We start from the raw sequence: 144,179 nt of genomic DNA, 5'->3' as shown, positions 1-144,179 counted from the left end.
CTGTTGTATAGGTGCTGTCATAAAAAGCAATACAACACTAAAACAACACCAAATGAAGCAACCCCCTGGGGGGTGCTTCCAACAGCTGGTCATCAGGCTGAGCAGGGGCTTTGGCATCAGATAAAAAAATGTTCTCCTCTTGGTTTACTCTTTGTGATACATTGGGCAAATTATTAAATTCATTTGAGTTTCAGTTTCCCCATTTACAAAATGGAAATAAAAATATCTATGTCAGACAATGTTATAAGGAGAGAAAGAAACACTCTCAGTAAAACACACTGCCCCTAACTGGTTATAGTAAAATAAATGCTATTATTATGATTCTATAATTCACAGGATGGAAGAACTTACATGTGTGGAGAGTGTGCCATTATTATGGCCCATGGAAGAAAACATCTCATTTCACCAATATCAACAGAGACCACCAAAGAACTTCTGTACAGTGCAGAAACAACTAATTTTTGAGTCAGAAGATGTTTTTGTTGATCTTTCATTAAGCTTCTAACAAGGTAATAGGCACTGTGCAGCTCTTGTTTGGGGGTGCAATGAGTACCATACTCAGGGGCCCTGTCTTTGTGGAGCTTAAGTTCTGGTCAGGGAGACAAATGTTAAATAAGTAATTCCATAATTATTTTAATTGCCACTGAGATAAATGCCTTGAATAATGAATACAGTGTGCTATGAGAATGACCAGCAGGGTAAGGGGTCTAGGTTAGTCTGAGGAATTCAGGGAAGGCTTCCCTGAGGAGGTGACACTTAAGCTGTCAAGGAGGTAAAGATAGCATGATATGGGGAAGCTGAGGAGGACACCTCCAGGCAAAGATAACTGGGTGTACTTGGTGCTAGAGTTGAAAATATTTGAGCAAGTTTAAAGAATGCAATATGGCCAGCATTGCTGGAGCACTGTGAGTGAGAAGGAAGAGGACCTGAGACCTGGGTTTGAGATCCAGTTCTATTTATTATTTGTGTGGTCTTGGGCAGTTTAGCTGAACTTTCTATGCTGCAGTTTTTCATCATGGAGATATTACCACACAGAAATAACTGAAAACATTAAGAGAAATAATAATTTTTTTAAAATTATGCACCAATAACGTCTTATGCTTCTGTTTTGATCTAAGTGTAATAAATACTGAAAACATCTGAAGGTGTATGTTAGTCATGTTAGCCCTTAGAATTTCAGGGTGCTAGCTCAGAAAGCCAGCGAAGGAAGGTTAAAACTCCAGAGATGCTTGCTGACTCTAGGTGCTAAAACAGAGCTTATTTCCTGTCTGCTCCAGGCTTTCCCCTGCTGCTTCAGAATAGGCATTTTGTCCCTGGGCCAAGCCAGGGCCCATCTCACCCACTGTAATAGGTGTATGGTATCCATTAAGCCTTTGTTGGGGTCCTTGCTGGGATTCCTATGGTATTTCCATGAGTAGAATTTCTAGTCTGTTACCTAAGATTTGTTCATTTGACATCCAGAACATCTATTTGTAAATATTTTCTCATGTTTATACTCTCAGTTCCACATACCCTTTTCTGTAATTCCAAAATCCACAATGCCCCCCAAACCAAAAATTTTGTTTCCAACTCATTTGGTGGCAAACTTGCTCTGACTTGCATTAATTTTGTGGCAAAACCAGATATGAAGCTATTTATAGTCTTTATTTACTCCACTTAATATTAATAATCATGCAGAAACACAACTATGCTTGTTATGGACATTAGATTTGTGTACACACATCAGATAATGGAGTTTTCAGCTTTCTGTAATTTCTAATACAAAAATCTGGTGATGTGTCTTTTTTTACTGTATTATTTGGATAGTGTGCTACATGCTTTGAGTAAACATACAATCATTATAGATACCTGAATTTGGCATAGAAGCAGAGAAAATTCTGTTGAAGTCAAATGAATACACAAAAACCCTTCCAACAAATTGCATACATGCATTATGATGTGTATGCTTTTCACATTTGTATGAATAATTGTGCATAGATATTCAAATAGATTTAAATCTATTTAAATATAATTATAAATTTACTTTAACATAATGCTTTATATATATACATATTTTTAAAGATTTTATTTATTTTTAGAGAGAGGAGAAGGGAAGCAAAAGAGAGGGAGAGAAACATCAATGTGTGGTTGCCTCTTGCACGCTCCCAACTGTACACCTGACCCGCAAGCCAGGCATGTACGCTGACTGGGAATAGAATTGGCAAACCTTTGGTTTTCAGGTCAGCACTCAATCACTGAGCCATACCAGCCAGGACTACATTACATTTTGAATTCCTTTAAAATACAATTCTTTTGTAGTTCCAGGAGTACAAATACTCACTAAATTTGTTTGTGAGAACTGAGTATTTCTAAGTCTGTTAACCTGACCTCACCCTATAAAAGGAGGGACAAACAAACTTACTATTTTTCTTTTTATTAGGTTAACCTAGCGTTTTATTACATTGTATTCATTCATTTGTTATAGAAGGGAAAATTTATGAAGAAATTATTTATAGAGGCAACTCACAGTGTCAATTTCATAATCTTTTTATTGGCCTTGAACATCTTTGAGGCACTGTTCCCCTTGTGGGTAGGGGAGATAAGCATAGTAGTAAACATTTAGATTGTGACTCTTTTATTTCATCAAAGTTTTGTGCATTCCAGATTCGGTTCTCCTGTATATGCCTGAAAAGGCATAATAGAAATAGTTTTGTAATTTTCCAGTTTCCTTTTCCTGGCACAAAGAATCAAGGCCAGCAATGTCAAGAGAGAGGTTTTGTTAAAGATTTCTCCCTTCTCTCCCTAACTTCTTTTGGCCCTGTGATTCTGAGTGCCTATTCCTATCAAGAGAGGAAGAGAGAGAACAAATGAAAAATGAGAGAAGGGTCAAACAGGAAAATCTTAGTGATATTAAAGTATGATAGAAAGGGTTCAAGCCTTCATGAAAAACCCAGAGTGAAGTTCAGCATGTAAATCATTTCATGTTTTAATATTAAACCTTTATTCCATACATTTTTCTAAACAGCAAGAATTGTGCAGGACAGAAAACCCTCCCTAAAGCCAAGTCTTTTACCCTAACACAAAGATCATGCATATTCTCCCTTCAAACTGACTACTACTACTTCAGATGGGAAGGGGTACTTTGATAAAGGATGCACTAGGAGGGAGAGGGTTAGGTGAGAGGAGAGCCTTGAAACCAAGTCTCCGAATGCAGCAGAAAGAACTTGGAAGTGGACTAACAGACTTGAGTTCAAATATTGCCCTGTCAGTTTTATAGCTGAGTGATCTTTGATATGCTTCTTACTTTCTCCACATCACAGTTTACTTACCTCCAAAATAAGGACATAAATATCTCCTTTTCGTGGCTCTGTGAGAATTAAAATAGAGATGCCCTGAAAGCACCTAGCATCTAGCAAATCATCAATAAGTTGATCTAATTTGGTTATTGTTTTCAGGGTTGGGTACAAGATGAAGCAGAAGAAAAGAAAGGAAGTGGAAGTATGGGAAATAAAATGAAAAAGAAGATTGGTAATTCTCAGGTAACCTGAGTAAGAACTTCACATCTCTATGAAAAATAATCAAAAACTGCAAAAGGAGATGGTGTCACCAAAGTCACAAAGAATACAGGAGTGGGGGAAGAAGTATGGAATCAGGTTCAGAGTTCTTCCCAGAGGAGTATTTGTGTGGAGTGAAGAAAGAAGTGAATTGACTGTGGGGAGGGTGGGATAGGATATACTCAAGCAATTGTTGGGGAAGAACTTCAATAAATGTGCAGAGGAATATATGGGCCAAGAATCTGGAAAGTGACATTGAAGGATAAAATGGTGAAAGGAGGAAGTTATAGGTACTCCTGGAGAAAGCTGAGCAGTTTGTATACTAAATATGATTAGACCTTCTGTCCACACTCTCACATGCCTCTGCCCAAATGAATAACGGATGCTGGTGTACTGTTTCAATGTGCTTAAGAAGGTTTAATAAAATCCAAAACTTTATTTTAAATGGTTGTAAAGGTAACACTTGTAAAAAATTTGAAAATTGAACAAGTATGACAAAAATGTTGCCCAATAATTCTGGGTCACAGAGGCAATTCTGCTAACATTTTGATATACTTTCTCCCAGCTTATTAGCATATGCCACAGTTGTATGAATTTTTAATCCTTTTTTCCCCTCAAATTTTCACTTTTTTTCAATGTTAGTATCATTGGAAGATACTTTTTTAAACATGTTTTCATAACTATTCCTTTGAATGGATACATTCCAACTTACTGGATCAGGTATGTGTGATTTTGACATTAAGGTTGTTTACTTTTCTGGTTTAGCATCAACAAAGTGGTAATGAATATCACCAAGATAATCTTCAATTCCCTAGAATCATAGACTTCTCTTTCCCAGGGGGTATTCCATCCTTTCATCCCCCTCATTTCAGGCAGGACTTCAGGGAAGCCAGAGAGAAGTTGCCAGAATGAAAGACCTTGGGAGCTCGTTTGTAGGTTGCCTAGTTAGTGCCCACTCAGATACTCCCCAGCCTTTGTGTGTCTGGGAAGGTTGTCCTCTGGGCACTCAGCCATGCCAAGAGCACAGAGGGAGGGTGTCCCACTGATCAGGCAGTTTAATTAGCCTGTAGATGGAGCACAGAGACAGGAAACTTCTTTCTGAAGTAGTCTAAGAAACTCACTCATATGACATTTTCCTGATGTCAATAACTGTTTGTTGAAACCCACATATTTTGGTTTTACCCTGCAAGGAGGAGAGGCCACACAGAGGAAAGGTGGCTGTCATTTTGGGTGGTTAGAAATCCTGCCCCACTCTACTCTTTTTCTGCCAATTTTTCTAGTTGGGTGGGAACATTTTGAAAATGTGTGGACTTTAGTTTTGTAATTACAATGACGGAGGAGGGCACTATTGGTATTCATGGGTAGAGCAGGGGCGTAGGATATTCTTCGAAGTATAGCCTGCATAATGAAGAATTATCCCTCACCCAGATTCTCAAATATCCCCTAAGACATTTCATGTAGGTGAAAGCTGTGCTTAATTATGAGTCTAAAATTTAATATAGTTAAAAAAAGTTTTAATATATAATGAACTTTCTAGGAAAGCAATTACAGTTCTGTGTAAATTTAGGGAAGACTGACTTTGCTAGGAGAGCTGTTCAACATTTTGTCACTTCACTGATGGCAACTCACTGGAAGCAGTCTCATGTGTACTAGGCCATGTACGGCAGCTCCATCCCTGTGGCTCTATGGATAAGTGCCAGTGGCTGCACGCTTGTCCCAGCTTCTAGTTTAGTGAGGCCTCAACACTCAAATGTAATAATATTGTGTATATTATTTTACTACAAATTACTTCTCATTTCCCTTTATGTTATAGACAAGGAAGCACGTTGGTTCTTTTAAGGTTCCATGCATGTAGGTAGGCTATGTTATCTATGAATTTCAAATCAGCATAGTAAAGGAGACATTACAAAATATTTATTATAAAAAAGGTTGAAGATTGAGAACCTCAGTTCTAATCAGTCTCACAGTATTTGGCTTCTTCCCCCCTCTTTCCCAGGACCAGCCAGAAAGAAGTGGGTTTCTCCCCCTAGAAGAAGCCCCTGTTTCCTCTCCCAAAGTCACTCCCAGGAATAATGAACAGACAGACAGACAGACACACATGCACCTTCCACCACCAGACCTAGCCAGGAGCCTCTAGAATTGTCAAAAGGCCTGCGCTCCCCCCCCCCCCCCGACTCTGTCTCTACAGCTTCCAGTTCTTCCTAAGTGAATAATTTTTTTGAGCATGTATTTTTTTATTATAAGAAAAATTTCCTTTAAATTCCACTGTTAGAAGTGAGCTCAGAGAACAATAGGCAATCAAAAGAAGGTCCCTTGGAACTTAGCAGAAAAAAAGGAGAAAGCTTATCTGTGGATTGGAAGGGAAGGAGCAGGGAAAGAAAAGGTATGCCGACATGCCTTTGTAAGAATGGAGAGCAGGCTTTGGTGGGGGGAAGCAGTGGGGTGCTTTGCTGGGCTTGGGGTTCAGAAGAGCAGCACACGTTCTCATTGTTCTTTGAGTTTGTGGACGTCTTTAAGAGAGAGAGCACCTGAGAAGAAGAAAGAAAAAATTGCCAGTGTGGTCTCCGTGCAGAAGTCAGTAAATAAATATTGATTGCCAGGCCCTGTTGGACTGCGGAAGATAATGCAGGCTTCTGCCCACTTCTTGGAGGCTCTTTTGTCTTTGCCCTTTAAAAAAAACCAAAACCTCCTACTATCTCAATTTCTCTCCATCTTTTGCTTCCAGTCCTCTCTCCGAGTGCCCTTCCCGGAGCAGGCAAGGAGCATTGCTGCTGAACCAGCGGAGCCACTGGTCTCCCGGCTCTGTAGTCCCCACCTAACTTCCGTTGCACTTAGGTGGCTCGGGGCCTTCACCTGTTCTCTTGCCTCCTCTCTACTGTCCGACCCTGGCTTCTCCTTCCTCTCACACCTGTCTCCTCCTCCTGGCCCTTCACCTCTGCCTTTCTCCTCTCATCCAGATCCAGAGTTGCCTTCTCTTTGTGCAGCGGTCTTTCTCTGCCTGCATCCCAGATTCCCTGTCTCAGCGCCAGCTCTTGCGCCTTGGGCTCAGCTTTCCGCACCCCAACGCCAGCGCCCAGCGGCCTCGGCCGCGGGTCCCCTGAAAGCGCGCGCGTGCACCAGCGTTCCCTCTGCGTTCCCGCCGCCCCCCGCGCTGTGGGCGGTCCAGGGCGGGTCCGGGGTCCGGGGCGGCTCCCCAGGCTCTGGATGTGGGAGGGGCCCTTCCCCCTTCCGCTCCCTCCCTTCGTTTCCCAGCTCTTCCCCCGCCCGGTCTTCTCTTGCACCCTCCCTGTCCCTCCGCCCGGGAGCTTTCTGGGTCCCCGGCGCCGCCTCCTTCGCTCCCGGCTCTCCGCTCCCACGGCTGCCGCCGCCACCCCAGAGAAGGCGAGACGGGGGTGGGGTCGGGGAAAGCGAGAGAGGAGGCCGAGACCCTGGCTCGGTCGGAGCACGGATTCTAGTAGGAGGCTCGGGAGGAGGGAATAGGTGGAGGAGAGAGGAGGGAGAGCGGGGAGGAGCGGCCGGGCCTGGGGCCTTGAGGCCGGGGACAGCCGGGGAGCTGGGCCGGCGCACCGAGGTAAGAGCCCCCCCCCCCCGCCCCCACCAGGACTGGGAGGGACGCGGGGAGGGCCAAGCCGGAGACCTGAGGCTGAAGGAGAGCAGGGGCGGCTGGGAGGCAGTCGGGGAGCTGGCTTAGCCCGGCCGGAGAGCTGCGGGGGCCGGGGGAGAGGAGGTGGTGAGAGGTGGAGTCCGGGGAGGGTGGGGGGGCCAAGGGAGGCTGGAGGAGGGTGGGAACAGCTTTTCTCTCCTCCTCTCCTCTCTTCCATCGGGGCTCCGCCTCCGCCTCCCTTGCCGGGCGCACTCCTCTTCCCCGGGCCGAGCCGGGTCGGAGCCTAGGAGCTATGGCAGAGAGGCCGGGCCACCTCCGATTCCAGGTGGCGCGGGCGAGGCTTGGTGAGGTCCTCACGGCCGCCTCTCACTCAGATGCTGCTGCTGCTGCTGCTGCTGCTGGCGCCGCTCTTCCTCAGTCCCCCGGGCGCGGGTGGGGCGCAGACCCCCAACGCCACCTCAGAAGGTGCATCCTTCTCCGGCGACCTCCAGCATTCCTCCACCTTTCCTGGTCCTCATTCCTATCCCGTCAGTCTGGCAAGCCCGTCTGCTTGGCCCACTTGACTACTCCTGACTGCCTTTCTATCACCCCACATCACTACACTAGGCCACCTTTCTGTGACCCTGCTTTATTTCCTCAACTCCACCCCTTTCCTGGTCCCACATTACTACCCCAGTTCTGCCCTTTCCTTCCTTAGTTCTACGTCTCTCCCAGATGGCCTTATAAGACCCCTGTCTCATTTCACCCCAATTCACCTCGTGTCCTCCTTGAGACTTTCTCACAACCCTATGATTTCTCAATTACTTTTCTCCTTACCCGTGACCGGCACCCTTCCCTCCGACTTGTGGGCTCTCCCATTAGCCTTTACCCTGGTCAATCATTGTCTGTCCAGAGTTCTCTGAGCAGAGTTCTTGTTCTGTACCCACCTGCACTCTGACCCTCTAGCATCCCATCCCATCAGTCCTCCACCAGTCCATTGACCACGCCCTAGGCTCTCTTGCATTTGTGGCCGAGTGACAGCCTTTTCCTTTCCCCCCCACAATTCCTCTCTTTACCCCTTTTTGACTCACCCCTCAGGTTGCCAGATCATACACCCACCCTGGGAAGGGGGCATCAGGTACAGGGGCCTGACTCGGGACCAGGTGAAGGCTATCAACTTCCTGCCCGTGGACTATGAAATTGAGTATGTGTGCCGGGGGGAGCGAGAGGTGGTGGGGCCCAAGGTCCGAAAGTGCCTGGCAAATGGCTCCTGGACAGATATGGACACACCCAGCCGCTGTGGTGAGTAGCCTCCCAAAGCCCCTCCCTTCTTCAAGACCATTCCCCTTCCTGCCTCAAACTTAGCATTATGTTTTGCAAGTCAGCACTTCAGATCCAGTATAAGTAAATTCACAAATACATTTATTGTAAGAAGGACTTTACTGTGTGCAGTGTGAGGCAGTAAAGTTAGCAGCCTGCACATTTCATTTCTTTTTTCCTTCATTATGGCACTGACCATTGATAAAATAACCTGATTATTAATCTTGTGAGTTATTTTCTAGGAGGATTATTAGTGGCAGATTATGCAAAAACATTCTAAGATGATTTCATCACACTTCTGAATACCTCTGTCTCCAAGAAACAGAATCCAGTTTAACATTAATACAAGCCAACTAGAATAAGAAAGGCAAATCCGTTTGTGCATCTAAAGTCACATACATCTACCCATCTCAAAGCCAGAGAACCACCTACTGAAGAGATCCCATTTTATGTGCTTATAGCTCCATCTTGGGTCCCTACATGGCAATGCTTTTTCCTTTTTTTTCCTGTGGGAATGTGTGGTTGCTTCCAGAGCTAAGGGAGGACTGGAAGCTGAGAGACCAATCCTTTTTACACCGGACTTCCTGCACTGTAGGATGCTTGTGGGTCTAAACCCAAAGCTGAGCCTCCTGCTCTCTTAAGAGAAAGGAGCCTTCTCCAACTTGGTTCTCTCTCTATTTTCCTGTCTCTCCACAGTCCGAATCTGCTCCAAGTCTTATTTGATGCTGGAAAATGGGAAGGTGTTCCTGACGGGTGGGGAGCTTCCAGCCCTGGACGGAGCCCGGGTGGATTTTCGGTGTGACCCTGACTTCCATCTGGTGGGCGGCTCCCGGAGTGTCTGTAGTCAGGGCCAGTGGAGCAGCCCCAAGCCCCACTGCCAGGGTGAGGGGAACAGCTGCCTGCATGCAGCTGATCAGAGTGTAGAGTGGGCTGGGAATGGATGGAAAGGATGGGTGCTATACAAAACCAGGGCTTTGGGGAGGTAGAAGTGAATGCCCAACTCCTTCCTCCATCCATCTGCCTCAAGCTTCCTCCTGCGGTCCTTAGTTTCCACTCTACCTATGTTGGGTTGGGGCTTCCTTTCTTTACCTTTCTCTTTTTATGAATTCTCCCTGCTCATAGTTCTTGTGCCTGACATTTTCTCTTTTCCATTATGAATCTTGCCCTTCATCACCCTTCTTAGGATTTAAGTACTCGTTTTCCCTAGCCTCACTCCCTTTCTCTAAACTTAGAACTTCTATGTTTAAACATCTTCTCTCTCCATTCCTTGCATAACTGAATTATTGTATAGACCTAGAAATAAATCATGTAATTCTTAGAAAGTTGATAAGATTGAGAAGAATATTTGGGGTTGCAAGTTATCAAAATAAAATTAAAAAGGCTTAAAACTGGGGGCAGAACTCAGAGCATTAAGGACAACCCAGGGATGAGGGAGTCAGTCCTCTTCTCTACCTTCCAGGCAACCTCATCATTCCCCTGAGGGAGTTGGTCTTGTGTCCATCACCTTTTCTGCCATTTAGTTCAGCAAATTTCCTTCTTTCTTGGTCATCCAGATTTTCCCTCTGCAGCCTCCTCTCCTGGGATGCAGGCATACCTTTTACTTCCTCTACCCTTGTAGACTCTTTCAACATTCTCAGATTCTCAGTTAATTATTCTGCATGTAGTTATCATTCTATTCTGGAAATTAGGAGTCCCATCCATCAAAGTGTGGGTTAACTATGAAGCGAATGAAATTTAAGCTTCAGGATTCCTCATTTACACAGGCTTCTTATTGTGCTCTAATGTAGAGGCCTCTGATGTGTTCACATGGTCATAGGTTTTTAATAAAAATTGCTTAAGTAAGATATTTTACAGCAATAGCTTAAAACCAGTTGTATTTGTAATTGTTTTCTCTAAGAGGCAGACCCCAACTTTTATAATATTTAGGCTCCACAAACCAGGATCTGTCCATGTCTTAGCTGTAAGCATTTGTCTCAAATTCTGTTGTCTTACTGAAAAACAAAAGAAGAAAACCAGCAAGTCCTGACCCACAGTCCGCCTTGCTCTTATCCCCAGGCACCCTCCCCTCAGAAAGGCAGGCTTCTGCTCTCTCCGTCTCCACTGTCTTAGGCATGAACAGGTTGTGGGATGGGGCTGGGGATGAGGCAAGGGAAGCTAGGTGCCAGTGGTAACTCTTCTCTGATCCCGTCTTTCCTGCTGCCAGTGAATCGAACGCCACACTCAGGTGAGCTGAGAAACCCTTGTCGCGTGCACTGCAATACCCTGCTCCATCACTCTTCACCCTCCACCCCCCCGGCATTCTGCCTCTACGCTGTGGGATCGGGGTTCTTCTCCCCCTTTAACCCAGCCACCCCAGTTTGCGGCCGGCCCTTCTTTCCCTACCTGTTTCCTGCCTCTAATCCCGGTTTTCACGAGGCCGCGGGCCCTCCCATCTCCCTGCCTGGCGGGACTTCCCTCTGCGCAGCTTTCTCACAGACTGCTGCGGCCCAATGGCAGAGCCCCAGCAGGGGGCGGCAGGGGGCTGGGATATACCCTGAGCTTCTCCCTTGGGGTTCCTTCTGACCCTCCTGAGAACCCTTTCCCGCCCGCCCCTCTCTAGGATTTCACTTGAATACTCTCTCAACCTGTCCCACCTTTCTCACCCCTGGCCCAGCCTCATCTCCCTCCTTAAGCTCCTCCCTTACCCGTTCCTTCCCTACATCCTTCTCTTTTCTCTCAGTTCCTTCTCCCATCACCCTTTCACAGACTTCCATCTACCCAGCCCCTCATTTCCTACTTCTATTCTCTTCATTCCCCTTTGCACCCTCTTTCCCACCCGATTATCTCTTTCCAAAACCGTTTCCACCGCCCTCTGCCTCCTCCCAACCCTCACCGTTCACCGTCTATTCACTTCCCCATTGAGATGCTCTGGCCCAGCCCCTTTCCTCCAGAGGCCCACCCCTCCTCCTCTAATCCACCCCTCTCCCCTCAGTGCTCCAGCCTCCCGCCGCTCCCCACCCCGCACTCCTGGCGGGCCGCTCCCACTCTCTTCTGCTCCCCCAGTGCCCCTTCCTTGTCCATTTCTTTCGCCAGTGTGTCGATCTCCCTCTCTTCCCCTCGCCTCCGCTCTGGCTGCCGTTCCCACAGTTGCGCTCATCTCTATCCCCTCCCCCTTCCTCCCTCCTCAACTCTTGCCCCCACCCCCGCATCGCGTCTCCAGTGACGTCAGAGCCCGCTCCCCGCCCCGCGTCTCTCTCTTCTTCCTCCCCGCCTTCGGTCAGTCAGTCAGTTGCGAGGAGAGTCCGTGGTGGCTGGCGGCGGTGGTGGCGGTGGAGGAAGCTAGAGCGTTGGGGGCCTTAGGAAGCCAGAGCGTTGGGGGCCTTAGGAAGCCAATCTTCCCTGCTTCCTTGAGGCCCTAGTCCCCTCCGCCCCACAAAACCAGGGATGGAGGCGCCTCCTCGACACCCCCTCAGCAGCCCTTCCCAGGACAAGTGCCCCCCCTGAGCTCCCCCTCACCAGGCAGCTACCTCCCACCTCCCTCCCTGCCATGGGTCCTGGGGATGTCGCTACCCGGGTGGGGTGGCCACTGCCGCTGCTGGTGGCGATAGCTGTGGGGGTGGCTCCGGTGGTGTGGGCCTCCCACTCCCCACATCTCCCTCGGCCTCACCCGCGGGTACCCCCACACCCTTCCTCAGAACGGCGCGCAGTGTACATCGGGGCGCTATTTCCCATGAGCGGGGGCTGGCCAGGGGGCCAGGCCTGCCAGCCCGCGGTGGAGATGGCGCTGGAGGACGTGAACAGCCGCAGGGACATTCTGCCGGACTACGAGCTCAAGCTCATCCACCACGACAGCAAGGTATCCCTGGACGTGGGAGTGGGTGGGTGGGTGGGTGGCCTTGGGGAGCAGGCCATCACAGTCTAAGTTACTTCTGAGATTTGTAGGCAGGAGTGCAGAAGCTTGGGGGAGAGTCGCAGGGGCTGGAGATTCAAGATGAGGGTTTAGGGGTTCAAGATGGTTAATCCCTTTGCAAGGCAGACCCTCCTGCTTTCAGAGACCAAAGGAAGTGCTTGTGGTTGGGGAAGCTGGTGATGGGTTTAGGGTACAAGCTGAACCTGATTCTCTGGGGAGTACACTAACCCTGGGATGGGTTGGGGATGGAGGGAATGTCAGAGGTGGGGAACTAGATGGGGTTTACATTTACCATGGTAACAGGGTAAATCTTGGCATCAGTTTTGAGCTGGAAGGAATAGAGACCAAATGGGAAACATTTTGAAGGACTTGAGTGTTCTGGTTTATTTATCACAAGAAAACAACATAATAGTGGAGAGCCTCACCTGACTTCTCATCCTTAATCCTGTGGAGGATTCTTGGACTGTGAGACTATAGTATATGTGGTTGGGGGTGGCTAATTAATGGTCAAGAGATGGACAGAGACACTGGGAAAAGAAATTGGATTAGAGGCCCACCTGGGAGCCCCCGCAATAGCGTGGAAATGGAGAAGAATCAGGATACAGGCAGCAGAACTGAACTGGGAAGGGATGGCACTGGGGGAGGGGCGAGGAGCAAGGCTGAGCCTTGAGAGATCCTGGCACATCCTGTAGAACTTAGTATTGTGGTCTCTAAGATGTGAGAAGGGAAATGGGATGTAGGGTTAAAGAGGTGAGGAAGGGGGGGGGGAGGTAAGAAAATTTGCATCTAAGTGTAGTAGGGGATGGTCCTATAAGATTCCTTTCTGTCTCCTATCCCCTACTAAACAATTATCTTCTCTAACCTGTGGCCCAGTGACTTAAGGATTGGGGGAGAGTGAAATAGAGTACAGAGGTGAATATTTGGTGACCTCACCTCTGGGTTGAACTGAAGATTTATATTCATGCTCTAGAAATAGGTATGTGAAGGAAGAGGGGCAGAAGTGGGGTTGAAGAGAAAGGACTTGGGGAGAATACAGCACAAGGGCTTGAAGAGGGAACTTCAGGTGCCTTCTGACACTTTCACAGTAATTCTCAAACTTCAGTGTACATAAGAATCACCACAGGACTTTGTTAAATGTATAGATTCTAAATCCTTGGTTAGGAATGAGTCCCGAGTATCTTCATTTTTAGCAATAAAAATCCATCCTGATGGATGCCTATGTAGCTAACCCCAGATGTTAATGGGAAGTGCAACAGGGCACAGGAAGAGAGTTAGGTTTTAGGGCAGGAGAGGCAGAGAGGGGAAAGAGGTCAGCTGACAGAAGGGTCCAGCTTAGGAGAGCAAGAGAAGTAATTGGCTATGGGGGTTGGACTATAGGGAGAGACAGAAAGGGATGGATTTAGGCTTTGTGATAGGGAGCTCAGACTCATCCATGGTGACAGGTGAGTCCCTGGAGGTGTTGGGGAGCAGATGGAGGAGAAAATAGCAGAGGCAGCAAGGGGAAGATGGAAAATCAGACAAACTGGAATGTGTTATTTCCTGCCTGCAAATCTGGATCCTTGCAAGAGCAAGGGAGAGGAAGAAGAACAGAGGAGTTGTGTATTAGGGAGGGGTGAGAATCACTTGGAGGAAGTCTGCAGGAATGAATTGGGTGTGGAAGGGGAAAGGGCTATGAGAAGATGTAGGGAGGGATGTGGACACAAAGGAAGAGATGTTGGGGAGCATACATTGCCCTGTTTGTATGTATCTTATATATGTTTTTATTGGCCCTCATTGTTCCTAACCGCCTTTTCTTCAGACAGGAAAAGGAGGGGCACTGAGGGGCCTTGGGGGAAGCTAGGGTAGGATCTGGAGTAACAGATGCTGGGAGAGTGCAGGCAGGTGGGACCTGAGAACATAAAGATACACAAAGATGCCCAAGCAGGAGGGATGAAGAACATTCAAAAAACAACCATTGAGCACTGCCCTTGGCAGTGGGGGCAGGTAGGCAGCAGAGTTCTGAGTTCGTGTTGGCTTTTCAGACTCTTGCCAGCCTCCCTGACTCCCCCTTTTCCAACTTCCCACAGTGTCCAAAATGTCAGGGCTCAATGGGAAGTGAGCAGACGCTAGGGGGCCGCCTTTATTTCCTTGCAACTTGCCTCCATCCCCACCTCCACCTCCGTCTCACCCTCCCCTGTCCCCCATTCCTCCTGTGTCTGTGTCCCCTCTGCCCTCGCTCTCCACTGGCTTCCATTTCTTTGCCACTTCCTTTGGGGCTCCAGCAGCTTCTGAAATGTCATCTTTCAGCAGGAGGGCAACAGGCAGGGAGAAACCTTTGACTCTTCCTCCCCCAATTACCCTCCTCCCAGCATTCTTTTCCTCTCCACCTTTCTGCATTGTTTACTTTCCCATCTCTATGCCTCTACTTCAGGCACCCCTAAACATATCTAGTTTCCTGAGAGTCATTCTATTTATTCTCCCTGGTTCTTCCCTCATCCTTGTTTCTTCCCCCACCCTCCAGTGTCTCTTTGTCTAATGGACCCATCTAATGTCAGGGCCCAGCAGGTGGGGATGGATGCTGAGCTGGACCCCCTGGTGGGCTTTTTCTTGTCCTCTTTTATCTCAAGCACCTAAGGAGAAGAAAGAGGGGAAAAAAAAAAAAAAGGAAGGTAGGGAGAGGGAATTGGCAGAGGTGAGGGAGGAAGTTTTCTAAACTGGCTTTGAGGAGGCTGTCTGGGGACTTGTGGAGAGTTTATTCATATTCCTGAAGACTCTTGTATGCACAGATGTTTGGAGCATGGAAACATGGTAAGAAGCAGGAGTGATGGAGGGAAGGTGGTGGTAGGGATGTCTGGATGAGCTGGAAGGAGGGAAGGGGTACATCCATTGGTACTGATGGAGGAGTGTGGAGGAGAGGGTATGGGATAGCACCAGCTAGAAGACAGAAAGGGTGTTTAACAGGTGCAGGGAACCGAGAAGACAGAAACAGATGCCAGGAAGGGGAGAACATGGCAATAATGACGAAAGGATTTCAGCAGGGTATTTGAGGGAAGCAACTATGTTTTGTGGGAAAAATAAAAGAGTGAGAGTTGCAAGGATGAGAGGAGCTCTAGGTGAGCCTACCCTCTCCCCGCCACTCTATTTAGTGTGATCCAGGCCAAGCAACCAAGTACCTGTATGAGCTGCTCTACAATGACCCCATCAAGATCATTCTCATGCCGGGCTGCAGCTCTGTCTCCACGCTTGTGGCTGAGGCTGCCAGGATGTGGAACCTGATTGTGGTAAGTGGGGCTTGGGGTTCAGAAGGCAGGCTATTCTCTTTTGGATGTATTGAAGCGGACAGCTTCCAAGATTCAGAACCCTTTGCAGACCCGAACTAATTGGCCTCCTAGCAACAGTGGCCTGACTGTGCTGCAGCCACCAGAAGGAACTGAAGTCAGATCAGGAAAGGAGCATCCTGATTGTGAGCGTGTGTGGGACTTTGAGAATTGCTTTCCTAGGGTGAAAATAGAGGCACTTGGGAGAGAGTGGGCGAGGCTGGAGGCTCTCTTGGCACCTCTTGGTGGATTCCACGGGTGATGCCCCCTGTTGCCGTATTCCTGTCTCTTGTAGCTTTCCTATGGCTCCAGCTCACCAGCCCTGTCAAACCGGCAGCGCTTCCCCACATTCTTTCGAACTCATCCATCAGCCACACTGCACAATCCTACTCGTGTGAAACTTTTTGAAAAGTGGGGCTGGAAGAAGATTGCCACCATCCAGCAGACCACTGAAGTCTTCACGTCGGTGAGCAGGACCTGGGTAAACGGGCGTTCACTCCAACTCCAGTACAGAGAGATGTGACATGGAATCCATTTGTGGGGGGGGAAGACCTTGATTCTTTATCACAAGAGAACACATTCCAAGTGGGTTAAGTGAATGTTCTTTCTATAGTCAGAGGAGTGAACAAGTTTAATTTTCAGGATCCTCTCCAACTGTTTGGTTTTAGGGATTTTCCCTCATTTTGATGCTTTGTTCCCCAGACAGTCCTCACATGACCCAGTTCTATTAAAGTAGTTTCACTCCAAAGTCAGGACATAGAATATGTCAGAGAATATGTGATAGGAAGCCAGAGAGATAGCAGATTTCAGAGGTGCTCAAGAAAGTGGTGGGTGGGTATGATTGGGAATAGCAGAATGGAGCTATGGAAGTGGGTACAGGCACAGAGAAGGAGGAGAGTGGGAGAGAAAGATGGAGACAGAGACAGATAGAGAGGGAAAGAGAGGACACAGGTGAGAAGACAAGTATGTGAATGTGGGTCAGGTAGCTGACGCAGAGAGATGCTGACAGTGGAGGCAAGGTGGAAGTAGAGAGGAAGCACATGGTCTACCTGAAGAAGACAGTTGGCTTCCTCTCTTTTATTCTATTCTTTGAATCTATTCACTCTTACATTCAGTGACCAGTTAATCTTCCCCCCACTTTCTCTTAGTGATTCAGGACATTCTTCTCTGGTCCTTTTGTCTGTCTGCTCATTTGCCTCCTGAGGTTGACATCATCTTGTCTATACCAGACCCTGTCTTGTCTTTTCCTGGTTCCAGTTTCCTTCTCCCCTATTTTTGCTGTTAGTGGTAAGAGAGGTTAAGTGGGGTGACTTGTCTAGACACAGATGCTCAGGAGGGCTCCCTGTGCACCTCCTCACTTGGGAGCCATATCCTGAGACTCCACGTGCTTTGCTTTGGGCACTCCTAGAGAGAGGATGTTGAAGGAAGAAGGTTCACAGTGCTCCTGTTCCTTTGTTGACTGCTCAATCACAGGTAATATCTCTGGTGTTTACCCATTGTGTGCCCCATGTTTTCTCTATTTCTCATTCCCACTCAAGACTTTGGATGATCTAGAGGAACGAGTGAAGGAGGCTGGAATTGAGATTACTTTCCGCCAGAGTTTCTTCTCAGACCCCGCTGTACCTGTCAAAAACCTTAAGGTGGGATAGCTGGGAATGGCAGGAGGGAGAGTGGTGGGTTGGAGAGGAGAGCCAGGTGGGGAAATGTTGCCTTTTTTTTTGTTTTTAAATTGAGATGTAATTGATATATAACATTGTGTAGGCTTAAGGTGTACAATATGTTGATTTGATACACTTAGAGATTGCAATATGATTGCCACCATGTTAGCTAACACTTCCATGACAGTCATAAATTTTGATTCTGTGAGACAGTAACATCTCCTGGGCAAGTTTATCTCCATCTTCCATTTGACACCTATCACCTATTGAATAGAACTGTGCGCTAAGCACTTCGGGTCAGAAAATCACAGCTATGAGAGTGCTTGGCTTAACCCCTTTGATGTTCCAGATGCACTCAATGCTGTTTTCTCTCTCCATTCTGTAGCGCCAGGATGCCCGAATCATCGTGGGACTTTTCTATGAGACTGAAGCCCGCAAAGTTTTTTGTGAGGTGGAGTTGGAATCTGAAGAGGGAGGGGGACTGGGCAGCCTCTTTGCCTTGGGTATCTCATGGGATCTCCTTTCCGCATCTCTACTGAAGTTGGTAGCAAATGATCTGAGGCGATAATTAATATGATGTCCCTGTCGGCTTTGACTCCATCTCTTGGCTTCTCACACACACAGTGCTTTTTCCGGATCTCATTTTCCTGCTGCTTTGTGTTTCTGGAGGAGCCTGTGGATCCCATCTTTCCTTACTGGCTGGAAAAGGCCACTCAAAAATAAAGGCCGGGGAGGAACTTAGGAGGAGTAGTGGAGCCTTTCCTACCACCCCACCAAGACTTATAGATTTCTTTTTTCAGTTCTCTGCTTCTCTGATTCCCAAGAGGCTGATATAAGATGAAAAAAAAAAAAAAAAGAAAAAAGAAACAAAGACTCAGCCCTCCTCCTTCTTTGTATTTAGGTATACAAGGAGCGGCTCTTTGGAAAGAAGTATGTCTGGTTCCTCATTGGGTGGTATGCTGACAATTGGTTCAAGATCTATGACCCATCCATCAACTGCACAGTGGATGAGATGACTGAGGCAGTGGAAGGTCACATCACCACTGAAATTGTCATGCTGAACCCTGCCAATACCCGCAGCATTTCCAACATGGTGAGATTGTGGGGACTTAGAAGATGGCACTTGGGCAGGTGGGGAGGACTGAGGGAGCCTCAAAGGGGAGGGAAGCAGGTATGGAGTTTGGAGATACAGGGGGACAAGGGACCTCTGCCCACTTTGAATTTTGCATTGTATTTCCTATGGATTTCACTTCTGCTCTGACTTCCTTGGGCAGGGAAGAGAGAGGAGATGAGAGTGATTTAATGAGTAGAAGGGCGATTCATGGAAACGAGGAGCAGCTGGCAAGAAGTGAAATGAGAGGAAGGTGTTAATGATAATATATCGATAGATAACACAAGCATACTTTTACAGGAGCACTGTTCCTGGGCAGAAATACATTTTATTTTCTTGGTGACTTTAGAGTATTTTTGAGTTGCTTTATATTCACTTCTTTTTTTAAAAAGCTTTTAAATTGATTTGAGAGAGAGAGAGAGAAAGAGAAAGAAAGAGAGACATCAATTTGTTGTTTCATTTATTTATGTGCTCTGGCCAGGGATCGAACCTGCAACCTTGGCATAGTAAAATGGTGCTTTAAACAACTGAGATACCTAGCCAGTGTGCTTTATATTCACTTCTGGTTGATGCTCAGTTAGCTTGGCTCCTGATGCCTTTTAAATGATTTTATAATTTTAGATGTAAAAGGGACTTTTGAAATTATTTAGCCCCAGATAGCTGGTTAGTGACAGAACCAGAGCTAGAAGACACATTCTCTGATTTGGGAAGGCTGAGGCAACCCTGCAGGTGAGGGACACAAGTGAGTAGGGTGTGAGGGGAAGAGGAACTACATCTTGGGTGAGCTGGACAGGGCTACTTATGTGTCTGCTTATTATACCAAGGGCAGCCCCAGGTCTGTAATACCTAATTTGGACAGCATGCTAGGGGTGAGCTAATGGTTCTAAAGCTCCCAAAATATCTCATTAAAACAAAGTTATAGGAATAATTGCTTTTGTGTAGTAAACCAGGAGCTTGGATACATAATTTCAATGATCCTCACAGCAATACTCTGATGTAGATTTTTCATGTCCATTTTATAGGCCAGGAAACAGACTCAGAGAGGTTAAGTGACTTGTCCCAGTTCATGTAACTACTGAGTGGTCAGGCTAGAATTTAGTCCTAATTTAATCTGAGTCCGAACCACTCTGCCCCCATCATCTTCCATGAGAAACCATGAAGTCTGACTAAAAAGTTTTTACTATATTGGCTAACACTATTTAGGTGATGGCAGTTTTTGAATAAGAGAGAAAGATGATTCAGGAAGTTTATTCTAGCAGTGGGTTGTGATGAAAGGATCAGTTAGTTGCCAAGTGGACTCTGATTATGGATACCATCCTGGGCATTCTAAGGAACTTTGTGTGTGAAATATCTTGGTTGAAAATACATTGGAAAAATTATGAAAGGTCACTTGACAGGTGAGTCATCCTCGAGAACCTGGGAAAGTGGGGGAGCTGGTAACTGAAGTTGAAAAGGCTTGTTGGTGCCCTGAGCCCAGGACCTTCCACTTGTGGCTTCTGCCTCCTACCAGGGAGCTAGAGGAGCCCCTGATGGGAATCAGGGATTTGGTTAGGGGTGTGTAGGGACATTTGGACAGAATGAATTGGATGGAGGTCTCCTTCTGGCTCCTGGGCTCTTGAGCTCATAGTACTTCTAGTGACACCAGGCAAGCTTAGTAGCCTGAAACACCAGGCGCAGAAGCCAAGATTTACCAGAGGGTAAAAACAGCCTTAACAACTAACTAGGGACGAGATTATAGGACCAAGAAAAGTGGATCAGAAGCAAAGGTTGGGCTTAGGGGCCCAGAGCCATGATGATTTAGAAAAGAAGCAGAGTTACCTTTACTCTGCAAGGATGACCTTAAATTTAGATTAATAGTTCTGAAAGTTTAGATTCCGTCAAAATCACCTGGAAGGTTAGTATACAGATTACTGGCCTTTTCCTTTGGAAGCTCTGATTCAGGGCTAGGCCTGGGGTTAGGGTTACATTTCTGACAAGTTCCCTGGGATGTTTTTGCTTCTAGTTTGGAGACCACATTTTGAGGACTGTTGGTTAGAGCTGTGGTTTTCAACCAGGGGTTGCAATATCTAGGGACGATTTTGGTTGTCACATCTGCTGTCAAATCGGTAAGCCAGGGATCCTTCTAAAACATCCTACAATGTACCGGACAGTCCTCCGAACAGAGTTATCATGCTCCACATGTCAGTAGTGCAGGGACTGAGAAACCCTGCCTTAGAGAAAGAGTCTTTAGGACTTAGATATGAGAGAGGAAGCTAGGGGGGCTCTGGAGAAAGGTTATAGCTCTGGGCTAGAGGGGCAGGTGTGTGGTGGGAGTAAGATTGATTGTGAGGAAAATGAGTAAATTCTGATTAGGATAAAGGTCCCATCAGATCTGAGGACAATGTAAAATAAAAAAACCTACCTCAGTGTACACATTTTAGATCACTGTCAAGCATTCACTCTCACATACAGAAAGAGCCAGACAGGGCTGTGAAAAAGTGTCATAAATTTGCACTTGGTTGCTTCGCTGATTTCTATGGATTATGGAATTTTTAGTGTCCTGGTTTCCTTAAGCTTTCTAGTAATTTTGCCATTTGAAAATTGACGGCTCTAGGGAGAGATGTTTTTGATTACTCTAATTATGTGGGGTCAGTAGTGTCACCAGGGTCAAGCATGTTAAGTAGTAGTGACCTGGAGCCAGCAGGGTGTGAGGGTTGGGTGGGGGTGGCATCATGCAGAGTAGATGAGTCCCTTCCTATTTGGTAATTTTCTGATGTGGTATTTACTGTACTATTGAACTGCAGATTGGTTAGAGTTGGAGGTTGAAGGACTACTCAGAAAGCCTCCGCCTACCCTGGATGGGTAGCTCAGTTGGTCAGAGCATTGTCCTGATACACCGAAGTTGTGGGTGTGATCCCAGTCAGGGCACATACAAGAATCAACCATTGAATGCATAACTAAGTGGAACGACAAATCCATGTCTGTCTCTGTGTCCTCCTCCCTCTCTCACTCCCTCCCCTTCTCTAACTCTAAAAAGAATCAATTTTAAAATATTATAAAAGAAAAAGAAAGCCTCGGCCTAACTGCTGCCTGTTTAGTAGGTGCTCTAGGACAGAGGCGTTTCAGCATACAGAAGTAGTATAGGGTGGTTAGGAAGAGGAGGGACTTGGATGCCAGGCTGCCTGGGCTTGAATCCTGCTATGCACTAGCAGTACAACTTCAGGCAAGTTGAACTTTGCTGTGCCTCAGTTTCCTGATCTCTAAAATGGGCCATAAACTAGATTATTTAAGGATTAAATAAATTGATGTATGTACCTTAAAAAAGTGCCTGGTACATTGTATGAACATGTAAATGTTAGCTATTACTCTGTGTAGGGAGGGGTGATATTAATGAGACATTTCAACAAAGGAATTAAGAGAACTTGGTGATTTGAAAGTCTAAGGTGATTCTAAGGATTCAATCTTATATACTGGGAAATGTTGGAGAGTGAGGAAAATTGAGCTTCGGTATTTTTAATTTGAGATTATTGATCATACAGTTACAGATGCTTTAGAGACAGTTGGAGATATAGAACTTGAAACACTGAGCTGGATTATAGATCTGAGTAATAGTGACAAAGATGAAGTTGAGAGATGAAAAGTCACAAAGATATGAATTAACAAAAATGTAACTTGCTTTATACCCAGCATTTTATATGTTTTATTTCATCCTTATAATAACTCTTCAATGTAGTATTTTTCCCATTTTAAAGCCAAATAACCAACTACTGAGGTTTAGTAACTTGAGATTAATAGCAGGTAAGTGGATTAGTTAGAATTGGAATTCATCAACCTATATTTATTCATTCAATGGAAATTTTAAAAATACTCTATTTTTTTAAAAAGCAGCTTAAGTTCACAGCAAAATTGAGAAGAAGGTGCAGAGATTTTCCATATGCCCCTATACATATATAGATTCCCCCATTGTCAACATTCTCCAGAGTGGTTACAGTTGATGAACCTACACTGACACAACATTATTACCCAAAGTCTACAGTTTACATGAGGGCTCATTCTTGGAGTTACACATCATGATCTCGCACACACACATACACACACGCACACTCATATAGTCTGTCTGGAAAAAGTCCAAAATTATTAATATAATGAGAATAGTTTGTGCGACATTGATGTAACCTGGCAGCCAAGGAGAGTGGACTGGAATGCACATGTGTGAACAATGCTGATTTCACTGTACTAGTCAATGGGGGTGGTAGATGCCGTTGAGTGAACATGTGTACTGTGTGGTCGTTGCATTCAAAATGACTGAGTGAGTAGAGCAATGAATCTGTATCAAATTTTGCATTAAGCTTTAACGTTTTTCCATGGAAACAATTCGGATGATTCAGAAGCCCACAGCTATGGGCAACTAGTGATTGGCAGCTTCCTCATGACAATGTACCCACTCATGCATCATGTCTTGTGCAGAGTTTTTTGGTGAAACACCAAATCACCCAAGTGACTCAGCCCCCCTACAGCTCAAATTTGGCATCCTGTGACTTCTGGCTTTTCTCAAAACTAAAATCACCTTTGAAAGGGAAGAAATTTCAGACCATCAGTGAGATTCAGGAAAATATGATGGGGCAGCTGATGGCAATTGGAAGAACTGTGTGAGGTCCCAAGGTGCTTACTTTGAAGGGTATTGAGGTGTCCTTGTCCCGTATACATATATACAATGTTTCTTGTCTTTTCTTCAATAAACGTCTTTGTTTTTCATATTACATGGCTGAATACCTTCTCGACAGACCGTGTGTGTGTGTGTGTATATATCTCCATCATTATAGTATTATACAGAGTATTTTCACTGCCTAATCCAATGGACGTTCATTATGGGCTGGGCACAGTGCTGGGTTCTGAGGCTAAAGAGAGGAATGGGACCTGATCCTGTCCTCAAGGGGAGTACAGCCCAGGCCTGTCTTTTTTCAAAGTCCAGGCTGTTTCCGCAATGCCACAACTGCCTGTCCTTTGCATTTTCCACTCCTTTGTCTCCAGAAAATTGAATAGAAAGAAAAGTGGGCAGGGCATGGGAAATGGAGAATTTTTTCTATTCTTCATTCATTTCTTCATTTTTTTCATTAGAAAGTATATTAACATGTTAATAGGCATATTAACATGTTAATATATTCCAAATCTAAACAGAATATGTAGTGCCTGTGTATTGTGCTTTGCCAAGAGGTGGCCACTGAACCTTTCTGTGTGTGGTTTCTGGGTGGTAGGGAAGGGCAGGTGTGGTTTTCTCTATTATAGGGAAGACATTTCCAAAAACTTAAAACAATCTGCTTACAGTCACTTAGCTAAGCAAGGTTACTGCCAAGTATAGAGATTCAGGTTGCTCGACCTATTTCATGACAGAGTTAAAGGAGCTGTCATTTTATTTAACCTTCTTCGAAGAAGAAGATTGAGGGTTGGGAGTGGTGGAGGAAGGGATTGAATAATAGGCTTTAAAAATGTCAGGCTTATTCCTGCAGTACTCAAGTCTTCTGAAAACTATGTAAGAGTCAGTGAACTGAAAGCACATGAGAATGGTGAAAAGTCAGAACACTAAAGAAAAATATTCCAGGTTGACAAGTAAATGAGGAAGATGTGGTGTCACCTTTTTTAGGATCTTTCAGAATTGGAGGAGCTGTTTGGTCCTGGGTCAGTTCTATAGGGAAAGTCTAAATGAAAGCACAACGTTGCCAGTCTTCGTTGGAATATCCATTCTCTTGCTTTTCTCTCTTGCTGCTTTCTCTCCTTTGCCATTTATTATCCAAAGTGTCTATTCACTAAATTTGTCTGTCTGTAGTTCTGAACTAGCAGCTATGTACACTAAGACCATTGGACCCAGCCAATCCCTGTTCTAGTCTAGTATAGCTTCTGATGTAAGACAGACACTTGGGTATACTCGTAGTTAAAGATTTTAAATTGTACATGTGCTCAGCCTGACAACATGAACTTAAACCATCTATTCAAGTCGAAGTGTCAGACCCAGAATCAGACGCCATTCCCCATTCCCTCCTACACTGTAATCCTTTCCTCCCCAGACATCCCAGGAGTTTGTGGAAAAACTGACCAAGCGACTGAAAAGACACCCTGAGGAGACAGGTGGCTTCCAGGAGGCACCGCTGGCTTATGACGCTATCTGGGCCTTGGCACTGGCCCTGAACAAGACATCTGGAGGGGGTGGCCATTCAGGTGTGCGCCTAGAAGACTTCAACTACAACAACCAGACCATTACCGACCAAATCTACCGGGCAATGAACTCCTCGTCCTTTGAGGGTGTCTCTGTGAGTTCCAGTGACTTCCTTCACACTCCTCTGTTCTCCCATTGAGAGAGAGAGACCTGTCTTGGAATCATGCGTTGTCTGTCTCTCTGTTACCTCCCTGCAATAATTGGTCTCAGACCAAGGAAGTAGGGGGTCCCCAAACCAGAAAGTCCCACCGGGGACTAGAAGGGAAAAAATGGTCTGTTCTATTTCTTTCAGCCCCTTCCCTCATTTCTTTTCACTCCAGATATTGATGAGTCAGATAAGAATCATAGAATTTTGAAAGAGGAAACAGAGATCATCTCCTTATTCCTTTTAAAGTGGGATAAATTAGCATCCAGAGGGATTTGGTGACACGCTTAGGTCACATAGCCAGAAGCCAGGTCTGGTGCTCTCTGGGGATTTTTCCCTTTTCCAATCTCATGGGTGAAACTTCTCTAAAGAATAATGTTACTGAAATCTAGAGTATGAGTATCTGGGGTATGTCCTATATGCAGGCAAATGCTATAAATAGAATTCATTCAGAAGCTCAATTAACATAAAAAACATAAGGATTCAAAGAGTGTGATCTCTTTTACTCTTGCCTTTGTCCCCCTTGTCGTCCTCCACATGTTCTTCTCCCTCAGGGCCATGTGGTGTTTGATGCCAGCGGCTCTCGGATGGCGTGGACACTTATTGAACAGCTCCAGGGTGAGCACAGGGCCATGAGGAGACCAGGGAGGCCATGGGGGCCAGCTGGGGCAGGGCTAGGACACCAGGCAGTATCACAAGACAGACTGGGTACCTCCCCACCTTTTGCCCTTCACTTTCTTTTAACTGTTCATCAAGCTTTAATAATAATAATAACAATAAGAACAACTCATATGTGGGTGGATTTCTTTGAGCTGCAGTGGTTGCGTTCTTGAGAAGTGGCATGCACTTTGGAAACAGCCACTGTTTCCCCATTGGCTTTGATTTTAATGAAAGAAATTTCCCTTTGATTGCTTGGGTTGGGGGTTAATGACCTGTCACTTGCATACCCATGGACTCAAAGAAACCTGAATCTAGGAAACCTACTATTTTTCAAGGAAATTTTAGAATTTTCTTGCCATGTAAGTAAGCATTCTTAATTTTTCTCTAATATGTATAGTTTGCCTTTTCTAGGTTGTATTTTCTTATAACTTAGCACACTTATGTATTTGAAAAACTATGAGTTAACTTCTCAACCCCACCCCATTCAGTCTCAGCATGGTCAGGAGAGCTGCTTCTTGGCTTCCTATGAAAAGTTTTTTCTTTCCTCCTCCCGTCTCCCACATTCTCTCAGTTCCCCTTTGTATCCAGAACACGAGGGAATGGGCTTCAGCTGTGGATATGAGTTGGCTTTTGATGGAAAAGTTAGGGTAACTGGGACAGTTTTAGAATAGAAGTCTTAGAAGTGAGTGCATTTTACTTTGTGGTCTCTTTAAGGGGCAGGTACAACTTATCTAAGAAATTAGAACCCAAGCTAACCAACATAAAATAAATTTATAAAATTAAAATGAAAAGCACTGAGAAAATAGATTCTGTGATTCTGTCTATCACGAGAGGGAGAATAAACAAATATTTAAAGCTTTAAAACTAGAATCATAAAGTGAGAGACATCTTGCTAAGAGAGGTGTGGGGCTGTGGAATGAGTGGTAGACACATTGTGGAACCTTCTTCCATGAAGGGCTTTCACATACAAGATTGATTCGTGGGACCCACCTCACACTGCTTTTAAGTCAGTGACCTGTCAGGTCCTTCCAAGTATCTTACAGGGGCTCAGGTGAAGGGAAAATCAGATACAACCACAGAAGGCTGCTCCAGGGATGTGGAAAGTTGGGAATGCCCAGGATCGGCTCTTCACCTGCCCGTGGTCACTCCTTCTGTTGTCATCTGCCCAGGTGGGAGCTACAAGAAGATTGGCTACTATGACAGCACCAAGGATGATCTTTCTTGGTCCAAAACAGATAAGTGGATTGGTAAATGGATACTATTTATATTTTTCTTCAACCCCTCTGAACAATCACAGAAAAGGGTCATGCATTTGAATGAAGGTGGGGTGGTAGGTGCCATTAAGTTGAAATGCTCCAGGGAATGGACCAGGGGCCGGGGTTGAGAGAAAGGGAATAGAATCTCCAAGATATGGGTAGGGGAGACTGCTGTATTGTTTAAAATAGTCACTGGGGATTGGAGGCAGGACAGGAAATGGAAACTCCATCTGGGTCTCCCAGATGTTCTGGTGCCTTGATATATCAGGCTTTGAGTTGCTGCTTTTTCTCTGTGAAGAAAACAGTTGCTTAAACTATAGGGGAGGATGAAAATTGTCTTCTACTAAAACGTGCATTTTAAAGAGGGAAAGTAATCAATCTTCTTAGTTTGGTGGGTTAAAATAATAGGAAATGGGGAAGTTACTAAAGGTGATAAAATAAAGGCTTGGCATCTTAAGGATGGAGGGAGGCACAGCCATGGGAGACCCCTGCCATCTGCCCACCCAGTTGGAGTCTAGTAGCTCCCACCACTGCTGGGATTCTGAAATGTTTTATAATTTGAATTTAGGCCAATGTTCTGTACTGCTATAAATGCTGCATGGCCTAAATTACACTTTTTTCCCAAGCTAAGCAAATTAAAATTAGCTTTTTTCCCCCCCTGTGAACGCTGACAAATTTATTTAAGCTTCTTCTTAATGATAACTGAAAAACACCTTTGGGAATATCACCGTGTCAAAGTTAAAAATCATAAATTATTTTTTGCTCCTTCTTTTCCTAAAGTTAGGAGGGCAGACTAGGTACTTGGAGGCTTTTTAGCTTTATGATTATAAAGCTTTTTTTTACAATCATAAAGCTTTTTTGCATATTTTGATGTTATTATAAGAAACCTCAGAATTTTCTCAGTTCTCCTCTTCTTTTCCTTTGCATTTCCTTTCCTGCAAGAAAAACAGAAAAACAGAAAGAACGAACAGTAACAACAACCAAAAATAGACTATAATTTTAGTTATGCACCTCCGCCTTTGTCAGCCTCTAGACAGGACATGTGATCCATTTTCTGATCAGATTTCTCATTGCCCCCTACCAGCCTTGACCTGCAGCAGCACCGCTCAGGGCACTTAGGTCTCATGTCCTTCTAGCCAAAGACATGAGTGTCCACCAGCAGCTCTGTCCGTTGCCTTCCCCCTGTCCCACCTTCATTCTTTTGTCCTCCTTCCTTTTCTTTCTTTCTCCCCCTCCTCCTGTGCCATAGGAGGGTCCCCTCCTGCTGACCAGACCCTGGTTATCAAGACGTTCCGCTTCCTGTCACAGAAACTCTTTATCTCCGTCTCGGTTCTCTCCAGCCTGGGCATTGTCCTAGCTGTTGTCTGTCTGTCCTTTAACATCTACAACTCCCATGTCCGGTAAGTGTATCTTCTGATGTTTTTCTTGTCCTGTCTGCCTCTCCAAGATAGTGATCATTGAAGTGAGTGAGAATCGAACCTGTGTTCGATGAGGCCATTTATCATTGAGGTTTTCACACTGTCTTACTGCTTTCTTAATGATCACTGAGCACGAAAAGGTGGGGGAGGGAGACCAGATAGAACTCCCATCCCTGCTCCAAAGCAGCTACTGTGCAGGCAACACAGTGCAGGGCTCCAAATAGAATGTGTGTGAGGGGAAGCCTTCTGCAAGTCCATGCATATTCCCTGACCAGCCCTCTTTGACTCAAGGCTCTGCTGCCTGCTCCAGGCCTGTCTTCCTTTCTCTGTGGCATTTGGAGAGCTGAACCTCCCTTCAGAAGGGGGTGATTTTGCTCTCCCTCTCCCTCCCTTCCTGCCTCTGTCCTAGTTATATCCAGAACTCACAGCCTAACCTGAATAACCTGACAGCTGTGGGCTGCTCGCTGGCATTAGCTGCTGTCTTCCCCCTTGGGCTGGATGGTTACCACATCGGGAGAAACCAGTTTCCTGTCGTCTGCCAGGTGAGGGTGGCATAGATACTGTACAGAATGTGGCTGTCCCACCACTCAGGAACACCTCCTGTGTGATCTAGTTCCCTGCCTTTCCTTTGAATGTCACCGCTCTGTTCTGTCTCTTCCCTGTCTTTCTGTGCCTACAGACACTTTCATTCTGTAGCTCACTTGTTGGTTCCCAGGTTGCCATGGCATGCCATGCCGAGAAGGGGAGGGGTATTGAAGATGAAGGAAGGGGTCTGCACAAAGAACAGTGGTGGCTTGTCTTTGGTGTGGGGGATGAAAACAAGAACCGGATTTTCTGTGGGAGCCTTAGTTAAGGTTGGGAAGGCAGAGATCTGAATTGACAGCCAGGAAAGTGAGCGGAAGGGACCCCTATGGGAATCTTGGTACATGGAAGATTCTGGGGCTATGGGGAAAGGCCGGTTTCAGTAGTGATATTTATGTGGTTCTATATTATGCTGGTAGGAGACATACACTGTTTTTCTCACCCACCTTACTGCTTCCCTATCCTCTGTCCAGTGCTTGTCTTCATGCCTATCTGCACAGGGCATTTGCACACACATGCACATGCTGTTCATCAGGAGCGGTCTCTTTCCTGTGAGACCAGAATGCAGTGGGGAGGCAGAGAGTTTGCTACAGTTCAGTGTGAGAGGTGTCTGAGTAGGGATCTTTGCAAAGTGCTGTGGGAGCAAACGAGAGATCAGATCAGAGTATTTGGGCAGATCTCAAAGAAGAGGTGACATTTGAATATTGAAGGATACATGGGATTTTGTCAGCTGGGAACATCATGTGGCTAGCAAAGACACAAAAGACAGCAGACCAAGGGAGAGCCAGTTGAGCAGCGTGGCTGGAGTGTGGCGCAGGCGAGGGCCTGGGAGCTGAGCCTGGAAAGGCGGGTGAGACCATTGTGAACAAACAGTCTCCTGCCATATCCCGAGATGTCTAGGTTGCAATCCCTAGGCAGTGGGGAATGGTTAGAGGTGACTGGCCATTAAAACCAGGAGGTTTTAGCACAGTCACCTGGTGGCAAAGTAGAAGCTGGATGGGAGAAATCTGTTGAAGGTCGGGAGACCCTCTCCTACATGCTCTTCCCTCCCCTACTGTACCTGCTGGCTGCCTTTTGCCTACATGGTCATCTGTCCCCTGCTGCAGCCCCACCCTATTCTGCTCCTGTCCCTCTCCTTTCCTAGGCCCGCCTCTGGCTCCTGGGTCTGGGCTTTAGTCTGGGCTATGGCTCCATGTTCACCAAGATCTGGTGGGTCCACACGGTCTTCACAAAGAAGGAGGAGAAGAAGGAGTGGAGGAAGGTGAGCTGTTTGCCATCCCTCAGCACCTGGCACCTTGGCTGTCAGCTTAGCGGACTTCCTCTGACATGTCTGTACTTCTTGTTTGCCCAGACCCTGGAACCCTGGAAGCTATATGCCACAGTGGGACTTCTGGTGGGCATGGATGTCCTCACTCTTGCCATCTGGCAGATTGTGGACCCCTTGCACCGGACCATTGAGGTACCACTTGGGGTCAGGAGGCTGAGCAGTCACAGCCTTCAGGGCTGCATGTGGTCCTGAGGAGGAAAGCCTCTCTGCAGGAGACTGTTTTTGTGCCTTCTGCATGTCAGAGCTTTTCCTCCTTCCTAGAAGTTGTTCCATCAGAGGCCTCTGGGTTTATCTGAAGAATGGAAGTGGTGGGGATCTGGGAAGGATGGACACACTTTCCAGGCATCACAGAAAGAGGGGGAGTAAACATTCCTAAGGTGTTCAGATTAATGCTTACTGGCCAGAGTGGGACTTGGCCTCATACTGGGGGTTTCATAGGAAAGGTGGTCAAATTGGGAGTCAGGGACTGAGCAAAGGGTCGGGGAACAGGGGAAGATGACAACCATCTTTCCTGTGGCCTTATTTCTCCCTTAGACTTTTGCCAAGGAGGAACCAAAGGAAGATATTGATGTGTCTATTCTGCCCCAGCTGGAGCACTGCAGCTCCAAGAAGATGAATACGTGGCTTGGTGTGTGGATGTGGGGGACAAGCTCGGGGATGGGGCAAGGACTGTGGGTTTGGAGGGAGAAAGGTCTTTGGAAAAAGAGGGAAAGGTCAACCCAGTTTGAATGTTCTTTTCGGTCATGGGATGAATGTTTTTTGAGAGTGGGAAACAGTTGGTCTTTTGCTGGAAGGAGCTTAGAATTTAGAGAAGGGATGAGGCAAAGTTGGGTTCAGCAGAAGCAGGGACCAGTGGGGATAGCCTCACTCTCATCTTCAGACCTGACACTGTCTATATCTAGACAGTTCCCTAGAGTAAGGCTGGGGCTCTCAGGGCATGGGTTTAGGTCCCTTTTGGCCTTTTAAAAATCACTCTGATCTGTGACCACAAATGTAAACCTATCCTCAGTCTGAAAAGCCAGCTTCCCACCTTGAAGCTAAGGGGCGAGACACTGTGTGGCCAAGGCCATTCCCTGCTTGACAGTTGTTTTTGACTGTCATCTTCCTCTGTGACATGGCTCCTAGTCCCAGGAGGAAGCAGTGAGTTGGAGGTGAACATTTTGTGTAGTGGACAGGGAAGGATATGCTAGCTCAGGGTTTGATTGGGGAGGAGGCTTCCTTTACATTGGGGAGCTATGAGAAGAAGCCACAGTGGGTGACTGGTATAGAGAGGATGGGGAATGGATGGGAACATGGAGGTCATGTTGCTTAGGTGACCTTTCCTGCTGTTGCAGGCATTTTCTATGGTTACAAGGGGCTGCTGCTGCTGCTGGGTATCTTTCTTGCTTATGAAACCAAGAGTGTATCCACTGAGAAGATCAATGACCACCGGGCTGTGGGCATGGCCATCTACAATGTTGCGGTGAGCTCCCTAGACACCTGGCATTGACCCCATGGGCTGACTATAGCAACCCAAATGGGGTTGCATGGGAAGGCTCAAGCACTGGATCTTGGATCAGCTGGATGGAAGTTTGAATGAGTTTTTTAATGCCTCATATTTGTAAATATTTTACGGCTTATAAAACAGACACAGACCACTATCTGCTTAATGTTTACAAAATCACCCAGTGAAGTGGATATTAGTGTCCCCACCATGTAGATGAGGAGGCAGAAAGAAAGAGGTTAAGTTGCTCGTTTGGGGTTCACAGGCTAGAATCTGAGGGTTCCTCCCAGGTATTCCCAGGGATTGATCTTCAGGACTCTGGGTATGTGTCCAGAAATCATGGGCACTCCTGCCTTGAAGGATGGGTTGACCTAGAGCTGTGAACTGCTTTGGGACAGTTTATTTGTAATTCTTCTTAAGCTAGAATTGAGGATGATCCTATTTGGATCCTTTTCAAATGGAAAGTTCACAGGAACCTGACCTTACAGACTCTCTCTTGGGGGAAGAAAAGCCTGCATTTTGTCTGAGCCAGCAAAGCTGAGACTCCCCATACACTCTACCCCCAGGTCCTGTGCCTCATCACTGCCCCTGTCACCATGATCCTGTCCAGCCAGCAGGATGCGGCCTTTGCCTTCGCCTCGCTTGCCATCGTCTTCTCCTCTTATATCACACTGGTTGTGCTCTTTGTGCCCAAGGTGAGTTTCTGGGTGTTGTCCCACCCTCCCCATCCCTCATTCCCAGGACTTTGCTCCCCTGTCCTGCCCCCCTTCCCCTGTTTGGGGCTGAGCTTGTTCCTCTTGTTTTCATTCCTTCCATTTCCAACCCACCATCAGCCCATTGCTAACACAGTCCCTGCTTGGCCCTCCCACGCCCCAAACAATTCTCCCCCAGATGCGCCGACTTATAACCCGAGGGGAATGGCAATCGGAGGCTCAAGACACCATGAAGACAGGATCATCGACCAACAACCATGAGGAGGAGAAGTCCCGGCTGTTGGAGAAGGAGAACCGGGAGCTTGAGAAGATCATCGCTGAGGTGTGCTGATGTGGGGTGCAGAAGGGGTCCAGGAGACCCTATCACAGGAGAAAACCTGCCAGGGAATGAGAACAGCAGGCTAGGGAAGGGCAGAGGGTTGAGCGAGGAGCAAGGATTCCGTGCCAGGTGTGATCCAGTGTTGGCCTCATCAGGGGATGAGGGCTCTGCTGGGCAGTGGTGAGCCCTCAGCAGCTGATGTTGAGCATACCCTCCAGGAAAGGGGATGGGCAGGTGCCCATGGTGTCCACTGGGCCCCAGGCTGTACAGTGACAGAGCAGGACATGTTCAAACTGGGTTGTCACAAATCTGTATGAGTTATTAGAAGCAGTGTGCACTGACCTTTTTCCCCTTCCCCATTTTCTCTTTCCCTTTATTTCCCTTCAACAGTTCCCTCATTAATGCTCTTTTGGCTTTTCTTGTTCTTTCTGGATTTCTTATTTTAATTTCTTTTGTCCACCTACCTCTATATCCCCACCCCGATTTTTCTTTGTCATCCCCCTTTCCCTCCCCCAGCCTTCGTGACTTCTCCTTGTTCCCATCTCCTAATTATTATTTTTCCTCCAGAAAGAGGAGCGAGTCTCTGAACTGCGCCATCAGCTCCAGTCTCGGCAGCAGCTCCGCTCTCGGCGCCCACCTCTGACACCCCCAGAGGGGTCTGGGGTCCTACCCAGGGGCCCTCCTGAGCTCCCTGACCGGCTTAGCTGTGATGGGAGTCGAGTCCATTTGCTTTACAAGTGAGAGCTGTGTGAGGAGGACAGGCCAGTAGGAGGAGGGACAGGGAGAGGCAGGGCTCCCTATCCCCAGATGGAAGAACATGCTGCCCATTCTATCTCTTATAAATACAGCCCCTCTGTGAGTCCTGGGGTTCTCTGGGTTTCCAGTGCTCTGGGAACCAGACCCTTTTCTTAGTCATCCATATGATTTTAATGTCACTACTTAATAATCTAGTTGGTACCTCCTTGAAGCTTTTCACTCCCTGGCTCTTCAGTAGCTTCATATGCACACTTCTCCCTTCTCTTCACAACCTCCCAAGATTGCTTCCTTGGGTTTTGTGTTTTTCTGGGGTGATTAAAGGGAAGATTTTGGAGCTGCTTCCAGTGGATAGTGTGTGGGAATTTTGAGCAAAGGAAGGCATCCCTAACTGTTGACATGGATATATGGGCCTATGGGGTGGGAGCTGGTGTCCCTTTCACACTGTTGTGTCTTTTGGGAAAGGATCTCCCTGAATCTCAATAAACCAGTGAACAGTGCAACCTACTGTGAACAGAGTGGGCTTCAGTCCAAGCACAGAGACTCAAAAGGCTTCATAGCACTAGACAGGCATTAAAGAGGAGGGATGGAAAGAGGTGTTTTATTAATCCTGTGAGGACTTAGCAGGGCAAAGCAGGACATGATCAGGGCTGAATAACTGGGTGATGACATTAGTGGTTAAAAGTGTAGTTAGACTATGAGTGTGTTAGATTCCACCACTTGCAAAAACTTCGGTAATCTCTATTCTCTTAAGTCTTCATTTGTGAAGATAATAATGATCTTCCAGCACCACCACCACCATGGAGATGTTGGGTAAATGCTAGCCACTGTCAATACTATTAAATGAGTTCTCTCACAGTGATGGACACATATTGGGAGCCTGGAGCATGTGGCTGAACAGATGTGAAGACTCTCCTTCCTAGGAACTAAGAACAATAACAAAAACATGGTGACTGCTAGGAGATAGTGGATGAGCTGGCTTCTCAGTGCTTCCAACCTTAGAAGTCTTTGTCTAAGAGCTCTTTGTATCTTGGAAGGATTTGCTATCCAGATGAAAGTATTGAATGGCCAATGGAAAAAAATAAACAAACTTGCCTGGAACTTATATAATCCTTTGTGTTCTCTTGGAGAGGTGCCCTTTTTCTTTCTTTCTTTTTTATTTATTTATTTATTTTTGAGAAGTTTTATAACAGTTTATTTGAGCCAAACTGACAACATATGCCAGGGAGTAAGATCTCAAATGCTCCTTGAGGAGTGCTTTTCAGTAGCTCAACTTTCCTTTCCCTGATTCTTTTAAGCAATTTTTGCAAAAGAGCTGCAAGGGTTGGGTGGGCCAAGTCATTTTATTATCCTATTTCAGAGCCAGTTTCTGTAGTTCCATGAAAGCAACTGTCATTACATATTAGACTAGGACTTAAAAAGCCTTCCACTGTGATTATCTGCCTTGGACTATTTGGACTTAATGTGAGGTTCCCCTCTTCCTGCCAGGAACATTTACAAGGAAAGGGGAATAAACCTATGGAGTAGATAAGACTTCAGCATTTAAAATAAGCAGCTAGCTATCTTCAGAAGGAGCAGAAGCTGTATATACCAGCCATGGGTAGGACCTAAAAAACCAGAATTATTACTTTGAACTTTCTTTGCACTTAGACATAGTGTGTACATATTACAAAGGATCAGAAGTTCTGCTGTGGCCAAGCGTGAGTCACACACTTTTTGCTGGCAGCAGTGTGGGGCATGACAGGGCTAGTGGAGGCTCCTGGTGGGTGGGGAGCTGAGCTCAGTGGTGAGACCACCACTCAGCAGGTTTGGAAGGAGTGACTCCCTTGGCATTGCCAGCCCTGCCTGTGTCACCCTCAGGCTTCAGATCTCTCACTTGAGAGTGCCCTGGACTTGAGACTGCATGCCAGTCTTTTGTGACCCTGCTCCACCCCAACAGCCTCCTGCCTCCCCACCCTAGTGACTTACGAATAGAATTTTGTGAGCACCTTGATGCTCTGTTTTACCTTTTCAGTCAACATGTTTTGGTTGGGAAAGTTGCTGAGACAGGCACTATTGTAGGCACTGGGGATAGAGCAGTGAGAATGGCCTTTCATGTTTTCGAGGGGGAAAGTGAAGTCAGTAAAAGCAGGTGAAATAGATAAACAAGATACCTTGAGCAACCAGGATTGTTGGGCATCTTGTAGTCATTAGCTCTGGTGCTCAGGACACCCTGTAGGGAAGATGTGTGCTCGTACCTGTTGTCTGGCAAGGAGACTGGCTCAGGGAGAGGAGGACTCTTGTCCAGGGTCACAAAGCTAATGAGCACAGTTGGCATTCAAGCTGCTTGTATTGTTACCTATTGCTGTATAACCTGTTACTCAAAACAATAAGCATTATCTCTTACAGTTTCTGTGGGTCAGGAACTCAGGTGGGACAGTGGGGAGATACCTGGAAGATTTGAAAGCTGGGAGCTGGAGTTACCTGAAGGGTGAAAAGGTGGGTATTGGCTGTCAGCTGAGACCTCAGCTAGGGCTGTCAGCTGGAACTCCTCCAGTGGCCTTTCATTGTGGCCTGTGTTTCCTCGTGACATGATGACTGGGTTCCAAAGGTGAGTGTCCTGAGAGATGAAGGGAGAGAGCCAGCTAGGTTGTAACTGTTTCTTTCTCCGACATAACTTTGGAAGTCACATAGCACCGTTTCTGTGGGATCCCATGGTCTGGGCTGTAACAAGGCTGTGTCCAGATTCGGGGGAGGAAACAGAGACCCCCACCTCTTGAAGGGATAAGCATCAGTCACATTGTAAAAAGAGCACGTGGGATGGGACATGAGGTCACAGCCTTCTTCAGAAAAAAATGAGCCACCACATGTGGTCTGTCCACTCTGGAGCAAGTGTTCACTACTCTTGGCCACACTGCTTGTCTAATTTCCAGTTTTGTCTCTTCACTGACTTACAGCCTCTCTGAACACTTCAGGGCCAATTGTTTTCCCACACCTAGCCCTTTCTGCAGCTGTGGCTCTCCCCATAGTCCTGTGTTGTTTCAGGCCGCTCAGGATGGACATCTTGTTCATTCACTCGGTCTTTTGAAGCAGGGAGTTCTGTTGCTTTGCATTTCATGGTCCATTAACTGAAAGGGAATGAGGAGGGACTTCATGTCGGGTGATGCCCCCAAATGAGTGATATTTGACATATTTGACCAGTGTGGCATCCACTTACCTGGCCCACTGAAGCAGGAAAGGAAATGCTAGACTGTCAAGGCAATATCCAAACTTATAGAGAATTTTTATGAGTTTATTTTAGCCAAAGTGTTGACAATTGCCAGGAAGCAAAATCTCAATGGATTGAGAAAATGTTTCAGAGAATGGTAGTTTTGCACCCTATTTTATACATTAGAATCAAATGAGGAGACAGGGTTACATGAAAGCCATTGGTTATAGATAAGGGAGGTGGGAGAAAGCAAAGCAGGGAAAATCTGAGATTGGATAGAATAAAATGACAGACCATACTTCTTTTACATTGGTGGGTACAGGATAGTTGACATTATATCTACAGCACAGAGTTGGTATGTGGGGAACAAGAGGACAATGAGGGGTTTCATCGTTTCTGCTCAGGTGTGGTGGGTGTACCTTGAGGGGTCTGGAAAAGGAATTACTCTGACATTCCTAGGGTGGTTAACATGTGCCCCCTTTTTTGTCCACAAAACTATCTCACATAAGATGAACCCCAACACCAGTGGTGCACGTGGGCCAGGTACTGTGCCAGGGTCTGTGACATAGTAGAGTTAAGGAGTAGAACATGCTGATGTCATACTCCTGTGGCATGCAGAATGCCTTCTCCAGATATGTGTAGAGGAGAAAGGAGGAAAAATAACCTGTACTGTAAACTAGACTGCAAAAAACAGACTTATCAAGAGAGAAACAAGGAGAAGTTTATTAACAGGTGTGCTACACAGGTACACATGGGAGCACCCAGTGATGAGTAATCCAAAGGGTTGGTTAGAATTGGGGTTTATTCACCATTTTAGGCTAAACAAAGGAAAAGGGTTCATGCTTCTGGGTGGTGGAGACAAAGTGAAGGTGATCAGGAAAAGGGTAAACAAAGGTTCTGTAGTAAGGATTGTTATGCAGATTTAAGTCACTACCTTTTTTCTGCCACAGGACTTGTAGGCGCCTTTACAAATGTAAATTTCCTTTACTAAAAGAGAACTTGTGCTTTGTTTTTAGAGCTTTTCCTGAACTTGCAGGTTCTCAATAGCCTTTAGCTCAAAATAATTCCTGTGCCAAAGAAGCCTGTTTTGGGGTGGCATATTCTGGTACCCTTCACAGTTGAGTGATTAATTCTGCATAGGGAAAACCAATAAGGCTGGCTTCCCTGGGTGTAGGCGGGATGTGACAGGGTCTGGGCTAGTCATGACTCAGCCCTTCAGAAGTGACCTTGAATAGGCAACTAAAACAGGTTCTATAATAATGTCCCTTAAAGTTTCCAACTAGTGTTGTATTATGTGGATAGGTAAGTGTTCTCCCTCATAAGACCTAAATCTTGTAGTCTCTCTCTTTTTTTTTTTAGATACTGGAAATTATTATTTTGTTTTAAATTTTATCATTTAATTTATTTTTTCAATTACAGTTTACATTCAGTATTAATTTGTGTTCATTACTGGTGTACAGCATAGTGGTTGGACAATCATATACTTTACAAAGTGTTCCTTCTGGTATTTCTGAAATGGGGTACAGAGTGATAGGTTCCCAAAACAGAAATGTTCCCCACTGCCCATGGTTGGGGAATGGGGGAAATGGAGAAGTTGATGAGTTACTTAAAATACTTTTCATAATGACCTGGCTGCTGTGGCTCAGTGGATTTAGCATCGGCCTGCGGGCCGAGTGTTGCTGGTTCAATTCCCAGTCAGGGCACGTGACTAGGTTGCCCGTCAGGTCCCCAGTTGGGGGCGCGAGTGAGAGGCAACCACACAGTGATGTTTCTCTCCCTCTCTTTCTCCTTTCCCCTCTCTCTAAAAATAAAACAAAGCAAAACAAATAAATAAATAGTTCAATTAGAAAATATTTTTTAAAAATAAAATATTTTTCATAACAATGACAAGGTGATAGCCATGCCTTTCCTGAAGGGAAGCCCAGGTAAATGGTCTAAGTGACTTTCAGTACATATAGTGCTGAGTATGAGGTCATGTAGGATGCTCCCGGTCAGCATTTAAAAATTAGGGTGGCCAGCCATGATAAGGGGGAGCAATGAGGGAGGGAGCCATGAAGTTTGGAAGGATGTAGATGCTCCCCCTGATCCTCGTCCACCATGAGGTCTGGTGTGAGAGGAGGTGCCATGTGGTTTGGAGGAGGGAGGGGTCACCCAGTTTTGGATTAAGAGCTGGAGTAAGAAAAAGGAGACCCACTGGGAAACCTGCCTAGAGAACATAGCAGCATGGCTAATGAGGCTGGAATTGGGGGGACCTGCCTAACCAAGCATAGATTTGTGGGAGATGTCTGGAATGCTGAGCTGTGGACTTTTGCTTTTCTGAAAGATGATACCTCTGACTGGCACATTCTGAAACTGGCCTGGTCTGGCAGGGGGAAGCAGGACTATGTGTTTTGGGGTGTTTTAAAGGGAGTGGAACTTAACAGCAAAAATCTGCCATTCAGAATCCATATAACCTTTAAGTAAATCTCCTTTCCTTTTCCACCAAACTTTTGTATTGGGAGTCATGCTTCTTGGCAGTGAGCAATCGGACCCCACAGCTGTTCCAGAACAGCATAGGTTAGGGTTCTGTGACATTCTAGTACCCACCTGGCACCATACATGAATAACCATTATAATATTACTGACTATATTTTGTGTGCTGTACTTTACATCCCCATGACCTAAATCTTGTAGTCTTAAAGCATCTGTAAAGGATCCCCTTTTCCAGTGGTATCCAATTTAGTATCTTCTATATGTTTCTAAAATACTCTACAATGAGAGCTGACATGAGGCTTTGCAGTGGAGAAAGACGGGCTATGTTATTATGAATGATGTCACCCAGGAGATGGGGAACGCTCATGCTCAAAACCCCAAACTTCTCAATGGCTTACAGACAAGAGGTTTTATAGAGCAAAATTTACAAGCAATCATGAGTAACTGTTTGGTCCTTGACTAGGTAAGCAGTTAATTGCCATCTTCCAGTCATATGCTTCCCTCCTGGAATCACCTTGTCTGGTTTCAGAAAGATGATGGGATGTCCATTCACTTTCTTGGCCAAAAAACCTTAATGCGTGTCAATAAGTTATCTTAGTATATAGGGGTGGAAGCTATATATCTGTGATCTTACTCATTGTATGCTATTATTATTTCTGCTGTCTCAGTTATTTATTTTTCCCATAGTCTAACAAGCTCTAGGTTAAGTAGTTTTTATGTTGGTTAACAGGGTGCTGCTACATGACTTCCTTTTTCTGAGTATTGTCCAAACTAGTTCACAAACCTATTTTGTATGAAATTTATTTTTCTCAGGATATTACTTCTCAGACTTTACTAGTATAACTCCTTCCCTAACATCTTCCCATTCTTATGCACAACATACTTTAATTCTTTCCACACAGTAAATCAGCAAATATTTCACATTATTTTTGTTCCCTCTGCCAAGGTTTAAACCTCTAGCAAGAATTCTTTGATTGCCCCCTGACCATCCTGTGGGTTTGATTCCTAGTCAGGGCACATGCATAGGTTGTGGGTCCCCAGTCAGGGTACATAGGTGAGGCAACCAATAGATGTTTCTTTCCCTTTCTCTCTTACCCCCTGCCCCCCTCTCTAAAATCAATAAACATGTTTTTGGTGAGGATTGAAAAAAAGAATTCTCTGACCACCACACCACTCAAAAACTCATACCCTTTATTCTTTTGTTAGGTAGGATAGATAGTAAACCAAGGCAGGGAAAAGGAGGGAGACATGTCTCACCCACAAACTAACTCAGCAGTACTGAACCTGGTCTTATAAGATTGCCAGGTGTTCCAACATCACAAGGAGCACCATGATAGCACAGGAGGAGGGGAGCACTTGAAATTCTGTATGTATCATTTCCACTATCTGAAAGAAAGCCTTTTAAACTGTGTATTCATCCCAAGGCCTGGAATGGGGACGTGAAGGGGGTCCACAAGGCCAAAAGAAGCAGCCCATAAAACAACTTTGATTAACTGCCTGCCTCTGTTCACTATCTCTTTTACTAGGGGGACCCTAGTGCTTACAGAAAGAACCCATAAATAACTGGGTAACTGCCTCAACTTTTAACTGCCTCTTGTCATGTGTCTGTTTTACAACAAGATGAACAAATGTGGTCTGGAGCAAGATAAGAATCTGAGCTAACAACCCTCCACACATACCTATGTTTAGGTAGTCTTGTTCCCCCCAGGGGAAGCTGGTACCACCTTTACCCACCAATCAATATGTAACTCTCACTCCACCCTACAACTATGTAAGTCCTTCGGACAAAGGACCTGATGCTTTTTGCCACCCTGACCTTACTTTTACCTATTCCCTATGCTTTTCTACCCCACCTCAGCAAGTCCCATTCGCTTTCATGAGAATATATCACTAACAAACTTGGTTTGCATTGCTAATAGACTTGCTGAACTATAATTCTTCACTGTGTCGGTAAGAAGAACCAAGTTTTCCTGTAGCACTTTTGTATTCCTCTGGCCTCTTATTTGTTCCCAGCTGAGCTGTGTAACTTACTCATGCTCGAAATATGTCTCTGTCCATCTCTATATTCTTCAGATGTGTTGAAGATTGAGACTGCTACCTTATGCTGGATTTTCTCCTAGAGCATCCAACAGATGACTTTTCATATAGAATTAATTTGGAATAACATTTTAGTTCTAAAGCTGATGTTAAATCATTTAGGTTTTATTACAACAGATTCTATTAGATTGCTTCATTTAATTGTTGTATTTCCCTTAGAGTGTCTAGAAAATACCTTACACAAACATTAGGGTCTCTGGGCTTAGTGAGCTGATGAATAGGTAAAAAGAAGTGAATAGGTAAAAATAAAGAAAGAAAGAAAAGGTTTTCAGGTCACTGAGAGAGAGGAAACAAGTGGTCATGAGAAAAAGGTATCACATAAATGATTTAAAAGGTGAAATTAATGGTATTATTCATAGGGTGAAATTAGGATTATCAAATACAAAATGGGGGTTGTAGTGTCAAGGTGACTGTAGCAAGGATCCCTGCCTCCACTTACATGTCTTTTCCCAAGTCAGCCTTATCTAAGAGAGTGCCTTAGTGTGTGTTACACTATCTCACAGTTCCTCCTGGTTATGTGGGTTGTTCAGGCAGTGTTTTGGCCCCTGTTCTCGCCTGCCACCATGAGACTGACGGTGAATGATTTGATTCCTGCTCTTGCCCACTGTCAAGAGTTGAAAGGCAGATCCAGTGTTTCTGTTCTTGCCTGCTGCTGTGAGAATAAACTTGGTATTAATTCCATCTCCAATGCTCCACTGTTGTTTTTTGGTCTCGTTGAATCCAAAGTTAACTTGCCTGGAGCTGAGGTCCAGCAGTACACTTAGCTGAGTGAGCAGGGTTTGCCACAGACTGAAAACTATGGAGCAAAGGTTAGCCACAGCCATGGGTGTGTGGTTTATGGTGGTCACCATGCTGGAGGCTTGAACACCCACACAAGATTGAGAGGGTGTAGAAGTGACCACTAAGGCAATAGAGAAGGCTCTGCTGAAGATAGGGGCTCTCTAGAGAAGGAAACTACTCAGCAGGAGGCCGGTGCTGCAGGCTGGCTATTTTCCACTGTTCTGCGTAAGGCTGTTTGGGAATCACTTGTATTGAGGGCACAGGTCTGAGAGCTGAAGGAGGACCTGAGCTGGGGGCTGGAGTTGAGAGATGCCTGGAAGAAGGCATGGGATTTATTAGAGATGGAAGGGGCTGCCCTGAGGGGCCAGATAGGTGGTTCCTTGAAGGGATCAGAGACACAGGTCTTAAGACTCCTTGGAGCATGAGGATGATGGGGAGGGCCAGACTTTGCCCCTGTTTCAGGCACTGTTGGTAGTAATTGAGAAGATTAAGATTGAGCATCCCCGAAACACTGTGGGTGAAGCTCAGCCCCCTCCGCAAGTCACAGAGTACTCCACAATGTGCCCATATTCCCAAGCGGTGATGGTGGATTTGGGGTGCTGATTCTGGCAAAAGGTGTCAAGAGTCCTTAGTGGCTTGGTGCTAAGATTATGGGATTTAGGGGTGGATGGTATTTTGCTTTCCATCCAGGAAATGGGTAAGCCTGTGTCCACCACCACACACCTGGTGCTCAGACAGCGGCTCCAAAATGTGCACCAGACCCCAGGTAATCATTCCCTTTGGATTGGATTTTGGTGGTCACAGCATTACATGGCCAAACCCAGATTTGCCATCTACAACAAGCAGATGGCAGTCTTATACTGAGTTACAGCAGATGTTGCGAAAGTTGGGAACTACCATTATATTGATGGTATCATGGTGACTTCTGACTCTTACAGATTTAGAAATTGCTGTGCCTGTCTTGCTGAAGCATTTGCAGTAGTAAGGATGGGCAGTAAACATGAACAAGATACAAGAACCTGGTTTATTTGTAAAGTTTTGGGGGGTTGTCTGGTTGGGTAAGAAAGTCAGTGCCAGAGGTAGTAATTGATAAAGTACAAGCATTTCCAACCCCCACAATGGTCAAACAGTTATAGGAATTCTTAGGTGTGTTGGGCTATTGGAGGGTGTTTTTCCTACATTTGGCACAAATTCTGAAACCTTTGTTCCACTTGGTACAGAAAGTAGTCAGGTGGAACTGGGAACACGAGCATGACATGGCTTTTGCTGCAGCTAGATGAGCCATAAAAACAGTATAGGCCTTGACAGTTTTGGATCCAACACAACCTTGTGGGTTGGATGTCCATGTCACCCACAAAGGGTATGGTTGGGGTGTATGGCAACATCAAGAATGGATCCGACAACCCTTTGGATTTTGGTCACAACTTCGGAAGGGAGCAGAGGTTTATTACTCCCTAATTGAAAAGCAACTAGCTGACACCTATCATGCCTTGGTAGTTACAGAACATATTTACAGTTATTGCCTCCATAAAGGTGACACAACCTATCCAATAGTAGTCTGGATGCATAACTGGACACAAAAGCCCACATTAGGAAAGTGGGGTGCATATTTGCAACAGCAAAGTACCCTACCCTGGACACCCTAAGTGAGGAACTGCAACAAGTTTTAGGACCTGTAGAATACCTTGGGACACAGGAGACTGAAGGACCAATGCCTGAGCTGACTGCCTTTGTGAGCCCCTACAAAGAAGGTTGACCTCTGATTCGAGAGGATGCGTGGTATACAGATGGGTGGAGCCGGGGACAGCCCACCACATGGAAAGCCTTGGCCTTCCATCCTGATACAGAAACCATATGGATAGAACATGGAATAGGACAGAGTAGTCAATATGCAGAGTTATGAGCTGTGTGGATGCTTGTTACCAGTAAACCCTTCCCTCTTGTCATTTTTGCTGACAGCTGGGCCATGTGTTGCAATTTGACTCTCAGGTTGCTCTTGTGGCTAGAACTGGATGGATGGTGGCCCATAGGCCCTTGTGGGGTCAAACCATGTGGCAAGACCTATGGACATTAGGGCAGCAGAAACAGGTAACTCTGTAACATGTTACTGGTCATCCCCCACTGGCCTCACCTGGAAATGATGAGGCAGATACACTTGCTTGGGGATGGTGGCTAGAAGAAGCTCCAGAGTCAGACATGGCTGCCTGTATCCATAGATGACTCCTTCACACAGGTTAGTGCACTCTGTGGATGGCGGTGAAACAACGGGGATTGCCCCTGACCTTTGATGCAGTGGTACAGGCATGCCAAAAATGTATGGTCTGCTCCAAGCGCCAACCTGGCAGGTTGCCTGAGAAGGTCACATATTCTGGGTGCATTGTCATAAAAAATACTGAACAAACAGGAACAAAATTAAAGAATAATTAACTAAAACGGCTGTAGGGGACCCTCAACCTGCAGTGATCCCCTGGTGTCACAGATGAAATGATGACTTCCCTGGCAGCTTGTTTTAGGGGAGAGAAGGCCAGCAGATGTCTGAGAGACAAATGCCTCAATTGCCTTCCTCCAAGGTCTTTTATTGAGTGCAGTAAGCTTAAGGGCATATAGCATGCACAGAAAGCTCATCAATCAATATTAAACAGTGCTGATTACAGAAAACAGATATTGTTCAGGGATAACAATTGAAGGAACGTTGAGCTCTTCCTCAGGTCATGGTATGTTGAACACAAAGACTTCAGATGGTTATAAAATAGGGAGGGTAAGTTCATTTTGAGTTAAAGTTAAAACCTTTGCTACTGGTACGATAAAGCGATCAAGCGAGGTAAAGGAACAGGGAAAGCTTCAAAGGACATAAAGCATTTTCTCATGGCCCGATTCCCACCAAGGTCCACTGGCTATAGCATTGAGGCATGTATGCACCCAGCTTTCCCGGGTTTCTGGTCAGGTCTTACAGGCTTTGTTTCCTTCGCAAGGCCTGCGCGGGGCTCCAAGTCTCAATACTTTCCCAGGAGGACCCTGACATCTGACCCTTTTTTGTTTGATATCACCATGCCAGTGGTTAAACCAATGAAGCCCATCACCTGTTTCTCACGAAAGCAGGCCTGCAGGAACAATTTGCAGATACATCTCAAAACACACAATATTATAATAATAAGTAGGCATCCAGCAGCTCCCATTACCTACACTCTTAGACTAAGTCCCTCAAACCAGGTTTTTGAGTTCAGCTATTGGAGGCTGTCATTCCAAGTTTGGAAAACACTGTGCTCAATCAGTTTTTTAACGTTCTCAAGTTGTTGATGTAACTCCAACTGCTGTTGATCAACCTCAACTTTCAAGTTGGTGGAAAACGCCCCCTGCAAGAGGTGACATTATTTTCCCAGGAATGTTTGCTGGCATTCCACTTTAGGGGAGTAACACACAGCTTGGACAAGGCTAGATCACAGGTAAATGGTCAGAAACATGTAGTACCTTCAGGGACCCAAACCCTATTCTAAGGGTCCATTAGGAGGAAGCCAAGTTCCCCCAGTCCATTTAGTGTCATTGTTGGAAAGTGGGGGTGATATTCCATGAGGTATGAAGCTTAAACACGGGTGGATCAAGGATATGGCTCCAATACACGTGGTCATTCTCTGAGGAGGCCATCCCAGGACCACCAAGATACAGCAAGATAGAATCAAAACAATCTTGGTAGAATTGGCTGATATCACAGAAAGATATGCTAGAAATCTATTTTCTGGAGTGTCAGTGACCCCATTATCATCCATAACCTTCTCGACCCTTGTGTTAAGGGCTTTCAAATCTCCCTGGGGCTCAAACGGGGCTTCAGGGCCCATCAGCTGGTCCCCCTTTCTCCATCAACGGGTTCTGCTCTTCCGACGTCTATCAGTATCACCTCCACTAGCTGGTTGGTCATCTTCTCCAGTTCCTGGATCCTGTCACTTTGTGTTATGCACATGTGACAGTGTGGATGTTGTTAGGCCATGGTAAGGTTTTATTCGTTTGGCTGGAATCCACAAAGGTCCTGTGGGGAACAGAACACAAGCATACCCTCTTTCCCATGTTATCAATTCAACTGGTCCTTTCCATTTTCCATTTCCAATTGGATCCTTGTATAGGACTGGAGGAAGGGAACCATTCTTGTCCTTTTTGGCAAAATGTCTTCCAATGGGGGTTTGTAAGGAATCATCACAATTAAAAAAATTATAGGTACATACAGTCATCATTAATAAATTTTTTGGCAGGACTCTTGGCTCCCTCTCTTTTGTTTATTAAGGAGTCTTAAGAGTATGGTGAGCTCACTTGACAATTGCTTGGCCAGTAGGGTTATATGATATTCAAATTTTATGTTGAATTTTCCAATTTTGTAAAAATGATTGAACAGACCTAGCAGTATATCCTGGACCATTATCAGTCTTAATTTGATTGGCATGCCCTAAAAAATTAAAAACCTCTAGCCAATGGACTTTGATATGCCATGCTGACTTACCAGTGAGGACAGAGGCAGGAAGAGCACCTGAGTATTTATGGAAACATAGATATACTTTAGTTTTCCAAAAGGCTATTAGTGATTTACATCTGTTTGCTAGATGGAACATGATTCAAGGCCATGAGGATTAGTACCCTGGGATGGCAGAGACTTGCTGATGGCCTGGCAGTCAGGACACTGCCACACAATTTGCTTTACCTGAGATTTGATGATTTGCAAATACTTCATTAGGGCCTGACTGTTCTGATGAAAAAAGTTATGTGACTCGGCTGCTTGCTGGAAGCTATCAATCAGCCGTGGCATTGCCCTGAGCCACAGGTCCAGGCAAACCAGAGTGAGAGCAGATATGGATTACGAACAGGGGATGAGCCCTCTTGTCTATAGGACTTTGAAGGGTAACAAAGAGTGAAAGCAATTGAGGATTAATACTAGGTTTTAGAAATGCCTGATCAATGTTAAGAACAGTATAAACAGTATAACCCGAATCACAAACAAGATTAAGAGGGTCTGAGGGCCAATGCTGGAGTGCTAAAATAGTTCGAGAAGTTTCTGCTTGCTGGGTTGAAGAATATCCTTGTTGAAGACAACCTTTTCCCATTTGCCACCTTCCTGCCAAGGGATGGCAGCCTTACCAGTTTTTCCAGATCCATCAACAAACACAGTGCGAGCTCCCTCAATGGGTGATTGGCTATACTTGCTCTTCAATCTGATGTTAAGCATGGGGATATTTTGCAAGAGTTTGTCTGGGGGGAGGTGTATATAGATCCTCCCAACATAATCTACTAAGACACATTGAAAATCACAAGATTGAGAAACAATTGATGTAGATATAATTGGGTAAGGGGGAGGTGAATGATTGCCGGGTCATGTCCCAAAAGTTAGACCGAGCGCTCTCGCCCCTTAATAATAAGAGCACATAGGAAACTGACATAGGTGGTGATAGTTCACGTGGGTTGATGAGATAAGAACAAGCATTCAATCATACCCAAGGAAGGAAGCAATTTGGTGATCAAGCCGGTCAGCGTATCTAAGGTTGGAAAATGGAAGAGTCGGCCCAGCATGGAGGAATATATTTTAAATAATTGTCAGCGCTAAAGGTGTTCACCCACCAGCTCAAGTTTTTTAAGGGCCATAGGGGATAGATTCCTGGGAGAGTTAAGGTTGGAAACCCCTTTAACAAAATCAAACAGATGACTGAGCTGGTGGGTTGTAATTCCTAGACTGGGATGAACCTAATTAATGCAGCCAAGCAGCTTTTGAAGGGAATTGAGAGTTAAAGGCTGTAGAAGCCTCAGTTCTAGGGCTGTGGCCTGATAGTACTCAGAAACAAGACATAGCCTAAGTATTTCTACGTCTCAAAATGCTGAACTTTGTCAGGAAAAATAACTAGTCGAGCCACGGAAACATTATGTTGCAAGCAAGTATAAGTCTGGACCAAAGTCCCTTCTGTTGGGGAGGCAAGCAGGATGTTATCCACATAGTGACAGAGTAGAATATCACTAAATTGCTGTCGCATAAGTTGCAGGACTTGATGAACATAATGCTGACAGATAGTGGGACTATTAAGCATGCCCTGTGGGAGTACTTTCCACTGATAACACTGAAGAGGTTGAGATTTATTAAGAACTGGGACAGAAAAAGCAAACTTTTCTCTATCCTTCTCTGCAAAGGGGGATAGTAAAGAAGCAATCCTTCAGATCAATGGCTATTAGAGGCCAATCCTTTGGGATACAGGCAGGATTAGGAACACCGTGTTGAAGTGTCCCCATTAGCTGCAAAATTTCATTTATCTTCCTAAGATCATGAATTGTTCTCCACTTCCCTAATTTCTTGGAGACCACAAAAACTGGAGTATTCCACGCACTGCTGGAAGGCTCAATTCGATTGGCATGGAGCTGTTCCTGGACCAATTTCTTAAGGTAGTGGAGCCTCTTCCCTTTCAGTGGCCACTTATCAACCCAAACCAGTATGTTGGACAACCAGGTAAGGGGCAGAGGAAAGGCATGAACAGTGGCCACTAGGGAAAAAAGGAAGGGTGATCTGCATTCCCCACTGGGTTAAGAGGGAATCACCAAATATTGAGGGGGGCTGGAAGAACATAGGGACGTATCCGCCCCTCTTGCCCCTTGGGCAACACCATCTGAGAGTCCAGAGACTTTGAAGAGGCTGTGAAGCCCCTCCAATTCCCTGGATAGTAATATCAGCTCTAAGGGGCCAATAATGTGGCCAATGCTGGTGGGAAATAATGGAAATATCAGCTTCAGTATCCAGCAATCCATGGAAGTCCCGGCCTTTAATGGAGACCTTCAAGATGGGTTTTATTAAGTTCAATGGAGGCTGTCCAAAACACCGACTGATCATTGGTGCTTCTGGAGCCTCCATCCCCTCTCTCTATCTGTTTTGTTTTGGGAACAAAAAAGGGAGTAGAAGAAATTGAGCAATTCTTGTCTGAGATGGTATAACATGGTAGCTGCATAACTTGAATTTCTCCCTGAAAGTCTGAGTCTATAACCCCAGGTTGGACTATGACACCCTGACAAGTAAAACTAGATTTTCCAATTATTAGACCAACCATTCCTTTGGGTAAAGGTCCCCACACTCCCATGGGGGCCTTAACAATTGTTTCTTATTCTTTTAGGATGAGCTCTCTGGTGGTGACCAGGTCCAGTCCTGCACTCCCCATTGTGGCAGCGCGGAGGTCCGTAATGTGACGCTTGCCTGGTTCCACAGGAATCGCTGATCGTTTCTGCCTGCTCGGCTCCTGTTTGGGGTTCTGGGTGCTGGAGCTCGCACCACCCCCTTCCCATTTCCTTGAGGAGGGAGAAGCTTGCCGTTCTTGTCATATTTATATTGACATTGATTAGACCAGTGCTTCCCTCTACCACAATGAGGGCATAACTTGGGGGGCGGGGGGAGGGGGGGCAATGGTTATCCTACATCCCCTTGTTGTGACATTCCTTCTGTGTATGGCCAGGCTTCCCACAATTAAAACACCTGATTGCCTCAAAGAGCAGCAGCAGCAAGACTAGCCTTATGCTCCTCTGTTCCTGTGTCCTGACAGGCCTTAACAAGTTGACTAATATCAGTGGCCATCAGTTGGATAGAGTTAAGGGCTGAGTGGCAGTCCTGGTTGGCATTGTCATGGGCCAATCAGAGGAGTAAAGCCATAGCTGCCTCTTCACTCTCAATCTGTCTCTGAATGGCTTTATGGAGTCAGTCAACAAAATTTAAATAAGATTCCATAGCTTCTTGATGAATGTTAGCAAATGAGCCAGTAGCCTTAGTCCTGGTGTCTGGAACAAATTTAAATGCTCAGAGAGCTGCAAGTGAACTTCGAGCAAACACCAGTGGATTCATCTTAGCCTGTGCCTCAGGACTGGCAAATTGTTCTACCCCCCAGAAGCATTTTAAAGGTGACCAGACTCCCACTCACATTATTCTCCATAGCCTGCGTGCAACATTTCTCTTGATATTCAGATTTCCAAACTGAGAATTGAATGTGAGTCAGGACAGTCCATGCTAAAGCGGTCCAGTCACAGGAGGCCATGTGATACATTTCCATAATAGCGGTGAGGAGCCCAGAGGTATAAGGAGATTGAAGCCCATGTTCTTTGATACTTTTTTTACAATCCTTATATACCTCAAAAGACATGGGCTCGTGAGTGGGTTTTTCGCCGCTCTTCTGATGCTTAACTGTAGGAAATGCTTGCATAGCTTCTTGATCCTCTGCTTGCATGGCCTGTAACAAACATTTCTGCATTACGTGGGAGCCTTTAGAAGGAATGGTAGCAGTTGGTGGCAGCTGGGGAAGCAACTCCGGTGGCAGAGGGGGCAGATGTTGGCCCAAACTATCTGGTTTGTCTTCCCACTTAGGGGATCTCGCTCCTGGAGGCTCCCCATCCCCACCCCCTCATAGTAGACTCGGAATCAGCCTCTTCCTCCACAGTAAGGGGAACACAGTTCTTGTCCTTCATACAAGCATTCTCAGGGTAATTGTAAATACCTTCTTTAGCCTTATGAACCACTCTAACCATTCCCCAAGTGACCAAATTTTGAACCCCAATGTGGGTGCCACTATCCTGGAGCCAAGTCAGTTTCTGCCCAGCCCTTTCCCAAACATCTAGATCTAGCGTCCCTCTGTCAGGGAACCAAGGGCAATGATCCTTGATAACTTTTAAAAGTGCAATTAAAGTTTTTTCCTCTACTTTGCATCCTGAGTGTTTGAGCAACTGTTAAATTACTTGGAAATAAATCTCTGGTTCCTTAGAAAGTCTGTTCCCCATGTTTCCTTTGCCGAAAGAACAGCAGACAGACCAGTTTCAGTTTCAAAATTCCCCAATCTCCCTCTCCACTGCTAAGCTCAGCTAGGGTTTCTTAAGTGGGGAGAAATAAAATGGTGGAGAATGGGAAGGGAGAAATGAAACCGAAATGGTCAAAAAACTGGTTTTAGACCTTCCTCTTACCTTTGACACACCGGCGGGTATACCAAAAGTCAGTACCACTGTCCCTTACCATGGGATGAAGGCTCCTGTTCCCATTGATCTAGATGTGCCATCCACGGTGGTGGCTTGTAGCCTCCCTGCATGGATGAAGCCCAAAGATTAGATCTTGGGCTTCCCATTGGGCACCAGACTGTTGGGGACCCTCAACCTGCAGAGATCTCCTGGTGTCACAGATGAAATGAAGACTTCCCTGGCAGCTTGTGCTAGGGAAGAGGAAGCCGGCAAATGTCTGAGAGGCAAATGCCTCAATTGCCTTCCTCCAAGGTCTTTTATTGAGTGCAGTGAGCATAAGGGCATATAGCATGCACATAAAGCTCATCAGTCAATGTTAAACAGTGCTGATTACAGAAAACAGATATTGTTCAGGGATAACAATTGAAGGAACTGTTGAGAGCTCCCTCAAATCAAAGTGTGTTGGACACAAAGACATAAAATAGAGAGGGTAAGTTCATTTTGAGTTAGTTAAAACCTCTGCTGCTGGTACAATAAAGCGATCAAGGGAGGTAAAGGAACAGGGCAAGCTTCAAAGAACATAAAGCATTTTCTCAAGGCCTGACTCCCACCAGGGCCCACTGGCTATAACATTGAGGCATGTATGCACCCAGCTTTCCCGGGTTTCTGGTCAGGTCTTACAGGCTTCGTTTCCTTCACCTGGCCTGCATGGGGCTCCAAGTCTTGATACTTTCCCAAGGGGACCCCAAGAAACATCAATATCAATGACAAATAAGCAAAAGGTTAATAAAGGAGGAAAAAGAATACAATGATTATAAGACAGAGGAAGAGAATATTAGATAACTATAGGAAAGGAAAATGATTTTGAAAAGATAGAGGAGAAATAACAAGAGTAAAGAACAGAACAAAGCAGCCTTTCCCTTCTGAGATGTTTGTACTCCGAAGTGGGGGAGGGGAGGTGTCTGCCTGGCTGCAAGGAATCTCTGGCATTCAACTCTTGCCTAACTCCAAGCCCCACTGCCTTTGCAGGAGACACAGTCCAAAACTCTCTTCTGCGAAGCCCCCAGTAGAACTGAGCAGGGCTCAGTGAAATCCCTTGTTGTGTAACTCTCTGAACTCCCTGCCCAGCTGGATTCAGTGGGAACAAATTGTACTTTCAGTCTGGTCTTTTTGATGGATGAGCAGCTACTTTTAAGCTCCTTCGAAAAAAAGATTTTATTTATTTTTAGAGAGAGGAGAAGGGAGAGAGAAAGTGAGGGAGAGAAACATCAGTGTGCAGTTGCTTTTTGCATGTCTCCAGTTGGGGGTCTGGTCTGCAATACAGGCATGTGCTCTGACTGGGAATCCAACTGGCAACCCTTTGGTTCACAGGCTGGTACTTAATCCACTGAGCCACACCAGCCAGGGCTAAACTCATTTTTTGAAAAGATTTTATTCATTTTTAGAGACAGTGGAAGAGAGCGGGAGAGAGAGGTAGAAAAACATTGATTCCTTGCTTCTTGCATGCTCCCAACTGGGCACCTGACCTGCAACCCAGACATGTGCCCTGGCTGTGAATACAATTGGTGACCTTCCGGTTCTCAGGCTTGTGCTCAATCCACTGAGCCACACACACCAGGGCTATGACCCTTCTAAAATCTCTATGTGGTATGCATACCACAGTACTGAGTCTTTGTCTGGTTCTCCGCACATACCCTCTTCCCCCAAAAGCAAAATATCTCTTACAGCTATGGCTGGCTACAGACTGCCAGTTCCTCTGGCAGATCCAGGTGTGGCAACCTGATTATGTTAGGAGACAGAGTCCCTATTTGGAATTCTCCAGGTTGGTGCTACCATTATGGACTTGCTGCTGAGTGTGTGTGTGTAGTTTGAGTCTTCCAGATTCTGTATATCCTCCCAAGTCTCTCCCTCTTAGGGTTGGGGATCTCTGTGCAGAAATAGGACTACCTGTTCTGAGGTGGAAGGGGTCTCCTAAGCTGCAATTTCTGTCTGATTTCTCCATTGCTGCAGGTACAATGCGCAGGGTATTTCCCCTTCAACATATACCATCTTCTTACTGGACGATATGAAGCATCTTCTGTACTCTTTGGATTCAAAATTTCATATCAGCTGAGATTCAATTGATTGTTGGGGTTAAATGTTGGAAGATCAGATGAAAATCCAATTTGGGGGCAAGAGCAAGGGAACTCAGCTTCCACTTACTCAGTTGCCATCTTCAACTATCTAGTATCTTATTTATTCATTTTTTTGCAATAGTAAATGGGATTGCTTTTTTAGTTTATATTTCTGATAGTTCATTATTAATGTATAGAAATGTCATCAATTTCTGAGTATTGATTTTGTTTCCTGCTACTTTGCCAAATTTGTTTATTAGGTCTAGTAGTTCTTTGGTGGAGCATACAGTGTTTTCTATGTACAATATCATGTCATCTGCAAATAATGACAGTTTTACTTCTTTTCTTTCCAATTTGGATGCCTTTTATTTCTTCTTCTCATCTGATTGCCATGGCTAGGACTTCCAGTACTATGTTGAATGAGTGGTGAAAGTGGACATCCCTCTCTTGTTCCGCATCTTAAAGAAAAAAATTTTAGTTTTTGCCCATTGAGTATGATGTTGGCTGTAGATTTTTTTGTGTATAGCCTTTATTATGTTGAGGCATGATCCCTCTATTCCCTTTTTGCTGAAAGTTTTTTTTTTATCATAAATTGGTTCTGGATTTTATCAAATTCTTTTTAAAAATCTATTGATATAATCACGTGATTTTTATTTTCATTTTGTTTATGTGATGCATCACACTTACCAATCTGTGAATATTGTACCAACCTTGCATCCCTCTTGATCATGGTGTATGATCTTTTTAATGCATTTCTGGATCTGGTTTGCTAATAATTAGTTCAGGATTTTAGCATCTATGTTCATCAGGGATATTGGCCTATAGTTTTCTTTCTTTTCTTTTTTGTGTCTTTACCTGGTTCTGGGATTAGGTTAATACTGGCCTCATAAAAAGAGCTTGAAAGACTTCCCTCTTCTTAAATATTTTAGAATAGTTTGAGAAGGATAAGTGTTAATTCTTTAAATGATTGATAAATTTCACCTGTGAAGTCATCTGGTCCAGGACGTTTGTTTGTTGTGAGATTTTTGATTACTGCTTCAGTTTCATTAGTTGTCTATTTCATCAGTCTATTTAGGTTGTCTGCCTCTTCTTGATTCAGTCTTGGGAGATTGTATGTTTTTAGAAATTTATCTATTTTACCTAGGTTGTCCAATTTCTTAACATATATGTGTTTATAGTATTTTCTTACAATCCTTTGTATTTCTTTGATGAGAGTTGTTATTTCTCCTCTTTCATTTCTGATTTTATTAATTTGGGTCTTCTCTTTTTTTATTGGTGAGTTTGGTAAAAGGTTCATCAATTTTGTTTATCTTTTCAAAAAACCCACTCCTGGATTTATTGATAATTTGAATTGTTCTTTTAGTCTCCATGTCATTTATTTCTGCTCTAATCTTGATTATTTCCTTACTTCTTACTCCCTTTGGGCTTTGTTTGTTGTTATTTTTTCCTCTTTTAAATGTAGGGTTAGATTATTTATTTGAGATCATTCTAACTTCTTTATGTTGGCTTGTAATGCTATGAACTTCCCCCCTAGGACTTCTTTCACTGTGTCCTGTAGGTTTTGGGTTGTGTGATCATTTTCATTTGTTTCAGGCACTTTTTTATTCCACCCTTTATCACGTTGAAATCACATTCATTATTTAATAACATGCTATTTAATCTCCATGTATTTGAATGATTTTGAGTTGTTTTTCTTTACTGAGGTTGGTTTCTAGTTTTGTGCCATTGCGATCTAAGAAAATGCTTGATATGATTTCGATGTTCTTGAATATGTTAAGACCTCTTTTTTGTCCTACCATATGGTCTGTCTTTGAGAATGATCTGTGTACACTTGAAAAGAATGTGTATCTGATGCTTTGAGAGTAAATGTTCTGTAAATATAATCCTTTCAATCTAGTGTGTTACTTAAGGTCACTGTTTCTTTTTATTTTCGGTGTGAAAGGTCTACCCAATGATGACAGTGGGGTATTAAAATACTCTACAATGACTGCATTGCTGTTGGTCTCTCCTTTAAAGTCCACCAAGATTACCTTTATATATTCAGGTGCTCCTATATTGGGCGTGTATATGGTTATAAGGTCTATTGTCTTTTGTTGGATTGACCCTTTTAGTATTTACTTGGTGTCTTTGTTTTTCTGTTTATAGCTCGTGTTTTGAAGCCTATTTTGTCAGATATAAGTATTGCTACCCCAGGCTTTTCCCCCCTCTATTTGCATGGAATATTTTTTCCAACTCTCCACTTTCAGTTCTGTAAATCTTTTGTCCTGAGGTGAGACTCTTGTAGACAGCAAATATATGAGTCATATTTTCTTATTCACTCAGCTACCTTATGTCTTTGGAGCATTTAACCCATCTACATTTAAGATTATTATTATTTTTTTTAATTTTTTAATTTTGGTTTTTCAATTACAGTTGTCCCCTTTTCCCCCAATTTCTCTCCCCCACCCAACCCACCCCCTCTCCCACAATCATATCCCTCCCCGTTGTCCATGTCCATGAGTCTTTCATACAGGCTCTTTTAAAGATTATTATTGATAGGTACTTGTTCATTGCCATTTTATTCCTTTTTCCTATGTTTCTTTCCCTCTATATTACTTTTTAAAGAAATTTCTTGAAGTGCTGGTTTGGTGTTAGCTCTTTCTTTCTCTCTTTTTTTGGAAGCTGTTTATTATGCTTTAAATTTTAAATGACAGCTTTGCCGGACAGAGTAGTCTTGGTTGCAAATTCTTGCTTTTTATTACTTCAAATACTTCATGCCGATCCCTTCTGGCCTGAAGTGTTTCTGTTGAGTAATCAGATTATAGTCTTACTGCAGCTCCTTTGTACACAGCAAGCTGTTTCTCTCTTGCTACCTTTTTCCACCCTCAAAAATTCAGCATTTAAAAATTTTTTTCATTTTTCTAATTTTTGTTTATTTTTTTAATTTGTTTTTCTATTACAGTTGTCCCACTTTTTATCCCATTGCTACACTTCCCCCTGCCCAGCCTACCCCTTCTCCCACAGTCAATCCCTACAGTCATTTATCCTAGTTCCTTGACTAGTTTTTATTTTTAATTGTTTTTCTGTTACTGTTGTTTCATTATCACTCCAATTTGTCTCCCCTGCCCCGCCCACTTCCCCCCACTCCCACAGACAATTCCCACACTGTTGTCCATGTCCATGGGTCATTTATACTAACTCCTTGACAAGATGCCCCCCTCTATCCCCCCACCCCCCGCCACCGCCCCTCTGGTCACTGTCAGCCCATTCCTTATTTATGTGCCTCTTGTCCTATTTTTCTCATTTGTTTGTTTTGTTCATTAGGTTCCTGTATTATGTGGGATCATATGGTATTTGTCTGTTGCTGTCTGGCTTATTTCACTAAGCATAATACTCTCCAGTTCCATCCATGCTGTTGCAAAAGTTAAGAGTTCCTTTTTTCTTTCTTTCTGCTGTATAGCAGTCCATTGTGTAAAGGTATCACAGTTTTTTTTTTTTTTTTTTTTTGGTATCACAGTTTTTTGATCCACTCATCCATTGATGGGCACATAGGCTGTTTCCAGCACTTTGCTATTGTAAATAGTGCTGCTATAAACATAGGGGTGCTTAGGTTCTTTTGCATTGGTGTTTAAGGATCATTTGGGTATAATCCTAGTAGTGGAATAGCTGGATCAAAAACAGTTCCATTTAAAGTTTTTTTTGAGGGGGAAATTCTATACTGTTTTCCAAGATGGGTGCACCAGTCTGCATTTCTACCAACAGTTCACTAGGGTTCCTTTTTTTTCCACATCCTTGCCAGCACTTGTTGTTTGTTGATTTGTTAGTGATGGCCATTTTGACTGAGTGAGGTAGTATTTTATTGTGGCTTTAATTTGCATCTCTCTTTCATTTTGTTTTTCATTTTATGTGGTGTATTATGCTTATTGATTTGCAGGCAGCTTCAACGTGATCATCTAGGTATGCTTGAGGAAGAAGAGCATGAGAAAGAGAGAGCTTGAGAGCCAGAGCCAGAGCCAGAGTCTGAGAGAGAGAACCAGCTCAGAAGCCAGAAAAGCTCAGAAAAGCTCATGAGCTAAAGAGCCAGCTTTCTTTTTATTTCCATTGGCTCTGAAAGCATTCAGCTTCTCAGCCAATCCTGTCCTAGACTGCTTTCCATTGCCTCAGCAAACTCCTCCTACAGTCCTTCCACTTCTCCCCAGTGATCTTAATCTCTGTATCATTGTTGTTTGGAAAAATAAAATATGTTACCACAGACACTTAAAAATTTTCCAGCACATGATAATAAAAAGCAGATATTCCCATCTTTCCAGGAAACTTCTCATGCCTTCAGATATCTGAGAATCCAGAGCAGTGTAAGAGATACTAAAACACTTGGCTTCAGTGCCACCTACAAAAACAAAATAAAACAAAACAAAACAAAAACAAAAACAAATAAGAAAAAAACCCAAAACCCAAAAATAGAAGTATAACTTATAAATAGATGCCTAGGAAGAGAAGGAGTCCGTCAAGTACCATGAATAACCAAGGTAACAAGGCAGCTCAGAAAGAAAATTAAAGACCTATAGAAAATAAACTTAAAGACTTGAAAATATGTGATATAAATGACAGATAATTTAAGATTAAAGTTTTAAAGAAACTCAGTGAGATACAAAAAAAGTCCAGGAAACTTAATAAATTCAAAAATAAAATCAATAAATAAAAGGAGTACTTTACCAAAGATATTGAATTTTTAAAAATTCTCAAGTTAAGATACTCAATAGAAGAAATAAAGAATGAATTAATGAGCATAGAAAATAGAATAGACCATATAGAGAAAAGAACTAGTAATATCAAAAATAGAAATCTAGAAATAACACAGATGTAAGAAGAGAGAAACTTGTAAGGGAAAAAAAAATGAAAGAGCGCTATGAGAATTACATGCTCCACCAGAAAGAGCTATAAAAGGATCATAGTAAAAAAAAAAAAAAAAAGAATAATAATCATATCACCCTGGTCAGGTGACTCAGTTGGTTGGACATCATCCCACAGACAAAAGGGTTGTAGGTTCAATCCCTGGTCAGTGTACATACCTAGGTTGGTTTGATTGGGGCACATGTGAAAGGCAACCAATCAATGTTTCTCTCTCAGTGATATTTCTCTTTCTCCCTCTATTCTTCCCTCCCTCCGTCTCTAAAATAAACAAGAATGTCCTTGGCTGAGAATAAAAAGAAAGAAAAAAGGCATACCAGAAGAAGAAGAAAGTAAAATAAAAGGAGAGCCCATTCAAACAAATAGTTGATGAGAACTTCTCAAACCTAAGAAAAAAGCTAGATCCCCCAATCAAATAAGCAAACAGAGCACTTACTAATCTCAACCCCAAAAGCCCTTCTCCAACACACATTTTATTAAAACTGTCAAAAATTAATGACAGAGAAAGAATTCCCAAGGCAGCCAGGAAGAGAAGACAGTAAGTTATAAAGGAAACACCATCAGATTATCATAGAAATTCTCATCAGAAGTTCTACAAGGTAAAAGAGAGTGAAATCAAATAATTGAAAGAGAGAAATGACAATCTAAGAAAAATACACCCAGCAAAGTCATCCTTTAGATATGAAGGAGAAAAAAAGACTTTTCCAGACATTAGAGGCTAAGGAAGTTGGCACAACCCACTGCTGCCACCACCAGTAGCAGTGGGAAAGGGATGAGTGCTGAGCAAGTGGCATTGTTACCTCTCTGATCCCCCCTGCCCCCCAAAGTGCCACAAAGCAGTAAAACAGGTTGGCAGTAAAACAGGTTGCCCTGCACAATCAAATACCTAAGGCTCTGGCCTTTAAAAAATAACAGGTGCACCAAGACAAGGAGTCAAAGCAGCTCTACCTGATACATAGAAACAAACACAGAGAGGCTGAAAAATTGAGGAGACAAAGAAATATGGCCCAAATGAAAGAACAGATCAAAACTACAGAAAAAGAACTAAGTGAAACAGAGACAGTCAACCTATCAGATGAAGAGTTCAAAACACTGGTGATAAGGCTGCTCAGACAAATGATTGACTACAACAAACATTAAGGGAAAAAAATGAAGACTACACTAAGTAAAATAAAGAAAAATTTACATAGAACCAATAGTGAATGGAAGGAAGCCAGGGTTCAAATCAATGAATTGGAATCTAAGGAAGAAATAAACAGTCAACCAGTACAGAATGAAGAAAAAATAATTCATAAAAACAAGGAGAGAATAAAATTCTGGGACATAAGTGCCAACATCTGAATCATAGAGATGCCAGAAGGAGAACAGAAAGAGCAAGAAATTGAGAACTAGGGAGAGAGAAGATGGTAGCAGGCTAGTTAGCAGCCTGGTGAGGGTGCTCCTATGATGGAGGGGACTTGGAGGACAGGGAGAGAGCAGAGAGTGGGTGAGAGCAGCTTTTAGATAGGGCAAACAGCAACAGGAGCATGAGAACAACAAAGGAGAGAGAAGGAACCCTGGCCCTCACTTTCTAAGTGGAGTCATCAGGGCCCTCACCCCAGCTGAGCACTTCAGGCTGCACCAGAAAGGGACACTGGTGGACCAACTCAGTAGCTGGGATCTGCGGGGCTGAAGAGTGAAGAAGGGGGAACTGCAGAGGCCTGGAGGCTGAGTTCCTGCCATGGGCACCCTGTCCAGTGATATCTGGGAGGGACTCAGTGAAAAGGTGTGCTGGCCTTCTCCCAGGTCTGGAACATTGACTTAATTCTTGATCATACAATAAATTATATGTATGATCAGCTGGATATGGCTGTGGGTGGACACACGAGGCTGCTTCATAGTGACCTGTCAGGTGCAGACCATGGAAGAGAACCCAGTGGGGGTTCTGTGAGTGCCAGCCTGACACCTGCAGGCAGCAGCTCCATGTGCAGAGAGATTTTATAGCTTCTGGAAGATTTTTTCCCTGAGAGGTTTAGGGGCTGAAACTCAGGCTCAGCCTGCTGGCAGAGCTGAGAATAAGCCAGGTGCAGTCTGATTCTAAGAGACATAAAGCAACATTTCTTTTGTTTGTTCATTTGTTTTCACAGTCCTGCGAGGAATGGCTGGAGGTGTGGTGAGGTTTTTAAGGGGAGTACACACGGAGTGTGGGAGACTGCACTCACCCTGGGCTCTGGCAGAGGTAGGGTGAAGTGGACTGGAGATGCTTGAGCTAAGATTGGGGCAGTGGTGTCAGTGAAAAGGAGTGGGGAGGTGGTGGAACAGACCCAGTGCAGACTTATGCCAGTGCTGCAGGAGAAATCATTTAAGCAGATACTCCCCTCCAAGTGGCAAGAGTCTGAGGGGAAGCAGTAGCCCTGCCTGAAGAAAGTGCTCAGGCCCACCTGATGGTGTTTACTCCTGACCGTGGGTTACAGAATGACTAGAGTAAATAGCAAAGGAGAGAGACACAGGCAAAAGAGCATGATAATCATGATCAGGCTGCCTAAATTCAGACTTGGACACAAGCTGAAGTCAACAGGGGCAGATCCAGAAAGATAAGAAAGTGGAAAAATCCAGATATTACAGAGACAAATTCCACCGTGATCTTCTACAGGAGTTTTCTCCTGCATATCCTTCAACAGTCACTTTTTCTCTCTCCCAGTCTCTGCATTATAAGTAACTAGTCTGTATATTACAGTTTATTTTAAATCTCATATTTTTCTCCTCACTTTTCTCATTCAATTTTACCATTTGATTTCTTCTTCATACTATTTTATTGTCACCAGTCACCTCATATTCTTTCTCCCATCATAAAACACACTTATTCTCTCTCCACCTTGATCAATCAGTGACATTCCTGCAACTTTATTCATAGATCTTCACTATTCTGGTATTTCAAATCTCAAATCTTTATATCCCTCTCTCCTAATCCACCTGTACCTTCCTCCAGCCCTTTCCTTATTTCATTTTAAATTTGAATTTTTCCCTCTCTGAGCCTGGTTTTCATTCCTCACTCTTAGTATTCCTTCTCCCTCTATCATCTCAAAATCACTTCTCTTTCCCCCAGACACCTCTTAAGCTTCTCTTTCTTTCTTTTTTATCTCTTACTCCCATCTCACCTACAGTAATCTTAACTCATAGGTTACTGTTAGTGCAGTGTTGAAATTTTTCTCTAACATGGTGCATACTTTTTTCTTCTTATTCATCTTCCTTATTGTGTGTGTGTGTGTTTGTTCTCTCACACACACTACACACATATACATATATATATATTACAAATTCTGTTTAAACCTAATACACATTTCTCCTTTCTCAATTCATTCTGCCTTCTTCCCTCCATTTTTTGTTTGTTTGTTTGAGAAAGAACATGTTTTGTTAAATTTTTAATTATAACTTTTTAAAATAGCATTTTTTAAAAAACATGAGAGCCGTGGGGGAATGGGGAATATATCAAATTTTTTAAGTATATTTTATTGATTATGTTGTTATAGTAATCCCAATTTTTTCTTCCCTTTGCTCCCTCTGCCCAGTACTCCCTTCCCTCCAGCAATCCCACCCCACTTAGTTCATGTCCTGGGTCATGCATATAAGTTCTTTGGTTTCAACCTTTCCTATATTAATCTTAACTCCCCCCTATTTTGTACCAACCAATTATGCTTCTTAATCCCTGCACCATTTCCCCATTCCTCCTCCTGTCCCCCTCCCAGCGGATAACCCTCCAAATGATTTCCATACCTATGATTCTTTTCCTATTCTGGTTTGCTTAGTTGGATTTTGTTTATATCTTTTAGATTCATTTGTTGGTAGTTGTGAGTTTGTTGTAATTTTAATGTTCATAACTTTGATCTCTTTTTTAAATAAGTCCCTTTGACATTTCATATAATAATAGCTTGGTGATGATGAACTCCTCTAGCTTTACCCCATCTGGAAAGCACTCCATCTGCCCCTCCACTCCAAATGATAGCTTTGCTGGCTAGAGTAATCCTGGTTTTAAGTCCTTGCTTTTCATCACCTTGAATACCTTTTGCCAATCCCATCTTGCCTGCAAAGTTCCCTTTGAGAAATCAGCTGATAGTCTTATAGGCACTTGTTTGTAGGTAACTCTCTGGTTTTCTCTTGCTGCTTTTAAGATTCTCTCTTTATCTTTAACCTTTGGTTTTTTAATTATGATGTATTTTGGTGTGGTCCTTCTTGAGTCTAGCTTACTTGGGACTGTCTAAGCTTCCTGGACTTGTATGTCTATTTCTATCTCCAAATATGGGTAGTTTTCCTTCATTATTTTCTCACCTAAGTTTTCAATTTCTTGCTCTTCCTCTTCTTCTGGCACCTCTATGATTCGGATGTTGGTATGTTTAAAAGTTATCCCAGAGGTTCCTAAGCCTCTCCTCATTTTTTTCAATTCTTATTTTCTCATTCTGTAGTGGATGACTGTTTTCTTTCTTCCTTATGTTTCAAATCATTGATTTGAACCCTGGTTTTCTTCCCTTCACCATTGGTTTTGTGTGGATTTTTCTTTGTTTCATTTAGCATAGCCTTCACTTCTTCTCTTATGTGTTTGCCATACTCAAGCATATGTGAACTCTGTGTCTGTTCAGTTGACTATCTCCTTGTTTGTTAGGTTGGCTATCTCCTTGTCACTTAGTTCTCCCACTGGAACCTTGATTCGTTCCCTTTTTTGGGCCATACTTCTCTGTCTCTTCATCTTGACAGGCTCCTGTGTTTGTTTGCCTCTGTGTCTTAGGTAAGCTGTTGCTCCTGTTATGTTGTAAGGGGTAGAGCCTTAGGTGTTCTTCAGTATAGGGCGACCCATTTCATCACGTTGTGGTGCTATCTGTGGGGGAGGGGCCTAAGAGGGAACAGTGTTGCTTGCTCAGCACTCGTCCTTTTTCAGGCACTTCTCCCCCTTCCCATACTAACTAAGCAAACTCTGCTGTGAGACCAGAAGTTTATTTCTCCACCCCACCCACCTCTGGCTTTCATAGAAGAAATGTGGCTCGTTTTCCCTGGCGCTGGAAACTAGGGCTGGGATCACTCTGGTCTGGGGTTGGTATTACCCCCCTGGTTTAAAATGTATGACTGCACTTTTTGCTGCAGCCTCAGTCACTGTGCCACTAGCTGCATCACTAACTCCACTGCCAGCTGCTGCCACCGAGCATCACCCCTGCAATCGCCACTGCTTTGTACCTCATATTCTCAATCCTGGCTCTGCCCCTCCTACCTTTCTGGCTGACCATTTCTTCTTTATTTTTTTGATGAACTTCCCTGTAGTTTTGATTTTATTGATTTTCTGAGTTTTTATGTTTATGTTTTTAAGTGCTTGTAAATTCCTTCTTATGTGTGAGGAAGATAAAGTGTGTCTATCTATGCCTCTGTCTTGGCTGAAAGTCACACATGGAACATTTTCAAAGACAGACCACATGGTAGGTAACAAAAGAAGCCTCAACAAATTCAAGGAATCATATCAAGCATCTTCTCAGATCACAAAGGCTTGAAACTAGAAACCAACCTCAAGGAAAAAACGCCAAAATGTTCAAAACATGGACACTGAAAAACATGCTATTAAATAATGAGTGGGTTAAATGAGATCTAGGAAGAAATAAAAAAGTTTCAGTAGTCAAATGAAAATGAAAACAAACAACTCAGAACCTTTGGGATGCAATGAAGGCAGTCCTGAGAGAGAAGTTCATAGCAATACAGGCCTACATAAAAAAGATAGAAAAATTTCAGATAAACAACCTAACTCTACATCTTCAAGAACTAGAGGAACAACAACAAACAAACCCCAGAGAAAGTAGAGGGAAGGAAATAATCAAGATCGGAGCAAATTAAATTACATAGAAACTAAAAGAAAAAATTCAAAGGATCGAAAAATCCAGGAGTTGTTTCTTTGAAAAGATAATATTGACAACCATTTAACCAGACTCATCAAGAAAAAATAAGAGAGGATCCAAATAAATAAACACAGAAATCAAAGAGGAGAAATTACAACCAATATCACAGAAATACAAAGGATTGTAAGAGATTACTATGAACAACTGTATGCCAAGAAATTTGACAATCTGGGAAAAATAGAAAATTTCTAGAAACATATACTCTTCCAAAATTGAATTAAGAAGAATCAGAAAGCCTGAATAGACAACTAGTGAAACTGAAGCAGTTATCAAAAAGCTTCTGGCACACAAAAACCCTAAATAGAATGGATTCACAGGTGAATTTTACCAAACATTTAGGGAGGAGCTAACTGCTATCCTTCTCAAACTATACCAAAAAATTCAAGAAGTGGGAAGACTGCCAAACTCTTCCTATGAGGCCAGTATCATCCTAATTCCAAAACCATGTAAAGACAACACAACAAAGAAAGAAAACTACAGGCCAATATCACTGGTGAACATAGATGCTAAATCCTCAAGAAAATATTGGCAAACAAGATCCAGCAATACATTTAAAAGATCATACACCATGATCAAGTGGGATTCATGCCAGGGATGTAAGGATGGTATAATATTCACAAAAAAATAAATGTAATATATCATATAATCAAGATGAAGGACAAAAATCATGTGATTCTATCAATTGATTCTGAAAAGGCATTTAAGGACAGCAATCAGACAAGAAAAAGAAATAAAAGGCATTCAAATTGGAAAGGAGGAAGTAAAACTGTCCTTATTTGAAGATGACATGATAGTGTCCATAGAAAACCCTATAGGCTCCACCAAAAAACTACTTGACCTAATAAGAGAATATGGAAAAATAGTGGGATACAAATTCAATATGCAGAAGTCTAAGGTATTTTCCATACCAAAAATGAAATATCAGAAACTGAAACTAGGGGAGGAAATCCCATTTACTATAGCAACAAGAAAAATAAAGTACCTAGGAATAAACCTAACCAAGGATGTAAAAGACCTGTACTTGGAAAACTACAGAACACTGAAGAAAGAAATCAAGGAAGATACAATAAATGGAAGCATATACTGTGTTCATGTATGGAGTAATTAATATAATTAAAATGTCCATACTGCCCAAAGGAATGTATAGATTTAATGGAATCCCTATTAAAATATCGATGACATCTCACAGATTCAGAACAAATATTTCAAAAATTTATATGGAACTAAAACCGACCCAAATAGTTTCAGCAATCTTGAGAAAGAAAAAAAAAAGGAAAAGAGATTACAATACCTCTGTCGAACTATATTACAAAGCCACAGTATTCAAAACAGCCTGGTACTGTTATAAGAACAGATACACAGATCAATGGAACAGAATAGAGAGCTCAGAAATAAACCCAGGTCTATATGGACAATTAATATTTGACAAAGGGTACAGGAGCATAAAATGGAGTCAAAATAGCCTCTCCAACAATTCGTTTGGGGAGAACTAGAATGGTATGTGCAAAAAATGAAACTAGACCATCAACTTACACCATACACCAGAATAAACTCAAGAAGGATAAAAAACTTAAACATAAGCCATGACACCTTAAAAGTCCTAGAGGAGAACATAGGCAGAAAAACTTTAGATACCCCATGCAGCAATTTTTTTGCCAGTATATCTTCTAGGGCAAGAGAAATAAAAGAAAGAATAAAGATATGGAACCACATCAAACTAAAAATTTTCTGCTTGGTTAAAGAAAAAAGCAAAATGAAAAGGGACCCAACAGTATAAGAAACAGACTTGACAATGATACTTTGGACAAGGGTTTGATCTTCAAACTATATAACATATACATATGACTCAACACCAGAAAGACAAACAATCCAATTTAAAAATTGGCAAAGGACCTGGATAGACAATTCTCCAAGGAGAACATACAGAGGGTGCATAGATATATGAAAGGATGCTCAACATCACTAGCCATCAGAGAGGTGCAAATGAAAACCACATTGAGATACCTCCTCACACCAGTCAGAATGGCCATCATCAACAAATCAACAAACAACAAATGCTGGCGAGGATGTGGAGAAACAGGAACCCTACTGCACTGTTGGTGGGAATGCAGACTGGTGCAGCCACTATGGAAAACACTATGGAATTTCCTCAAAAAACTAAGAATGGAACTGTCTTTCAACCCAGAGATTGCACTGCTGGGATTATACATGAAGAATCCCAAAACACCAATTTCAAAGAACCTATGAACCCCTATGTTTATAGCAGCATTATTGACAATAGCCAAGTGATCAAAACAGCCTATGTGCCCTTCAGTAAATGAGTGGATCAAAAAACTGTGGTACATTTACACAATGGAATACTTCACAGCAGAAAGAAAGAAGGCACTCCTACTTTTTGCAGCAGCATGGATGGAACTAGAAAGTATTGTGCTAAGTGAAATAAGCGAGCTGGTGAAAAACAAATACCATATACTCTCACATATAAGAGGAACCTAATGAACCAAACAAACAAATGAGCAAAATACATCTAGAGGCATGGAAACAAGGAACAGAATGACAGTAACTAGAGAGGAGCTTAAAGGGATAAAACAGTGGTCTAGTCAGGCAACAGCTACAAATGACCCATTTACATGGACAAAGGGGTCAGGATTGACTCTGGGATTGGGGGGATGGTGGGGTAGTGGAAAGAAGCAGGGGAATATCAGAAAACTGTAAAAGAATAACAATTTAAAAAGGCACAAAATAAATAACGTATATGAAGGACCCATAGACATGGACAATGATAGGGCGATTGACTATGGAAGTGGAGACTGGACTGGGCAGAGACGGTCCAAGTTGGGGAAATTGAGACAACTCTACAGCATAAGCAGTAATTTTAAAAGGACTATCTAGGTTTCAAGGGTATGATTCTATAACACATCATCTATATATTGTATTATGTGTTTACCAACCAAAGTCTGGTCTTTTCCCATCATCATCTATCCTCCTTTACCCTCTTCTACCTGCCTCCAGCTCCCTTTCTCTCTGGTAACCACCATACTGCTGTCTGTATATATGAGTTCTTTCATTGGTTTTGTTTTGTTTCTTCACTTGTTGCTTTGTTTTATAATCCACATATGAGTTCTATCATTTTATGTTTATTCACTTTTTAAAGTTACTTAATAGAGCATGGTATAGATTTCATAACTGCTGTGTTGCTGTGTTTCTTAGGTGATATGTGTAGACATATTTTTTAAGGTCAGATTATTTCTTTTGCCATCCCATGACCCCTATTCCTTGTCTCCACGACTCTGTTTTTGTTTTTGTTTTTTTGTTTATTTTTGTTTTTGTTTTTTAGATTCCACATGTAAGGAAAACCATGTGGTATTTGTCTTTCTTTGATGTATTTTACTTAAGATCCACTCGTGTTGTCACAAATGACAAGATTTTACTCTTTTTCACTGCTGAATAGTATTCCATTTTATATACATATCACATTTTCTTCACCATATATCCATCTATGAACACCTAGTTTGCTTCTGTATCTTGGCTATTGTAAGTAATGCAGCAGTGAACATAGGGGTGCATATCTCCTTTCAAATTAGTGTTTTCCTTTTCTTCAGATAAACACCCAGAAGTGGGATTGCTGAGTTATATGGTAGTCCTATCTTTAATTTTTTTGAGGACCTGGATTTTGTTTTCCATTGTGGCTGGACCATCATCTGAGAAATGCAAATTAAAACCACAATGAGATATCACCACACACCTGCCAGAATAGCTGTCATTAATAAACTACTTTTGGACTTCTGGCCAAGATGGAGGCCTAGACAGACAAGCTGAATCTCCCTCCATGACCAAGAAGGACTACAACTAACTCAAAACTAGAGACAACCAGAAGTTCCAGAAAAATGAGTTGCATGGAAGTCCAACAAACAGAGATATAAAGGAGAAATACTCATCCAGATAGTTAGGAGGGGTGTAGCGGGGGTGGAGAGGATGTGATGTGGTGGTGGTAGCAGCGGCAGGGGGGAATAAAGTGCAGTCACATGTTTTAAAGTCGGAAGACACACCTGGGGAGTGCTCCCAGCATGAGACCAGACCACACAGCTCAGGGTTCCAGCACTGGGGAAAATGAAACCTCATTGCTACTGACTGCAAACCAGTGCAGGTTGGGGCAGAGGAAGAAACTGCTTGTCTCTCAGCAGAGTCTGCTTGTTTAAAGGCCGTCCTCTCTCTCTTTCTAACCCCTGCACAGTCCTAGAATGTCTGCAGACCCACCCGCTATGGGAATGACAGCCAGGGCAACAGCTAGAGAGGCGCCGGTCCCATACGGAAGTGGGAGAAGTGCCTGGAAAAGGGAAGTGCCCAAGCAAGCAGCATTGTTCCCTCTCTGACCCCTCCACCACATACAGAGCCACAACCTGGTGAAATAGGTCGCTCTGTACTGATGAATACCTAAAGCTCCACCCGTTACAACATAACAGGTGCAACAGTTTTACCTAAGACACAGAGGCAAACAAACACAGGAGTCTGTCAAGATGAGACAGAGAAGTATGGCCCAAAAGAGGGAATGGATCAAGGTTTTGGTGGTCGAACTTAGTGAGGAGGAGATAGCCAACCTAACAGATGAGGAGATAGGCAATCTGACAGACTCAGAATTCAAAACACTGGTGATAAAGATGCTCACAGGCTTGACAAATATGCTTAAGTACAGCAAACTGATAAAGAAAAAGTGAAGGCTATGCTAAATGAAACTAAGAAAAATCCACACAAAACTAGTGGTGAAGGGAAGGAATCCAGGGTTCAAATCAATGATTTGGAACATAAGGAAGAAAAAAACAGTCATCCAGTACAGAATGAAGACACAAGAATTTTTTAAAAAATGAGCAGAGGCTTAGAAACTTCTGGGACGACTTTAAACGTGCCAACATCCAAATCATGGGATTGCCAGAAGGAGAAGAGGAAGAGCAAGAAATTGAAAGCTTATATGAAAAAATAATGAAGGAAACTTTCCAAATTTGGCAAAGGAAATAGACATACAAGTCCAGGAAGCACAGAGAGTCCCAAACAAGCTAGACCCAAAGAGGACCTCACCAACATACACCATAATTAAAATGCCAAAGGTTCAAGATAAAGAGAGAATCTTAAAAGCAGCAAGAGAAAACCAGAGAGTTACCTACAAACAAGTGCCTATAAGACTATCACCTGATTTCTCAAAAAAAATGTTTGCAGGCAAGAAGGGACTGGCAAGAAGTGTTCAAGGTGATGAAAAGCAAGGACTTACAACCAAGATTACTCTATCCAGCAAGCTATCATTTAGAATGGAAGGGCAGATAAAGTGCTTCCCAGTCAAGGGAAAGCTAAAGGAACTCATCATCACCAAGCTATTATTATATGAAACGTCAAAGGGACTTACTTAAGAAAAAGAAGATCAAAATTACAACAAACTCACAACTATCAACAAATGAATCTAAAAAAATAAAACCAAAATCCAACTAAGCAAACAAGAATTGGAAAAGAATCATAGGTATGGGTATCATTTGGAGGATTATCAGCTGGGAGGAGGGAAGAGGGAGGAATGGGGAAATGGTTCAGGGACTAAGAAGAATAATTGGTTGGTAGAAAATAGGGGGAAGTTAAGAATAATATAGGAAAGGGTGAAGCCAAAGAACTTATATGCATGACCCATGGACATGAACCAAGGGGGGTGGGATTGCTGGAGGCAAAGGGGGTACTGGGTGGAAGGGAGCAAAGAAAAAGAAAATTGGGACAACTGTAACAACATAATCAATAAAATATACTTAAAAAAACAAAAAACAAAAAAATAATAATAAAAATGGGCTACTGATTAAGCTTGAAAAAAACTATTTTTAATTTTTAAAATTAAACTTATTTGGGTGAGACTGGTTAATAAAATTATATAGGTTTCAAGTGTACAATTTTATGATATTATACATAATCTATATATTACCTTGTGTGCCCACCACTTAAAGTCAAACCTTCTTTTGACACCATATATTTGATGCCCTTTACCTGTTACTATCCCCACTCCCATTCCCTTCGGTAACTACTATAATGTTGCCTGTGTGTATGAGTTTTCATTTGTTTTTCTTATTTGTTCATTTATTGCTTTCAGTTTTAGGGATACCTCTTTATAACACCTATTTCTTCTTCCCATGCTCTAAATCTCACTTTAATACCACATTTACTTTTAAATGAAAATAACATCTAAAATTTGAGACCCAAGGTTTAAACTAAATATTTATAATGTTAAAAAGCATAAAATGAAGAGCTCTATATTTGGGTTCACAACATTAATTTACATGAAGTATAATTCCTGGCTTGACAACTGTTGTGTCAGAATGACCATAGTCAGGATCCCCACCTTCTCACACATGTGTTTTCCCAGCTCACCCTTATGTAAGGGAGTGCCTTAGTGCCATGCTATTTCACAGTTCTTGGCCATGTGCCACTTTTTAAAAATTTCCTATATATATGAACCTCTGTTGTTCAGGTGGCTCACTTTGTTCCTGTCTCACCTGCTGCTGTGAGAATAAACTTGATATGAATTCTCTCTCCAACACTGCACTATTGTTTTTCAGTCTTGCCAAATTCAAAGTTAACCTGCCTGGAGCTGAGCTCCTGCAGTACACTTGGCACAGTGAGCAAGGTTTTCTGTAGATGAAACTATAGAGCAGGGGTTGGGCACAGCCACTCAGGATGGGCTATCAGTTTGGCTCACCATGGATACATGATTTGTGATGGTGACTGAGTTGGAGGCTTGGGCATCCCCACAAAATTGTGAGGGGATAGAAGTGACTCCTAAGGTGGTAGAGAAGGCCCTGCTGAAGACAGGGGGATCTCTAGAGAAGAAAAGTGTCCAGGAAGGGACTGGTGCTGCGGGCTGGCTATTTCTCACTATTCTGTGTAAAGAAGTTTGGTAGCCACTTGTATGAGAGGCACAGGTCCAAGGGTTGAAAGAGGACCTCTCCAGGGAGCAGGAGCTGAGAACTGCCTAGGAGAATACATGGGATCTATTAGAGGCAGAAGGGGTCACCCTGAGGGCCTGGATCAGAACTGGTTCTGTGAAGGAATCAGAGGTACAGGTGGTAGACTTCTCAAAGGATGAGGATGACAGGGAGGGCCAGACCCTGTCCCTGTTTCAGGCACTACTAGTAGTAATGCAGAAGATTAAGACTAAGCAACCCTGAATGGCCATGGGCACTCCACAATGCATCTGTACTCACAAGCAGAGCTGGTAGATTTGGGGAGCCAATTCTGGCAAAAGGTGTCAGAATCTTTAGTGCCTTGGTTGCTAATATTATAGGATGTAGGGGTAGATGACATGTTGCTTTCCAGCCAGGAAATGGGTAGGCTCTCATACATTACCACTCACCCAGCACTGAAACAGTGGCTCCAAAATGCACACCAGCCTCCAGGTAGTTGTTTCCTGTTAAACTGGATTATGGTGGTTGCTCACATTATGTGGCCAAACTCAGGATATTTGCCATCTATGACCAGTGGGTGACAGTTGTATACTGAGTTACAGCAGATAATTATGAGAACTGGGAATGAGGAATTCTATTTATAATTTGAATACTCATGGCCTGGGTTAAGAAGTGTTCACAGTGGGAAAGAGGGATTTGATTTTACAAACTGCACCGTTGCAGTTATTTGGACCCTCAGTAGCTGTTCTTTCCCCTTATGTAGGCCATGACATTAATGTGGTGCCCAGAACTATAGCTCACTTTGGGGAGACAGAAGATGTCTGTAACAGGAAGGGAGTGTGGGTAGTAGAGCTTTTAAAGGGAATGAAGGGACCCATTAAGGCCATTGGACCCAGATGTGGGTTGATCCCCTGGAGGCAGGAACCAATGGGGAAAAATTAGACAGAAAGGCTAACAAGGTACTCTTGGAACTGACAACAGTTGAAACTGAAGCAACAGTTTCACCCACTATAAAAGAGAACCCTAGAGCAGGTAATGTGAAGCAAATTGCACCCTGAGTGAGGGCTGTGAATCTATTGCAAGATTACTTGCAGAAGTCATCGAGCAAGGCTGAGTACCCACCCAGTGATGGGGATTGGGCTTTCCAGTTTGACTGAGGAGAAGGCTGAGGGACAGATGGGAACTGGAGACCACATGTACAGCTTGCTATCTATTGGTCTCCCCAAAAGGTACAATGGGTACTGGTCTTAGTGGATAGTGGAGTGGAATGTTTCTTTTTGCGTGGGAACCCAATCACTTCCCCAGTATGGGAGCTGTCATAGGAGGATATGGTGGTACTGCTACATGGGTGAAGCAGGTGTCCCTTACCTTGGGGATAGGACACCAGCCACCCAATGTATGTATGGTCTATGTCTCCTCAAAACCCAAGTACGTCTTGGGAATTGATATGTTGCAAGGGTTGTGGTTCACTACTGCTGCCAGGGAATTCTGCCTTCATGTTTGGGTTGTGAAGGCTGTTGTTAAGGGTCATGCCAAATATCCTCAATTGATTTTTTCAGAACTACAGTGAGTCACCAATACTAAGAAATACCACCTCCCTGGAGGTCATCAGGAGATAGTGGATACTAAAAGAGCTGGGAAAGGTCCAAATAACTCATCCAGCTCATAGCCCTTTTAACTCCCCTGTGTGGCCTGTGAGGAAACCAGATGGCACGTGGAGGATGACAGTAGACTACTGGGAATTAAATAAGGCAATATTGCCATCACATGCTGCCATGCCCTCAGTAGGTGATCTAATAGATAAATTGAGTATGAGACTGGAACCTATGTACATGATTTGGCTAATGTCTTTTTCTCAACAGACATAGCAGCTGAGGGTCAAGATAAATTTGCTTTCACCTGGGAAGGTCGCCAATGGACTTTCACTGTATTGCCACAGGGATATCTGCATAGCCCCACACTATGCCATGGGTTTGTGGTACAGGATTTAGCAATGTGTCAAAAGCCCTAAACAGTGCAGTTTTATCATATTGAAGATATCATGCTGACTTCTGACTCTTATAGATTTAAAAACTGCTGTGCCTGTCTTGCTGAAGCATTTGCAGCAGTGAGGATGGGCAGTAAACATGAACAGGATACAAGAACCTGGTTTATCTGTAAAGTTCTTGGGGGTTGTCTGGTCAGGTAAGATGAAGGTAGTGCCAGAGGCAATAATTGATAGAGTACAGGCATTTCCAACCCCCACAATGGTCCAGCAGCTACAGGAATTCTTAGGTGTGTTAGGCTATCGGAGGGTGTTTATTCTGCATTTGGCACAAATTCTGAAACCTTTGTACCACTTGGTAGGGATAGGAGTCAGGTGGGACTGGGAACACAAGCATGAAGTGGCTTTTGCTGCAGCTAAATTGGCCAGAAAAACAGTATAGGCCTTGACAGTTTTGGATCCAACACAACCTTGCAAGTTGGATGTCCATATTACCCCCAAAGGGTATGGTTGGGGGTCTATGGCAATAGCAAGAACAGATATTATAACCTGTTGGATTTTGGTCACAATTTTGGAAGGGAGTAGAGGTTTGTTACTCCCTAATTGAAAAGCGGCTAGCTGCCACATATCATGCCTTGGTAGCTACAGAGCCTATTACAAGTGTTGCCCCCATAAAGGTGACCACAATGTATCCAATAGTAGGTTGGTTGCATGACTGGTACAAAAGCCCCAAAGTGGGGTAGCACAAACACCCACACTAGTAAAGTGGGGTACATATTTACAACAGTGAAGTACCATGTTTTTGAGCCCCCTAAGTGGACAAGCTCCAACAAGTCCTGGAACCTGTAGAATACCTTGGAATACAGGAGACTGAAGGAACAATGCCCGAGCTGAGTGCCTTTGCAACACCCTATAAAGAAGACCAACCCCCGATGTCAGAGGATGTGTGGTATACAGATGGGTCAGGTCAGGGGAAGCCTGGCACAGGAAAGTGTTGGTCTTCCAGCCTAAGACAGAAACCATATGGATGGGACATGGAACAGGACAGAGTAGTCAATGGACAGTTATGAGCTGTGTGCATGCTCGTTACCAATGAACCTTCCCCTCTTGTCATTTGTACTGACAGCTAGGTCATGTATCACGGTTTGACTCTGGTTTCCCATGTGGCTATAATCTGGATGGATGGTGGCTCATAGGCCCTTGTGGGGGGCCAAACCATGTGGCAAGACCTATGGACATTAGGGCAGCAGAAACAGGTAACCCTGTACCATGTTACTGGACATGCCCTATTGGCCTCCCCTGGAAACGATGAGACAGATACCCTTGCTCAGGTATGGTGGCCAGAAGAAACGCCAGACACCTGGTTCCATTGGTCCTTCATGCAGGTCGCCACACTATGTGGATGGTAATGAAACAATGCGGATTGCCCCTGACCTTTTGTGCAGTGGTACAGGCATACCAAAAGTGGATGGTCTGCTCCAAGCACCAACTATGGTGGGTTCCCCGAGAAGGAGGTCACATAGCCTAGGGTGCGTTGCCACTGGTAAGATGCCAAATTGATTACATTGGTCCTTTACCAGTTTTGGAAGGTTTCTGATATGCTTTGACCTGTGTGAATACTGCAACAAGTTTTTTGGTGGAATTCCCCAACAGGCACATTGATCAGCAGACCACCAAGAAGTACTTAGAAAAACTGTTTGCCACCTATGGCTGCCCCCTAATTATAGAGAACAACCAAAGAACTCATTTTACTGGGAAAGGGTTACAGGCCTGGGTCAAGGATCTGAGCACCCAATGGAAGTTTTACATCCCATATAATCCACAGGGGATCAACATCATTGAAAGGTATATAACAGTCTGTTAAAAAAGGGACTTATGGTGGAGACAGGCTCTCTGAAGGGGAGGGCCTCACAGTTATGGACCATGTTATGCATCCTCAATGAGCAGCCAAGGAAAAGAGTGCTCTCCCCTATTGACTCTGCTTTAACTAGCCACAGCCCCCATGCAACTGCAAGTATGCACCAAAGAGGGTATGTTGAAGCCTGGTTTTGGAAGAGAGAATGACACTATCTTGCTCACACCAATAGCCTTAAATCTGGGTGACATGATGCAATGGACCTGGCCTTTGGAATTTTGCCACACGGATCAACAATGGTTAGCATTAGTGGCCGCATGGGGCCAAGGTATTCAAGCTGACTTGATATGCATACCTTGGGTAATAGCCGTGTGGCCTCATTAGGTCATGGTGGTATACTTGAAGGATGCAGAGACCACAAACATCTTGTGGGGCAGTTTTGTTCTTCTATTATGGCCAATGCATGCCCCTCCAACAGCCTTACATATTGACCCAAAACTAATTCCCCTGGGGAGGAGAGTAAAGGTGTGGTAAAACTGGAGAGGGACTCTATACCTGCTACTGTGTTATCTCAAGATTCCTCTTTAGCATGTATCCTACTGGACAGGCAGAACTTACCCTTGTTAGTACCACTAAAACATGTTTTTATCACCCTTAAGGTCTATAGAAATATACATGTGGATTGTGCATCACCTTCACTGATGTGGTGAGTGCCTCAGCATGCTGAGTCTGCACAGAGATGCCAAGCAGCAATGCCACTGGATTAGTGGCATTGCAACCTGCCAACAACTCTGCATGGCAGTGGCTGTGCCATTGGACTGATGTTGACCCAACCTCTTTATAGAGTGACACATGAACTGAACTTAAGGGCTTGGTATGCAGCCAAAAGAATCACCCCAAGTCCTGGTTAGGTACTCACTCTGGTATGGGCTAGGCTGGTTAATGCTGGTGATGGTAGAGTTAGCATACCTGACTACCCTCTATCTAGAATGCTGAAATGGCACCATGACTGAGATCCCTGTGGCAGTTGGGTAGTTACTCACACCCTTGTGCCACAAAATCCATGTTGTCTCCAGTGTGGATCCCTGGGGAAGACATGGCACTGCCTATATAGGTGCATTCCAAGTTCCTTGGGGGACCATATGGGTGTATGGGACTCTTGGATGGCCCTATTTGCCTTTCAAGTGGACAGGACACTGCACATGGGAACAACCATATGTTCCAGGTCACATTTTATCTATCCTGAAGCAAATGCCTACCAACTAGGAAACATTTAAAGCTAGGTACTGAGTGAACAGAACTGCTTAGTGGTTCTATTTATTAGCCATATTCTCTCCCAAGGTGTAAGCATAGTCACAGAAGTGGAGGTAACTGCCTTAGCCAAGCATACAGCACAGGCCCTGAATGTGACTCATCATGCGCTGTCCTTTCTCAATGAGGAGGCCAGGCAGCTGTGTGACGTGGTGCTGCAAAATAGAATGGCACTAGATATGCTAACTGCTGCGCAGGGATGGGTATGCATTTTGCTCCATAGAGAATGCTGCATGTATATCCCTGATGTCCAACACATATATCCCTTGTTTTACAAGAGTTACAGGATGAGCAAGTGGGCATCACCCATAACCTGCTGGGGCCTCCCTAGCCTCTGGATGGTGTACAGGCTTAATTACAGCTCTATGTATTGTAGTTGATATTTCCTTCTGTTGTTGCAGTTTATATTGCTGCTGTGGAATTTGGATTCAGTTCTCCAGTTTTCTCACACAGGGACCCCTGTGGAAGAACCCTGTCATGTAGATTGTGAGGTGAGAATTCTGGAGGGGTGGAGTGTCATGTCAAGATGACCATAGTCAGGATCTCTGCTTCCACACACATGTATTTTCCCAGCTCACCCTTATGTAAGAGAGTGCCTTAGTGTTCAAGTGCGATGTTATTTCACAGTTCTTAGCCCTGTGCCACTTTTGTTTAATTTCCTACATATATGAGCCCCTGTTGTTCAGGTGGTGCAGATGCTTTGTTCTTGTCTTGCCTGCCATCATGAGACTAAAGGTAGATCCTTTATTCCTGTCTTGCCTGCTGCCATGAGAATAAGAAATAAAGGTGGGTGTTCTACTCCTGTCTTGTCTGCCAACATGAGAATAGAATAAAGCCAGATTTATTGTTACTCTCTTGCCTGCTGCTGTGAGAATAAACTTGGTATTCTCTGTGCAGTGCTCCACTGTTTTTTTTTTTTTTTTTTTTTTTTTTGGTCTCGCCTAATCAAAAGTTAACCTGCTTGGAGCTGAGCTCCTGCAGTACAACAACACTTCTAATAAGAGGGCTATTAAGAGGACTTTGTGTGATCCAAAGCTTAAATGAAGCCAGTGATATTTTTCATCTGCTAAGCCTAGCACTGCTTTTGTTTTTGCCCTTTGAAAATGATGTTAGCTGCAATTTTTTTTCAAATATGGCCTTTATTTTGTTTAGGTATGTTTCCTCTATTCCCACTTTGCTGAGTGTTTTTTTTTAAATTTTTTTTAACATAAATCAGTGCTGGATTTTATAAAATGCTTTTTCTGCATCTTTTGATGTGATTATGTGGTTTTTATCCTTAATTTTATTTATGTGGTGTATCATGTTTATTGACTTGTGAATGTATCAACCTTTAATTCCCAGAATAAATTCCAGTTGATCATAGTGTCTCATATTTTTGATGCACTGCTGTATTTGGCTTGCTAATATTTAGTTGAGGATTTTAGTGCCGCTGTTAATCAGGGATATCAGTCTATAATTCTCTTTCTTTCTTGTGTTTATCTGGTTTTGGAATTAGTATAATGCTGGCATTGTAAAATGAGTTTGTGAGTCTTCCCTCCTCTTGAATGTTATGAAATAGTTTGAGAAGGAGAGGTATTAGTTCTCAGAATATTTGGTGAAATTCACCTGTGAAGCCATCTGGTCCAGGGCTTTTGTTTGTTGGAATTTTTGGATCATGGCTTCAAGTTCACTAGATATAATCTGTTTATTCAGATTCTCTGATTCTTCATGATTTAGTTTTGGAAGATTGCATGTTTCTAGGAACTTATCCGTTTTTTCCAGTTTGTCCAGTTTACAGCATATAATTGTTCATAATATTTTCTTACAATCCTTTGTATTTCTTGGCTGTCAGTTATTATTTCTCCTTTTTCATTTCTGGTTTTACTTATTTAGTTTCCTTCTCTTTCTTTCCTGATGAGTCTGGTTAAAAGTTGTCAATCTTATATATCTTTTTAAAGAATCAGCTCTTGATCTTTTATATTGATTTTTTAGACTCTGTTTCACTTATTTCTGCTCTGAGCTTTATTATTTCCTTCCTTCTACTCACTTTGGGCTTTGCTTGTTGTTCTTTTTCAAGTTTCTTTAAGTGTGAAGTTAGATTATTTATTTGAGCTTTTTCTTGTTTTTTTGAGATAGACCTGTAATGCTATGAATTTCCCTCTCAAGATTGCTTTCCTGATGTCCCACAGATTTTGCATTGTTCTTTTTTCATTTTCATTTGTTTAAAGGTATATTTTGATTTCTTCTTTAATTTTATTGTTGACCCATTCATTATTTAATAACATGTTATTTAGTTTCCATGTGTTTGTGTATTTTTCAGTGTTCTGCTTGTGATTGACTCCTAGTGTCATAGCATTGTGGTCAGAGAAGATGCTTGATATGATTTCAGTCTTTCTAAATTTATTGATACTTACTTCATGTCCTAGCATGTGGTCTACCCTAGAAAACATTCCATGTGCACTTGAAAAGTATATACAGTCTGCTGCTTTGGGGTGAAAAGCTCTGAAGATATCAATTAAATTCATTTGACCTAGTGTGTCAAAGGAGACAAGGCTGCTGTCTCCTTGTTGATTTTCTGTCTGGAAGTTCTATCCATTGAACTTAATGGGGTGTTAACATCCCCAACTATGACTGTATATTTATTGATCTCTCCCTTTATGTACATCAATATTTGCTCCACATACTTATGTGCTCCAATGTTGGGAGCAACATATGTACTAGGTTTATATACTCTTGTTGGACTGTTCCCTTCTCATTATGTAGTGTCATTCTTTGTCTCTTACTATAGCCTTGGTTTTAAAGTGTATTTTGGTGTATATAAGTACTGCTATCCCAGCTTTCTTTCCTTTCCATTTGCATGAAATATCTTTTTCCATTCCTTTACTTTTAGTCTGTGTGTATCTTTCTCTCTGAGATATGTCTCTTGGAGGCAGCATACATATGGGTCTTGTTTTCTTATCCATTTAGTTACCCTATGTCTTCGAGTTGAAGCATTTAGGTCATTTACATTTAAGATGATTATTGATAGATATTTATTTAGTGTCATTTTATTGTTAGACTATTTTCATCTCTTTTCTTTTTCTTTTAACTTCTCTTCTTAAAGCAAGACCTTTACTATTTGTTGCACTACTGGTTTTGCACTACTGGTTTGGTGTTAACAAACACCTTTAGCTTTTCCTTGTCTGGGAAACTCCTTATCTCCTTCAATTTTTTTTTTCTTTCCAATTCCTTCTAGTCTGTAACATTTCATTTGAGAAATCAGCTGACAGTCTATGGGAAGTCTCTTTCTCTTTAATCTTTGGCATTTAAATTATGGTGTGTCTTGGAGTGGGCCTCCTTACATCCATCTTGTTTGGGATCTTCTGTGCTTCCTGGACTTGCATGTCTATTTCCGTCACCAAGTTAGGGAAGTTTTCTTTCATTTTTTTTTTTCATATAGATTTCCAATTTCTTGTTCTTCCTCTTCTCCTTCTGGCACCCTTATGATGTGAATGTCAGAGCATTGAAGCAGTTCCAGATGCTGTTTATCCTACCCTAATTTTTTATTCCTTTTTTGATTGTTCTGATTGGTTGTTTTTTACTTTCTGGTCTTCCAAATCATTGATTTGATTGTAGGCTTCAGCCACTCTAATGTTTCCCTGTAAATTGTCCTTTTATTTTCTTTTTCCTTTTGGAATTGGCAAGTTCTGCTTTATAATCTTCTGGGGAAGGAATGTTAGGCAAATACATAGAAGAGATTTCAAAAGCCACTAGTGATACAGTTTGACTTACTTGTTATTCCAAATTGGAAGAATAAAGGTTAATTTCAGCTCCACTTAAGCCCTTAATTTTTAAAAAATTTATTTATTTTAATTGTTGTTCTACTACAGTTGTCACATTTTCCCCATGTTGCTCTCCCCTGTCCTGCCCACCTCCCTTCTCCCATAGTCAATCCCCGCCCTGTTGTTCACGTCCGTGGGTCATTTATACTAGTTCTTTGACTAGCCCTTTCCCCTTCTTTCCCTTCTTCTCCTTCTGCCCCCTCCTATCTGGCCACTGTCAGTCTGTTCCTAGTTTGCATGCCTATGGTACTATTTCACTAATTTGTTTGTTTTGTTCATTATGTTCCTGTATTAAGTGAGATCATATGGTATTTGCCTTTTATCACCAGGCTTATATCACTAAGTATAAAACTCTCCAATTCCATTCATTCTGTCATGGAAGGTAAGAATTCCTTCTATCTTTCTGCTGCATAGTATTCCATTTTGTAAATGTACCACAGTTTTTTGAACCACCCATCAACTGATGGGCACTTAGGCTATTTCTAGCTCTTGGCTATTGTAAATAGCACTGCTATGAACTTAGGGGTGCATAGGTTCTTTCGAATTGGTGTTTCAGGATTCTTTGGTTATGATCCCAGCAGTGAAATCACTGGATCAAAAGGCAGTTTCATTTTTAGTTTTTTGAGGAAATTTCATACTGTTTTCCATAGTGGTTGCACCAGTCTGCATTCCTACCAACAGTGCACTGGCATTCCATTTTTTTCCACATCCTTGCCAGAACTTGTTTGTTGATTTGTTAATGCTGGCCATTCTGACCAGTGTGAGGTGGTTTCTCACTGTGGTTTTAATTTGGATTTCTCTGATGGCTAGTGATGTTGAGCATCATTTCATATGCCTATAGGCCTTCTGTATGTCTTCCTTGGAGAAGTGTCTGTTCAGATTTTGCCCATTTTTTAATTGGATTGCCTGTTTTCCTGGTGTTGAGTCATATAAGTTCTTTATATATTTTGGAGATCAAACCATTGTCCAAAGTATTTATGGCAAATATGTTTTCCCACATGGTTGGATCTCCTTTCTTCTTCTGATGCTTATTTTTACTGAGCAGAAACTCTATAAGTTGATGTAGTCCCATTTGTTTATTCTTTCATTTAACCCCTTGCCCTAGGAGACATATAGGCAAAAAATATTGCTGGGTAGGAGATATGCAATTTTACAGCCTATGTTTCCCTCTGTGACTTTTATGGTGTCATGGCTTACATTTAAGTCTTTTATCCATCTTGAGTTTATTCTGGTGTGTGGTGTAACCTGTGGTCTAGTTTCATTTTTTTGCATGCACCAGTGCAGTTCTCCCAACACCTCTATTTTCATTCCATTTTATGCTCCTGCCCCATTTGTCAAATATTGATTAAAATAGAGACCTGGGTTTATTTCTGGGCTCTCTATTCAATTCCATTAATTTGTTTGTCTGTTCTTATGCCAGTACCAAACTGTTTTGATTACGGTAGCATTGTAATATAGTTTTATATCAGATATTGTGATTCCTCCTACTTAGTTCTCTCTCAAGATTACTGAGGCTATTCAGGGTTGTTTATGGTTCCGCATAAATTTTTGAAGTATTTGTTCTAGGTCTGTGAAATATGTCATTGGTATTTTAATAGGGATTGTGTTGAATCTACAAATTGCTTTGGGTAGTATGGACATTTTAATGATGTTGATTCTTCCCGTCCATGAACATGGTATATGCTTCTACTTATTTGTATCTTCCTTGACTTCTTTCTTCAGTGCTATATAGTTTTCTGAGTACAGGTCTTTTGCCTCCTTTGTTAAGTTTATTCCTAGGTACTATATTTTTCTTGTTGCTATAGTATATGAGATTTTTTCCCTAGTTTCTACCTCTGATATTTCATTGTTGGTGTACAAAAATGCCTTCTATTTCTGAATAAAGACTTTGTATCAGCTAGTTTGCTAAGTTCACTTATTAGTTTGAGTATATTTTTGGTGGAGCCTATGGGGGTTCTTATGTACTCTATCATGTCATCTGCAAATAATGACAGTTTTATTTCTCTCTTTCCAATTTGGATGCCTTTGATTTCTTTTCCTGGTCTGATTGACATGGTTAGAACTTTCAAAACTATGTTGAATAGAAGTGGAGAGAGTGGATATCCTTGTCTTCTTCCTGATCTTAGGGAGATAGCTATCAGGTTTTCCCACCGAGTATGATGTTTGCCTCAGGTTTCTCTTATATGGCCTTTATTATATTGAGGTATGCTCCCTCTTTGCTGAGCATTTTTATCACAAATGAGTACTGTACTTTATCAAATGGTTTTCCAGCATCTATTGATATGATCATGTGATTTTTGTCTTTCATTTTGCTTATGTGATGTATTACATTTATTGACTTGCAAATATTAAACCATTCTTTCATCCCTGGAATAAATCCCACTTTTAAAAATATGTTGCTGGATCCAGTTTGCCAATATTTTGTTGAGGATTTTAGCATCTATGTTCATCAGTGACATTGGCATATACTTTTTTTTCTTTGTTGTGTCCTGACCTGGTTTTAGAATTAGAATAATACTGGCTTCATAGGAAGAATTTGGGAGTCTTCCCTCTTCTTGTATTTTTGGAATAGTTTGAGAAGTGTAGGAGTTAGTTCTTCCTTAAATGTTTGGTAAAATTTGCCTGTGAAGTCATCTGACTTGGGGCTTTTGTTTGCTGGGAGTTTTTAAAATTACTGCTTCAGTTTCACTAGTTGCTATCAGTTTATTCAAGTTTTCTACTTCTTTGATTCAGTTTTGGAAGATTATATGTTTCCAGAAATTTTCCATTTGATCCAGGTCATCAAATTTCTTGTCGTACAGTTGTTCATAGTATGACAACTTATTTCAATTCTTTGCATTTCTGTGGTGTTGGTTGTAACTTATCATCCTTGATTTCCTTTTATTCACTCTGGGCTTTGTTTATTGTTGTTACTCTAGTTCTTGTAGATGTATGGTTAGATTGTTTATTTGAGATTTTTCTATCTTTTTTAGGTAGACCAGTACTGCTATTCAGGACTACCTTTGCTGTGTCCCATTGGTTTTGAGCTGTTGTGTGTTCATTTTCATTTGTTTCCAGAAACTTTTTGATATCTTCCTTGATCTCATTGCTTACCCATTCATTATTTAATGGCATGTTATTCAGTCTCCATTAATTTTAATCATTTTGAGTTTTTCCCATGATGTTGATTTCTAGTTTCCAGCTGTTATGATCTGAGAAGATGCTTGATATGATTTCAACTTGTTGAATTTGTTGAGGCTTGTTTTGTGTCATATTATGTGATCTATCTTTGAAAATGTTCCATGTGCATTTGAAAAAAATGTATATTTTGCTTCTTTGGGTGAAAAGTTCTGTTCATATCAATTAAGTCTATTTGATCTAGAGTGTTGTTCAATGCCACAATTTCCTTGTTGGTTCTTTGCTTGGAAGAGCTGTCCATTGTTGACAATGTGATGTTAAAGTCCCCTACTATAAGAGTTTTGCTGTCAATATCCTTCTTGAAGTCCTCCATTTTTTCCCTTATATATTGGGTGCTCCTATGTTGGGTGTATGTAAGTTTATAAGGTTTGCATCTTCTTGATGGATCGTTCCCTTAAGTAATGTCTCTTTTTATGGTCTTTGTTGTGAAATCTATTTTGTCTGATATAAGTATTGCTACCCTAGCTTTTGTTTCCTCTCCTTTTGCTTAAAATATTTTTTCCATTCCTTCACTTTCACTCTGTGTAGATCTTTTGTTCTGAGGTGTGTCTCTTTTAGACAGCACATATGTGGGTCAAACATAACCAGAGAAACTGAAACAAGGGACAAACTGACAGTGACAAGAGAGGCACAGGGAAGTGGATAATGGGGAAAGAAGAGGAAGGTTCTAGCCAAGAAACAAGTATAAAAGGACACATGGACATGGACAACATGGTGGGGATTAACTGTGGAGGGAAGGTATGGGCAGGTTAGGGGAGTGTAATGGGGAAAAATTTGGGACAACTGTAATTGAACATCAATAAAATTATAAATAAATCAACAAACAAATATATATATATGTATATATATATATATATATATATATATATATAAAGAAAAATAACTGTGGTACATTTACACAATGGGTACTGCACAGCAGAATAAAAAAAAAGAAATTTCTACCTTTTGCAACAGCATGGATGGAACTGGAGACTATTTTGCTAAGTGAAGAAAGTCAGTCAGTGAAAGACAAATACTATTTCATCTCACTTATAAGTGATATCTAATGAACAAAATAAACTAATGAGCAAAATAGAAACAGAGGCATAAAAACATGAATAGACCGATAGCTGAAAGTAGGGAAGGGCGAGGTGAGAACTGATTGAAGGAAGGTGAAAGGATTAGTCAAAAACATATATAAATGATACATGAACATGGACAATGGTGTGGAAATTGACTATAGGGGCTGGGGGTGGGCTGAGTTGAGGGGAGCAAAAAGAAAAAATTAGGACAACTGTAATAGCATAACTAATAAAATAGTTTTTAAATATGAGTGAGCTAGGACTACATTTTTCATTAAGGATAAATCTCAATACCATAAATTTGAGTACAAAATTCATAGTAACCCTTAAGAAGTATTCTTTTTAAATTTTAATTAATTAATTAATTTTGAGAAAGAGGGAAACAGCCATCAATGGTCCACTTATTTGTGTATTTGTTGGTTGATTCTTGTATGTGCCCTAACCCAGGATGGAACCACACCTTCAGCATGTCAGAACAATGGTTTAACCAACTGAGCTACCTGGCCAGGGCTCTTATGAAATATTCTTCTCAAAAATATTGAACCTAAATCAAATCAAGCCTTTTAAACTTAAAAGTTTTGCAGAGTGAGCCTATTTGTATAAAATTTGTAAGACATGTAAATTACATGGTGTCTGTGGCTACCCACTATGTACTCAAAGTATATAAACATGTATGGAAGTAAATAACATCAATATTAACATCGTTGTTAACCTGAGTAGGAAGTAGGGATGAACTGGGGAAGTATAGACAAGGGGACTTAATTGTACCTGTAATATTTATATCTTAAACTAGATGTTAAATGTTCTTTATATTATTCCTTTGTAAGCCTGAAAGTTGCTATTTTTTTTTCCCAAAAGCTCCAGATGATGAATTTGGTTATCTCAAGAGATAGCAGAGGGGCCATATAATTATTTAACACCAGCCAGGCTTCAATTTCTTAAGGATGATGAGCTTTGATTGGAAGTGGTAGGACATTAATATGAGGAAATTAAATTTAAGGACATGCAAAGAGATAGTGAAAGAATAACTACTTGCCTTAAATGAGTGCAAATATTTATACTCAGATAAAATTGCTTGAAATATCCTGAATGTCTGGGAGATTTGCTACAGGACCCTTGAAGTCCCCCTTTGAAGGAGTCCAACTGATGCCCAAGACTGGCAAATATTCAAGTTTTCAAAAGTAAAAAAAGTGAACTTTGGATTTAAGAGGTTGAAAAACTTAACATGGACAACTAACAAAATTTCAGAAATAATTATTTTAGGCAATCATTCATGAGGAATTGGGGTTAATAAAAAATAGGGTAAATAAGTTGTACCTCAATTGGACTAGATTATTAAAGTGGTATATTAAGGGCCTGCTGTGGAAGGAAACTATCTTCATATCATCAAAGGTTATGAGAGTCTATCATAAATGTACCTTGTGAATATATGTGTATTGGACAATAGTATTGTTAAGTAGATTGATATCAGGAAGAATGACTACACCTATTCAGCCTGGAGGGTATGTGACCATACATAGCATCTTTCCTACAGTCCCTTGCTCAGTGCCTTTACACTGTATTCACTGAGCTCAATGACATAATTAGGGACTTTGTATACTCAGGGGTCAGTCTAATCAAATAGAATTTCCTTTAGAGGAGGATAAATTTTTATTAAATTGGAGGATTAACGGACTATTTTGTACAATAATTATACAATATATTGTATTTTTATTCTCACAATGAGCTTGTGAATGAAGGATTTGTTGTCACTATTTTACAAATGCAGTAATTGAGATGCAAAAGTGTCAAGTGACTCACCCAAAATGTCAAATAGTGAATGGAAGAGCCAGGAATCAGGTTGTCTAAATGTAACATCAGTGCACATCTCATAATACCATTTTATAACTAATGTGCCAAGTACCTTCTAGCCTCCTTTGTCTTTGAATACATGGAAGCCCTGATTGGGCTGGAGAAACTTTATTTATATTCAAAATGGCACAGGTATGAGATACAAGACTCTGGAGTCATTAATTTCTCTTTTAATTTTATCCTTTGTTTTGTAGTTTTAGGCAAATTTTTAATTTCTTGGGCTTCCATTTTCTCAAGTGCAAAATGAAGAAACTGTACCTGATGATCACTATAGTGTCTTCCAGACTTGCAGTTCTGTTATTCTAATCATGAAAATTTATGCCAATTGATGTGTTAAGTGATTTCCATATATTATCTCATTTAATCCACACTGAAAATTAAGTATTTGACAATTTTGCAGATAGGGAAACTGGGGCATGAGTTAGGGTCCCATGCTCACAGGTAATAAGTGGTTTAGCTTAAATTCAACCTCATAATTAAATACACTTAATTTCATTTTGATAAGTTTAAAAGAGATTAACCATGATCACTCACAAAGATATGCAATCATTCTCCCCACTGAAGGAAATGAAAACTCCTTGGAAAAATGGCTGATTGGAAATGAAATGGAGAAATGGATCAGGTAATATACACAATAAGCCTGAAATATCTTGTCTTGCCAGAAAGCAAAAAAGGTATCAGCGACTTTACAGCTAGATCAAAGGGACACACGAAACAAAATAAAGGTGCTCCCACTGACCAAAGATGGGATAATTTAAACATCAAATAAAATGACTAATTTTTATGACTCCTTGAATGTTCTATTAAATTCCATGACCTCATAATGATGATAAAAAGGAAAAAACAAAAAATATTAGTTACCAATTGCTGCATAACAAATTACCCCAAAATTTAGAATTGCAAACTGAAGATGCAACCAGGTAAAACCTAGAAGTGTTCTGAAGAAGAAAGAAAAGTTAAGAGTTATTATAGTAAAAGTGCATTCTTGAGAATTATCAGTTCTGCATTCTTAGCTCTAGGATTGGTCCAACATGGTTATCAATAAGATGTCAGGTGGTCCAGGTAATGGAAGCCAAGTGGCCTGGAGGATACATGTCAAGAGGTCTGGTCACAAGACTGCCGGCCAAGATGGAGACATAGGTAGACACACTGTATCTCCCTCCACAACGAAGAAGGAATACTACTATCTCAAAACTGGAGACAACCAGAAGTTCCAGAAAACTAAGCTGCATGGAAGTCTAACAAACAAAGATATAAAGAAGACACATAGGAGGGGTGGAGCCAGGGTGGAGAGGATTTGGTGTGGTGGTGGTGGCAGTGGTGGCATTGGCTGTGGCCAGCCAGAAGAAAGCACAGTCACACATGAAAAAAGAAAAACTAGGAAGGCACACATGGGGAGTGCTCCCAGCACCAGGTCAGACTGCACAGCTAACGGTCCTCATTGTTTCTGACTGTGCAGTCTAGTGGGGGTTGGGGTGGAGGGAGAAACTGCCAGTATTCCAGTGGAGTCCACTTGTTTAAAGAGCCCCCACAGTCCTAGACCATCCGCAGATCCACCAACTCTGGGAACGACATCCAGGGCAACAGCTAGAGAGAGACCAGTCCCATACAGAAGTGGGAGAAGTCCCTGGAAAAGGGGTGAGTGCTGAGCAAGTGGCATTGTTATCTCGCAGACCCCTCCCCTACATACAGCGCAACAACAGGGTGAAACAGGTCGCCCTGTACTGATGAATGCCTAAGGCTTCGCCCCTTAAAATGTAACAAGAGTGACAGCTCTACCTAAGACACAGAGGCAAACAAACACAGGAACCTGTCAAGATGAGGAGACAAAGAAGTATGGCCTGAAAGGGGGAACAGATCAAAGTTCCAGTGGCAGAACTAAGCAACAAGGAGATAGCCAAACTCACAGAGGAGGAGAGAGCCAACCTAACATATACAGAGTTCAAAACACTGGTGATAAAGATGCTAACAGGCTTGACAGATATGCTTAAGTATGCCAAACGCATAACGGAAGAAATAATGGCAATGCTAAATGAAACGAAGGAAAATCCACACAAAACCAATGGTGAGGGGAAGGAAACCAGAGTTCAAATCAATGATTTTGGAACATAAAGAAGAAAAAAATTCAACCAGTACAGAATGAGAAAACAAGAATTAAAAAAATGGGGAGAGACTTAGGAACCCCTGGGACAACTCTAAATGTGCCAAAATCCAAACCATAGGGGAGTCAGAAGAAGAGGAAGAGCAAGAGACCCTGGTTGTTGTGGCTCAGTGGATTGAGAGTCGACCTGTGAACCAACTGTCACTGGTTCGATTCCCAGTCAGAGCACATGACTAGGTTGCATGTCAGGTCCCCAGTTGGGGGCAAAGTGAGAGGCAACCACACAGTGATGTTTCTCTCCCTCTCTTTCTCCTTTCCTGTCTCTCTAAAAATAAATAAATAAATAAACAAATAAATAAATAATTTTTTTTAAAAGAAAAGAGCAAGAAATTGAAAGCTCATGTGAGAAAATAATGAAGGAAAACTCCCCAAATTTGGTGAAGGAAATAGACATACAAGTCCAGGAAGCACAAAGAGTGCCAAACAAGCTAGACCCAAAAAGGACCCCACCAACACACATCATAATTAAAATGCCAAAGGTTCAAGATAAAGAGAGAATCTTAAAAGCAGTAAGAGAAAAGCAGAGAGTTACCTACAAACAAGTCCCTATAAGATTATTAGCTGATAACTTTGGAGGCAAGAAGGGACTGGCAAGAAGTGTTCAAGGTGATGAAAAGCAAGGACTTACAACCAAGATTACTCTATCCAGCAAAGCTATGATTTAGAATGGAAGGGCAGATAAAGTGCTTCCCAAAGTAAAGCTAAAAGAGTTCATCATCACCAAGCCATTATTATATGAAATGTCAAAGGAAGTTACTTAAGAAAAAGATCAAAATTATGAACATTAATTATGAACAAACTTGCAACTATCAACAACTGAATCTAAAAAATAAAAACAATATCCAACTAAGCAAACCAGAATAGGAAAAGAATCATAGATATGGGGATCAATTGGAGGCTTAACAGCTGGGAGGGGAAAAGGGGAGAAATGAGGAAATAGAGATTAAGAAGCATAATTGGTTGGTACAAAATAGACAGGGGGATGTTAAGAATAGTATAGAAAAGGGTGAAGCCAAAGAACTTATATGCATGACCCATAGACACGAACTAAGGGGGGTGGAATTATGGAGGGAAGCGGGGTACTGGGCAGAGGGGAGCAAAGGAAAAAAATTGAGACTACTGTAAGAACATAATCAATAAAATATACTTTAAAAAAGAGGGTCAAAACTATGAATATTAAAACAAACTCACAACTATCAACAATAGAACCTAAAAAAATAAAAACAAAATAAACTAAGCAAACAACCAGAATAGGAACAGAATCATAGGCATAGGGATCATTTGGAGGGTTATCAGCTGGGAGTGGGAAGAGGGTGAAATGGGGAAGTGGTGAAGGGATTAAGAAGCATAATTGGTTGGTACAAAATAGACAGGGGAAAGTTAAGAATAGTATAGGAAAGGGTGAAGCAAAAGAACTTATATGCACGACCTGTGGACATGAACTAAGGGGCTGGATTGCTGGAGGGAAGGGGGGTACTGGGAAGAGGGGAGCAAAGGGAAAAGAAATTGGGACAGATGTAACAACATAATAAAATATACATTAAAAATAGAGGTTTGGTCACATTGAGTCCTTTGGGGAGTAGTCAGAGGGTTATCTGTAGGTGAATAACTGTCCAGGCATTGGCATAGGACTGGATAGTTCAAAAATTTAAGTTTCCAGACTAATTAAGACAAGAAAAAGTATTTTTTCCTTATGCTTCAACCTTCCTAATGCTAATAATTTAGCAGCTTGGTTAAATTGACTCCATTTTGTGTTTTACCTTTCTTTACTCTTTACATCTGAATCAAACATCAAATATTTATTGTCTCACACAGTTTCTGCAGATCAGGAATGTGACAGCAACTTAGCTGTTGATTCTGGTTCTACCATAATGATATTGACCTGGGCTCAGTCATCTGAAAACTTGACTGGGGGCTGGAAGATCCACTTCTAAATTCACTCACAGCCATTGGCAGGAGGCCTCAGCTCCTCACCACTCCTTACAACATGTCAGCTGCCTTCCCTCAGAGTGAGTGATCTGAGAGTAATGGAGAGAAAAAGAAACCAAGACAGAAGCTACAGTTTGTTTTGTAACCTAATATTGAGAACCTAGTATCTGCCATATTCCATTGGTCACATATACCAACCCTGGTATTATATGGGAGGGAGATACATGGGTTATGACACTAGAAGGCAGTGCTCAATGACATTTTGAAGGATAGCTAACATATCAGTGGTCATAGTGCCTAGGGTACAACTCTGAATATTGGCAATTAAATTGAAATGTTAACCTTTATGGTCTTTCCTGCATGGACTATATTTCTGGATAACCAAATAGCCCTGAATAGACAGGCTGATGAGAGACTCCTTCTTTACAAAGGGATTCCAGCTCATAAATGTGAAAAATTTATTTAATCTGTAAAATCACAATTTTGCAATCCCTAATGAAATGGTTGATTCAGGCAAATATCATTAATGGATGAAACTACCAAAAGAGAGGTTTATGGGGGAAATTTACATAAAGAGATTTAACCCTCAAGTGCTGAACTTGTAGATCAATTTTAGCATCATAAAGAGGGGAACAATCAGACATTGTATGCCTCCTGATATAAAGCAAAAAGAAGGATGTTAGTACCATCTAAGAAGAATTCTAACAAAAAATTTAGAGATAACATCCAGTTAACAGGAAAGACAAGGCTAGAGTAACAAATTAAATAAAGACACAAATAGACAAAGGCAGCAAGCATATGGAACATTCAAGACAAATGACCCAGTTTGTTCCATGGAAGGGAAGGACATGGAAGGAGGAACTAATCTATGTCTAAATAAAAAGAGAATTAAGAGAAACAACCAATAAAGCATGTAGATGTTAGATCTGATTTTTAAAAAGAATATTTTATATATTTGAGTCCACTTGAATATGGACTCAATATTAGATGGTAACCAGGAATTATTTCCATTTTTTTAGGTAGGATGATGATATTGTGGTTGTGTTAGAAAAATCTTTTAAGAGCTGGGAAGACAATAATTAAAATAATGTTTGGGTATGGTTTAAAATATTCCAAAGAAGAAAAATTGGGAGGCAAATGAAACAAGTGTGGCAATCTTTCTTGTTAAGTCCCAGTGATTAGTATATTATTTTGCATAATAAATTTTTAATTTAAAAATCATTTAAATATTTGTTTTTAGTATTTTGAAGTAGCTTATTCATATATTTATGTCAACAAATATCTGTCCATTCTAGTGAAGTCATCCCCCCACGACAGTGATGGCCCAATATGCCAATGCGCTAACATCGCCACCACCGTGACTATCTTCACCGTTCACCTGGTGGCCCCAATTCCTAGAAGGCTGAAGCAGTAAGAGGCTGCTGAACGTTTTGAGAGAACTGCAGAACCAGAAAGTTGAGGCGTTCCCTAGAAAGTCAATGGAAAAGAGTATTGGAGGACTAGGAAGTGGAGTGGAGTGGAGTTCTGTTTTCTCATTTACCGACTGGAAAGACTGTCTGCTGGAAGGTGTGTTTCGGAGCTGGCGGGAGGTGGGCCTGCGCGGTTCCTCTCCAGGTGGGGATCCCATCTTCCTACCTGACACCTTCTGCACTTCTTGCTCCCCATGGCCCGTTCCGCCTGCTTTCTCATTTATTCTTCTCTTCGGCATCCATGCCTGCGGGCATCCATTCCTGGCTGAGCCCCACAACTGCAGGCAGTTTCACACGTTGGGAATACAGCAGTGAAGGCAACAGACAAAACCCCTGCCCTCAAGAGCCTAGGAGCCAACATTGTAGTGAGGCAGAGGCCTACAATCAACAATAGACGTAGTTTATAAGTACATTATTCACTGTGTTGGAGAGTGGTAAAGGCCATAGGAAAAAAAATACAGAAACTGCCATACATCGGGATTGGAAGGACCGGGTAGGTTGCATTTTAAATACGGCAGCTACACCAGGTCTCCTTGGGAAGATAACACACAAGCAAACATTTGAATGAGACAAGATTATCTGCCTCTCTAGCTGTTGCCCTGTCTGTTGTTCCCAGAGTGGGTGGATCTGTAGATGTTCTAGGACCATGGGGGTCCTTTAAACAAGCAGACTCTGCTGAGAGACCAGCAGTTTCTTCCTCTGCCCAACCCCCACTTGTTTACACAGCCAGAAGCAATGAGGATTTATTTTCCCTGGTGCTGGGACCATGAGCTGGGTGGTCTGGTCTGGGGCTGGGAACGCTCCCCAGGTGTCCCTCCTGACTTTTGAAAAACATTGAACTGTCCTTTCTGCCGGCCTGCCATGCCGCCGTGATGTCACCACCACACCACATCCTCTTCGCCCCAGCTCTGCCCCTCATACCTGTCTGGATGAGTATTTCTTCTTTATATCTTTGTTTGTTGGACTTCCATGCAGCTTGATTTTCTGGAACTTCTGGTTGTCTCTAGTTTTGAGGTAGTTGAATTGTCTCTAGTTGTGGAGGGAGACACAGCACATCTGTCTAGGCCTGCATCTTGGCCGGCTCTTTTGCATTTTTTAAAGGCTGTGTGTGCTGTACTACATTGGTATGTGGAAGATGGCTTAATACTAGGGAACTCATTAAAAAAAACTCAGAATCAAAGAGTAAAAATGATTCTTCTCTATTATGAACAAGGGAAATTTTTTTTCTAATTAACTGGAGGTAGACCAGCCATGAAGTTACCTAAAGAAATGAGACTTAGGCCTATACCTGTATATTTCTGTTCCACACCTCCCTTGCTTTCCTTTTCCCTCACCCTTACCCCAAGTCTTTCTGGAAGAAGTGACTTTAACCATCCAAATACAGGAGGACATGTTATCATACAAGCTGGAAGTCAGTAATTTGGGCCTTTAGGTGTGGGGTAAGGTTATTCTAGGATGAAGACAGACCAGAGAAAGACATGTAATAGGTGATAGAGAGGAAGCATGCACTTTTAAGTGCTGGCTTGGCTGTTGGCCAGGGCTTATACCCAAAACTGAAAACTGAGACTAGAAAATAATGGAAAAGGAGAGTACTGTATGTAACATAGGAGACTTAAGCCTGACGTTAGAGTTTCAGAAGCTTCTACATTTGAGGAAGAGAGAATGAAAGTGTGTTTCATTAATACTGTGCTGAATTGACTCTTGGCTTATGTTTCTCTTCTCTCAGCTCTACCAACTCCTCCATATCTCACCTTTGCCAAAGTTGAAAGCCAAGGAATCCTGCCAGGAGCAAACATCACACTGATAAGCCAGGCTATAGTAAGCTGAGCCCCTCCGTTCTTCCAGCCTTCTAAATATAACCTTATTTTCACTGCATTGTTCAGCTATGCAGCTTCTAAAACGAGGTGCTTCCTTTTATCAGGAACATTTTGTTGGTGACAAATCACTTATGGATCATTTGTTCTTTCATTATTTTTGCCATTGAAAGCCTATGCTCTCTTTCACCTCTCCCCAAATATATACAAAACAGTACCAGATTATATTTCTATAAATCTTCTCCCTACAAATTCCTTTCTTCTGCCTCTGTTTCCTGAGGGAACATTGGGGTTTTCTTGAGGACAGCAGAAACATATTGTTTCAGGAGTCAGTGACATTTGAAGATGTAGCTGTGAACTTCAGTGATGGGGATTGGCAGTGTCTGACCCACACTCAAAGGCACCTCTACAAAGATGTGATGTTGGAAAATTACAGGGTCATGGTATCACTTGGTAAGAACTTTCCCTGTACTTGGCTTAGTACTTTTTTCCTTCCTTTTTCTTTTAATTGCTTTTATTTATTGATGTATATGGGCTATCATATTGAAAGTCAGAGCCCTCATTCTTTATCATCAGGATCTTCTCCCAAAATTAAAGTTTTGAGTTACCTCTATCTGGCTAACCTAGTTGCCGTTTTCCAGTTCTTTGGAATGGGACTCTGCTTGGGTAAAATGGAGACACTTGGCTTCTGTTCTCCCTGGATTCTTGCCTCCTCAAGGCTCTCATTTTCCATTAGCTGCTCTGTATTCAGCTTGTAGTTGTGAACTCATTCCTAGCAGCCCAAACAGATAGCCTCCCTATACAGACTCCCATCCTCCTAAAAAGAACAGGAAAATACAATCAAATACTGTCTCCCAGAATATCCTTCTTTATCCTTCTGAGTAAGGCTTTTTTGAGAAAGTCCCTAAATCCGTTTGTTCACCTGTTACCAGACCCCTGTATAGATCCTTTTCTCTGTCTAAATGGTTATTTTTCCTGTTTCCATGTGCAAACAAGGGTCAAAACGAGTGTTAAGACAGTTCTGTGTTGCTCTACACACTTATTCCCTGTCCACAACCAGGATTCCCATTGCCTAAACCCCTTTTAATCTCCCAACTGGAGCGAGGAGCAGAGCTGCTTCTGCCTAGGTGAGTCATAGAGAAGCTTTCAGTCCCCTCCTGTGTTACATGTGACAAAATGGTTATAGAATGTTCTAAGTAGTGAATCATCCATTCTGAAGGGCTCAGAAGGAAATCCATTCGCAAAACTCTAAAGGAAGTGAAAGCAATAAATTATTTGGGTAATTATTCTGTGATTATCTAATTGGTTCTTTGCTACCTAATTAGGATTTTTGCAAATTGGTCCTCAAAAAATCATTCAGAGAATTTATCTCCCTTCTGTGTTTCAGTTACTCAAGTGAACATTGCTTTACTGTCTTCATTTTTTCATGACCACCCCCATTTTGAGTCCTGGGCCTTTGGACCCTTGCCTTTCTCTATTCTCTTATTGTGATCTTAGTTTTTCTCATGCCTTCAGCATGTAAATATGTAAATAACTGCCACATTGTAATTCTAACCTTTACCTCTTTCCTAGGCAGCAGGCTTATGTTTCTAACTTCTGGTTTTTATTTGGATATCTCATTGTCATCTAGAAAGCAACATATTTAAAGTCAAATTTATCTCTCCCCACAGGGTTGTCTCTCCTTGTTTCTATATCTTGTTCTGCCTTTTTCTCACTTTATCCTTCCATTCTCCCTGGCTCTCTTGTCCAGTCAGTCATGGAAGATTATCAGTTCTTTATTCAAACTGTTTGCTACATTTGTCCTTCAAAAAAATTGTCCTTTGTTTATAGGCCAACTCTAGCTACCTTATCACAATACCCGCTATACCTTCCTTCTTCCCTTCCTCCCGCACAACAAAACATTTATTGAGCAACCATTGTATACCAGGTACTATACAAGGTACTAGAGCTATAGAGTCAAATAAAACATGAGCCTTCCAGAAGCTTATTTTCTAGGGTGAAGGCAGGTAAGTAAATAAGTGATTATATTGTATAGCGTGCTGAGAGTTATAGAGATGTGTGGACAGAGATATGTACTGGTGGATACAAACCTAGACGAGAAGCATCTAAATCTGACCTGGGGACCAAAGCCTGCAGAAGAATGACAACTGAACTAAGTTATGTGGAATAAGTGAGATCATTTAGGGGAGGGGCATTCTAGGCAGAGGGAATAACACATAAGAAAGTATAAACTACCGACCTTGAACGTTATTCTTAGAATAATAGCTATGACTGATTAAATACTTCAGTGTTGCAAGTGCTTTATATACATTGAGATTTAATTGTCATGGGTAGTCTATATTCTATTTTATAGATAAAGCAACTGAGGCCAGAGAGAATTATGTTATTCTCCCAAGTTTGCACAGCTAAATATCAGAACTAAGATTTGAACCCAAAAAGTCTTAATGCAGAGCTGGGGCTCTTGAATGTATGCTGTACTTCCTTTCTGTCTGGTGAACTATGTAGTGCCATTATAGTGATATTTTAAGCTAAAGAGTGGCATGATTAGATTTGATTTTGAGAATAAATAATCTGGAAGCAGTGTAAAGGATGGATTAGAGGACATCCAAACTAAAGGACATTTGGGGTTATTGAAGTTAGCAAGTGAAAATGCCTTGGCGGTGGAAATGAAGAGGAGAGGATAGAGTTAAGAGGTACTGTAATAAGAAATTGTTTTGAACTCTTTGGTTAGCAATAGTAGAAATTAACTCAAGCTAGCTTAAGCAAAAGAACAGAATTTATGTATCATTCAGGGTGTGTCATGGAACCTAAGGGCAGGTCTAGGTCAGGTCAAAGGGGGGACAGGAGTGTCATCAGGCTCCTCTCTTTAGCTGTCTTCTCTGCTACTCTGTGGGTTTGTTTTATTATTCTTTCTTGGCAAACTGACCTTCTCTGCTTCTCAGTCCAGATGGCAGAACATTCCCTTCCTGTACAATAGACTGTCCTACTACCAATGACTCACAGATTTAAGTGTTAAAGATCTAGCTCTTCAGAACCTGGCCTTACCTGCTCTTATATCATGATTCCAAAGTTCAAGAAGAGAGAATTGGCCTGCTTTAGGTCAGGTGTTTCCCATATTTAATCTGCTATACCCAGGTGGGCAGAGTTACACCACAGAAATATGGCTTCCCAGGGCCCATTCTTGGAAATAGAGCAAACAGATCCTTACATGGGGACTGCACAGGCACTTTGGCATCCCTGTGCAGCTGACTTCACAGGTAGAATTTGTAAAATGTTTGCTAATTAAACATGAAAATGAGTTGAAGATGATTCCCAGGTTCCTGTCTTAGGTGATGGTGCCATTTACTAATCTAGGAGGTTCTAATGGATGAGTACATTTGTTAAGATTTTTATAAAGGTCACTGAGTTTGAAATATCTTAGTACTTTTCATTATTCAAACCTACAGGCTTTTGCCATAATGCTGGCATTTTCCAGCATGGGCAAGTCATTTGTTCTCCCACAGCTTGGCATTGTATCACTGCCCCACCTCACTGGTTTCTTTTCTTCTGAACATCTGACATTTTTTGTTTTCTTTTTTAAGCATCAGCAGATAAGACATGGCCTGGGAATGAGAAGGCAATTTCAGAACAAAAGGTTTTTGAAAATAGAGAAGTCTGCTGGGTAAAACTTAAAAGTCTCCTAAAAGTTGTTTCCCAGGATTCTAAGTTTAGAGAAGTTTGTGTACATGGTGTAAAATTAGAGAATCAACGGGAAATGCCAATGAGGGAGAAACTAAGAGGAGAGAAAGAAGGCTGTGAGAAAGTGACCTTCAAGAAAGGAAAAAACCAGAAGGGACTTAGAAAAAACTTCAATCCAAACCCAAAACATATTCCTTGTAATAGAGTTCTTACAGAACAGAAACTCTATGAATGTACCAAGTGTGGCAAAACCTTCAGCTGGCACTCTGACCTACTTATCCATGAGCGAATTCACTCTAGTGAGAAACCGTATGTGTGCAATGAGTGTAGGAAAGCATTCAAGACCAAAAATCAGCTCTCTATGCACCAGATAATGCACACAGGGGAGACACCCTTTAACTGTACCCAGTGTAAGAAGGCCTTCAACAGTAGATAAGCTCTCTGCCGACATAAAATAACCCACAGTATGGAGAAGCCTCACAAGTGCAGTGACTGTGGGAAGGCCTTCACGACCAGGAACCACCTCAGTCTGCATCAGATTATGCACACTGGGGAAAAGCCTTATGAATGTATTGACTGTGGTAAGGCCTTCCAGTTTAAGCATTCCATTACCATGCATGGAAGAATCCACACTGGGGAGAAACCCTATGAATGTGAGGAGTGCGGGAAGGCTTTCAGTGGGAGTTCAGACCTCACCAAACACACAAGAATCCACACTGGTGAGCGACCTTACGAGTGCAATGAATGTGGGAAGACCTTCAGCTGGAGCTCAGACCTAAGCAAATACAAAAGAATCCACTTACAGGAGAAATATTATGGGTGCCCTCAGTGTGGAAAAGCCTTTAACAGCAAGGTAGAACTTACCAAACATACAAGACTCCACACTGAAGAGAAGCATTAAAAGTGTTAATGCTGACCAGTCATCAAAGAATCCACAGTGAAGAGAAACCTTACAGATGTGAGGTGTGTGGAAAGGTCTTTCATCATACTTCCATCCTGAGGCAGCACAAAAGAATCCACACTGGTGAGAAGCCATATACCTGCAGTGAATGTGGCGCATTCAGTGCTCAGCTCTAATTGGACATAAGCGAGTGCATACTGGAGAGAAACCTTATAAATGTGAGTGGTGTGGAAAAGCTTTCAGAGTAAGCTAAAATCTTACTGTCCATAAGAAAAGAAAACATAGAGCGTGAGGAACCCCAAAACTTGGAAATCCATCTGTCCCATGACTACTTCTCAGACCTCTTGATTAGCCAATTTTGGGGGCACCAACACCTGAGAGTAATAATTATGGTATTTGCATTTTCTCAATTCTCCTTCTTTGACAGGCTCTTCTTGTCTCCTGTATGGGTTCTTCCTGATCACCTGACCCCTAATTGTAAGGTCCCCAAAGCCTTTGTCCATGACCTTCCTATGCAATCTTCTTTCAGTGAACACATTCACTTCCAAAGTTTTATCAAAAATAATAATATTAAATACTTATTACTGCTTGCCATATGCCAGGCACTATTATAAAGTCTTTACAATTTTAACTCATTTAATGCATACAATATCGCAAAAGGATGAGGAAATAGAAGCATAGAAAGATTAAGAAAACTGCTCAGGATCATTCAACTGCTAAGTTCTTCACAAATGCCCAACTTCTTAGACTTACCTGTGCAATCCCATGTGCTGCACCATAGCTGTCAGGTGTGAAGTTATACCTCAGTTCTATATGTAACACTTTTCCATTGATAAATAGCCATCATTTTTAATAAGGTTTTATTTTGTTTTGATTTAACTTAAAGCCTAAATGGTACTTCTCCATATGAGATCCATATGGGACCAGAATTGCTGAGATTCATGGGAGAAATTCAGGGCAAGATAGATTTAAAAATTACAGATAAGTAGAAGTCAGTTGTACACTGCTCAAATAGCAGTTTACATATGAAAAGAGCATGAAGCCTGCCCCACTTTGTTATAAATACATCAAACCTTCTTCAACGTGTTGATTTCTTAAATATGTGCTGTGTCGCCCTGACTAGTGTGGCTTAGTGGGTTGAGCACCAGCCTGTGGACCGAAGGGTTGATTTGCATGTTCAATTCCCAGTTAGGGCACATTCCTGGATTGTGGGCCAGGTCCCCAGCTACTCATGTGTGGGAGGCAGCTGATTGATGTAGTTCTCTTGGAGCAATGTTTCTCTCCCTCTCTAAAAATAGATAAATAAAGTGTTTAAATATGAGCTATGTCTATCTGTATAACATGAAATGTTCTTTCAAATTGTTAATAATATATCTTTTCAAGTCTTTTAGTCCCTTAACATCCATCCTTTCTCTTTTTTTTTTTTTTTGTTTATTAATGGACAAATTTATTTTTTATTTTATTTTTAAATTACAATTGACATTCAATATTATTTTGTATTAATGTCAGGTGTACAGCACAGTTTTTAGACAATCATATACTTTATAAAGTATTCCCCCTCATATTTACAGTATTCACTTGGCACCACACATATTTATTACAACATTATTGGCTGCATTCCCTATGCTATTGTTTACATCCCCATACTATTCTGTGACTACCAATTTGTACTTCTCAATCCTTTCACCTTTTCACCCAGCCCTCTACCCTCCACCCCCCTATCCTTTCTCTTTCAAATGTTACAGGACCTTACTGCAGACAGAATTAAAATAAGTACCCACATAAAATCAAGCTGTTAAAGTGAGGATGCACATGTATATCAGCTTAATTAACATAATGACCATAATTGAGAATGAAATTTAGTTCTAAGTTCCCTGGCTGGTAAAGAACGGGATGAGCAATAGGTTACCCTGCATTTCTCAAAGGTGTTTTACAAGTTAAGGTTTGTTTGTTTGTTTTTTCCTTCATAAAAAGTTTGAGAAATTCTGGCTAAGTGAGGTTTTTGTTCTCTTAAAGACCTCTCAGGGTTTGTAATATGCTAGTGTTCTTTCTGAATCTTAAAAGCATTCCTTTGATAAAGCAATTGACAACAGAATCTTGTTAGGAGGAGCATCTTTGTGGATTTATGGACTCTTGTTTCATAGAAAACACTTTGGGAAATGGTTATACATCATCCAATAATGAAAGACAAGGAGACCAAGAGAGGTAATTTTCTAATAACAAATACCAAAGGGAATTAAATGGTTTATTATATAAAAGACAGATCAAAACATTGTTTCTCAAGTTCAGTTCAGGAAATTAGGGCCTATTCTTTATATGGTCTTTTCTTAATATACCTCTTTGATGAAAACCAAAATGAAAACATTTAAGATATAACTGTGAAATTGTTCTAATGAAGGATAAAACTCTGGATATTTGCCTTTCAGATAATACAACATGACTTAAGGACACAATTTAGGATATGTTTGGAGAATTGGCAGTGATCTAGGGTTTTTTTGTTTTATTTTTGTTTTGTTTTTAGTGTGGGGACCCTTAATTGATGATCAACAAATTTCCCTCACACCCTCTCCCCCATGCATACATCCAATACAGTAGTTGTACTTTAATGCTTGATGACAAAATGTCCTGTTCTAGAGAATCTGAGGTTTTATTAATCATAGCAGCACATATGTGTTTTTGGAAAATGTGTATATGTATGCAGGATGTTTATTTCACTCAAGGTCCTAACCCATCTTGACAACCTAACAACGCATCCCTTCATATCACTTCGTTAGTCTTTTAACAGAATCTGGAAAGGTTTTGACTCCTGTTTAAATTCTGGACAGTCCTAGAGTGTTGTTGATTGATGAATCATATTCTTTAGACACCAGTTAATTAGAGAGAGTGGCAAGATTGATATCCTGTTGTAAAAGTTGAGAATTGAGCCCAAATAGAATACTTTTATACTCCAGTCCATCTTCAACATGACATTTGTCTTCCTAAAAGATTGCTATGATCCTGATACTTGCTTTAAAAACTCCCACTATCTTTCAGTCCTGCAGTAAGGAACCTCAAATCACTAGCTTGAACCCCAGGAATCTCTTGATATTTTCTAAACATTTAAAATGAACGAGAGATAGCACTGAAGAAGTTTTAGGTATTTTACCTGGAAGGAAAGAATATTTAAAAGAAATCCTAGCCTTGGCCAGATGGCTCAGTTGGTTGGAGCATTGTCCTGTACACTAAAAGTTTGTGGGTTCAATCTTTTGTTAGGGCACATACCTAGGTTCTGAGTTCTATCCCCAGTGGGGCATGTACTAGAGGTAACTGATCGATGTTTCTCACATCAATATTTCTCCCTTTTCCTCTTTCTCTAAAAGCAATAAATATATTCTCAGGTGAGGATATAAATAAATAAATAAGTAAATAAATAAATAAATCCAAAAATGAAACAGACTCTGCCATAGGTCATAAGTTTGGTAGGCATGTTGTAGAAGGAATTCAAAGATTAGATGAGTAATTGAATTGTAAAACATGCTTCTTGAAAACCTAAGATTCTTATACTTCTAATTAAGAGTTGATTTAGTGATAACTTACTTCAAAAAATCACCAGGTAAACCACTTTTTAACCTAATTACATTCTAAATGCAAAGAGAAAAATTTCACTATGGGTATTGATGAGATTGTTTTCTTCATAAAAGAAGTAGAGAATGCCCATTTCACTTAATTTTTAAAGGGGAGATAAGATACAGATTTCAGAATTAGAACCACATATGTACAGAACTGTTTTTCTGTAGCTTCTACCCATGGACTGTATTTCTATGTCCTGGGATAAATGGAGAACAAACAAGTTTAACCTATTTCTTACAAAGGTAGTTCTTCAAAATTTTTAGGACAGAAGTTTTTTTCTCACCAGGTAAAATATATAAAATTTCTTCGGTGCTTTTTCACAATATTTATTTTAAATATTTAAAGCCAGTACTTTGGGGCTTCTCACTACAGGATTGAGAGGCAATTTGAGAGTTATTAAATCAGGTGTCAGGATTATAGCAATAGGAAGAAAATAGTCATGTTGAAGATGGACTGGGGAAGGGGGAGACTAAAAAGAAGTATTGGCCTTTTCTTTGGTCTCATTGCCCTATTGTCTAGAAAAGAGATTTTCAACCTTTTTTATTTCATGGCACACATGAATTACTAAAATTCTGCAGCACACCAAATACATATTTTTTGTTGATCTGACCAAAAAGTATAATTTTGAATAGGTTACACCAGATGGCTATTGTGTTGGCTGCTATAATTTTTTTTTTTGTTGTTGGCAGTCTAAGGGAAAAGAGGTCATTGCCCCTGACTAAATAGGCATTACATGTTTTAAAAACTCTTGAGGCACACACTTGTCTAGGCTTATACCAATGCCAAATTGCTTAATTACTGTAGCTTTAAAATACCTTGACCTCGGGTAAGTGAAGTCCTACTTTTTTATTATTCTTCAAGACTGACTTGGCTGTTCTTGGCCAAAACTATACTTTTCATGGATTGAAAGACTCAGTGTTATACAAATGTCAGTTGCTGTCCCCTACCCCCACCCCAAATGACCTAAAGGTTCATTGCAAGGGAAATCATAACAAGATACAGTCACTGTAACCCTTGAATACCTGGATGACCACTATTCTGAATTATACAGTTGACAGTGGCTGGAATCAATGGTGGCATCTCAGATGAGGTGAGTCTTAGGAGCACAGAAGGTCCCAGATTAGCCACCCTTGGTTCCTGGTGAAGACAGGAGAGTTCACAGTGCTTTCATCTCATGGCCCAGCCAATCCCAGCTCAGTGCTGCGAGGATGACTGAGATACAGCAGGGCCAGTGTCAGTAGCAGCAGGTTTTTACCCAAAACAAGTGAAAACTGGAGAAAGCAGGCCACCTGGGTTCCAAAGCCAAGGAGGTAAAGCTTGGGAGCTAATATGGTTAAATTATGCTGAGTCTGGAGTGCCTCATCCTTCCAGACTACAAGTATCTGGTTAGGAGAAAATAACTGTTGCCGAAGGACCTGACATTGGTTCTCCAGATGAAAGTTCTTAAATTTAGTCAAGGAATAAAAACAGCTTTGATGTTGTAGGAAACAAGTTTCAAGATGGTGGTGGAGTAGGTGATCTTACTCTCATCTCCCAGAACCAAATTGGAAATACAACTAAATTGGGGAACAGTCACCATAAGTTACCAACTAAAGATTATCTGAAAAGGAGACTTAAAACCAAGGAAAGACAGAAGAAGTCACTTCAACACCACTTCAAACAGGTTACCAAGGCCAGACATAGTATCTGTCATTGACCTACATCAGAGTCCCTCCTAAGATGTGTTGAAAAAACACATCAAGTGGCCAGCTTCAGAGAACATGGGAGAAAGATCCAACAAGCTTCACAAACAGCATATCCAAAGAGAGATCCCAGAAGTATTAAACTCTGCTGAGGCGAACTTTACTTTCTTCTTCTTTGTCTTTTTCTTGCTTTTTTTCTATTTCTTTTTTCCTTTTTTCTTCTATATTTTTTATCTTTTCTTGTTCTATTTTTTCTCAGTCTTTATTTCTTACGTCTTTTTCATATTCTCATTTTTCTGCTCTTAATCATTTTTATTCGCTTTACACTTTTTTTATATCTCTTCTTTTTTTTTCCCTTTCCTGTTCTTTTTATTGTTGTTGTTGTGGTTTTGATTTTGTTTGGTTTGTCAACACTTGTCCAGCAGCTTGCACTTTTGTGGTTGGGGTGGAGCCTCACAGCCTGCCTCAGGGTCAGTCCCACACATGAATGGCCAACAGCAATTAGGACCCAATTATCAAAGGGGAACCCATATAACCCACACAGGAGACAGTCCTAGAGCACCTAGCTCAGGAGATCAGGCAGATTGTACTTTTGGATCCCATAGGGCACCTACTACATAAGGCAATGCCATGAAAAAGTCATATCAGTTCTATTTTAAACACAGAAATAAATAGACAGACAAAATGGGAAGACAAAGAAACATGCCCCAAGTGAAAAAATAGGAATCTCCAGAAAAAGAGCTAAATGAAGTGCATATACACTGTCTAAAAGATGCCCACTTCAGAACAAAGGATACACACAGACTAAAAGTAAAAGGCTGGAAAGATATTTCATGTAAATGAGAATGGGAAAAAAAAAAGCTTGGCATAGCAATACTTACATCTGACAAAATAGACTTTAAAACGAAGACTATAGTAAGAGACAAAGAAGGACAGTACATAATAATAAAAGGAGCAATCCAACAAGGATATAGATCTACTAAACATTTATGCTTCCAACATGAAAGCACCTAAATATATAAAGCAAACCTTGATGGACATAAAAGGAAAGATTGACAGTAATACAGTCATAGCCTACACATTGACATCAATAGATAGATCAGACAGAAAATCCACAAGGAAATGGTGGCCTTAAATGACACAATAGATCAGATAGATTTTTTCATATATTCAGAATAATTCACCCCAAAGCAGCAGAATAACATTCTTTTCAAGCACACATGGAACATTGTCTAGGACAGACCACATGTAAGAACAACAACAAAAGATCCCAGTAAACTTAAGAAGATTGAAATCATTTCAAGCATCTTCTCTTACTATAATGGAATGAAATTAGATAATCAACCACAAAATAAAAACCAGAAAAATACACCAAGTTAGGGGTCACAAGATGGTTGCAGAATAGGAGGAATGTTCTTATACCTCCCAAAACCAAACTGGAAATAAAACTAAAGAGGAAAATTAGCCCCCTGAAATAAGTAAATAAAGACTACCTGACAAAGAGACTATTAACCAAGGACAGTCAGAAACCAAATAGAGACTGGAAGGAAGGGTGGGGATGTGAAAGGGAATGGCCCCATTCCAATGGGCAGTGGGACAAAGTTATAGCATGCTGTGTGAGCTTCCCCATAAAAAGAGAGAAGCCTGGACTTGGACAATTTCTGGCCAAGATAGAGGCATAGACAGATACACTGCATCTCCCTCCACAACTAAGAAGGAATACAGTTACCTCAAAGCTAGAAATAACCAGAAGTTCCAGAAAATCAAACTGCATAGAAGTCCAACAAACAAAAATATAAAGAAGAAATACTCATCCAGACAGGTAGGAGGGGCGGAGCCAGGGCAGAGAGGACACGGTGTGATGGCGGCAGTGGCAGGCTGGCGAAAGCACAGTTACATGTTTTCAAAAGTCAGGAGGGACACCTGGAGAGCATTCCCAGCTCACATCCCCAGCACCAGGGAAAATCAAGCCTCATTGCTTCTGACTGCAAACCAGTGGGGGTTGGGGCCGAGGCAGAAACTGCTGGTCTCTCAGCAGAGTTTGCTTGTTTAAAGGGCCCCCATGGTCCTAGAACATCTGCAGACCCACCCACTCTGGGAACGACAGCCAGGGCAACAGCTAAAGGGGCTCCAGTCCCATATGAAAGCGGGAGAAGTGCCTGGAAAAGGGGCGAGTGCTGGGCAAGCGGCATTGTTCCCTCTCAGACCCCTCCCCCACATACTGTGCCACAACAGGTTGCCCTATACTGATGAATCCCTAAGGCTCTACCCTTGCAATGTAAAAGGAGTGACAGCTCTGCCTGGGACACAGAGGCAAGCAAACACAGGAGCCTGTCAGGATAGGGAGACAGAGAAGCATGGCCCAAAGGAGGGAGGGGATCTGGGTTCCAGTGGGAGAACTGAGTGAAGAGAAGATAGCCAACCTAATAGACACAGAATGCCAATCACTGGTGATAAAGATGCTCACAGGCTTGACAGATATACTTGAATAAGGCAAATGCATAAGAGAAGAAGTGAAGGCTATGCTAAGTGAAATGAAGGAAAATCCACACAAAACCAATGATGAAGGGAAGAAAACCAGGGTTCAATTCAATGATTTGGAACATAAGGAAGAAAAAAACAGTCAACCAGTACAGAGTGAAGAGACAGGAATTGGAAAAAATGAAGAGAGGCTTGGGAACCTCTGGGACAATGCTAAACATGCCAACATCCGAATCATAGGGATGCCAGAAGAGGAGGAGCAAGAAATTGGGAACTTATGTGAAGAAATAATGGAGGAAAACTTCCCAAATTTTATGAAGGAAATAGACATACAAGTCCAGGAAGCACAGAGAGTCCTGGGCAAGCTGGATCCAGAGGGGACCACACCAAGACACATCATGATTAAAATGCCAAAAGTGAAAGATAAAGAGAGAATCCTAAAGGCAGCAAAAGAGAAACGGAGAGTTGTCTACAAGGTGGTGCCTATAAGACCTTCAGGTGATTTCTCAAAGGACATTTTGCAGACAGGAAGGAACTGGCAAGCAGTATTCAATGTGATGGGAGGCAAGGACCTACAGCCAAGATTGCTCTATACAGCAAAGCTATCATTTGGAATGGAAGGGCAGATGAAGTGCTTCCCAGACAAGGTAAAGCTAAAGGAGTTCATCATCACCAAGTCATTATTATATGAAATGTCAAAGGGACTTACTTAAGAGAAAGAAGATCAAAACTATGAACATTGAAATGATAATAAACTCACAACTATCAATAACTGAATATAAAAAATAAAAAAATCCAACTACGCAAACCAGAATGGGAACAGAATCATAGGTATGGAGATGATTTGGAGGATTGTCAGCTGGGAGGGAGAGGGAGGAGAGATGGGGAAATGGTGCAGGGATTAAGAAGCATAATCATTTGGTACAAAATAGGTGGATAAGTTAAGAATAATATAGGAAAGGGTGAAGCCAAAGAACTTATATGCATGACCCATAGATATGAACTAAGGGGGTGTGGTATTGCTGGAGGGAAGGGGGTATGGGGCAGAGGGGAGCAAAGGGGAAAAAAATTGGGACTACTGTATAATAAATTATACTTAAAAAAAAAAGAAAGACACTCTGATTGTTTCTAATCTATAAGCTATCATGATCCAAATTTTGTTGCCTATCTCACTTTTTCTGTATTTTGCATCTAGTATGACATTTAGTTATAGATTGAGGACATAACATACACCTTTTTCAGTAAAAAAAAAACATTTCACCCAAGAATATGTTTATTGATTTTAGAGAGGAAGTGGGGGAGAGAGAGAGAGAGAGAAACATTGATCTGAGAGAAATATCGATCAGTTGCCTCTTACATGTACTCTGACCAGGGATTGATCCCACAATCCAGGTATGTGACTTGACTGGCAATTGAACCTGCAACACTTTGATGTATGCTCCAACCAACTGAGCCACTGGACCGGGACACTTTTTTAGTTTTCATAATCTGACCATAGGATGGGTTCCTATTTACTATGGCCCATTTATTTTCCATCAGAAGCACTCAGATGTATTATTAATCTGATTCCCAGTAGTTATACAATTGAAGCTGTAATCTTAAGGTTTAATCAGGGCCAAGGTTGTAAGAACACAATGCTGTAAATTACAGTTATGATATAAAATTCTGGAGGCCACACCCTGACCAGTGTACCTTGGTGTGTTGGGTGATGTCCCACAAAGCCAAAGGTTGCTGGTTTGATTCCCAGTCAGGGAATATGTCTACATTGCAAGTTTGGTCCTGTTTGAGGCATGTTCAAGAGGCAACCAATCAATGTTTCTTTCTCACATTGATGTTTCTCTCCTTCTTTTTCTCTAAGGGAATCTGATTTTTTAAAATAAGACTCTCAAGAGATTTTGTTGTACAGTCAGATTTATACATGCATATATATAGTTATCTGTTGCTATGTCACAAATAATGATAAACATAATGATTTAAAACAACACACATTTGCGCTAGCAGAGTGGTGCAGCAGAAGCATGCTGGGCCCATAACCCAGAGGTTGATAGATCGAAACCATCCTTTGCTATCTGTGTTGGTGATTTCGATTAAAACAACACACATTTATTATCTTACCATTTCTAAGTGTAAGGAGTCTGCCTATCTCAACTAGATCTTCTGCTTCAGGGTTCCTTAAAAGGTCTCATGTGAAGGCTAAACTTTTAGAAGGGTTCGCTTTCAAGTTCATGTGGCTGTTGGCAGAATTTAACTGCTCAAGAGCTATTGAACCAAAGACCTGAATTCCTAGCCAAGTGTTGGCTGGACATTCCCCTAAGCTGTTTGCCACATAGGCTTCTTTCTACAACATGGAAGCTTGCTTCATCAAAGAGCACAAGCCAAGAAGGCAATAGAGAAAGTCTGTCAGTAAGACAGAAATCACAATCTTATGAAACTTAATCATGGAATTATATATGCTGTGTTGTATTGGTTAACAGTAAGTCATCATATCCAGCTTACACTCCAGGGGAGGGGATTACACCAGGAGATGAATACCAGGAATTGGGGATCATTGGAAGGCATCTTATAGTCCACCTGCCATACCAGGTTTCAAACAAGGCAAAAATAACCCCATGATCTGAGTTTTGAAGTTAATGAAATAATGCAAGCCAAGTTCTTGGAATTGGTGTCTATAACATGGTAACAATTTAATAGATGTCATTTATTATTATTATTATTATTATCATTATTATTATTATTACAGTAAAATAGTACTGTATTTTCATTGTGTCATGATGAGCATTTTCTTTCTCAGATGATTGTGCTTAGAACAATCATTGGCATATGTGACATTATTTAAAAATGGGTTGTGGGTGCTAAAAGACTAAAATATGATAAAATAAAATTGTGCTAATAGAGTTAAATCAGAATAAAGAGAAAGGAGAATTAGAATATTAAGGTGATATGAGAGGAAAAGAAATCTATGCACCCTATAAAACCCTGGACATCTATTAAAACAGACCTGGCACACACACTAGGTGGTAAATAAATATGAAGTGTTAAAAAATAACTGCCAGCTATTCCAGGGAGGAAGGAAAGGAAAGAGAAGTTACCGAATAACTTAAAGGAAATATATGGGCTGAATTGTATCCCCCGCCCAAGTTAATAAGTTGAAGCTCTAACCCCTAGTACCTCAGAATGTGACTATATTTGAAGATAAGAGGTGATTAAGTTAAAATGAAGCCATTAGGGTGAGCACTAAATCAACTTGACTGGTGTCCTTAGAAGAAGAGGAAATTTGGGCATGCAGAAAAACACCAGGAATGTGAGTGCACAGAGGAAAGACCATGCAAGAACACAGCAGGAAAGTGGCCATCTGCAAGCCAAGGAGGGAGTCCTCAGAAGAAACCAAACTTGCTGACACCTTAATCTTTGACTTGTCACCTCCATAACTGTAAGAAAATAAATTTCTATTGTTCAAGCCACCTAGTCTGTGCTATTTTGTTATGACAGTCCAAGTAAATTAATACAACTACACAGAGAGGTCTCCATTGGTTTCAGATTTTGATTTTTACAACAGATAAAATAATCAAAGTTGTATTTATATAAGGTAAGGATAGTACAGAGGGTTAATGGAAGAAAGACTGGATTGATTCACTGATTGGAAGTTGAAGAAGAGTGTCATTGAGAGAAAACAGATTTGTTTGCCTTTTATTTGTTTCCATCACTTTTACCATGGAGAATGATCATCAACCTAAAATGCATAAACAATTCCATATACTTGAACCAATAGAGGAGAAGAGCAAAATGAGGTTAGAGAGGAAACATAAAGAGAAACCAGATCAGGAGGTTTTTCAGTTTTAGAACATGTTTCTTAAAAGTTTAGGGTATTATTAAAAGTTTTAAATAGACAAGCAACATGATTATACTTGCATTTTAGGAAGATCACTCTGACACACATATGAATGAACTGGAGGGAGAGTATGCAAGGAGGCCAGTCAGGAGTCTCTCTCGAATTCCAGTAATGGGGAACAATGTTAGGTAGAAATATAGAATCTGAAGGACTTGTACACTGATTGGATTAGTGTAATTAAATTAGAAGGCAGAATAGGAAGAGTCCTAATCTTCTAACTGGGAAGACTGGGTTGCTGGAATAACCTAAGAGAATAACCTTAGGAATTAGAGTAGTTGAAGGCATGCAGAATGTGAGGGTTTCACTGTGGGAGTATAGGAGATACAACCAGATACTTCCTGCAAGCCAGTGGGGCTCAGGGGACTCCTCTGGACTGAAGAGGTTGATCTGGGGATAGACAAAGCTATAGCTTGAACAAGGTTATTGGAAAATTCTTCAGAGAAGAAAACCAGCACTGAGGAGGGTGCTCTTGAAATCCTGATAGGTAAACAGAAAGAGGAAGAGGCATTCTCTGAGAAAATTGAGTGGACCCAGTCAGAAAGAGGTAAGAGGACAACCTGGATAGAGTAATGCCTTAACAATTCTGGAGAACAGTGAATTAATCAAGAACTGTCAAATGATGTTGTGTGATATCTTTTACATTGAGTTAAGAGTTTATATTTTGTCATTTCCCACTAAAATACAATAAACCCCATGAGAGCAGGAGCACTTTTCATTGTATACAGTGCTGTGCCCTAGCCTCTGTGTATCAGTTTAAGAAATAACAATAGACTTCCGGCCAAGATGGAGGTGTAGACAGACACACTGCATCTCCCTCCACAACTAAGAAGGAATACAACTACTTCAAAACTGGAAACAACCAGAAGTTCTAGAAAATCAAACTGCATGGAAGTCCAGTATACAAAGATATAAAGAAGAGATACTCATCCAGACATGTAGGAGGGACGGAGAGGACGTGGTGTGATGGTGGCAGCAGCAACGGCAGTAGCAGGCTGACAGAAAGTGCAGTCACACATTTTAAAAAGTTAGGAGGGACACCTGGGGAGTGTTCCCCGCTCCACACTGAACCTTGCAGCTCATGGTCCCAGCACCACAAAAAATCAAGCCTCATTGCTGCTGACTGTAAACCAGTGGGGGTTGGGGTGGAGGCAGAAACTGCCAGTCTCAGCAGAGTCCACTTGTTTAAAGGACCCCCACAGTCCTAGAACATCCGCAGACCCACCCACTCTGGGAACAACGGCCAGGGCAGCAGCTAGAGGGACACCAGTCCAGTGCGGAAGTGGGAGAGGTGCCTGGAAAGGGGGCGAGTGCTGGGCAGGCGGCATTGTTCCCTCTCAGACCCCTCCCCCACATACAGTGCCATAACGTGGTAAGAACATCGCCCTGTACTAACGAATACCTAAGGCTCTGCCCCTTACAACGTAACAGGAGCGACAGCTCTACCTGGGACACGGAGGCAAACAAACACAGGAGCCTGTCAGAATGAGGAGACAGAGAAGTATGGCCCAAAAGGGGGAGAGAACTAAGTGATGAGGATATAGCCAACCTAAAAGATGAGGAGATAGCCAACCTAACAGACACAGAATTCAAAATACTGGTGATAAAGATGCTCACAGGCTTGACAGATATGCTTGAGTACGGCAAATGCATAAGAGAAGAAGTGAAGGCTATGCAAAGTGAAAAGAAGGAAAATCCACACAAAACCAATGGTGAAGGAAAGGAAAATGGGTTTCAAATCAATGATTTGGAACATAAGGAATAAAAAAACAGTTAACCAGTGCAGAGTGAGGAAGCAAGAATTGAGAAAAAAAATGAGGAAAACTTCCCAAATTTTGCTAAGGAGATGAACATACAGGTCCGGGAAGCCTGGAGGGTCTCGGGCGAGCTGGACCCAGAGGGGACCACACTGGGATGCATCATGACTGAGTTGCCAAAGGTGAAAGATAAAGACAGAGTCCTGGGGGCAGCAAGAGAGAGGTGGAGAGTTACCTACAGGGGGGTGCATATAGGACTATTAGCTGATTTCTCAGAGGACATTTTGCAGGCAGGAAGGGACTGGCAAGAAGTATTCAATGTAATGAAAAGCAACCTACAACCAAGATTACTCTATCCAGCAAAGCTATCATTTGGAATGGAAGGTCTGATGAAGTGCTTCCCTGACAAGGTAAAGCTAAAAGAGTTCATCATCACCAAGCCATTATTATATGAAATGTCAAAGGGGCTTACTTAAGAAAAAGAAGATCAAAACTATAAACACTAAAATGACAACAAACTCACAACTACCAACAAATGAATGTAAAAAATAAAAACAAAATCCAACTAAGCAAACCAGAATAGGAACAGAATCATAAGCATGGGGATCGTTTGGAGGGTTATCAGCTGGGAGGGGGGAGGGGGAGAAATGGGGAAATGGGGCAGGGACTAAGACGCATAATCGGTTGGTATAAAATAGACAGGGGGATGTTAAGAATAGTATAGAAAAGGGTGAAGCCAAAGAACTTATATGCATGACCCACGGACATGAACTAAGGGGGGGTGGGATTGCTGGAGTGAAGGTGGGTACTGGGCAGAGGGGAGCAAAGGGGAGAAAAATGGAATCACTGTAACAACGTAATCAATAAAATATACTTAAAAAAAAAAGAAAGAAATAACAACAGGCATCTCAACGGGAACACTTGGTATCCCAGAAATAATAAGTATGGAAAGTAGCTACAAACCTTCTGGGCTGGTGGACCAAAAGGGAAGAAATTGGAACTTCAGAGAAAGGGCATAAAGAGAATGGAGCTTGGCTTCAACTGCCATTATTGGAAGGACACTGACAGGAATAGTAAAAAAAAAAAAAAAGTCCTCTTTCTCCAGCCTTCCAGCCTCCCTCTATTTCTTCTTATTAAGAGATCCTAAGAGAAAACTAATTGACAAAGTTTTGGGAAATGTAATTTGTAGATGTCCAGCCTGTACACCACAGAACGGAGTCTATAAGGGTGGATTTGAAGAAAAAGAATAGATTAATGGAGAGGGAAACATCTTTGAACAGTGCATGACAAATATCAACAAATACCTGTTGACTACTTCCCACGTGATAAAGATATTAAGAGCAGGATATTAAATATCAATTTTGTTCAGTTTTACTTTACTGGAGTGCTTATCCTGACTCTCTAATATCAGTTTTTATTTAATCACTTCTTGCTTCTCCTTTTCCTCCTTTCTACACCTTGTAGTTTGGATGACTTAGACATTCAGTCAACAGTACTGGAAGCAGAAAAAGAGGTCCAATGACATTGAGATAAGCTGAAAATTTTTTCTTTCTTTTTCGTGTAGGATGTCATTAGTGATTTGGTAGTAAGCAACTGCAGAATAATGGCAAAAAATAAACAATCAGTAATTAATAAAAATTACTGCGTGCTATACTAGACTTTCCATATCCCCTGTACACGCCTCCATCCACTCCTCAACCAGTGAATTTCTTGTCGCTGATTTTTTTTTTTATAACAAAGACAATTGTCAAGCATATCTCGAAGGCATATGGAAAATTCTCCTAGTTCTATTTACAATTGCTATTTTAAAAATGAAAACATTCTGGAGTATTTAATTGTTAATGAAAACCACTGTTTTGTAACGTAACATTACATGGTTGAGTTAAACAGCAAATTAAGCACTGGGTTTCATCAAAGCAATTTCCTCGAATTAAAAAAAAAAGTGATAGTGTTCATTTTCGACAGAAAAAGTAGAGAAAGAAGAAAGCTTTTTGTTATGTCCCTTCATTGTTTCATTTCTTTTAGGTTAGAATAACTTAAAAAGGAAAAACGTAGCTGCCCCCTCTGAGGTTCGAACTCAGGACCTTCAGATTATGAGACTGACGCGCTGCCTACTGCGCTAAGGAGGCCCTCCTCATCCAAACTTTCATGGATAGTCTACGAAGATCATTACAAGAAAATTCAATTTAAAATTTCTGAATTATAGTATTTCGAAACAAAGTAGATTTAAAGTATCCAACGTATCCAAACTGATCTAAAGTTATCTAAAAGCGGTGCAGAACAAGGCAAGGACCGACTACCAGCGCGTCCGTTTCCCCGCGGACCTTCTTGCGGAGACATCACGGGCTGAGAGGCAGTTCTGTCGAGTGTGACCAGAGCCTGCGGAGACCCGCCATCTGAAACGCAAACCAGACAGCACTCTCGCTCGCTCGGTCCTCTGAAATGGATGGAGGGTGGGCAGGCGGCCCCGGAATTCTATCCTCTCGCCTCCTTAGCACCGCGAGAGCTCAAACCGAACCGCCGACCTTGCTGACTCCTGAAGTCCGAAGGCTTACTTCCTCAGTGCACAAAATCCACTGGGATTCTCAGTCTGTGTGACCCCTTTTTCCTGTGTTGGTGATACAAGGGGCAGGAGCCTCTTCCTGGCCAGCTGCGGCGTCCCCATTAAGCCTCCACCTGGGAGCGGCGAGAAAGCAAAAAACCGGGGGAGAAGGGAGTAGTTGGGGCTATAGTGTGTGTTGGGGAGAGGAGCGCTGAAGGAAGGGCTATGATTGGTGGAAGGGAAGCTAAAACTAGGAAGAAGAGTGAAATTCAGCTCTGTGAAAACGCAAGCGAGCTAGTTGTGTGGTTGAGTGTTGTGAGTCCCTACGCTAAGACTAGCTGTTTTGAATGTGCAACTTCTAACCCCACTGCTGCCAAACATTTTATATGCTCCACCGTAACCCAGTAGATGTCCCTTTTCTATTCTCATTGTGGACAGTTCTCAGAGGCTCTTCCTTCGGGTAGTTTCTTCAATTCCTACCACCTCTGTTTTCCCAGAGGTCAGAGATAACACCCGTACTCACCGATTCCAAAACGGTCACTGACACAGGATAGACCTTTAATTATTTCAATTAACGAGAAGTTAATGAGCATCTATTGTGTGTACTTGTAATATTTGCTCTCCACTGTATTTTTACCACCCGGAAGTATCCAACATATACCGGACCTTTATTTTAACTCATTCGTGTATTTTAAAAAATTTAGTCAGCGCCTACTATGAGCTAGGTACTTACTTAGGACCCGTAGATACAGTAGTACTTATTACATTATTCAATAAATGATGAACGAATGAATAGCTGCCAATCTCCCTGAATATACTTGGAACTGGAGACAGGTCCTCTCCGACCACTCTTCTCAGCATCCCCGCAGCTTCTCCTTTCACATTTTGAACCCTCATTATGTTGTTTTGAGCTGCGGCGACTCCATGCAAAGGGCCTGGCCTTGCCACTCAACTACCCTTTACATCCCACCGACTAGAGGCTTTCTTGCCCTTCTGCGTGTGCGTCTCTGCGTTATCGCTTGGGCTCCCTCTGTCGGCTCCCTAGCGGTTCGCTCTGCCCTCGCCTCATTTCCTGGGTCTGAGTTTGGAAGTTGCATTGTCCTGGAAGCCTCCCTTAATCTCCCTCTAGAATTACAGTTAAGAACTGAGGATATAGGAGATGAACAAGAGAAAGGAACCCTGCCCTGGTGCCTAGTAGGAAAGACAAAGCCTTAGATAATACATAATGGCCGGAGATGATACAACTTCTGCAAAGAATGAGACTGAACTATAAATGGCATCTTAGATATTGTTACCAGAATAAAGAATGTTACCGAGTAGTACAACAGTACAATGTATAGGACACACTTACAATTGTTCCCAGTGATGTGTCAGAGGAGAGTTTGAGTTGTGTCAGTTTGAACGAGTGGATATTTATTTCATAAGTCAAATACATGAATTCACTAATTTATAAATGAAGTTTTAAAAATAGAAATCTGATAAATACAATAAAGGAGAAATGCAGTGTGCTGTGGAGCAGGCAGCAGGCCTCAGCTCCGCGGTCCTTTCCTCCCATAGGCTTTCCTCATTGAGGTCTGCTTTTAATTGGGTATTCTTACTGGTACACATTGGGTATATTATGTAATCACTCAACCCATCACTTAGCATTTACTATAATTTTTGGAAATTTTTGTGTAATTGTCTGCTTTTTTGTCTTGATGTATCATAAGCTTTGCGAGATTCAGAACCAGATTTCTCTTGCTTCCCCACATCATAAAAACTAAATAAATATTTATGGTAAGTTTCAATGAGTAAGTACAGGGAAGAATATCTTTCTAAATTGTGAATTGAGCAAGGTATACAGAACGGAGGAACCAGGAAGACCCGGAGATCTTCAGTTTTAGGTAGGGTCATGTGTTCTGAAGTCCCCTTTCTATAGAATACTCCATTGGAATTTGATTCTGGACTGCTGATTACGCCCCGCTGTGAGAAAAGGCTCACAATAAAAACCAGGACACAGGATTTCAGCAGTAACTGACGCAGTTTATTCACAGATCTGCAGGTCTCGGCGCAGCCAGATCAAAGGTGTGTGCCAAAAGATGGAGCTGGCTGTTTTTATCCCTAAGGCATCTAAAACGCACCCGTGCCCCCTCCCCCTTCTCCTTCTCCGTTTCTCCATGCTGGATACTCCAGAGTTACAATCTAACGCAATTATCTAAATTAACCGAAGGTGAAAATTAACTCAGGCTGATCTAGTTATAGGTCTGTCTACAGTTCTCCTTTGAAATTTCCCTAACTTGTTTGCTGGGGCTGTCTGGCTACATTTTCCCATTTTCCCTTAGTTTGGTGATGACTATCTCTCCCCCCTTTGATCTCAGGATGCTGCTTTTCTGATTTGTAAATAAGCATACTGTCAACTACATTTTCCCATTTTCCCTGAGTTTGGTGATGACTCTCTCTCCCCCTTTTGATTTCAGGATGCCCCTTTTCTGACCTGTAAGTATGCTAATACTGTCAACTAGATTTTCCCATTTTCCCTGAGGTTGATAATGACTATCTCTCCTCCTTTTGATTTCAGGATGCCCATTTTCTGATTTGTAAATATGCTAATACTGTCAACTCTGGCTCAGAGACCCTCTAATTACATTTGCCCTTTGTTGCTAATGATTTTCTACTGGTTTGCGAGTCACTATTTCCTTGTTTCTTACACTGCTGCCTTGTTCATTCTGGATTCAGCCCTGCTACCAGTTGATTGCAAACCATCCTTGCTCAGATTACCAGAGACAGACTCTTTCTAGGTTGTGGAACCCAGTCATCTCTTACTCCACTCATTCCCCTCAGTGCTGTTAATTTGTTTGCATTTACCTTGCACTATTTGTGACCTGTAAGTAATTTCAATGAAGAAATTCAGTTTAAGGAACTTCAGACTCAACAATAAACAAATCTCAGGGTTGTCGTGGGCAAAATGGGTGAAAGTGGTCCAAAGGAATAAACTCCCAGTTGTAAAATAAATGTCTTGAGATATAATGACTATAGTTAATATTACTGTATTGTGTATTTGAAAGTTTCTAGGAAAGGAAATCTTAACACTATCATCATAAAAAAATTATAACTGTGTGGCAATGACTGTTAACTGGACTTATTATGGTGAGCATTACCCAATATATACAAATATTGAATCATTATATTGTACTCCTTAATATAATATAATTGTATCTCAATAAAAATAGTAAAACTGACAATGTTCTAGACCATTAAGATTGTTAATCCCAATACACAGATACATACAACAATCAGTATCATATGAAGAAGTGACCAAAGAGTGTGCAGTGAAAAAAATGTCAGAAAAAAAAAAAAGAATAAACAAACCAACCGAGGGCCATCTGTCCTGTTTTCCATGTCTTTACCCACTCTCCTTTCCTGGAGGAGAGTAGGAGGGGGAGATAAATGTACAAAGGTTGAAAAAAAAAACAGTTCCCCCTTGCCTATTTGCAGAGAGCAGTTTAAAGCCAATAGTTGAATAGTAGGTCTTTGAAGTTCTGATATCAATTTAAACCAGTAGACTTTTTATTTTATATTACATTTTATTTTATTTTGAAAAAAACTGTGGCTCGTGGAATAAAAAGTACGCCACCTGTGCTGAAGAAAAAAGACTTAGTTTGTGCTTCAACTAAATCTGAGATAGCTTAGAACATCTTTTAAGGCTAGGAGATTCATGAAGATGGAATGGAGAGTTTGTGTGTGTGGAGGGAAGGGACCGACACTTATGAGAACTTTATAGTCACCTGGCCAAAAGTCTTTGAATTTTTCCACTTTCCCCCCAACCTCCCAAAAGATATACAGTAGCCCTCTCTATATCGTGGTTCACTTATCGCGGCCTCACTGTATCACGGGATTTTTACAAATATTATATTTAATTATTTATCGCAGATTTTTCACTATACCATGGGATTTTGCAGTACTGTATACATACGTTGTTAAAGTTATGTAGGTTTAAGAGTGTAGAATATGTTTAAGAACATAAATAGTGTTTATAAAAGTGTGGAAAATGTTAATAAGGGAGTGGGAAAGGTTAGTAAGGGACTGGGAACGGTATATAAGTGTGTGGGAAGGGTTTATAAAGCCTTAAAATACATATAAATACTAAAATAAATGTAAGGTTCCTACTTTGCGGACTTTCACCTATCGCGGGGTGGGGTCTAGAACGTAATACCTGCGATAAGTGAGGGAATACTGTATTCACTTCAACCCATATTTATAGAGCGGCTATTTTAAAGCAGCTATTTTGTGACAGGCACTTTGCTAGGTTGGAGATACAACAAAAGGATGAATGCCCAAAAATGATTCAGGGATTTCTTAGCAAGTCAGCTTTGGGAGACTACCAGACATACATTAAGAATACATGGCCAATAATTAATATTTAGATTGACTAAAGTAGTAATTAATTCCTGAGTATTTCTTCTGTATGCTACATATATGATCTCATATTTGTTCTTACAGTTACTAGGTAAATAATCATGATATGTTAATAAAGTTAAGATTTTGAAAAATAAATAATTATGCCCAGCATTATGACATCCTCTTTTGGTCATCCACTCCTGAGGACACCTATTTTTAAAAAATAATTAATTTATTTGTTTTTAGAGAGAGGAGAAGGAAGTGAGAAAGAGGGAGAGAAACATCAGTTACTTCTCACAAGCCCCAAACTGGGGACCTGGCTCACAACCCAGGCATGTGCCCTAAACCAGAATCAGGCCAGTTTTAGTTTGTGGGACTGTAAGAAACAAGGAAATAGTGACTCCCAAACCAGTAGAAAATCATTAGTAACAAAGGACAAATGTAATTAAAGGGTCTTAAGGGCAAATGTAATTAGAGGATCTCTGAGAAGGAAGTTGACAGCACTAGCATATTTACAAATCACAAAAGGGGCATTTAGATAATTGCGTTAGATTGTAACTCCAGAGTAACCAGTAATGGAGAAACCAGGAAGAAGAAGAGGGGTGGGGAGCTAATCGCATTACTATAAAACCAGTTTTCTTTGTTTACTTGGTGCGCGCATTCTCCTGGCTGAGGCCGCACCCAACTCTGCAGACTTGTGAACAAACACCTCGCTTTGCGGCTCAAGTCCTGTGTCCCGGTTTTTATTGTGAGCATTTCTTACAGGACAACCTCCAAACCACTGAACCATACCAGTCAGGGCCAAGGATACTTATTTATGGGGACTTGTGAACACTGGTGCTAACCTAAAAGTAAAAGACATTTCAAAGTGAAGGCAAGGAGCATTGATTCAGGCAGAAGCCTAAATAGTGTTCTGATTAGGAGACAAAGGCAATAGGTATTTATGAAAAAGGAGAGAAGAACAATTACATCAATAGAAAGAAGGCATTTTTATAGGTGCAGAAAACATGACATAGTGATATTAATAGGGGAGCTCAAGAGTTAAAGGTTTTAGCCTTAATTGATAGGCTTAAATGATTAATCCTTGTGCAAAGCTGTTATTCCAGGAACTGGAATGCATGAGCACATGACTCCTGGAGGCTGACAAGCAACTAAACCTTTGTGCCCCAGAGGGTCTGCAAGCAATGGAGATATTATCTGAGTCATTGTGTCCCAGAGAATTGTTGATCCACAGAAAAAGTAGTAGGAAAATCACCACCAGATTTCAACTCTTATCCAATTAACCTTTTTCTCAAACACCTTACCTGCCCTTTAGTCTCCTTATAAAAAATCGACTTGAAGTGCGATCTTGAGATGGTTTTTGAGGATGCATGACCCAGTGTCTTCTCAGATTGCTGATTATCTGAATAAAGTACCCATAAAGATTCAATTCTTGTCTCTACTTATTGGTTCTGATAGTGACAAGAAGCATGAACACTGACTTTTCTGGTTTCATATTAATTATGAACAATGTGTTTAATTTTCAGTGCAGGAGCTATCAGTCTTATAGTCATAATAACTGCTTTCTTGTTATTGTTGAAAACAGTTTTTGACACACAATGTTGACACACATAGGCCCAGTGCAAAGATTATTTTTCTCTGTTTTAACATTCCAAAGTGTCAGGCCAGCCTTGCTCTTGTTACAGAAACAGGGGTGTCCAAAAACAAACCCCAGAGTTTGTGGCTGGACATGGGGAAAAGGAAGCAGCTCTTAAGACGCCTTTGCATGCCTGGGGCTAGTTGCTAGTGTCTTTGTTTTGCAAAATGGCTTTGATACTTCCAAGGCCCAAGAAGATGGGAGGAGTCTTGAAGTGTGTGATGGTATGGAAGGAGCCTACAGAGCCTGCGTAGGGTTCTGGGAATGGTCAGAACTGGTTGCAATACCAACTTCGTCAGAGGACGCAGTCAGAGATATATAAGCAGCTGTGGACATTTTAGCTCGGTCTCGGTCTCTCTCTCTCTCTCTCTCGCTCTCGCTCTCGCTTGTGCTCTCTCTCTTGTGCCCCCTTCATGCAGCTTGGTGAAGGGGCCTTCTCCATGCAGATTAAAGAAGCTGAGTTCTCCATGCGGTTTTGAGAGAGCTCTCCAGGCCTCTTTAAGAGGCTCTCGCCATGTGGTTTTGAGAAGGAGAGGAGATCCACATGGTTTTCAGGAAGAAGGCAGTTTACAAGGAGGCTGAGAATCCATGTGGTTCTTCATTGAGAGCTGGAGGGCACCACAGCACAGAAAGGACCTCCCCAATCAGACTTGAGTGATTGGCAGCTACTGGTAAAGCTGAACTGTGCCTAGGAAGTAGGGAAATGGTATTTCTGACTTTTCTAAGGCTGGCCTGGTTTGGTAGAGAGAGGCAGAACTATGTGTTTGTGGGTATTTTAAAGAACATAAGACTCAACAGCAGAAATCCACAAATAATCTAAATCTATTTAACTGTTAAATAAACAGTTCTTTTTCTTTTCACTAAACTCTGGTATTGAGAGTTATAATTCTGGCGGCGGGCAATTGGGCCCCTAACTAAACAGCCCGTGGGTTCTGTTTCAATCAGAGCAGCCCAGGGGTTCTGTTACACTCTGACTACTGTGGGAGATGGCAATGGGTTTATTGAGGAAAAAGGGGGGATGGGGGTGAGGCAACCCCTGGACTGAAGTGAGGGCCTGTAGAAGCAAGGGGAATGGGGACCAGGGAACGGGGAATGGGAAGTAGGGAATGGGGAATGGGGACTCCCAGTCCTCCTCCTGGGCCCGTGGGAGTCCCACCGTACTTCTGCGGGTGCCTTTTTTATACTTGTCAACCACACATTTCAGTGAGAGCAAGTTTGCTTATCAACATATTCAGTAGATCATTTGTATCTCTTTGCTTCCACCCCACCTCCCACCCCTGCTTCCCACCAAGTTAGTTAACATGTTGGGCTAGGTCCCTTAACATTTCCTCTGGGAACAGACTAGGTCAATCAGCATATCCTCTGGGAGCCCTGGCCAGGACCAGGTTGATTAGCATATATCAAAAATCCAGGTGTGCATTCTAGCTGCCTCCATGTTCTGACACAAAGGTCTGATGCAAAATATGTGCAAGAAAGTTCCTCTGGGATGGAGCTGTGGCTGTATTTTCAAGTGGATCTGTTTATGTTATTGTTTACACTACAATGTCCACCTGAGAGCTGGTGCTGCAGATGAAGATAGGGCCAGGCTCTTGGTGGTCATGAATAAGGTATTGAACAGACCACACAAACAAAGATAAGCAAAGCAAGTGAGAGAAAGTTTCTGCCATCATAAGTAATAAGTCCTCTGAGAAACAGGAGAAAGCCTAAAACCCAACAGAGCTAATATTGACCATCCAAATACCCAAGGAAATAAATGGAAAACCTGACAATCAGGATCCACTTAATTAGAGGGACACCATATTCTGAAATGGCACCATACCTTCCATCAGCTGAAGTGGTCAGGCAAAAAGACAGGTAAAACCCAACCCAGTCAAAGAAGAGAAACCACATCGTTACAATATGTTAGGAATCACCTCAAAAGTTCCAAGTTAATTTTTTCTTTGCTTCTAGTAGCTAATCCCTTCACTACTCCCAGCCCTTGTCCTAATATCAGGAGATAAGAGAAAAAAGAAGAGTGAAAAGGACTCTAATCACACAGGAAATGTCAAGAAGTGCATTTGACCAATTACACAGATGAACAATTTTTAACATAATTCCTGTTGAGTTCAATTTTTCAGCTGTTTTAGACTTAAATAGGCATGCTGATTTCAAAACTGCAGTTAGTTTTCTCCTATCACATCAAGTATTTTTCTGTACAGCTTATATTAATGCGACCATTCTAGGCTGGATTGAGCCTGGATTGAGGGAAGCACTAGTGCTTTCCTATTGGCTCAGAGCAAACCTCCCTCGAGTGGGGAGGGGTGAGGGATGACCTTGGAGACCAGCAACAGGTTCATACTTGTCTAGGCTATTCAGTTACACATGAGACAGTGTGGTGAGAGGTTGTGTGCCACTCTATATAGTGAATCGTATTCCAAAGTGTAGTTTGAGTTCTTGTCTGTATACAAGGAGTTAGCAGAATTTTTTTTAATTTACATACGTACTTATTTTCTATCCTTCAGATCATGTCTGCCTCTTGTTGTAAGTGCCTAAAGAATCCTGATTAGTTTTGTTATATCTGTGGCAGTTTCACCATTCCCAGTCAAAGGACAAACATCAGTGCATTTGTCAGGCAAGCCTATTTTGCATATTTTAAAGTAAAACTTGGTGATTAAGATAAGTCTTGGGCCCCTCACAAGGTGAGCAAGCAGTGTGTTGAGAGTTTATGGATGTGGACGAAGGGAACACGTGATAAATTGCCATTTGGTATACCTATGGTTTGGCGAGAGCCCAGAGATCATTTAAGTGACTCTTACTTTTGTATAGTGAAAACGTCAGAATATAAAAAGAAAAATAAATGTGAAATAGAGTATCCTAGTCTACCATCAGCTATACGCCCAGTGCGTCATTCAGCTGAAATCCCAGTGCCAGTTTTCATTGAACTACCTTCTTTCGGAAAACAGGAGTATGGTGAAGAACTAAGTGACAGCAACAATGAAGATTTTGAAATTGAAGGTGACTCAGTTCATAAGGGATTTGTTCGGTATGAGTTAAATGATTTGGCACGAGATTTGGGACTATCCAAAAAGGCTTCTAAACTCCTAGCATCAAGACTGCATGAGAAAAACTTGCTTGAAAAAGGAGTGAAAGCATCCTATTTTTGATTAAGAGAAAGTGCATTTCTGCAGTACTTTCGAAGTGATGGTGGCTTTGTGCATTGCCATAATGTACATAGTTTAATGGAGGAATTGGGAATTCCAATCTATAACGAACTGAATGGCAACTGTTCATCGATAGCTCAAAGTGGAGCTTGAAGTGTGTCCTCATCCACAATGGCAATGTACTTGGTGCAGTCCCAACTGGCCATTCAGTTTGTTTTCATGAAGAATATGAAGACATAATGAGAGTCACTGATCTGTTGCAATATCATAAGCACAATTTGATCATCTGTGTTGACCTTAAAATGGTCTGCTTCCTTCTCGGTCAGCAACGTGGATACACCGAGTATCCCTGTTTTCTGTGTATGTGGGACAGCAGAGCTCATGAGAAGCATTGGGTGGAGTCGAATTGGCCTCTAAGATCTGACCTCAAACCTGGTGATCCAAACATTCTACATGAGCCGCTTGTTGACAGAAAGAATATTATATTCCCACCTCCACACATAAAACTGGGTCTCATGAAGCAATTTGTGAAAGCTTTGCCACCTAAAGGAGACTGTTTCAAGTATCTCATTTTGTCATTTCCTAGCCTGTCGTTTGAAAGGATAAAATACCTTAATATGTATGTTCGGTAGCAGAATTTTACTACTTGTACACAATTTGACTTACAGTAATAATATATAGCCTTTATATGAATAAAATAACTCTAAATAAACAGTATATTCGGGTAATTTTAAATTTATTTTCCTTTTTATGTACATTTTGTATGATTTTTGGGACAAAGGGAGGGTATCCTGTATCTTAAAAAGTTGACGTGATAGAGAAAAACTGGGGTCATTTTTGGATTTGGGTGCCAAAAGTTAGTCAAAAACAAGTGTCAGATCTAACTCACTGAAAATTGTGTTCCCCAGTGTTAAGAATTATGTACAGAAATGCAGTCATGATACAGGAAGATCTGATCAGATCACTGGAGATGAGTAGGGAGGGGCTGTAGCAGTACTTTGCCTGAGGCAGTGATAAACAGCCTAGGATGGAATTGGCTGAGAAGCTGAATGTCTGTGGAGTGCATGGAATTATGGACCAGAAGATTTAAAATAAAAGGAAGGCAGAGACTGGCTCTTGGGCTCTCTTCCTCAAGGATGCCTGAATGATCATGCTGCTGCTGCCTGTGGATGGTATTTTAGATTGGAGAATAATCCCAGGCTCAGCCTAGGATCAGGCTGGCCTGGCAAAGGGTGGTAGGGTTATTCTTTTGGTGTTCTGGAGGAGATGAGTTCTGAGGCAGAAGCTTGCCAAAGTGCAGCTTTACTTTATTTTGTTTTAGTCTGTAAAATAATCCTATAGAAATAAGATAATCAAAAGTTAACGGGAATGATAGCGAAACTCAAGAATTAAAGATTTTAGCCTTAATTGATAGACTTACGTGACTAATGCCTGTGTAAAGTTGTTATTTAAAAATCGCATAGCTTTTTAAAAAATTTTTTATTTATTATGCTATTACAGTTGCCAAAATTTTTCCCCTTCTTCCCCACTCTACCTGGTTCCCTACATTCCCTCTGGCAATCTTTCCACCCTCTGCTTAGTTCATGTCCATGGGTCATGAATGTAAGTTCTTTGGCTACTCCATTTCTTATACTGTTCTTTTTGTTGCCCCCCCCCCCTTTTCTTATACTGTTCTTAACATGCCCATCTATTCTGTACCTACCAATTTATACTTCTTAATCCCTGCACTGTTTCCCCCATTCTCCCCTTGCCCCCCCCCCCAACTGATAACCCTCCAGATGATCGCTGTAAATATGATTCTGTTCCAGTTCTGCTTGTTTGCTTAGTTTGGTTTTTTAGATTCAATTGTTGATAGTTGTGAATTTAGAGCCATTTTAATGTTCATAGTTTTGGTCTTATTTGTTTTCTGAAATAAGTCCCTTTTAAACATTTCGTGTATTAATGACATGGTAATGATGAACTCCTTTAGCTTTACCTTATTTGGGAAGCACTTTATATGTCTTTCCATTCTAAATAATAGCTTTGCTGGATAGAGTAATTTAGGTTCTACATCTTTGCTTTTCATCACTGAATATTTCTTGCCAGTCCCTTCTAGCGTGCAAAGTTTCTTTTGAGAAATTAGCTGACAGTTTTATGGGAACTCCTTTGTAGGTAAGTATCTGCTTTTCTCTTGCTGCTTTTAAGAGTCTCCCTTTATGCTTAACTTTTGACATTTTAATTATGGTATGTCTTGGTGCGGTCCTATTTGCATCCATCTTGTTTAGGACTCTATGCTTCCTGGACTTGTATGTTTATTTTCTTCACCAAAATAGGAGAGTTTTCTTTCATTATTTTATCAAATAAATTTTCAATTTCTTGCTCTTCCTCTTCTCCTTTTAACACCCCTATGATATGAATGTTGGCACATTTGAAGTTATCCTAGAGGCTCCTTAGCCTACCCTTGTTTGTTTGTTTTTTAATTCTTTTTTCTTATTACTGTTATGATTGAATGTTTTTTTCCTTCCTTATGTTCCAAATCATTGATTGATTCTTGGCTTCATCCACTCCACTGTTGGGTCCCTAAAATTTTTATTTATTTCACTTAGCACATAACCTTCATTTCTGCCAGGGTCTTTTTTATGCCATTGAATTACCTAATGAGTTCCTTGAGCATCCTAATAACCGACATTTTGAACTCTGCATCTGATGGATTGCTTATATGCATTTTGTTTAGTTCTTTTTCTGGAGTTTTGTTCTGGTCTCTCATTTGGCTCACATTTCTTTGTCTCTTCAATTTGGCAGTCTCCTTATGTTTGTTTCTGTATATGAGGTAGAGCTGCTTTGACTTTCTGTCTTAGTAGCATGGTCCACTGTAGAAAAGCACACCAGTAAGTTGGATAGGGTGAAGCCTTAGGAATTCACCAAGGCAGGGCAACCCATGTGAACCAGGTTTATGGAGTCTCAGATATGGTGTTGCTGCTCTGTGGCTCTGTATGAGGGAGGGCTCAAAAAGGGGACAATACTGCTGCCTAGACTCTGGAGTTCTGTCTGGGAGGAAGTTGTCCCCAAGCATTTGCCCTGCTGCCAGACACTTCAGATTCTCCTTGTGTGCCACTGGTGTCCTTCCAGCTACTGTCTCAGTGCCAAATCCCATAGGGAGTAAGTCTACATAAGTCCTAAGTCCATTGTAATCCCTTTAAGAGGAGACTCCTGAGAATCCCACAGTTTCTTCTGCTGCTCCAACCCCTACTGGTTTTTACAGCTAGAAGTTGTGGGGACTTATCTTCCTGGCACTGGAACCCTGGCCTATGTGGTCTGATTTGGGGCTGAGATCCCCCACTCCCAAGGAATCCCCCCTGATATTTATCCACCACACATGGGTATGGGACTAACCCTTCTGTGTCTCTTTATCTCTGCCCCTCCTACCCATCTGGATGAAAGTAACTTCTTAATTCTTGGATGTTGGACTTCCGTACAATTTGATTTTCTGGCAATTCTGGGTGATATTTGTTTTGTAGTCTAGTAGTAATTTTTGCTGTGGTTGTGTGAGGTGAGCTGTGTTTACCTATGCCTCTCTCCTGACCAGAAGTCCAAAAATTGTGTGGCTTTTGAATAAAGACCCCTTTCCTTTATCACCAAACCTTAATCTCTGGAATTTTGCCCAGGGGGTGGCAGCATGCAGCAGGACCCCACTTGTTGTTCAGTAACAGTTATAATAGAAGTTACACTAAAATACTTAATTCCAAAATCAAACTGTTGCATATGGAGACAGGGTCCAGGCTCTTGGTGGTTGTGAACAAAGAATTGGACTTACCACATAGACATTGTAAAGTAAAGAAATTGGGAAATTTATTAAGAAAAGTACACTTCCCAAGACATTGGAGTGGGCTTCCTCTGGACAGGGAATGACTTCCTTCTGTTGAAGCATTACAGGCTTTATTGGGTTTTTACTTAAGCTTCTACACATGTGATTTCCCACAATCCTCCTTGATTTCCCACTTGGAGAGGAAACCACAGTGCTAATTATTATCAAGTGCCACAGGCGATTCTTGGAGATCAGGATGCTGACTGATGACAGGTGCAGTGTCTCAGGATTTTCTATTCTATCTCCTGCCTCAACTCCCCTCTGAGAGATATGGTTTTCAAAAATTCATTTTTTGGTTGGTGATGGAAGATAATCAAACTTCTGTATCTACTTCCTTCTGGAACAGGAAAGTAGACCCTGCCTGCTGAGAATCATGAAACTCTCACCCTATCTTATCTAGTAGTTGGGGAGGAATTCCTGAGTCCAGCATAGATGCCAGATGTTGTAAGGTGTTGGCATTAGGTTCCTCAGGGACTGTTTGAAAACCCTGGATCATCATCATCCTGATGTGGTGAGTCTAGAAGATATAAATTTAACCAACAGGTTAAAGATGCAAGAGCCAAAGATTAGTAAGTACCAACAGAGGTAAAAACCAAGTTAATATGGGAATGTATCCCTTAATGGTATCCCAGAGAGTTTCAGGGTTCCCAGGATACAATCCTTTTAGCTGCATTGCTTGCTATATTTTGTCAGCACTTGTTTCTATTTGCCCTCATGAGTTTATCAAGAAGTTAAATTACCTGGAGCACAAATCCCACCTTCCTGGGCCAATAATTAATCTACTTAACTCAGGTTTGTGGGCTGGCAAGAGTACTTTGAAGCTTGGATTGTGTATTAGTTTGTTTGGCCCAAAGTAGTGTTAGTGATATTCCTTGTAACACTACCCAGATTCTCTGTCATGGCTTAGGTCTGGATGCTGAAGTTGGCATGACTGACTTGTTTCTCCATGATGTCTCCCGCTGTATTGTGGTTGACTATGGCAAACCCAGCAATTGTTAAAAGCATTGCTCTGGAGCAAATTCTGGGTAATTTAGAAAAGAGAGTTGTTAACCCAAGAAGCAGTAGCAAGAATGAAGGTTGTTAGCAAGAAGAGGTTTTATATTGACTTATCTTTAAGGTTGCTTCTTTTTGAATAGGAATTTGAGAGCTTCTAAAGGCTCACAGGTGTAAGTGGAGTCCAGATTTTTCTGCTGGTCCAGGGGAGGATCTGCTGGATTTACTCTAGAAATATGGACCCAACTATTTACCCTTAGCAGCTTTACAGTCATGAGGGTACTTAGGACAACCTGCTAGGGTCCCGTCCATTAGGTTTAAGTTGATCTGTAGGGGATCCCTCTCTCCAAGTTTTGAGAAGTACCCAATCCCCCAGAGATACAGTGGCCTGGAATTTTCCTTTGGGAGCAGATAAGACCTTATTTCTATATTCTTGTATTGCTTTTTGCACCTGTCTTAAGTTTATTATATACTTAACTGCTTGATGTGTCTATGTATCAAATATCAGATCTACAGTTAAGAAAGGCCTACCATATAGTATTTCAAATGTAGAGTCCAGTATTGACCTCAGGGGAGACCCTGATTCTCATGAATGTTATAGGTAATAATTTGACCCAATTTTCAGAAGTTTCTTGACAGAGCCTTGCCAATGCCCTATTCAAGGTGTGATTTGCCTGTTCTACCTGCCCAGACAGAGCACTGAGGTCTCCAAGCAAAGTGAAGGTAATATTTTATGCCTAGAGCCTCAGAGATGGATAGATCTTAGATTTAAAGGATAGCCTGTTATCACTGTAGGGAGCGTGGAAGACAAATTGGGGTATTGTTTCCTTTAAGAGGATTTTTGCTACTTCTGTAGCTTTCTCTGTCCTTGTCAGAAAAGCCTCAGTCCATCCAGTAAAGGTATCTATCAGCACTAATAAATATTTATACCTTCAACAGGGAGGCATTTTGGCAAAGTCAATCGGCCAATCTTTTCCTGAATAGGTCCCGCTTCACTAAATAGGCTCTAACCATGGGGGAAGGAATCGCCCCCCCCCCCCCCAGGGTTGTTGTAGGCACAAAGGATGCAGGCCTGGCAAATACTCTTTATGGTAGTTGTTAGTCCTTTGCCTACAAGTAATCTGTTAACCATTGTTGTTGTGGCATCACTTTCTATGTGGAAGGAGTCACACAAAGACTTAAAAAATTTCCACTGGGAAGCCTGGGGAAGAAAGAGTTTTTGGCCAACATATATTCAAGGTCCTTCATGGATGCTTCCTTGTTCTGAAGCCCAAGATATCTCACCATATGTATAACTGGGCTTGATATCTGAGCCATTCACAGAGGGGCTTCAGGAGATTTTGGAGGCTCTGAGTACCTCTACAGTACCCCCCACCCCCATCCCATGACAGGAACTGCAGTACTTCTGTTGGCCCATCGAGGATCATCCTCCACCAGGATTATTGTATAACATCACCACTGAGACTTCCACCCCATTCCCTCTACCATGAGTCCTGATTTCTACCAGTGACATTGTTGATGCTTTTTTTAATCATGTAACGCCACCTATTATCTACTCTTTTTCCTTTCCAGTTGTTAAATACATTAGGTATAAGTTTGTGTTCTGTTAAAACAAAAAACTGACCGTTCACAAAGGTCAGTTGTTTGGCAGTCTCTAGTGCTGCCTTCTTTGCCTCTTGGTCTGTCCTTCTATTTCTCTGAGAGATAGGGGACATATCCTCCTGATGACCTTTGCAATGCATGACTGCCACTTGCTCAGGGAAGTTAAGTGCTTCCAATAGATTTAGGATTTCTGTTCATGTTTAATGGGGAGTTTCTAACAGTAAGGAACACCATTTCTTTCCATATGGCAGCAGTAGCATGCAGAACAAGGCAGGCATATTTGGAATCTGTATAGATTTAATCCTTTTTCCTTGTCTTGAGATAAGAGCTTGGGTAAATGCCATAATTTCAGACTTCTGGGCCGAGGTTGATGGTAGAAGTGGTTGTGCCTTAATTGTGTCATGTAAACTAACTACTGCATATCTGTACAAAGCTGTTTCCATCAGTGAACCAGTTTTCATCAGAGTTTTCTGTGTGTTGGTCTAGCAAGTCAGTTCCACTGGAATAGGTAAGATTAATAATCTCTGAGCAGGAATGGATCAAGAATGGAGATGATTCTATAGGAGGCTGGATTTAAGGTATTACAGGTTTTTATAGTTACTTCTGAATTGCCCAGAAGAAGAACCTGATATCTGGTCAATCTATTTCGTATTAGCCAGAAATATCCTTTTATTTCTAATACTCCTTATACCTGATGTGAAGTTAAGTCTTCTATCTTCCTGAAAGTTAATTTAGCATGGCTGTGGCTGCAACTGCTCTTAAATATGGAGGCCTCTGATTCCTACATTGTCTAGCTTTGTAGACAAATATGCAACCAATTGGACTAAGAGCCCTAAGGCTATTCCTTTCTTCTCTGCTATGTATAAATAAAAAGGCTTAAGTTTTGGATGCCTAGGGCTGGGGCCTCAACTAGGGCCTGCTTGATTTTATTAAAAGCCTGATCATGTTCCTTTCCCCATATAATGGGTTTATTGTCTGGTCCCTTAATAGCTTCCTATAAAGGTTTTGCAATTAGTTCAATTTGGAATCCAAATTCTGCAATATCCAGCCATTCCTAAGAAAAAGCAGAGTTTTTGGTAGTGGGTGGTGTTAGCTGAGTGATTGCTTTTATTCTTTCTTGTGACAGTTGTCTAGATCCTGGGGTAAGGATATATCCAAAGTAGTTTACTTTGTCTGGTAATTTGGACCTTTTCTTAGAGACTTGATATCCCCAATCCTCAAGGAATTTCAGCATCTGGATAGTATTATGATCTGAGGCTTCCTTCTAGGGCCTGCAGACTAAGATATCTACATATTGTAAGATGGTTCCCTCTTGTAATTATAATTTTCTTAAATTTTTTTTCTAATGCTCTAGCAAACAGATGAGGATTAAACCCTTTGGTAGTACCATCCAGGTATATTACTGATGGGTCATTGTTTTGGGGTCTGTCCACTCAACTGCAAACAGGTATTATGAATCTGGGTGGACAGGGACGCAAAAGAAGGCATTCTTTAAGTACTGTATACCACTGAGTATAGTTTGGTACTTGAGTGAGTATGGTTAAGCATTGGCTACAAGAGGATGGAGAGAAACAACAGCCTTATTAACTAGTCTTACATCCCGGACCAATCTGTACTCTCCTGTAGGTTTAAGAATGGGGAGGACTGGAGTATTGCAGGGGGATTGACAGGGTATGAGCAGCCTCTGTGTTACCAGTTTCTCTATGATGGGCTGCAGACCTTCTAGGGCCTCCTGTTTGATAGGATACTGTTTCCTATGGGGATAGGCTCTTCCAGGTGTTAAGCAAATTTGAACTGGTTGGGCAGTATTGGCTTTTCCAGGAACCCCAGGGTCCCAAACTAGGGGACTTACTTTCTGTAAAATTTGTTCTGGGATATCATTTTAAAATTTTCTTTTATTGTCACATAATTTTAAAGATTTTAATTGGGATCTTTTGAAACTTCAAAATGGCCCCTAATCTGGCCAAGAGTAGTCATCCTAGCAATGGTATAGGCCATTGTGGAATAATTAAGAAAGAATGTTTAAAAATTTGGCTTTCAAATTGACAGGTGACAGGGGGTGTATAAAAACAAGTTCAAGATTTTCCTGCGACCCCCATAATAAGTCCAGTGTAAGAATTGAGGAGAGTAAGTGGCGACAGAATCAATAAGATAGTTAATTTTCTTACCTGCCACATCAAGGGTTACCCAAGGGTTTCCGTTAGAGATCAAAATGCTGGTGTACGCTGTTGCCAATCTGTTACCCCCGCACCCTCAGTCCTCAAGTGCTGCCACCGCCTTAGGTGATGACTCCTTTCCACACTGGGAATAGGGACAATCTATTTTCCAGTGCCAGAGATCAGAATTTTCACCTTTGCACATGGGACATGGCTCTGGAGGTGACCTAGTGCCATACCTCGCCCAGTCTCCAGGGTGTTTACACTTAAAGCATGTTTGATCTTTCTGCTTTTAGTATTTTTGTGTCTTCCCTAGATTACCTTGAGGTGCCTGGACATTGCCATTGGAGTTGTTAACAACTAGAGCTTTAACTTGGCCTGCCTTTCCACCCCCTTTTTCCTATGCTGGAACTGTTCCTCCTTTTCTCAAAGTCTCAGTTGTTAAAAGCTGAGAAGGCAGTGTCTATCAGTTGGCCCATAGAAGTCTGTGAACCCTTTAAGAGGAGTCTTTTGCCAGTCCTGCAGTTTCTTTTGTGCCCCAACCCTCACTGATTTTTACAGCCAGAAGTAATGAGGACTTATCTTCCTGGCACTGCAACTCTGGGCTGGGGCTGGGATCCCTGACTCCCCAGGTATCCCTCCTGTTTTTTATCCACCACACGTAGATGTTGGACAGCTTTTTCTCTCTCCAGGCCTCTCCACACCTGTCTGAGGTTCCTCCCCTCCTACCCCTCTGGATGAATGTGGCTTCTTTAAATCCTTGGTTGTCGGACTTCACACACCTCAATTTTCTGACTATTCTGGGAGATATCTGTTTTGTAGTCTAAAGTTGTATTTTTTATTATAGTTGTGCACAAGGTAAGGTGTTTTTACCTGCGCCTCCATCCTAACCAGAAGTCTCTCAGGATTTCCTATTCGGTCTTCTGCCTCACTGGGACATGGAAAAAAGAAAAAAAAAAGATGTAAGTCATCTTTCTCGAGTTATCAGATTTAGCCTATGGAGTGTAGGACAGAGAAACTTTCAAAAAAGTCATCCATTAACTCCTTTATTCCTTCATTCAGAATCCTTTTATCCATGCATTCATGTGACATGTATTAATTAAGCTTCGACTACATTTCAGACCTTCTGGTGTCAAAGAGGAATGAGACCTGGGCTTGTATTTAAGGCATTCTGGAGTTTTTAAAATTTCAAGCCCACGATTACAGCTGAGCAGGAATTACTAAAAAACTGCACAGTTGCTCTAGAGGCATCTGCAGGTACCTAACACGAGTAAGCAAAGCTGTAGAAAGACATTACAGTTTTATTTTGGTAAAATCTCCCTTTTGAATGGTAAGATTAAAATCTAATTTGCCTTTGCAGGGTGGGAAATAGAGGCAAAATAAAAATCTCCAGAAGTAACAATATTCTTGGATTAGGACCCCTCTTCCCCCAAACATCCAAGAAAAAATACCTGGAGAGGAGACTGGTGAGAACGTTCAGCGAAAACTCCCTCCCTTCACTCTGCAGCGAAAATGGCCGAGATCCAGAAAAACAAACAAAAAATCTCCTGTAATTAAATTTGAAAAATCAATTAGGAAGAAGAGGCAGAGCTTTTACGTAAGGCAACATTTCTTTTTCAATTATATTTTATACATATTATTTAAAAGAAGAAAACGAAAACTAGAAGTAAAGCCATATTAGAATTATATGTCACCACTTACTGGAGATGGTTCCATGGTGTAATGGTTAGCACTCTGGACTCTGAATCCAGCGATCCGAGTTCAAATCTCGGTGGAACCTTCCTTTTCCTTTTTTTTTTTTTTCTTTCCCCCCCACCCCACTTAAAAGTGCAATAACCACATCACTCTGAATTTCAGCACTCTTGAGTACTGCCACCCAACTCGCCTGTAAGCTCAACGGCAACCTGCCATCACTGAGTTCGTGAGGATGTTATTCTGTTCTATCGGTAATTTTTCTCCAAGGACACCCCAGGGGTAATGAGCTTTCAATAAACGCGCCTTTAATGAATAGACTAGAATACAGAGCAAAACGTGATGCGTTAAGTAGCCACCAAAACGGAAAAGGAAAGGGACAGACCTCATTGAGGGTCAGTCATTAGGATCGAAACGAAAAAAGTAAAGAGAATGAAAACAAACATACAAAAATGGTTGAGGAACTGACTGAGAATAACCGGGAATAGTGCCCACATCAGAGGTATACTCGAATCTGCTCCTCCAGCGGGAGAACACTCAGCGAGCAAGCAGGGTTCCAGTCTGGTATCCTAAGCCATTCGGCCAGCCTGACACCGCACGGGAGGCTTCCCCCATGTGGTAAAAATTTCAGTTGTGATAAATATGAGCCCAGTGTGAGCCATTACATTTTTTTCGTAGCTTGAGGTTTATCCAAGAAATGGGAATGTAAATGTTTCTCGCTAGAGTCAGAAACTTGATTGAACAGGGCCACGCTTTCCTTCCACGCAACACAAACCTGCGTGCTCTCTGCCAGTAGACTCCACGCCTTAATCAGTGCCCAAGCCTGGGAAGTGAGCGAGAAGGGCGGGTGAGGGCGGAACACGCTGCTGGAAAGGTGGTGCCAGCAGGGAGTGCGGATAGGAGCCTGAGCGCCCAGGTCCTTCCCGGCCAGCCTCCCAGGACTTCAAACAGGTTCACCCAGCTCCATCTACGTTTGGCAGGAGATTTAAGTTATGTCAGTGGAAACCTATCCCAGGGATGAAGAACCGTAGACGTTAATACTTGAGAGTACCACCCCACAGAAATGGCTGGGTCTGCACGCAATCCCCCAAGACTCTCCGGTCTACAAGCTCGGCCCACGCCTACGGAGCTTCCAGAATGGTGTTCCTCAATTAAATACGAACGACAACCAAGAATCACCAGATGTTTATGAAAATACTTCTACAATAAAGATAAGGACCAGTACAAACAGGATGCAGGAAAAGGAACTAAGGCAAAACACATTCGATTAAAGTAGCTGGATTTTTAAAAAAATTATCATTAAATTCTCAGTGAGGTAAGAAAAAATATTGTATTTGTGAAAGGAGAAAAATGGGTAGTTCTTAAAATTAATATTATGTCAGAAATTTAAAAAAAGCATTTCAGAATAAAGTTATGGAAATCTTCTAGAAAGTGTAGGGTGGAGATGTAAAGTAGGAGAGAATCAATAAGAAAACAAAGGGTGTTATAGTACAAGGAATGCAACCAAGGATTCCCAGAAGAGAAAAGGAGATGACGAAGGAAAGAAGATAAAAGACATAACACGAGACTATATTCCAGAACGGAAGACAGTAAATCTCCAGGTTTAAAAGGCTCACCAAATGCCTTGCCTAACTTGTGACAAAAGCCTCACTCAAAGTACGTCATCATGAAATAGCAGAACCTTAGGGATAAAATGAAGATCCCAAAAGAAAGAAAACAAAGCTTATATATGAAGGATTAGAAATCAGAAAGGCATTTCTCTTTTAAACAGCAACACTGAAAGATGGAGAACAGTGAACTGATGCCTTAATCATTTCCATAAAGGAAAATAATTTCCACATTGGATTTCTGGTCTCAGCCAAACTACCAATGAAGTGTAAGTGGACATTCTTAGCCTGCAGACTCTCTCTCTCTCTCTCAAAAAAAAAAAAAAAAAAAAAAAAAAAATTACCTTCCATGTCCCCTTTCTCAGAAAGCTTCTGAGGAATTGTTCTACTAAACAGGGAGTTAAACTTAGCAAAAGGAAGATGTGTAATCCAGTAATAAAGAACCTAACAAAAGAGGAGAAAGGGGAAGAAAAGTGAAGACAAGCTCCAGGGTGCCTGCTGCTTAAAAAGCAGTCAGTCTACAGCATGCAGAAGGGTTACAAGAGGAATGTTCCCAAGAGGAAATGGAACTGATAACCCTTTCTGTGTGACCAAAAAAGAATGTCAAAAACTGGTGTTGAATTGGGAATAAATGTTTAAAAAAGTAAGCAAAGACACAGGAGGAAATTACTTTGGAAAATTGTTTGGGAATACCTAAAAACCTAAACATATACCTGTGCTAGAAGCCATCAATTTCACTACAAGAAATGGAGCACTTGTTCATTCACAAACATATATAAGAATGTTCAGGGCAGCTTTATTCATAATAGACAGGAACTGAAGGTAACTCAATACTGATCAATAGCAAAATTATTAAATAAATTGTGATATATTCATACAGTGAATCACTACTCAGCAGAAAAAACTGAATTACTACTATAGATAAGAATGATTCCTACAGACATAATGAGTTAAGAAAAAAAAACAAAAAATGCTTACTGTATGATACTATTTATATGAAATTCAAGAACAGGCAAAATTAATGTTTCTAAAAACTTGTAATAGCAATTTCTTCTAGTGTCTGTAACCTCTTGGGGTGGGTTGTAATGAGCCCTCTCTGAAGCTGAGAACATTCTTCATTTTTATCCTGAGGGTAACAAATTATTAAGCTCTACACTGAAACTTTGTGCACTTTGTTTATCTTACCTTGATAAGTTTAAAATTACGATATAAGACAATTTCTTATTCAATGTCAATTAGATCCTCTACAGTGTAAGCTCTGAAGAGATTAAAAGAAGGAAAAAATTGTAATGTCAGGAACATAGAGAAAGTTTTATGGGAGGCTGATTCTGGAGGGAGTGGATCACCTACAAGGAAAGCATGTGAAGTTTAGCACAGAAAGGGAAGAGAAATGATTCTAGAGTTCACAAAGGCATTGTAACCTTCTTTAGGCCCAACATACTCCAGGTTCCTCAAGAATTTCTCCCTTGCAGTTCAGGATGCCATTCCTACCTGCGCTGTTATTATTTTTTCATAGTGTCCTGTCTCTTCTTCCATAGCACTTGTCACAACTAGTAACCATAGGTTGATTTGTTTATTAACCTAATGCCATTCCTTATTCTAATTATTTTATACTAGGTAACAGACTGTCCCAAAACTTAGGGTTCAATAGTGTGATTCTTGTGCTGCATGTGGCAGTGAATGGCAACTCAGAACGTATCCATCTGGCAGTTGGGCTTCTCTGTTCGCATACCTGATACCTTTGATACGGAATGGTTGAAAGATGGGCTCAGCTGAGCCCCTCGCCCCCCTCTATAGAGTCCTATGGTGGAAAAGTCAGACATTGTTATGGACTGAATTGTTTCTCCTCAAAATGCATATGTTGAGCTTTGACCCCCAATGTGACTGTATTGGAGGTAAGACCTTTCTGGAGGTATAAGGTTAAATGAGGTCATAAAGGTGGGGCCCTGATCCAATAGGACTGGTGTCCTTATAAAAAGAGAAAGAAATACCAGGAGTGAGTATTCTCAGAGGAAAGACCAAATGAAACACAGAGAGAAGGTAGCCATCAGCAAGCTAAAAAGAGAGGAGAGGCCTCAGAGAAATCAACCGTGCTGCCACCTTAATCTTGAACTTCCAGCATCTAGAAAATAAACTGAAAAAAATAAATGTCTGTTAAGTCACACAATCTGGTATTTTGTTATATAGCATTCCAAGCCGACTACTACATCTTTCATGGTGGCTAAAGACTGTAAGAGACCAAAGCAGAGGATGTCAGTCCTTTTAAAGGCCAGGCCCAACACCGGTATAGAAGCACTCTGCCCTACTTTATTTGTCAGAGCATTGGTAGGGCAGCCCAGATTCAAGGGAGTAGAGTGAATTGCACCTGTCAGTGATGCAATGTTATGTGCATACATGGATGGTAGAAACTAAAGTTGACCATCATGGAGATAGCTACCATCCCTGTCCCCCACCCAGCCCCCAGAGGTGTGTGAGCTCCATAAGAGCAGGAGTCTTTTCTAGGGTGTTTACCAGGTACTCTGCTCACACCTTAGTGTCTATATTCAACAAAATCCCACAAACCCTTGCTGTTTGAAAGAATGAGTCAAACTAACTTTTCCCTCACTGTCTTAAAATTTTTTTTTCTCAGGAAATATAGTACAGTTAAATGTTGGGGACAAAATTACCATTCAAAAAATAATACTTAAATGACTAAAGATAATTACCTTTTTCAATGACAGTATTATTTGAGTATGCCTTGGGTTCTTATATCCTATATCTTCTCCTAGACTGTTCTAAGTCTCTTCATACCGTTCTCTAAATGTAATAACCTACATCAGAGAATGTTGTCCTAAGAAATAAATAAACCCCACAATAAAATATCTGGTTTAGGAAAAAGTGTCTGGCAGGAACCCAGGTTAGTTTAAGAGAAGCCATTGCATGGTGGTTACTGCTCAGGCTCTGGAGGCGGTCCATGTAGGCTCCAGTCCTGGCTCTATCATTTACTGACTTTGTGACCTTAGATAATTTACTTAACAGCCAGGATCTAGAAGGATTTTGGGCCTTAATATATGGGTCCCCAACCCGTGGGTTGAGGACCACTATGGTCCAAGACCTGTTACGAACTGGCCTTGTGAAGCTCACCTGAGTTCTGCCCCGCCCCCCCGTCTTCCACAAAACCCGTCCCTGGTGCCGAAAAGGTTGGGGACCCATGCAATGAACAGAGCTCAGTATGTAATAGTTTCTAAATAGGCACCTATTAAAATAAACAAAACAAGAAGAGGAAGAATTGGTTCAAATCAATTATCCTGAAAAGTGTGCTGATTTTTTTCCTCCTACTTAGTCTTAGTCCTCCTCTAGATTCATAGTAGTTCATTCTGAGAGTTTGCCATTTAAGTCCTGTCTTGGTGGGATTGCTGGGAGGTGGTCAGAAAACTGTAAAGCCACACCTGTTCAAAAGAACTTCTATGAGGTCCGTCTGGAAAAAGTCCAGCCAACGTTAATATAACATGGATGGTTCGCATGACATCAATGTAACCTGGCAGCCAAGGAGAGTGGATTGGAATGCACATGTGTGAATAATGACAACTTCACTGTACTGGTCAGTGAGAGCAGTAGATGCCTTTGAGTGAGCATGTGTACTCTGTGGCTGTCACATTCAAAATGAGCAAGTAAAGCAACAAATCTGCATCAAATTTTGCATTAAGCTTGAAGATTCCTCCACAGAAACTATTCTGATGATTCAGAAGACCGAGGCTATGGGCAACTGGTGATCGGCAGCTTCATCACAGCAATGAGGCCACTCATGCATCACATCTTGTGCAGAGTTTTTTTTATGAAACATCAAATCATGCAGGTGACTCAGCCCCACCATAGCCCAGATTTGGTGCCCTGCAACTTCTGGCTTTTCCCAAAACTAAAATCACCTTTGAAAGCGAAGAGATTTCAGACCTTCAATGAGATTCAGAAAAATATGATAGGGCAGCTGATGGTAATTGGGGGAACTGTGTGAGGTCCCAAGGTGCCTACTTTGAAGGGGACTGAGGCATCATTATCCTATGTACAATGTTTCTTGTATCTTCTTCAATAAATGTGTCTTTTTTCATAGCACATGGATGGATACTTTCTGGTCAGGCCTTTGTATATCTTCCCCAAAGTAGAAGCAAATCCCTTTCCTTTATTAGTGCTCCCCCCAACTCTCCTCTTCTTGCTCACTTCATTACTGTATGTCTCTTTACTTCTCTGTTTTAAAATGTTTCTCTCCTTGTCTGTTTCAACTTTATTCTCCTTAGAAATAGCTGAGGAGAATGGCACTGAGTATCCTTATTCACATCCTTCCTAGCTCCCATTCCTCTGTTTCTATTAGTTCTTTCCCCACTAATGTTCTCTTGTACCACTATTGCAACAGCCTCCAAATCCATCCTCCTGATTTGTATTGCCTTTACTACCACCTGGACCATCAACAGGTCACTGCTGTACTCACAAAGCTTCAGTGGACCTCCCTTTTATTCAGGACTCAGAGTTTGTCCTCCACAGCCAATTTTATGACCATTGCTGTTTTGTTCATGAATTTATTTAGCCAATTTTATCAGTATTTCCAGTCCAAATTTTCTTTCACATATTCACTCCTTAACTTATTACAAGTCAGATTCTCTCACAATTTACCAATATTCTCCCAATAGATTACTTATTGTCCTTACAGATAGCCACAAAGGATTTGAGGTGATTTAAAGAGTACTACCCATGCAGAAAACATAAGTTTTAAATTTTGGGAAAACAGAAAGTCTGAGGAGAGAATATGTCTTGAATTCTTGACTTGTAACACTTTGAAGTCTCTTGCTGAACTCTCTAACTGCCCCTCCCTTTTAGTAACTTTTATCTGTTGTATTTCATGTTTACAAAATAACATACACTTGCGGAAAAAATAAAACATATGTTGCACAAATATATAACATAGAAAGTAAATCACTCATAATCTATCCCCTCTTCCCAGTCCTTCCAACACATCACACCCATATTCATTTGGTTGATATTCTTCCAGATATTTTTTCAGTATGTACCTTACTATATTACTTTACAAATAAATTAACTTATTCTACGTAATGTACTGCAACTTGTTTTTAACATAAGTAGGATATATTTTCACATCAGTAACATTATTTTTAATGACATGTAATGACATAACATTGTAGCCTATACTATAATTTTTTAATTAATACATGTTGGATGATAATTTTTTGTTGCTGTTTTCCTTTTACTTTGGTTCTCCTTGCTTTTTTCATAGTCTCAGCTAGACCAAAATTTAGATTTGAATAATAAATATATTTGAAAATAGCAAGATAAATGCTATCTTATATAGAAAAACTTTAAAGAATGTAGAATGGCCAGACCACTATCTCAAAATGAGATACTTCATACTTCTTTATTGTTAGAAAAAATTTCAGAGCTTATCTGTAAATGAATCAATATTTCTCAAAATCAAAAATTAAATTTCTGAAACAAAAATTATTCTTTTACTCATACAAAACCATTTTTAAAATTTGAAATTTAAAATACATTGTCCATTTCTCTGCACAAAGATGAGTGCTTTTAATACTTCGGAATTCATTTGTGACCTTAAAAAAATTTTTATTTTGTAAAAATGAAGCATGCATATGGTACAAAACTCAAAAGCTACTGAAGTTCCACTAACTTTTCACCCCAAAGCAGAAATGTCTCTCAGATTACTGGTGGTCCTTTGATCACTTCTCTCCAAGTATTTTAAATTGTGGACCTAGCAACCACTCCACCTTGCTTTCTATACCCCACCCCTCACCCCCAGCCAGCCATCATCTTCATTATCCATGAGGAAGCAAAGCCAAGAAGCTGAAAAGGGAATATAGTTTTCTATTTTGTCTCCTTTTATAAACGATCCTGAAATGCTCTTCCAAGCTGGATGATGGGAGAGCAGGCTTTCTCCTACACTAAATTTGAGACATTTCTAATATTTCTATAAAGGTTTTCTCAGCTGGTATTCATGGTTCTTGTACAGTAAGAAATTTGGCCTAACCTAAAGAGAGCTGTAGCCGTTTCTTCTGGGAGGAAACCTCTGAACGCTTGGAATTGCACTAGTTACAAGAGTGTGTTATTCCTGGTGGGCCACCTCAGCACACCTGATAGTTTATGCTAATGAGATGACTCAGTGTAGGGTACACCCTTCTCAGGTCTGTTTCATGGGACTTTTGACTTTTGGCTGAGGGAAGACATTGGAAAGCAAAGGAGAAAGGGAGAAGATGAGAACCAAGCAGGTTCTATTTTGAGTGCCTTGGAGAAAAGGATGAAAGCCAAGAGTCAAAAGGAGTTGTTTTCACAAAGACTGTGAAATCAGGTCACAAATAGTGCTAAGGCAGGGCGTGTGACAGGAACTGCTAATGACCTATCCAGTAGGCATTCTCACCTTTCTTTCTTGTTTACAAACCTAGATTTTTATCCTGGTTAGCATGTGCTCAGCAGAAGACTACACTTCCCAACATTCTTTCACAGTGGCCAACAATACTTAAGTGGCACTTGTGCAAAGAGTTCTCTGAGTAGGATCTTCAAAGACAGGGTGATGATTTGTCCCAATTTATCTAGAACACTTATTTCTGTTTGGGTGGTCAGAGATAAGAGCTGTGAAAGAATTCACAAAGAGAAGAAAATGCAGAGAGCAAAGTTTTATTCACTTTCCAAGAGGGGAGAGTGGCATGCATGGCATGGAGAGATACACGGGGCTTTGAGCTTTTATTAGGTTATAAAAGGGTGGGGAGGGGCACTGTAACACAGAAGGTTATGGTTGGTTTTGCATAAGCTGCAATTTGCTCCAATGTCATCTTTTGCCTGTGGCTAGGGGGTGGGGTTAGGGGGTTAGTCGTGTTCTGTTCTTGCTTACTAGTAATTTCCAGTCCTGGGGACCTAAGCTCATGTTTAACAAGATCATAGTCCTGCTCAGCAAATGGCACCACGAGAGCAAATGGCACCAGCTTTATCCTTTCCTTCTCCCATCTGGTTTTAAAATTATTTTATTCTTAATGACCTGGCCTGGTTCTGGTTCTAGGGAGTAGGAACAAAGGTCTATTTTTCTGTAACTACATCAGTTGGGTTAAGGGTATAGCACTGTCCCTGCCTGTGGGTCTGGGTATGGGTCATTAAAGGGAAGAAGGTGGAATTGGACAGCCTGAAAACTGAGAGCTGTGGCCAGAGGCCATTTGTGAAGGAAATATTCCAGAGCCTGGATGCTCCACTGAATGAAGGATACAAGATATTTGAGGAGACATGGCCCCAATGTTATAGGTACTAGAAACAGAGTTAGCCAGGAAAAGCATGACCAGATATTAGCTTTAGAATCCCCAAAAGAGCCCCGACTGGTGTAGCTCAATGGATTGGGCATCATTCTGCAAACAGGGGGGCGGGGGGGGGGTCACCAGTTTGATTCTGGGTCAGGGGACATGCCTGGGTTGTTGGCCATGTCCCTGGGTTGGGGCATGCAAGAGGCAACCAATTGATGTTTCTCAGGGACATGGATGTTTTTTTCTCTCTCTCTCCCTCCCTTCTCCTCTCTTTAAAAATAAATAAACAAGATTTAAAAAAGTACACAAGGGAGAGAGGCAGGGTGTGAGAAACACTCACAATAAAAACTGGGACACAGGACTTGAGCAGTAAAGTGAGGCCTTTATTCATGAGTCTGCAGAGCCGGGCGCACCCTCACAGCCAGGAGAATGTGCGTGCCAAGTAGACAAAGGAAACTGGTTTTATAGTCTTAGCTTCCCCACCCTGAAATTGCCACCCTAAAGTGATTATCTTCTCCACCCTAAAATTGCCACCCTAAAGTGACTATCCTCTCCACTCCAATGCAAATTAGCTCCCCCTCCCCTCTCCTTCTTCCCCGTTTCTCCATTACTGGTTACTCCGGAGTTAAAATCCAACACAGCTATCTAAACACCCCTTCTGTGATTTGTAGATATCCCAGTGCTGTCAACTCCCTTCTCAGAGATCCTCTAATTACATTTGCCCTTAAGACCCTTTAATTACATTTGCCCTTTGTTACCAACGACTTTTTACTGGTTTGGGAGTCACTATGTCCTTGTTTCTAACAAGGGTAGTAGGTAAATTCCGCATGGCTGACACTATATCAATAGTTCTCAATAATTCCAAGTCAAAGGATGAAAGAAAAAAAATGAAACATTAGCTTGGAAGAAAACTAAAAATATTAGGATTTAATTCAGTTTGTGGGTGACAACTGGACATTGTGATTTCCATTGCAACACAATTTATCTCCCTAAAATCACCCTCATTTTACCAGAGAGTTCATTAAGTCCAGTTTCAATTTGGCCTAATCATTTGCATGAACACAAGAATAATAACTGATTATATAGGCTCTTTAAAATTTGTTTTCCTGGAATTTCACAAGGAACCATCAGACTGTGCTTTAGTCAGCCTTTCAGTGTGGGAGACAGGAAGGTATGGTTCAAAAGACTTTGACCGCTGTGTGGAGTTTGCCCTGGGTCTTAACTGGCTGTTTTTTTCTCTTTCATGCTTGCTATGAATCCCACCCTCTGGGGGATTTTAAAGATAGAATAGAAATACAAAGTGGGTTTTAAGGAAAAGGGAACCTGCTGTTTTTCTCTGAATAGCCCCAAATTCTTGTCAGTAGAATGTGAAAAACAGAATGATTAAGTAAGAGGAAATGTTTTTGAACTTGTGTAAAATACCTGGGCTTTTCAACCCTATATTTATCTGCATTTCCCTTTGTTATTACTCCCAACCATTTGGTGAAGGGCTTCATGTTTTCCTTATGCATTTTCGAGTGTAGAAAGTAGATAAAAACCCTGGCTAATAAAAAAACGGGGGATATTTTCCTAAAAAAAAAGAAAAAAAAAACCCTCCCTTCCTTCCTCAGATGGTGAGTGTCTGAGTAGTTTCTTCATCCTTTCCAAGGGACTCAGAGTCTTTCTCACTTCAGAGCACAGAAGCCAAGCTACACAGTTGCCATATGGCTTTGCCTACAATACCTACATATTTGGGTGGATTTCTCAAGTTCTTGAGGCCCCCAAAAGCACCTCATCTGCCCTTCCATTCTAAATGATAGCTTTGCTTGGTCAGAGTAATCTTGGTTGTAGGTCTTGAGACCCTCTGTATGTCCTCCTTGAAGAAATGTCCATTCAGATCCTTTGTCCATTTCTTAAATTGGATTGTTTGTTTTCCTGGTGTTGAATCATATAAGTTCTTTATATAATTTGGAGATCAAACCCTTGTCTGAGGTATCATTGGCAAATATGCTTTCCAATATGGTTGGTTCCCTTTTCATTTTGCTGATGTCTTCTTTAGCCAACCAAAACTTTTTAGTTTAAATTAGTCCCATTTGTTTATTCTTTCCTTTATTTCCCTTGCCCTAGGAGACAGCATAAAAATATTGTTGCATAAGATATATGAAATATTACTGTCTATGTTTTCCTCTAGTACTTTTATGGTGTCACAGCTTACATTTAATTCTCTTATCCATCTTGAGTTTATTCTGATTCATATTGTAAGTTGGTGGTCTAGTTTCATTTTTTTGCATGTCCCTGCCCAGTTCTCCCAGCACCATTTGTTCAAGAGGCTATTTTTACTCCATTTTATGTTCCTGCCCCCTTTGTCAAATAT

At 41.8% G+C, this 144,179-nt stretch overlaps 1 protein-coding gene, 1 long non-coding RNA gene, 2 other non-coding genes and 1 pseudogene across 4 annotated transcripts; 3 read left to right on the top strand and 2 right to left on the bottom strand.

Annotated features, from left to right (window-relative positions):
* The first annotated feature begins 7,479 nt into the window (after positions 1 to 7,479).
* On the top strand, positions 7,480 to 34,337 carry GABBR1 (gamma-aminobutyric acid type B receptor subunit 1). Its single transcript, XM_090281943.1, has 22 exons — positions 7,480 to 7,602; positions 8,215 to 8,418; positions 9,133 to 9,318; positions 10,640 to 10,660; positions 12,111 to 12,271; positions 15,451 to 15,585; positions 15,917 to 16,087; positions 17,160 to 17,261; positions 17,665 to 17,730; positions 18,181 to 18,372; positions 24,432 to 24,674; positions 25,280 to 25,343; positions 26,555 to 26,632; positions 27,891 to 28,041; positions 28,469 to 28,601; positions 29,786 to 29,902; positions 29,993 to 30,100; positions 30,503 to 30,596; positions 31,303 to 31,430; positions 32,018 to 32,146; positions 32,343 to 32,486; positions 33,051 to 34,337. Exons 1-22 carry the CDS (start codon positions 7,512 to 7,514, stop codon positions 33,222 to 33,224), a joined length of 2,892 nt encoding a protein of 963 aa, XP_090138069.1. The 5' UTR covers positions 7,480 to 7,511; the 3' UTR covers positions 33,225 to 34,337.
* Positions 34,338 to 73,413: 39,076 nt separating this feature from the next.
* ZNF311 (zinc finger protein 311) lies at positions 73,414 to 97,917 on the top strand (annotated as a pseudogene).
* Positions 97,918 to 113,010: 15,093 nt separating this feature from the next.
* TRNAM-CAU (transfer RNA methionine (anticodon CAU)) lies at positions 113,011 to 113,083 on the bottom strand. Its single transcript has one exon. It is a non-coding gene; the product is annotated as a tRNA-Met (tRNA).
* A 13,482-nt stretch (positions 113,084 to 126,565) lies between these two features.
* Positions 126,566 to 134,073, bottom strand: LOC150006639 (uncharacterized). The gene is made up of 4 exons (XR_016511761.1): positions 133,712 to 134,073; positions 132,696 to 132,791; positions 132,118 to 132,175; positions 126,566 to 127,010 (listed from the first exon to the last, which is right to left on the bottom strand). It is a non-coding gene; the product is annotated as an uncharacterized LOC150006639 (long non-coding RNA).
* Positions 132,953 to 133,024, top strand: TRNAQ-CUG (transfer RNA glutamine (anticodon CUG)). Its single transcript has one exon. It is a non-coding gene; the product is annotated as a tRNA-Gln (tRNA).
* Positions 134,074 to 144,179: the final 10,106 nt, after the last annotated feature.

This window comes from Furipterus horrens, unplaced genomic scaffold (assembly GCF_987537825.1).
Source record: "Furipterus horrens unplaced genomic scaffold, mFurHor1.1.pri manual_scaffold_6, whole genome shotgun sequence".
In the NCBI taxonomy this organism is placed as follows: domain Eukaryota; kingdom Metazoa; phylum Chordata; class Mammalia; order Chiroptera; family Furipteridae; genus Furipterus; species Furipterus horrens.
Note: the sequence above shows the minus strand (reverse complement) of the source record. Positions and strands in the feature narration are given on the sequence as shown.

What these genes read in the sequence shown, in the direction of transcription:
- GABBR1 (XM_090281943.1), top strand. Translation starts at nt 7,512, where the DNA reads ATGCTGCTGCTGCTGCTGCTGCTGCTGGCGCCGCTCTTCCTCAGTCCC. An exon ending in ATCTACAACTCCCATGTCCG is followed by an intron (nt 28,042 to 28,468) that starts GTAAGTGTATCT and finishes CCTCTGTCCTAG; the next exon opens with TTATATCCAGAACTCACAGC. An exon ending in AGAAGAAGGAGTGGAGGAAG is followed by an intron (nt 29,903 to 29,992) that starts GTGAGCTGTTTG and finishes TTGTTTGCCCAG; the next exon opens with ACCCTGGAACCCTGGAAGCT.